Source organism: Urocitellus parryii, chromosome 5 (genome assembly GCF_045843805.1).
Source record: "Urocitellus parryii isolate mUroPar1 chromosome 5, mUroPar1.hap1, whole genome shotgun sequence".
Taxonomy (NCBI): domain Eukaryota; kingdom Metazoa; phylum Chordata; class Mammalia; order Rodentia; family Sciuridae; genus Urocitellus; species Urocitellus parryii.
This window is the reverse complement of record NC_135535.1, coordinates 184380364-184524542: the sequence shown is the minus strand read 5'-3', so window position 1 is coordinate 184524542 and position 144179 is coordinate 184380364. Positions and strand designations below refer to the sequence as shown.

The window sequence follows — 144179 nt, the reverse complement described above, 5'->3', positions numbered from 1 at the left end:
TTTGGGAAGAACTATGCAAAGAAAGGGCTTGGCCCAAAATGTGAAGAATAAATATTGCTTTATCTTTTTTAAGCTAAGACAAAAAAAATATCTGTGAGGACAGGATATAACTCAGAGGTAGAGCCCTTGATTAGCATGGGCCAAGCCCTGGGTTCAATCCCATGTATTAAAACTAAATCAAAACAAAAACCACCCAAAACATTTATGACCATTGGAAGGCAAACTTAGAAGTGATTCCAGTCCTCAAGAAACATAGTTTAGAGACAAGTGAGTTATTTATCCTTGTGGATTATATTGCAAATTAACAGAGCAGATAGGAGAGCTAAACTTGGGTAACTGTGCAGAGGATTGCTGAAGTCTGTGGCTCCTGAACTGGCTCAGCCTTCCCTCATATTCATCCCTCAAGTCCTTTCAAACCTTCTTTCAGCATAAAATCCTGAGACTTAGTTGAGGTTCCTCTTACTCTTTTTTGTTTTTGTTTTTTCTCATGGATATTCACTTGCTCCAGTCATTTGTTGAAAAGATCATCTTTTTTTGCTGGGTGCAGGTGGCGTGTGCCTGTAATCCCAGGGACACAGAAGGCCAAGTCAGGAGGATCATGAGTTTGAAGTCAGCCTCAGCAACTCAGGGACCCTTCTCAATAAAATATAAAAGGGCTGTGGAGTATGGTGTGAAACTACTTTGTGTACAACCAGAGACTTGAAAAATTGTGCTCTATATGTGTAATCTGAATTGAATTGCATTCTTCCATCATATATAACTAATTAGAATAAATAAATAATTTAATAATTTTTAAAAGGCTGTGTGGTAAAGCTCTCCTGGGTTCAATTCTCAGTATTCCTCCCCATCTCTGCCCCCCCCCAAAAAAAAAGAAAGAAAGAAAAGATCATCTTTTTGTACTTATGTCAAAAATTAGTTGGCATTACTTATGTAAGCCTATTTCTGAGTTTTCTATTCTGTTCCATTAATCTATACATCTGTATCTCTACTAACATCATACAATCTTGGCTACTATAGTGAAATAAATCTTGAAATTGTATAGACTGATTCCTTTTACTTTATCGATCTTTTTCAAAATAGTTTTTAGTTATTTTCACTCCTTTGCCTTTCCATATAAATTTACAATAATCTTACCTATAAACTTACAAAATATCATGCCAACATTTTCATAGGAATTTTGTTAATGTTATGATTTAGATCTGAAATGTTTCCCCATAGCCTCATGTGTTGAAAGCACGATCCCCAAGGTATAGGATTCAAAGGTGGGGGATTTACACAATGATTAGGGCTCTGATCTCACCAACAGATTAATCTAATAACTAAGTTAATCCATTGATAGTTGATTGAACTACTGGGTGGTAATTATAGGTGGGGTGGGGGTGTGACTAGAAGAAGTAGATCATTGGAGGCATGGCCTTGGGAATATAGTGTCTCTGGCCCCTTCCTGACTTTCTCTCTGAGCTTCTGAATGCCACAAACTGAGCAGCTTTCTTCTCCTACACTCTTCCACCAAGATGTTCTGCCTCACTTCAGGCATGGAGCAATGGAGTTGGCTAATAATGGACTGAGACCTCTGAAAACATGAGCCACAAATAAAATTTTCCTCTTCTAAGTTGTTCTCGTCATGTATTTTGGCCACAGAGACAGAAAGCTAATACACTGTGTGTCACCTTGAAAAAAATCGACGTCTTTATTATATTGAGTCTTCTGCTTAGTGGGCATGGTATGTCTCTTTTTTATATTTATTCAATAACTTACTATATCTACTTTGATTTCTTTCATCAGAATTTTGTAGTTTTCAGCATATAAGTCCTGCATATGTTTTGTTAAATTTATACCTGAGTATTTTATTTTTTAATATTTGTAAATGATATTTAATTATTAATTTGACTGTCAATGTACTCATTGCTAGTATATAGAAATAAAATAGATGATACAATTGATGCTTCTATATACTTATCTTGCATCCTTCAACCTTTTCAACTTGCTCAATTTACTTATTAGTTATTTATTTTGTTGTTGTTGTTGTTCATTTGCGTTTATTTTTATATTCTTTGGAATTTTTCCTCCTCCCTCCTTCTTTCCTCCCTTCCTCCCTTCCTTCCTTCCTTCCCTCCCTCCCTCCCTCCCTCTCAGTACTGGAGATTGGGCATTTGACCGGGGTGCTCTACCACTGAGCTACATTTCTAACTCCTTTTTTTATTTTTTATTTTGAGACAGATTCTCACTAAGTTGCTGAGGCTGGCCTTAAACTTTTGATCCTCCTGCCTTAATCTCCTGAATAGCTGGGATTATATGCATGCACTGCCATGCCTGGCTAGATTCCTTGTGATCTTCTATGTAAAAATAATGTCTTTCTTTCTGATTTGTTTGCCTTTTATTTCCCTTTCTCATCTAATGACCCTGGCTAGAACTTCCAGTTGAATTTTGTCATATGCTTTTTCTATACCAATTGATATGATCATATGGTTCTATTTTAGTCTACTAATTGGGTAGAAAACATTAAATTAAATTTAAAATATTGAACCAGCTTTTCATTGCTAGGAAAAAAACTCTTGTTTTTATTATATAATATATATTCTTTTTATATATTGCTGAATTGTTTTACAAGTATTCTGTTGAGGATTTCTATATCTATATTCATGATATTGGCCTGTAACCCTTTTTTGGGGGGGAGGGTGGTGCATATTATGTTTGCCTGATGGTATCTGGGTAATATCAGTTCATAAAATTGGGAATTATTCCATCCTCTTCTATTTTCTGGAAGAGATTAGGTAACACTGCTATTCATTCTTCTTTCAACATTTGTTTGGATTCTTCCATAAAACCATCTGATCCTGAAAATCTGAAAATGATTTTCATTTTAAAAGTTTTGAAATTATGAACTCAATTTTCTTAATAGTTAGAGGGTTATTCAAATTACCTATTTCATATTGGGCAAGTCATGGTCATTTATGTTTTTTTAAGGAATTTGTCCATTTCATTTAAATTGTTAAATTTATGTGTGTAGAGTTTTTCATAGCATGTTCTTACTCATTTGATGTCTTCAGGATCTATAGTGATAACTCTTATTTCAATCCTGATATTAGTATTTGTTTTTTTCTCTTTTTCTTTGTTAATTTTTCAAGAGCATTGTCAATTTTATTGATATTTCAAAGAACCAATCTTTTGTTTCACTGATTTTCTCAATTGTTTTTTATTTTCAGTACCATAGATTTTTTTGCTCATCTTTATTCTTTCTTCTGCTTGCTTTAGATTTATTTTACTCTTTCTAAATTCTTGAGTAATAGTTCAGATTTTTTATTTGAGATTTTCTTCTTTTTTAATGCATGAATCTAGTACTATAAATTTCCCTGTCACCACTGCTTTAGCTGTGGCCCAAAAATTTTGACATGTTGTATTATCATTTGTATCTAGCCCAGTATATTTTTAAATTTCGTTTGCAACTTCCCCTTTGACCCATGGATTATTTACAATTGTGTTATCTTGTTTCCAAGTAGTTAAAAAATTTTCTGATATCTTTCTGTTATCAAATCCATGTTTTAAAAATTCCATTTGTAGCTGGATAATATGCTCCATATGATTTCAATTCTTTTACAATTTGTTGAGTTTGCTTAATGGTCCAGGGTATGTTCCATCTTGGTATATGTTCTCTAGGACATTGAAAACAATGCATAGCCAGCTGTTGTTGAATGGAGTGCTCCATAAATGTCGATTAGACTTGTTGGTTGAGGGTATTGTTGAATTCCGGTTTTCTGTCTAGTTCTTCTATCAGTTGTTGAGAGGCGGGTGTTGAAGGCTTCAATTATAATTGTATATTTGTCTGTTTCTGCTTTCAGTTACACCGGGTTTTGCTTCAAATATTTTGCTTGGTACATAGACATTTAGGATTGTTATGTCTTTTTTGGTGAATAGACACTTTTATTATTATTATATCATGTCCCTCTCTGTCTGCTATTTTTCTTTGTTTCTGAAGTCTCTTTATCTGATATTAAGGTAGCCACTTTTGCCCTTTTTTGACTAATGTTTGTATGATATATGTTTTCCCATTCTTTTGCTATAAGCCTGACTATATTTTTGTAATTGAGGTGAATCTGTTGTAGATATCTTTTAGTTGGATCATAATTTTATTTTGTTTTTTGCTTTGCAGTGATGGGGATCAAATCCAGGGCTTTGTGTGTATTAGGCAAGAACTCTATTACAGAGCTCCTCAGTCATAATTTTTATTTTTTTTCTCTTTTTTAATATGTTTATTTTTTAGTTGTAGTTGGACATAATACCTTTATTTTTATTTATTTATATGTGGTGCTGAGGATTGAACCCAGGGCCTCATACGTGCTAGGGGAGGGCTTTACCTCTGAGCCACAACCCCATCCACCATAATTTTTAATAAATTCTTCCAAGCTCTGTTTTTTAACATATATATATATATATATATATATATATATATATATATAGAGAGAGAGAGAGAGAGAGAGAGAGAGAGAGAGACTATTTACATTTAAAGTAATTATTGGTATGAAGGACTAAGTCTCCTGTTTTATTTTTTTGTTTGTGTGTTCTTTCTGCTTTTCATTTGCTTTCTTTTTCCTGATATTCTGTAGGCTATTTGCATATTTTTAAGAATTATCCTCATTTTTATATAGGTTTTTTTTAGTGCATCTTTTTGCAAAGTTTTTTTATTGGTTGTTCAAAACATTACAAAGCTCTTGACATATCATATTTCATACATTAGATTCAAGTGGGTTATGAACTCCCATTTTTACCCCAAATACAGATTGCAGAATCACATCGGTTACACATCCACATTTTTACATAATGCCATATTAGTAACTGTTGTATTCTGCTACCTTTCCTATCCTCTACTATCCCCCCTCCCCTGCAAAGTTTTTTTTTAATACTAGGAATTAAATTTAGGGGCAGAGCACTCTACCATTAAAGCCCCATCCCTTTTTATTTTTTAAATTTTGAGACAGGATCTTGCTAACTTCTCTAGGCTACTTTTGAATTGTTGATTCTCCTGCCTCAGCCTCCTAAGTAGCTGGGATTACAGATGTGTGCCACCATGCCCAGCTGTATAACTTTTTTAGTTCTTCCCTTAGGTCTCTCTATCTATCTATCTATATACTTTTATACACACACACACACACACACACACACTTGTGAATCCACATATATGATATATGTCACATAAATGATATATAACATATATCATATAATTTTACCAGTTAAAGTGAAATATAGAAACCTTGTCTTCCTTAACATCCCTTTATTCTTGTGCGTTTATAATTGTCTTAAATATTGCCTTATATAACATAACATCATATATAAATATAACATCAGATAGTGTTATAAGCTTGTTTTGACAGTGAAATATAATTTGAAATAATTAAGAGAAGAAAAGCCTATTGAATTTACCCATATTTTAACTCATTATGTTCTTTCTTCTTTCCTAATATTCCAAGGTTCCTTTTCTTTTTTTAATATTTTATTTTTTAGTTGGACACAATACCTTTATTTATTTTTATGTGGTGCTGAGGATCGAACCCAGGGTCTTGTATGTGCTAGGCGAGCGCTCTACTGCTGAGCCACATCCCCAGCCCCTCAAGTTTCCTTTTCTTGTCAGTAGTCATTTCTTTTCTTTTTGGTACTGGGTATTGAATCCAGGGCCTCATGCTTGCTAGGCAAGCTCTCTACCACTGAACTACACCCACAAGTCTTATTTTTGAGTTAGTAACTTACTAAGTTGCCCAGGCGAGGCTTGAACTTGTGATCCTTGCCTCAGCCTCTGAAGTAACTGGGATTACAGGCATGCACCACCACGCATAGCCCTTTAGCCATTCTTTTAAGGTAGGTCTGATGGTAATACATTCTCTGAGTTTTCCTTCATCTTTTTAAAGAGTTTTTTAGTTATAGTTGAACACAATAAATTTATTTTATTTGTTTATTTTTATGTGGTGCTGAGGATCAAACCCAGGGCTCACACATGCTAGGCGAGTGCTCTACCGCTGAACCACAACCCCAGCCCAGTTTTCCTTCATCTTAATATCTCCATCATAACTGCCCCCACGCCCTCTCACTTTCTCTCTCTCTCTTTCTGATTGATAAGTCTGTACATACACACTATTGTCAACAAAAGAACATCATTTACATTAGGGGTCGCTCTTGGTGTTGAATATTCTGTGAGTTTGGACAAATGTATAATGTGAGTGCCCTTATAGTGTTGTACAGAATATTTTCACTTCCCTAAAAATCCTTTGTTCTCTCCCTATTCATCCCTCCCTCCTCCTAGCCCTTGGCAACCAGTCATCTTTTTACTATCTTCATAGTTTTACCTTTTACTAGAATGTCAAATGGTGGAAATTTGATACTATGAAGGCTCTTCAGATTGACTTCTTTCATGTATTAATTTGCACTTAAGTGCCCTTCATATCTTTCCATGGCTTAATAGCTCTTTTTTAGTGAAGAATAACATTTTATTGCCAACATTCAATTATACGTAAGTTTGTAAGTTTATTCATTCTCTTGCTATAAAACATCTTGGTTACTTCCAAGTTTTGACAATTAATATTAAAGTCATTATAAACATTTGATGTAAGTTTTTGTGTGACCCTAAGTTTTCAACTCCTCTGGGTAAACAGAAGAGTGTGATTGCTGTAACACATAGTAACAGTATGTTTAGTATTGTAAGAAACTTCAAAACCGTTTTCCATAGTGGATTTAGCCTCTTTATTTCTGAAATATTTTCACCATATTTGCTAGATTGACCACTTTTTTCTTTCAGAAAAATGTTGTGCATGTCCTTCTGACCTCTGTGGTTTCTGATGAGAAATCCATGCCATTTAAATTGCTTTTACTCTATAAGTAAGGTGTCATTTCTCTCTTGTTGCTTCCAAGAATTTTTTTTTATATTCATTGGAAGTTTGACTATACTACTCTTTATTGGTGTGGATTTCTTTGAGTTTTCTCTTTGGGGGGGGGGCGTTATTCAGTTTCTTGAAGAAACTGAATAGATTCTATAGATTTATATGTTTTGCCAAATATTGGAAACTTTGGGCCATTTTTTTCTTTGAGTACCTTTTCTGTCCTGCTCTCTTTCTTTTTTCCTTCTGAAACTCCACAAATATTAGATCTTCATTATTGCCCTACAGTCTATTTTCAGTGTATTTTCTCTCTGTTGTTCAGATTGGATAATTTCTATTTCTATCTTCTGATTCACTGATTCCTTCCTCTATCCTTTCCACTCTAATTTTGAGCTCATTCATTAAAATTTTTACTTCTGTTATTGCATTTCATTAATTCAAATTTTTCATTTGATTTCTCTTTGTTTTCATTTCTTTGTTGAGACTGTCCTTATTTTCTCTGTTGTTTCAAGTGAGTTCATAATTTTTTGGTTGCTTTAAAATCATTGTTGGGTAATTCTAATGTCTTTGTCATGTCAGTGTTGGCATCTGTTGACTGTCTTTTTTCACTCAATTTGAGATCTTCCTGGTTCTTTGTATGAAGAGTGATTCTCAGTTGAAACATGGATATCTTGGGGATTATGTTATGAGACTTTTGATCTTATAAGCTTTCTTTTTTAGCTGAGTTCCTTTTACACTGCTCTGGCAAGTGAAGGGGTAGATCACCATCTTATTTTTTTTTGAAATTTGATGATTTTATTATAGTAATGGATATAAAAATACCTCTAGTATGTCAATATAAATTACTGATAAAATTTCATCAATCTTGGAATCAGAGGGTGTTTCATCCCTTGACAAAAAGCATCTATGACAGTCCTCCAGCAATGCTTTTACTTAAATTTGATACATTAAATGGTTTCTTTCTATAATCAAATAGATGTTCAATGGATTAGACAAAGGGGAATGGAGGAAAGGGAGAGGGTATAGGAAAAGGAAAAACAGTGAAATTAATCTGATGTAACTTTCCTATTTATGAAAAAAAAGTTTGCTCTCACCACTTCTATTCAACCCTTTAATAAAGGTTAGACAAAGTACAACAAGGCAAAGAAAACTCTCCCTACTAAAAAATGAAACTCTCTCTACTAAAAACATTATTATTCTAATGATTGACCAAAAATAAAAATAAAAGCTACAAAAACTGAGAAGTTCTGAAAAGGCACAGTATACACTGCCAATACAAAAGTCAACTGATTTCCGTAAACTAGCATAGAAGAATTAGAAATTATTCTTTAAAAAACAGTAACATTAGCAACAAAATATTAATAAGAGCAACAAGTGTGAAATATATTAGGATAAACCTGCAACTGATATGTAAAACTGTACACTGTGGATGAAATTTCTCATGAAAGAAAGTCAAGGAAATTGGAAATGTTTTCTCCTTTGGTTGGCTTTTTCTTTATTGTAGTTCTTCCCTTTGCAGATTTTCATTGTTGTTTTTCATTTCCTCCTTTTGGAATATTTTGTCAAGACTGTTCTGTAGGCTTTCTTGCTGTAAATTATTTTAGCTTTTGTTTATCATGAAAGGTTTTTATCTCATCATCAAATTTGAAGCTTAATTTTGCTGGATATAAGATTCTTGGTTGGCATCCATTATCTTTTAGAGCTCGGAATGTTTTGTTCTAGGATCTCATGGCTTTGAGAGTCTGGGTTGAAAAATCTGCTGAGATCCAAATTGGTCTTCCCTTATAGGTAATCTAATTTTTCTCTCTTGTGGCCTTTAAAATTCTATCCTTATTTTGTATGCTAGGCATTTTCATTATAGTATGTCTTGGTGTAGATCTGTTATAATTTTGTACATTTGGTGTTCTATAGGCCTCTTGTATTTGATTTTCCAACTCATTCTTCATGCTTGGGAAATTTCTGATATTATTTCATTGAAGAGATTGTGCATTCTTTCGGTTTGAATTTCTGAACCTTCCTCTATCCCAATAATCCTAAATTTGGTCTTTTGATGGTATCCCATAATTCTCAGATATTCTGTTCATGGTTTCTTACTGTCTTCACTATGAGGTCAACTTTATTTTCAAGATTGTATATTTTGTCTTCATTTTCTGAGGTCCTGTCTTCCAAGTGATCTAGTCTGTTGGTGATGCTATCTATTGAATTTTTAAATTGGCTTATTGTTTCATTCATTTCAGGGATTTCTGTTTGTTTGTTTGTTTTTTCAGTATCTCTCTTTCTTGAAGCAATCTCTTGCAACCTGTATTTGCTCTCTTATCACTTTGTTGGTATAATTGATGGTTGCCTGTATTTGTTCTCTTATCTCTTTGTTGGAGTGATTGATTTTTGCCTGTATCTGCTCACTTAGGTCGTCCTTTAATTCCCAAATCATTTTAGTTATGTATATTCTGAACTCCTTCTCTGACATTTCACCTACTGCACTCTCTGTGGATTCTGTTGTTGTAGTATCTTGGTTTTTTGGGGCACTTTCCTCCCTTGCTTTTTCATGATGTCTATGTGTCTTCCTCTCTTGCAATGTAGAGCCAAGGCATTATAGTTTCTGTAATATCTTCTGTCTTATAGTGTCCCTATAGGTTACCAATACCTCACTTTTAAGGGAGAGACCAATATTACAACACTCAATGTACCCAATGTGCAGCCACATATCAATTAGCTTCTACTTTTACTTTTATACTTTTGTCACTATAATCAGAAATGTTGAGTTTGGTTATCTTCTACCATACAGTCAATAGGTTTGCTTAATGGTTTACAGTTTCTAATGGTAGAAGGGGAGTCTGGGGGCTTGGCTGAGATGTTTATGAGGTAGGATGTGAGAATATGGAGGTATTAGATTATATGACTAGTGAGAGGGTAATCATAAGAAGTTGACTTTTAGTAGGAGTAACAGGAGATAAGCAACCTCATGCAAGACTCCCTGTTACCTCAGCAACAGGATAACTGTTAGTACCCCTAGTAGAGAAACCTCTGGTGCAGCCAGGCCCACAGGAACCTTGGTGATGTCTTACCAGGTCCTTATTGTTGTCCCTTGGTAGAAGTGGTGATATCCCAGTTTTGTGGCCATGGCAGCCTCAAGCCTATATATACCCTGATGTTGGGCTGGGGAGCCACTATTTGGTGAATAAGGAACCCCAGTGCAGGGTGGCTCTCCGCACCAGCTCAGGGTGGGCCTCTCCTCCGGATCTCTGGGCTGTGGGATGTTGGGGCACGATCATCATCTTATTATTGAAAGTGAGACAGAAGTTCAGTTTTCCCATTTGTCTTCCCTCTAGTTACTGCTATATGAGTGTGGGAGTTCCAGCTCCTTACTAGGCCTCTAATGACACCACCTAGCTGTAAGGTGTATCAGTGCTTGGTTACTGACACCCACATGATCTCCACTGGAGGGGGTGTAAAATTCCTGAGTCTGATAGGCCTCCTCTGACATCTCAATATAGAGATGAAGGGGTGCCTCATTACTGCTGGTTGGGAGTGAAGTCCAGCCTTCCCAAATAATCTTCATTAACATTCTACTAGCAGAGATGGACATCCGAGCTCTCTACTTGATTTTCTCTGACTACACTATAGGTATCCTTATTACAACTTGGTGAAGGTGGAAGTTTGAGCTCACCTCCCAGCCTTTTAGGCTACTCATTTTTTAATCATCTGGAGAGAGAGAGAGAGAGAGAGAGAGAGAGAGAGAGAGAGAGAGAGAGAGAGAGAGAAAGATTTTTTTTGTTTGTTTTGGTACTGGGGATTGAGCTCAGGGATGCTTAACCACTGAGCCACATCCCCCAGCCCTTTTCAGTATTTTATGTTTTATTTTGAGACCGGGTCTTTCTGAGTTGCTTAGGCCCTTGCTAACTTGCTGAGGCTGGCTTCAAACTTGCAATCCTCCTGCCTCAGCTTCCAAAGCCACTGGGATTATAGGTGTGTGCCATCATGCCCAGCTGAGAGAAGGTATTTTAGAGAGGCTGGTTTTGTTTGTGTTTTGTTTTGGTCTGCACTTGGTATTATCAGGGGCTGGCTTCTTTAGCTTCAAACTGGGGATATTGAAGTTAAGACAAAAAGAAAACTCAGTTAATTCACCATCATATTGTTTCTTAGGTTCTGGGGTAGCTAGCTGGTCTGCATTCTTCTGTCCACATTTGAAGTCTTATGTCTGTTTTATATATAGTGTCCAGGGGTTTTAATTGTAATTTGCAGAAAGACTCTATTTATCAGATGGAAATCTCTTTTTTAAGATTATTATTTTGATGCCAACATTCTGCTGAGCCTTCAGGATATAGCAAACACTATGTAGGCTCTGCAGGGTAAAAAGAAACAAATAGATCATGGTTTCTATTTATTTATGCCAGGGTCTCATCACCTTGTGGGACAGACAAATATATCTCATATAGCCTGGCACATGATTAAGTACATAACTTAGAATCAGACAAAACTGATTCCAATTCTAGCTCGGCCTCTTCCAAGCTCTGTGACCCTGGATAAGTTAGTTAAGCCCTCTGAATCTCAGAACTCTCATTTGTAAAATAGGGGAAAGATCAGTACCAATCTCATAAACTGCTGGTGGATTAAATGAAATAGTGCATGTAAAATCACTTTGCATGGCGTCAGCACATAGCAAGTGCTTAGTAAATATTAGTTGTTGTTGTTCTTACAAAGCAGGCTGTGCCAAGTGTAATAATTCTCCCTTAGCTTTGTCCTTTCTGGACAGGCAGTCTCTTGATTTTGTGCCTACTGCCTCCCTCTTTTCTGCGATCAATTGTAGAAATATTCTCAACCTGCAGTTTATTTGGAGGGGTTGAGATGGATGGATGCACAGGATGAGGAACTACAGAATGTTCACTGTTCACATTCCTTCCTTCCTTCCTTTTTTTATTCATGTATTACTCTAGCAAATCCTTATTGAACACTAAACCTGCAGTTGATATCATGAAGAGTGCTTATAATCTAGCAGAATAGGCATCTATGGAATGATAATTTGGAGTTGATTCCATATATATTCAAAATATTCTGAGTTCAGAAGAGGGAGAAACTGCATTTGGATAGAGAAATCAAGAAAGGATTCATGGAAAAGAGGGCATCTGACTTTGACATCAGTTGTAGACATGGAGAAATGTCATGAGATGAGCAAAAAAAAATAGAGGTAAAATTAACCATTTGTCCTTAGAAAACAGAAAATGGTTCAGTTTGACTAAAATATAATATCTTTGAAGGGGGTTAATAAGAGAGGAAACTGAAAAGAAGGCTATGGATAATATTAAGATCTTTAAACATCATGTATATCAGCCTAGATTAGAGTTGACTGCAAACAATCAAATTACAGGAGCTTAAACATATAAGGTTTATTTTTCTGTAAGTAAAATAATTTCAGAGTTTGACAATCTGGGATTTGAATGACAGCTCTGCTATCACTGTGGACTCAGTGATATATCCTCGGCAAGTGCTTCCTCTTTAAGGTGGACTCATAAACTAATTTGCTTACTGGAGTTCCAGCATAACAGGCATGGGGGGAAAAAGAAAGAAAGAATAATCAGTCCATCTAGTTATCTGCCCTCTATGAAACCTTGAAGGAATCCTCCGGGAAGTGGCACCCAACAACTTCTGTTTATATCTTAATAAAACTTAATCAGTGGCCAATTAATTGCATGGTGTAATGAAAAAAAAATGATTTAAAAAAATTTGGGCATATTGCTTCCCAGATATATGGATAAGATATAAGTTCTAGATCAAAAAAGGGGGAGGGCCTGGAGTTGTTACTCAGTCTTAGGGCCCTTGCCTAGCATGTGTAAGGCACTGGGTTTGATCCTTAGCACCATATAAAAATAAATAAACATAAAAATAAATAAATAAATAAAGGTATTCACTCTCTCTCTCTCTCTCTCTCTCTCTCTCTCTCTCATATATATATATATGAATGGATACTGAGTAGGCAGGCAACTAGAAGTCTCTTCAACATCAGTCTAAAGAGTTTAAATTTAATTCAGTTGTTAGTAGGAAGCCTGTGGTGAAATTTTTTTTTAAGCAGGAGACAAGCACAATTCAAGTTGTTGATAAAAAATGATTAGTCTGGAGGGCTGGGGATATAGCTCAGATGGTAGAGTGCTTGCCTTGTATGCACAAAGCCCTGGGTTCAATCTCCAGCACCACAAAAAAAAACAACAAAAACAAAACAACAACAACAAAAAAAACAAAACACAAAGCCCTGGGTTCAATCTCCAGCACCACAAAAAAAAAAAAAAAAAAAGAAAAGAAAAAAATATTAGTCTTGGAATGAGGAGCACAGATTGTAGCAGAAAGAAATTAGAGACAAAGAGATCAGTTGGCAGATGATTTCACTGGCAAGGAGGGAAGAGATGAACACATGAAGATATGACAATAGAAAGTGAGAAGAAAAAGACATGGGGTGAGACATATTTTAGAAGTATATTATTAGAGTGGTAGCTGATTGAATATGAAAGAGTTAAAGTAAATTTACAATTTTTTAGTGGGAAACTTCAGATAGTTGACCAATGGACATGAAATTGGATGACGGGACCATTTCAAGAAAGAGAAAAATCAGAAGAGTTTTTGGGGGACCAGGTGATAAGCTTGGTTTAGAACAGGAGATTCAGCCAGAACATTTTTGTCAATGGGTCACAAACTATGGTCCCCAGACAAACAGCATAAACATCACCTGGGAATCTTGTTAAAAGTACAAATTCTTAGACAAAAATCTAGTCTTATTGAGTCATAATCTGTGGAATAGGGACTGAGCAATCTGTGTTTTTATTTTTTTTTTTTTATTTTTTTTTTTTTTTATTTTTTTTTTTTTATAAATATTTGCTTTTGTATTCTGGAAAGACCCATCATACCCACTTTTATCCAACTTTTCTTGTTTTTTTTTTTTTTTTTTCTTTTTTTTTTTATTTTATTTATTTTTTTTTTATTGGTCGTTCATAACACTACATGGTTCTTAATACATCATATTACACGGTTTGATTCAAGTGGATTATGAACTCCCGCTTTTACCCCATATACAGATTGCTGTATCACACCAGTTTCCCTTCCATTAATTGACATATTGCCTTTCTAGTGTCTGATGTATTCTGCTGTCTGTCCTATTCTCTACTGTCCCCCCTCCCCTCCCCTCCCCTCCCCTCCCCTCCCCTTTTCTCTCTCTACCCCTTCTACTGTACATCCTTTCTTCCATTTGTATTATCTTGTCTTACCCCTCCTTTCCTCTTATATGACATTTTGTATAACCCTGAGGATCGCCTTCCATTTCCATGCAATTTCCCTTCTCACTCCCTTTCCCTCCCACCTCTTATCCCTGTTTAATGTAAATCTTCTTCTCAAGCTCTTCGTCCCTACCCTGTCCTTGTTTACTCCCCTTATATCAAAGGAGTCATTTGGTATTTGTTTTTTAAAGATTGACTAGCTTCACTTAGCATAATCTGCTCTAATGCCATCCATTTCCCTCCAAACTCTATGATTTTGTCATTTTTTAATGCAGAATAATACTCCATAGTATATAAATGCCACATTTTTTTTATCCATTCATCTATTGAAGGGCATCTAGGCTGGTTCCACAGTCTTGCTATCGTGAATTGAGCTGCTATGAACATCGATGTAGCAGTGTCCCTGTAGCATGCTCTTGTTAGGGCTTTAGGGAATAGACCGAGAAGGGGAATAGCTGGGTCGAATGGCGGTTCCATTCCCAGCTTTCCGAGAAATCTCCATACTGCTTTCCAAATTGGCTGCACCAATTTGCAGTCCCACCAGCAATGAACAAGAGTGCCCTTTTCCCCGCATCCTCTCCAGCACTTACTGTTGTTTGACTTCCTAATGGCTGCCAGTCTTACTGGAGTGAGATGGTATCTTAGGGTAGTTTTGATTTGCATTTCTCTGACTGCTAGTGATGGTGAGCATTTTTTCATGTACTTGTTGATTGATTGTATGTCCTCCTCTGAGAAGTGTCTGTTCAGGTCCTTGGCCCATTTATTGATTGGGTTATTTGTTATCTTATTGTCTAATTTTTTGAGTTCTTTGTATATTCTGGTAATTAGGGCTCTATCTGAAGTGTGTGGAGTAAAGATTTGTTCCCAGGATGTAGGCTCCCTGTTTATCTCTCTTATTGTTTCTTTTGCTGAGAAAAAACTTTTTAGTTTGAGTAAGTCCCATTTGTTGATTCTGTTTGTTAACTCTAGCGCTATGGGTGTCCTATTGAGGAATTTGGAGCCCGATCCCACAGCGTGCAGATCATAACCAACTTTTTCTTCTATCAGATGCCATGTCTCTGGTTTAATATCAAGCTCCTTGATCCATTTTGAGTTAACTTTTGTGCATGGCGAGAGATAGGGATTCAGATTCATTTTGGTGCAAATGGATTTCCAGTTTTCCCAGCACCATTTGTTGAAGATGCTATCCTTCCTCCATTGCATGCTTTTAGCCCCTTTATCAAAAATAAGATAGTTGTAGTTTTGTGGATTGGTTACTGTGTCCTCTATTCTGTACCATTGGTCCACCCGCCTGTTTTGGTACCAGTACCATGCTGTTTTAGTTACTATTGCTCTGTAGTATAGTTTGAAGTCTGGTATCGCTATACCGCCTGATTCACACTTCCTGCTTAGTATTGTTTTTGCTATTCTGGGTCTTTTATTATTCCATATGAATTTCCTGATTCTTTTATCGATTTCTACAAGATATGCTGTTGGGATTTTGATTGGCATTGCATTGAACTTATATAGGACTTTTGGTAATATCGCCATTTTGATGATGTTGGTTCTGCCTATCCATGAGCAGGGTATATTTTTCCATCTTCTAAGGTCTTCTTCTATGTCTTTCTTTAGGGTTCTGTAATTTTCATTGTATAAATCTTTTACCTCTTTTGTTAGGCTGATTCCCAAGTATTTTATTTTTTGGGGGGATATTGTGAATGGAGTAGTTGTCCTCATTTCCGTTTCATAGGATTTGTCGCTGATATACAGGAATGCCTTTGATTTATGCGTGTTGATCTTATATCCTGCCACTTTGCTGAATTCATTTATTAGCTCTAATAGCTTCTTTGTAGACCCTTTTGGGTCTGCTAGGTATAGAATCATATCATCTGCAAATAGTGATAATTTAAGTTCTTCTTTTCCTATTTTTATGCCTTTAATTTCTTTCGTCTGCCTAATTGCTCTGGCCAGTGTCTCGAGGACTATGTTGAACAGAAGTGGTGAGAGAGGGCATCCCTGTCTTGTACCAGATCTTAGAGGGAATGCCTTCAATTTTTCTCCATTCAGAATGATGCTGGCCTGTGGCTTATCATAGATTGCTTTTACAATGTTGAGGTATGATCCAGTTATCCCTAATTTTTCCAGAGTTTTGAACATAAAGGGATGTTGTACTTTGTCGAATGCTTTTTCTGCATCTATCGAGATGATCATATGGTTCTTAATTTTAAGTCTATTGATGTGGTGGATAACATTTATTGATTTCCGTATATTGAACCAACCTTGCATACCAGGGATGAATCCTACTTGATCATGGTGTATAATTTTTTTGATATGTATTTGAATCCGATTCGCCAGAATTTTATTGAGGATTTTTGCATCAAGGTTCATTAGAGATATTGGTCTGTAGTTTTCTTTCTTTGAAGTATCTTTGTCTGGTTTCGGAATCAGGGTGATGTTGGCCTCGTAGAATGAATTTGGAAGTTCTCCCTCTTTTTCTATTTCCTGAAATAGCTTGAAAAGTATTGGTGTTAGTTCCTCTTTAAAGGTTTTGTAAAACTCTGCTGTATACCCATCCGGTCCTGGGCTTTTCTTAGTTGGTAGTCTTTTGATGGTTTCTTCTATTTCCTCTATTGTTATTGGTCTGTTTAGGTTGTCTATATCCTCCTGGCTCAGTCTGGGCAGATCATAAGACTCAAGGAATTTATCTATGCCTTCACTATCTTCTATTTTATTGGAGTATAAGGATTCAAAGTAATTTCTGATTATCTTCTGTATTTCTGAAGTGTCTGTTGTGATGCAATCTGTGTTTTTACAAATACAGATTTTATTTCTATATATTAGACTTAAACAATAAGAAAGACCCAAATAAATTGAGAAATATTGTTTTATGTCTCAGAAGGCTAAATATTGTTAAGATATAAATAATCCCCAGATTGATGTATAGATTTAATGTAATCTCAAAGCCTCAGCAGGTTTTTTATGTGTAGAAATTGATGCATTTCTATAAAATATATATGGAAATGCTAAAGTCTTGGAATAGCCAAAACAACTTTGGAAAGAAACAAAGTTGAAAGGTTTACAACTATCTGATATCAATACTTATAAAGAGATAGTAATACAGTATGATATTGGCATAAACACAGATAAACAAATCAATGGAACAGAAAAGAGTTCAGAAATAGACCTTGCATAGTCAATTGATTCTTGACAAAAGTATCATGACAATTAAATGAGGAAAGGATTATCTTTTTCAACAAATGATGCTGGAACAATTGGATAGTCACGTGCCAATAACAACAAAACCCCAAACCCTAACCCTTACCTTACACCATATTGAAAATTAACTTCAAAACATCACAGGTCTAGGGCTGGGGTTATAGCTTAGTGGTAGAGTGCTTGCCTAGCATGTGTGAGGCACTGGTTCAATTCTCAGCACTGCAAATAAATAAATAAATAAATTTCCATTGACAACTAAAAAATGTATTTAAAAAAGATCACAGTCTAATATGAGAGCAAAAACCATAAAACTTCTGTAAGAAACCATTGGCGAAAATCTTAGTGACTTGGGTTTAGCAAAGACTTCTTAAATAAAGGCAAAAAGAGCACAGACTGTTTTTTAAAAATCAGCAAAATGGATTTAATCAAATTAAAAATGTTTGCTCTTCAAGAGATATTGTTTTTAAAAATGAAAAGGCAATCCATGTACAATGAGAAACTTTTTGTAAAACATATGTCCAACGAAGTTCTAGAATATAAAAAGAATGCAATGGAATAGTTAAGAAGACAGCATCCAATTTTTAAAATATGAAAAAGATTTGACAGACAATCTAAGATAAATTGATGGCAAATAACAATAGAAAAACCTTCTCAACATGGTCAGACATTCAAAAAATGAGAAGTTCATGGACACTAACATGCAAGTGAAATAAGCCAGTTCCAAAAAACCAAAGGCCAAATGTTCTCTCTGACATGTGAATGCTAACACACAATGTGTGTGTGTGTGGTGGGGGGAGGATCAGGAAAAATGTAAATACTTGAATTAGACAAAGGGGAATGAAGGGGGAATGGGAATAGGAAGACAGTAGAATGAATCAGACATAACTTTCCTAAGTTTATATATGAATACATAACCAGTGTAACTCCACATCATATAAAATCACAAGAATGGGAAGTTATACTCCATGTATAATATGTCAAAATACACTCTACTGTCATGTATAACTAAAAAGAACAAATAAAAAATGAGAAGTTCAAAATATGTTCTTATATATATATATATACACACACACAGTATGTATATATATATATATATATATACATACTGCAAAATAATATATATATATATACATACTGCAAAAATAAAATCCATTTGTCTGCATAATTAAAATGCACTAATAAGAAAGGAAAAGAAAACACAAAGTAAATCACAATGATATACCACTACACTCCCACTGCAATGGCTAAAATTAAAAAGACTGACCATACTAGATGTTGGCAAGAACGTGGAGCATTTAGAATTTCATACATTGATGGTAAGTGTATAAAATGGATCAATTTGGAAAACAGTCTGGCAGTTTTCTATAAAGTTAAATATACACTTACTAGTGGTTTAGCCATTCCACTCCCAAGAGAAAGAAAAACACAGATTTTAACAGCTTTATTTGTGATAGCCCCAAACTGGAAACAATCCAAATGTCCATCGACAAGTGAATGGAGAAGCAAATCATTGTAAATTCATACAATGGACTACTACTCAGTAATAAAAAGGAATGAGCCATTGACCCATGCAACATGTGGATGAATCTCAAAATAATTATGTTGAGTGAAATAAGCCAGAAACAATAAATAGTACATATCATATGATTCCATTCACACAAAATTCTAGAAAATGCAAACTAATCCATTGTGCCAGAAACAAATTCATGGTTGCCTAGGGATGGGGCTGGATGTTGAGGGGAGGGAAAAAGGGATCATAAATAAGGAAAAGGAGACATGGAGGGTGGGAATGGAAATGTTCATTATCTTGATTGTTGTGTTGGTTTCATAGATGTGCTCACATCTCAAAACTTATCAAATTGCTTACTTTAAATATTTGTGGTTTGTTGTATGTCAGTTATATCTTTCTTTCTTTTTTTTTGAGGGGGGTAGGTGGGATTGAACTCAGGGGCACTTGACCACTGAGCCACATCCCAAGCTCTATATTGTATTTTATTTAGAGGAAGGGTCTCACTGAGTTGCTTAGTGCCTCGCTATGTTGCTGAGGTTGGCTCTTGCCACAGTTTGGCTGGACACAAAATCACGAGCCACTCACACCTTGTAGATTCAAACAGCAACTCTTTATTCTCAAACTGTCACCAGCACTCTACACACACGTTCTGGGGAAATCCACACTCTCCACCGGGCTCTGAATCCCAAATACTCTCTGAATCCTGCGAGAACTCAAGGAGAACTCAACGGGAACTCAAGGCGCACCTGAGGCAGCAGGATACGCCCTATTCCCAGCAGGGTACACCTTAAACCTGGAACCGCCCTGGTCCTTGAGCAAGGTCACCTTTCATGCAAAGTCACTGCAAATGGCCTGGGTCCACAATGGAGAGTCCTTCCTCTAAGCAACATGGGTTAGGCTGACAAAGAAATTGCCATGCGTCATTCCTACTTGGCAATGGCTCTCAGCAGAAATTTGGACCCCAAAATCTGTTTGACAAATGCTCCAGGTGATTCTGATGCACAATAAAGTCTGAAAGTCATGGATTTCAGTGATTAAACTCCCAGAAAGGTGTTGAAACAAGACTCTGGACTAGTATACAGATTTGAGAGTCATCTGTTTGGAGGTCAGAGGTTAAAGCTGCAGAAAGTTGAAGTTGTAGGAAGAGGGAATTTAGAGAGCAAAGGACAAAAAGAGGTGGAAGCTTAAAGAAAACCTACTCTTAGGAGATGTGAAGAAACAGGAAGAGGTGCCAGAAATAAGGAAGCAGCAGCCTGAAGATGGGAAGAAAAATATAACAGATGCCAAAAAAAGGATTTCAAGATACAGAGTGATCAATAATGATGACACCAACATGGTACCTTCTGTTTGTATAAGTGCTTTCCAGTTTCCAACCAGTTTTCATATCCACCAGTGCACGACCATGCCAGGGCGGGCAGGCAGACGTGGACATTGTTATACCTGGTAGGCACACAGTCTACTCAGCACAGAGCCCAGGCTGTGGGTGGAGCTTGCTCCTTCATTTCTTTCCCATTCCCTCTCTCCCTTCCTCCCTTCCATTTGCTTTGTAGTACTGGGGGTTGAACCCAGGCCTTTCAGGCACTCTACCACTAAGCAACATCCCCAGCCCCTTATTATTATTATTTTTTTTAATTTTAAGACAGGGTCTCTATAAGTTGCCCATGTTGGCTATGAATTTGTGGTCCTCCTGCCTCAGCCTCCCGAGTTGCTGGGATTACAGATGTGTGTCACCATACCTGCCTGGTCAAGTTTGTTGAACTAAGTCTCCTTTTCCCTGTTTTCAAAATGAGGATAAACCCTACCTACTAACAGGGTAGAATCTTTTTTTTTTTTTTGTATTTTTACAAACATTTATTTATTTATTAGTTGTAGTTGTTAATAATTTTATTTTATTTGTTTATTCTTATGTAGTGCTGAGGATTGAACCTAGGGTGAGCACTCTACCACTGAGCCACGACCCTAGCCCCTAACAAAATAGAATCCTTATGGTACATAAAATACCTGCACAGATGAGTTGCAAGGTTGTTAGTTTCCTTATGCTTTCCATCTCTACCTTGTGACTCCTCATCTTACAGATAAATACATTGAGGCCCCAGAGATAAGTGATATACAAATTCACAGGACTGGTAAATACTCCACATTTGGAAGCACATTCTTGACTCAGAATCTATGGACCACTGGGCAGGTCTGTGGATGTGCCTCAGGGTTTCTGTGAAACTCCTGAAATCATTTGCTGACTGGATAAAAATGTGTTTTTCTTTCCTGGAGCAAGTGTCCATTATATACTTTGGCATCTCCAAAGGGTAAGGTATTCTCAGCCATCCCTCTTCCCATCACACATCTTCTAGAACATAGTTTCGTGACTCCTGTTGCTGACTGGCCAGTCTGCACAGCAGGAAATTTTATGGTCTCACCCTGGATCATTAATTCACTCTATCAGCAAATGCTAATCACCTCAGATCTAGTCGGTACCATACTTGGCATGGGGATGAACCCAAATGTGGATGCAGATCCTTTCTTGAAGGAGCTTTCAGTCTGGTAGAGGAGGTAGGGTAGGAACACAGAGATAACATTGGTAGATACAAGGCCAACTGTGGCTGCAAACACAAGAGAAGGAACACAAGCAAAGACCATTTGGAAAGACTGCATTTGGACTGGTCCCAGCATTGCCCCTGTGAATCTCTTGGCCTATATTATGTACTCAGAAATGGGCAACCTTCAGCTTCATCTTCTTTCTCCAAACCATCACAACCTGCCTTCCACTAACTGCTTTGATAAAGGTGCTCTCCTCAAGCTCAACCCCCAGGAACCTCTTGCCCTCTTCAGCAGACTCTGCCACCTTTCTCTTTCTTGCTGTCTGTGGCCCTGAGCTATGCTGGCTGGTACCTCACTGGGTCTCCTTTTTCTTTTGGCATTCATGACAGCAGCATCTTTTTGTATCCTCTTATAGCTCCCTTACATGATCTCCATAATGACAGTGTTTGTCAGAGTTCCGCCTGCAGCCCACAACTCTCCCTTCTCTACATGCTGGCCCTGATGATCGCATCCAGGCCCATGGCTCCCCTTCCCACTTTCACACAAATAATCCCTATACTTCATTTTTCATTCAGACCTCTTTCAGAGCTCAGCAGCTAACAACTGATCAGCATCCCCCACTGGAAGTCCCTCAGGAGTCTCATTTCAGCTAACAATGAACTTATCACCTCACCTGACCCCAAATCTGTCAGTGTATTCCTTGAAGTAGTCAAGGAATCAGAAACCTGGGGTCACTATGAATGCCCTCTATTTCATTCCCTCCTTCACCCAAGCAATCACTAAGTCCTGTGAGTTTGCCACTTAAAAGCTTTTAAACTGACTTCTACTGTTTCTGCCCTATCATTCTTCAATACCTGTAGTAGCCAGTCATTTCCTCCTATCCCAATCCAGCCTGTGACAGCTAATCATAATAGCTAATCTTCACAGAGGACTCCCATGTGCCAGCCTGTCCTATATTATCTCACTTCATTCTTACACTAATCTTACGATGCAGGTGCTATTATCATCATCTTCATTTTACCTATAAGGATACTGAGGTATAGAGCAGTTGAGTGACTTATTGGCAACACAGCTAGAAAGAAAGTAGCAGCTTTAGGATTATTCCAAAATGCATCTTTCAATTATGTCCTACACTGTCCTAAAATCCTTTACAAGGATCCCCATCCCCTTAATTAAAAACTCAACTCATCAGCATGACAGAGCAGAGCAGACCTTCAGATCTGGTCCTGTCCCTTTTCAGGGTCACCATTATGCCCCACTGCTGACTTGTTTGAGTTTCTCTAAACTCAATCCAGGCATTGTCTCATGCCTGTCTTCTTTGCCTTGACCTCCTTGTTTGGGAAGATGCCCATGGTGGACACTATAATGGGCCACTCCGATCCCCTCTAATGAGGGATGTATCCCAGTTGCTCAGAGTCACAGTCCTCAGCTGTCAGCTCCCTGGGAGAATGATTTCAGCTAAGACAGCTTACCTTACCCAAGGTTCCCCACTTCCTGGGGCTACTGTGTCCTGTGACCACCTGTGTGGGGGTGTAAAGCTAAGCCCTCTGTCCCCAATTCTGGAAACAACTGAATAGTCACTCCAGCTCCATTGTACCTTGGCCTAATTGATTCCTTTTGCTCCCTCCCACAGGTTTCTATTCTAAGAGCTCCCTGTACATTAATCTCTATCTTAGAATCTGCTCCCTGGGGAAGCCCCAGAGCTTTTGTCACCCCAGGTAGGCTCTGAGCTCCTGAAGACTTAGCAATCCAGAACTGGGACACTATTGAGAAAGGCTGCCATTCCTCATGAGCCCCAGCCCCAGGAGTGCAATGTGGGTGATAAACCACAAAACCCTCGGTCTCCATTGATCCACCAGGTCATGGTTTCTTAACCAGATAATTCATCTCCAGGTGGCCCTGGACTTCCTGGTCCCAGGTGACTCATTAATTTGGTGACTCTTGTTGTCCTCCAGTACTCACCTGACCCCACTCCCAGACCACACACCCCATCATCAGACTGAGGCCAGAGCACTGATTTGAGAAGGTAGGAGATCGGGATGTAAGGAAGTGAGATTTTGACACCTGTCACATGCTTTGATGACTAGGAAAAAAAAGTTACTATACTCAAACTGCTTTCAGTCAAAATAAGGCAGACACCTAAAGCACTAGCACTCAGTCTTACCTCCTTGAATTACAAACTCTGAATCCCTGTACCCTGATTATCAAATCAGAGAAATAGCACTATGTCTTAGAAAAGGCAAAATTTGGAATCAAAGGAGTCTAAATTAAATCCCTGGATCTTCCACCTGTTGGCCATAAGAACTTGAGCAAGTCTAAAACCACCAGAAGCCCTCACTTTATCTTCCATGGAAGAGAAGTGACTAGAGCCCCTTCTCTCAAGTTTGGTTTAGTTTTAGTGATACACCATAGATAAGATACTCAGTCTTTTTCCCTCTAAACTTGAGAATCCTGAATGCCAGATCCAGGAGAATAGAATAGTAACTCTTACTTTCATAGTATGAACTATTTTCCAGGGATTATTCTAAGCACCCTTCTATACCAACTCAATCTTCTCAACAGTCTTGTGAGATCTTTCAGTTATTAACCTCATCTTGCAGAGGAGGAAATGGGACACAGAGAAATTAACTAGTTTTCCTGAGGTCACACAGCTGGGAAGAGGTAGAGGCAAAATTAAAACTCAGGTAGCCTGGTTCCTGAGTCTGTTCTAGGTGTGGGAAGGGCATACCCTGCACACAATAGGCTCTCAAGGAAACTGGTTGATGTTGAAGAGGAGGAAGAGGAAAGGCAGGGAAGGAGAGGAAGGAAGGTAATGAGGAAGGTCGAGGGAACAGACCAGGGCCAATGACACACCAGGGTTTCAAATGAGAGCATAGAACCCAGAATATGAGAGTCTGGGGTGAGCCTCCCATGAGCCTGGTGACTTGAAGACTCAAGACATGGCTTTGGAACTTCTTGCCGCTCAGGGAAGGTAGCCAGTCTCGAAGGTTTGTCGGGGGTGGGAGTGGGGAGTTGGGATGACACGGGGCAGACCTCTGGATGCCTCACTGGGTCATCTTTGTCAGTGGGGTGTGGCTCAGAGTAATGCTTCATGAAGAGTAATCAGGCAGCATGAGATGAGGGGCAAAGGTGAGGCAGGAGGCTCCCACAGCCTGCAGGGATGTTGTGGGGTTCACCTGCCTGCATTTGTGTGAAATCTTCTCATTCTTTCCCCTAGTCTGGGACAGATTGGTTATCCTGGGAAAAAGGAGAAGGGGAGTGCCAGAGAGTCATCATCCCTGGTGGGACAGTGCTTGGAAAGGGCCTGATTCTGCTGCATGGTGAGTGGGAGCTGGAGGCTGCTGGTGCAGGGAGGGGTGGAGTGATAGAAGGCAGAGCTGGACAAAGGAGGGAAGACCACACACATGGCAGACAGTGCACCTGCAAGCATATTCCTTGACCAGTGGACTAAATAAAGAGATACCCAAAGAGAATCCACGTAAAGGGAAGAAGTAAAAGGAGAAACCTCCAGAAGGGGGATTGTCTTACTTGCCATTTGTTTCCTGTAGCACAAGGCAGTACCTGGCATACAGAGAGCTCAAAAGTTATTTGCTGAATTGAGAGTCTCAAAGGAGATTGGCCAAGTGACCAAGAACTGAGATGGACACAAAATGAAGAGAAGTAGGTTTTTGACTGGGAATTTGGTGGCCTCAGTCCCTGGTGCCATCTATATCTGCTTCCACTTCCATGCCCTGTTAGAACAAAAGCCAGTGTCTGATTTCTGCCCTGGAAGGTGAACAGATCTGAGAGTGATTTACTTCCAAGTCTAGCCCCAGGTTCTTGGAATCTTGACAGGAAGAAAACAAGGAGGGGTAGTTAGGACAGGACTTAGTTGTTGAATTTTGGGGAAAGATGGCCTGGAGTCACCCAAAGTAGAGGTGGACAGAAGTTCTCTGTCTTATGGTTCCCAGGCTCCTCTCCATTTCAAATGCAGGCCCTGCTCAGGCAGTCCCTGTCACACAAATAACACACCTTATCATGGAGACACTGTATGAGCCATGGGTATGGGAACACTTAGAGACAGAAGCAGGTAAGGAGCACGGAGCAGGAGGCAATGGGGGAAAGGAGAGAGGGAGATAGTTTTTCCAAGACAAGAAGTAACACTAAGAAAATTACATAGTCCATGAAATTAAGATCTAACATGTGATAAACATAAACATCGGAATCTCTTAGTTATCTTTCCAACTCTCATCTCCCTAGTTCATCTGTTTATCTCTCTGCCCATCAATGTATCCATCCATTCATGTACCCATTTCTCCTAATATATGGTCTAACTAGCCATATATGTACAATACTAGGTTTGACTACATGACTGTCTTTGTCTACCTGCCCATTTATTTTTTGTCCTGTTTTTGATCTATCTAACCATCTGGCTGGCCATCCATTTCTCCTCCATCCATCCATAATTCACTGGCCTGCCCATTAGTAATCTATTCATCCTTATGCATTCTCATTCTCTCCCCCTTCCCCATCCCCTCCCCCTCCCCCTTCTCCCCCCACGCTCTCCAACACATGCACAGAGTTGGTTTATCTGCACACTGATCATTCTGTTTCTCTGTTCGTCTGTCTGAAATAGGCATGCTGCTGCACACATGGACCTGCTATCAATCTGTCTCCCTGTTGGCCTGTCAAACTATTTGCCAAATTATCTGTCCATTTATCTATCTGTATAATGTTTTGTTCACTTCCTTATTATTTGTCCCTCCCGCCTCCCTTTCTTCCTTCTGTCCCTTCCTCCTTCCATCTTCATCCATTCATTCAAAATATAAATTATTATTGAGCATTTTCTGTTGAGTTCAGTTCTGTGCTGGTCTGTGGATATTAAAAGTTGGGAAGATGGAATTTCTGTCTTCAAGGAACTTGTGAACTGGGAATTATCATGAATAAGAGTGAAAAAGAAGTCAATTTTCACCACCCCATGGATTAGAGCTGAGATAGTGTTATGTACAGGCAGTCATGGGAACACTGAGAAGGGGAGTCCCCATCAGGCTGACCATTTCCTGGAGACAGTGTCAGTGCCTGTGTGTCTACCTGTGTCTTCATCTGTCAGTCCTTCCATTTTTGCCTCCATGTTCCAATCCATTTTCTGTTTGTCTAATTCACCTTAGCCAATCTGTCTGCGTATCTACTATCTACCATACTGTCCTGTCAGTTAAATAATTGGTTTATTATTGTTATTGTCAATCTATTAGTCTATTATTGGTCATTTTTCTATCTGAATATCTATTTGTTTGTCCCTCCATTTGTCCATCTCTCCATTTCTGCATTATTTGTCAGATTGTCAGTTGATCTGTATAGCAATAAAATGCTTTTGGCCACAAGCAACAGATGATCCTACCAATAGGGGCTCAGATGATAATATGTTCTCTAATACAACAAGATATCTGGGGACAGGAAGATTCCCCAATTGATTAATGTGGCCAAGTGGCATCAGCAGCACCTAGATTCTTTTCACATCTCTTCTCTGCTGCCCTTGGCACAGGCTGAACCTCAAGATGTCAAAAAGTCTGCAACTGCTAAATATATTACATCTTAACATAGTAACATATAAAATCCAAAAGATGAGGGGCACACATTTTCCATGTGACCCCCCCCCACTTTTTTGGTACTGGGGCACTTAGGGGCACTTGACCACTGAGTCACATCCCCAGCCCTATTCTGTATTTCATTTAGAGACAGGGTCTCATTGAGTGGCTTAGTGCCTCACTTTTGCTGAGGCTGACTTTGAACTCGTGATCCTCCTGCCTTAGCCTCCAGAGCCACTGGAATTACAGGTGTATACCACTGTACCCACTCTCCAAATGACCCTTTTTAGATTAAGGTAAATTTTCTCAAAAGACTCCTTCATAGACCACTTCCCACATTTCAACAGTTAGGATTTTATTTCATGTCCATTCCTGAATTGATACCAAGCAAGGAAATTGGCATTAACTATGGTTTTTGGAGAATATTATAACTCACCTCTGGGGTAATGGAGGGGTTCAACCTTTCCTATAGCACTTGGGCTCCAAATACCAAACTAAAGTGGGTTCCATTGGCAAGGAGAAGGGTGGAATGTGGGATATGGCTATTGGGTAAGCCACTAACAGAGTCTGCTGTATTCTATATACCAAACTATACATCCATCTTGTCTGTGCAATCAGCTGTCCATCTATCTATCTGTCTATTGATTGGTCTGCCTATCTGTTGGTCTATCTGTCAGTCACTCCTTGGGTTTGTCTACCTGCCTGCCTATTCATGTCAGTCTGTGTCTATCTGTACATCTATTTATCTGCATCTCAATTTGTCTTTTAGTCTATCTAAAAATAAATCTACTCATCAGTTTTGTGTTTAGTCAGTATGTCTATCCATCTTGAGTTTCTGTGCACTATTGCCCTTTTCTCACTTTCCTGTCACAAGTGTAACAAATGGATAGCTCTTGTTTCTCCCCACCACCACCACAGAATAGTTTGAAATAACTCATGAAACTCATTATTACCCTAGACAATGTACACACTACAAGGCCCACAACAAAAAGGATGGCAGTGCAGATTGCCAGAGCTGCCACCCTGCCCCATGGTGCGTCTCCCTGCTTCGCAGATCTTGTCCAGAAGCTAGACTGCTCATGGTCTCTTCAGTGGTAGTCAGGCTCTCCCAAGTAGAGCTCCCATAGCTGAGTCCCCAGAATGATTCTGCTCATTTATTCATTCTTGAACAAGTATTTATTGGGTATACACTATGTACCAAGTCCTTTGTTAGGTGATAGGGAACAAGACAGGCCTCTATGGGCCTTATAGTCTATGCATAGACATGTCTACACATGACCACACTCATACAGCCTTTTATACTATGACGTATGTTCCCATGTGTGTGCACACAGATCCTCAAATACACATTTACAGATATACCGTCTTCCAGCCTTTGCAAACATTTGTTGGAACTAATACACGGCTGTTGCTTAAGCCAGTGCTGATCTCTCTCTCTCTCTCTCTCTCTCTCTCTCTCTCTCTCTCTCTCTCTCTCTCTCGTATGCATGCACACATACACACACACACACACACACACACATACACACACACATGCACGCACGCACACGCACACACACACAGTTTATTGGCCTGGGGCCCTAATAGCAGGGCACAGGGAAGTGACATAGGATTCTTTATTTCTGTTTTTACCTCTAACCTTGACTTTTTGCATGACCTTGAGTAACCACTTCCTGACTACGTGTAGGGTTTCCTGGTACAAAATGGGGCAATATCTGGCCCAGAGAAGATCAGACATCCTCTCATTCTCTTGAACTACTCTATTCATATTCCTTTATGGTATAAAAGTTACTTCCAGTCTGTCTCTTACTGAGAACATGTCTCTTTCCTTCCTCCTACCTCTGGCTGTATGACTTCTTTGTGTTTCCAGAAGATCTCCCCTAACCGGTCCAGTTTTGTTTCACTTGAGTGTAACTGTGTCTCTGGGAATGGGTCTCTGTCACTGAATGGTGTTTTAGTATTGGGAAACAATGTTTGAGGTCAAATCTGAGTATATATTCGAGCTGCTGTGTTTGTATGTCTGTCTGCTGTGGGTCTCTGTGTGTTTTTTATCCAAGTGTGTGTGAGAGCATGCACACACGCGCGCTTGGCTCCCCTAATATGCTGAACGGGCCATTACACTTCTTGCATGTGGGGCTGGGGGTGGGTGGGTGGGGGACAGAGGAGGCAGCAGGATTCTGTAAGAACATTAAATCCCAAATAAAGTAGAAAATATTTTTTAAAATTACTGACTTCCCGTTTTCTCCGAAATGGAGTGAAACGAGGCTGGTCCCGAGGCGGGGGCTCCGCAGGGCCAGCCATTGGAAAGGGGCAGCGCTTTATTTTTTATTTTTGTAATAAGAGGAACTGAATTAGAAAAAACGGGGAAGGAAGAGCAGAGTCAGATTGTTAAAGGATTCAATGAGCTGTGGCCAATGTATTCGAAAGGTGCTTAAGGCAGCAGAGCCGCTCACCAAACACACACTCGCACACACGCACACACACTGTCACACACACAGTCACACGCAGCCACACCAAGGCATTACACCCCGCCATCACACATGACCGAGACAAAGGCACATTCAGTCAGACTCACATTGGGACATATAGCCAGATATCCACACTGGACACAAAGATACACCAATCCTGTCCCTACACATCCCCACATGGCCAGCATACACTCCAGGAAACACACATCCATCTAGGGCTCCACGGCAACTCATATGTGCCCCAAGAGACACAAAAGAACCTAGTGCAAGCAGACACACACAGTAACAAGGACGTACACACTCAATCACAGGCCATCCCTCAGCACCCTCCACCCCACAGACATGTTCATATACCTCAGCATGATGCCCACATATCCATCTTCCCAGTTCACACTCACCAGACTCATTGCAAAGAGAGCTCACACTTATGAACTTCTGATTCTCTTGGCCAGACACCCACTGTGACTCATTCATAAAGATCCTCAGGCCCCCAGACATCCCTACTCCATCACCCACAGTCACCCAACACACTTCACATGCAATTATTAACAACAATACTGCATACCTATAGGGTGACTCGCAGAGGGACATTTCCATTTATTTAAGCCTCATGACCATCCTGTGAAACAGGATACCGTCTTCTCTGCCTTAGAGATGAAGCAACACAGCTGAAGGAGGTTGAATGTCCTGCCCAAAGCCAAGGCCAAGTCAGGACCAAAGTCCCTGTTTTAAAATTTAAATTCCCACACAGAAAGCTGAACCCAAACACACACATGGTCTCACTGACACAGTTCCATGAACTCAGACTCAAATGCATTTATTTACTCAGGTTCAAATGCAAACCCCCAGATAGTAACCTGAATGCGTATGTGTGCATGTGTGCACACCCACATCCCACAGAGCCATCTCTTCCCACCTCCCTTTCTGCTCATCTGATTTCCCAGTGCTTCCCTACCCCGCCTCCTCTAGACAGACTGAGAGAGGGCAATGTGGAGGTGGGGAGGGGACAGGGGCAGAAGCCAGGCTCTTCCTCTCCGTTCCAGGAGGAGCTGCATTCCTCCCACCCAGCCTGGCTGCCCCAGCCCCCTCCTTTGGGGCCTGGGAAAGGTGAGCTCCAGCTTCCCTCGCCCCACTCCTCCCACACATTCTAACCAGGGGACATTAAAAAGTGCTGACAGGGCAGGGGAGAGGCCACCTGCCTGCCTGCCACTTTCATCTCAGCCGCCTCCTGCCACAGCCGCCTGCCCTGGCCTTCCCTCCCACAGGTCCTTTTTTATTAATCTGGCCCCATCTGGCTGCTCTGGCCCCAACCAGTCGCCCCCATTTCCCCTTTCCCCCCAGCATCCATGGAGAAGGCTCCCACTCCCCAATATCCCAGAGAGCAGAGGCTCCACTCTCTGCATTAATCACCCCAGGGGCCCTGGAGAAGGCCTCCAACAGTCCCAGGAAGCTCATTCTCCTCTGGATTTATGACATCCAGGCGACAGGGTCTTCCACACCACCCGCAGACACATGGACACATCACATCAACCAAGGTCAGTGTTTCACCAAGTGGGGGTACAAGTGTATACCGAGGGTCCTGCATTCACACTGCACAATAACAAACTCAACTACCACCTCAGCCATACCTGATGTTGTCATGTGGAGTTACACAGAATACCCACAATGACAGCCACACATCATGACACCTAGAGGAGACTTATACCAACAAACATACAGCTACCCATAGGGGCAGTCACTTAGAGCATCCTGTCAACACATGTACATGCATAATAACACAATGCACCAACTCACACAGGACACATATCACTAGTGATATTGGTTGACTATAATGATAATGGAACAGTACCTGACTCGGTAGCACTTAATAACTTAATATTTATTGAATAAATGATACAGTGGCAATACAATCGCACACTATGATGCACACAGGCACACTTTGGGTCAAAATATATATACCACAAAAAGTGGAAACTACTCCAGCTGAGAACACCCTAAGTAGCATGTAACTGAAGTCAGAAAAGCCGACACAAGGTGGAAATGGAATGAAAGGAACCTAGCTCAGGCAGGGTTGGGGACAGGACATTTAGCTACCCTTTGCAACAATAGATATTGTTTTGAAACACAAATCTAAATCTACAGTAAAGTCCCAGCAGTCCTTAACAGCCAGCACAGCCCTGTTTAGTAGGTGGCCCTGTCTGCCCATCAAGCCATGGCTCCCCAGGCTCCAGCCACACTGGCCTTTTCTTACTCCCTTACCCTGTCCCATGCCTTCCTGTCACAAGGACTTGGCATTTGCTTCTTCTGCCACCAATATCATTCTGCTTTCCTCTGTTCTCCTAGTTTACCTTTAGCTCTCAGCTCCAGGTCACTCTCTAACTAGGTTAAATCCTCCCCTGACAAGCCATCTTAGTATACCACTGATCTTTCCTTGATAACATGTCTCACATGTAGTTTTACTGCCCACTACGCCTGAACAGAAAGCCCCTATGAAGGCAGGTGTGTCTGCTTTTGCTGCCCATTGACTCCTAGGACTGGCACCCTAGGAATCCCAAGGGCTTACTGTATACCTAGAAGATAGTGTGTTACAAATGTTACATGAATAAATGACAAACACAAAGTCCTAGAATGCTGGAATTGAGAGGAATATGGGAGAATCCTGAGTTTTAACTCAGGATTACTTGCAGTGTGACCTTCAGCAAGTTCCTTCTTCTCTCTGGGCTTCAGTTTTCTTGTCTGTCAATAAAAGACGTAGACTTTCAGTGTGTGCTCTGTGAAGCTCTAGGGGTTCTCAGGGTTGTATGTAAGGAATGGGGTGAGGATGAACAAGTACTTATGTTCTTTTCTGTGTATCTGTGTTTATGTACTTGGAATCAAATAAAAGACTCTAAGGTAAAAATATCCTTTGAAACTCCTAGACTAGGTGATCTCTATAGTTTCCTTCTGGGATATTACAATACAATAGAAGCAAGAATAGTTCCCACACCATTCAGTCGGATGCCAGAGCACTTGTTGCTTTTTATCAGCAAAGTTATCTAAGTGGACCCCTGTCTGCAGACTACACGGAGTAAAAAAGCAATAAGAACTGAATGAGCCCAGTTGGAGAAGGACTCCTCGGAGAGGAGCTTTCAACATCCCATACTTTGGTAATGGCCTCAAACAGGCCAGGACCTGAGCAGAGAGGGCACCACTTCCCAGAAGGGACAGTGATCAAAGCCATAACCAAAAGGGCAGTGGGCCTGAACAGGAACAGCAGAAGACCCTAGGCAGGGGGATGGGGAGGTGAGCTATTTGAAAAGCCCACACACACTGAGGATGGTAGACAGGAAAACACTCATGTCGACTTAGGAAGCTGAACTTCATCCTGTTTTGAAAGAGAGGGCTGAGGGCTGAGAAATCAGGGAATTGAGTCTGGAGGCCAGGTAGGAAAGTCAGACAGATGAAAGACACAGGACACAGGCTATTTTTCTTGGTGTTCCTTGAGGTGTGTGTGGGCAGAGGAAATAGCCTCAAGCTGAGAGTTAAGTGTGTGTGGTGGTAGGGGTGTCAGAGAAGAGAGGTGGGAGAAACCCACCACTTTGTACCTTAGCTTAGGGAAGAATCCCCTCTCTGGCTCCCTGCCCTTCCCTCAGCCTCAGCATCTGCCTCTGTCATAGACAATCCATCTTCGACCTGCCTTTGAGGCACAGCTCCATCCTTGCCTTGAACTCCCAAACTTCTCCAGCCAGCAGCCATCTTCCCCCACTGCCCACCTCTCTCCTCGGCCCTGGTTCTTCTTTCCTTCCTCCACTCGCCACTCTCCCAAGTTACTTGCTCTGGAACAGCCAGTTCCTAGGCTCTTTCCCTGCAGAAACTGGTGTTGTCCACCCCTGGAGCTCCTGCCTTCTCCTAGGCCTCCAGCCTCTCTGATGAGCTCCCGGGGCAGCTCTTCTCCATCCTCTACATGCAGACGGGTGAGTGGCAGTCAGAAGGTACCCAGAACTTCCCCTTCCACACTCTCTCCCTTGACAAACTATCTACAAGCAAGACTTCAAATTTAACTAGCAACCCCATAGGAATGACCCTCAAAGGGGCCCTATTTTATGTATTGTGCATGGGGGTATTCAATGAATGTGGATTGATGACTCCCAAATCAGTACTTCAGTTCTGGTTTCCAACTGGCAGCGCAAGCTCCTCACTGGACATCTCCTCCTAGAGTCCTCATCATCACCTTAAATTCACTATGATCACTTTGAGTGCCAAACCAGCCTGCCTTTCTCTGAACCACCCCCACCCCAGGTCATGCACCTGCTAGATCCAGCCCAGCCTACTCTATTCATTCACTTGTCCTCACACTGGGCATCTTCCTCAAAATACCCATCATTGTCTCTATTTGCCCATGCACCAAACCCCAGATCAGCCCATGCAACTTTATGGCCAGAGTTTGTTCTGACTGGCCCCTGGTGGGTTCCCGATTCACCCCTTCCCACCCCATCTTTTTCCTGGCTGTGTGGGTGATCTTCCATCACATCCCTTATCCAGAATTCAGGGCCCACCACTTCTGTGCAGTGGCCCCCACCTGTGTTCACAGCTTTATCTTTCCTCCTCTCCAGGAAGCCTGACCTTCTACAGGGTACAATTCTCTCTAGCCCCTCACAGACCTCCAAATTTCATTTTGATGCCAATACCTGTACAAGCTGCTCCAATCACAGACTGATTGATACTCTTCCATGGAGTTAATGTCTCAACACCCTTTCCAGCTGTTTTTCCTGCACATCTCAACTGAGGTATGGATGATCACTATTAACACTCTTGGATTCCACCCCAAAAAACTCCTCTAGGTCATTCCGATAATAAACGTATCCCTGGTTGAGAACCATGGCTGGGTGCTATTCTTTCACCTTTCCCTTCCCCAACAATGCCAACATTCCTTGAATGTGGTTCCTCCATACTAGACACTGTTTTAAGTCCTCTACATATATTAATCCATTTAATCCTCATAACAACCCTATGAGATAATATTAGTATTATCCTTGCTTTTCAGATGAGGAAATTGGGGGAGAAATTAAGTAACTTGCTCAAGGTCATCTACCTAGTCAGTTGTTGACTAAAAACACAAAGCAGAAAGCAGATTTGAGAGCTGAGGAAAAAATCTTTCAAATACCAACTCTGATTTTGACCAAGTTACATTCTCTCTCTGAACCTCAATTTTCTCATTTGTAAAATGGTGATAACAAAGTAGCACCTAGTTCTTCAGGGGGTTTATGAAAATTAGTTAACAAGGAATACTCTGAGCACAAAACAGGTGCTCCCTTTCTATGCTTCCTCATGTTCTTCCCACCTAGAGCCTGCCTCAGATATTTGAAGATAGTAAGATAGTGTTCACGAGTTCACATTTAAACTCAGGCTCCAGGGTCCAGGCCATACTGCATGGCCAGCCATAGACTCTTCTTTTCTTCCAGTGAGGCTCCTCACTATAACTCAGGCTGCTACTCAGCTCGTTGTGATCAGGTCAGACCATGTTTGCTTCATGGTGCTCTCAGCTGCAGAGGGTTAGCCTAGCCCCAGGTATATCCCAGCCTGGCTCCACTGCACCCCAACCCTCCTGGACAACATAGTAGATGTTTAGATCACTCCTCTGACCCCCAAATTTTCCACAATAGGAATTCTACCTTCCTCAGTGTCCCTTCATTCCAGTCACACTGGTCACCTGACTAGAAGGAGTTGACCAACTTTGATTCCTTTTAAGAAATCAGAACTTGGGCACCATGACTTTGCCTCTTTCTTACTATTTTTGAGGCTTTAGACTCTTCCAGGGCCTGGCTTTCTATCTCTCCTTCCCTTTCTAGAACTTTGTTCTTCTAAGCAAAGGTTCCCTCTCTTCCTCTCGTATGGCTTCTCCTTCTCTCCCTATGGCTGATAAAGATTGGCTGCACATCATTCTCAAAATACCAACCCATCTCCAGCTCTCTATGCACTTTCCAAAGGATAACCTGCAGCTGTTATACTTGCTTTCTCCATTTCCCTCTCTAACCCCTTTCATTCTGCCGACTTTACTCACCAACTCCAGTGACCTTTCTGGGTTACTCGGCATATCTCTTGCACCCTAATTCCTCTTCAGAGTTGAACTGGGTGACCAGACCACCTATCTCCTTCCTCCCTCCACCTCAGTGACCTCCATACTTGTAGTTCCGTTTCTACTTACTGGAAAATGTTCTCTGGCGTGTTCGCACCTACCCCTGAAGCCCCCTCCTTTTCTCCTTGGGTGCTCTTACCTGCCAAATCCTTGTTGTCCCTACTAAGTTGAGGCCAACTCTAAGTTTCTTTTCTTGGGCCTCAGAACCATAGTTTCTGCCACAGCCAGACCCCTAGGCTCTTCTCTCAATCTGCCCCAACAGTGGTCCCTGCCTTCTAACCAACCTTCACTGTCCTCCAAGCCTCAGATAAATTGAGGCTGTTGTAATTTAGCTCCCTTGTAGATCAACATGTCACATTCTTCCATCTCAGTGATGTTTTCTTCATTTTTCATAAAATCATAAGCAGATAAAAACACTAAAAAATAAGTCTTTCCCATTTTAAGGTGCATGTTTAGCTGCCCTTCTCTAGGAAGCTTCTTTTTTAGGGTCTGATTGACCTCTGGCCTCCTAGATGTTTGCCAGCAGAACCTCATGTCTAACTCTACTTGACTATGGTGTCTCCTCTCTCACACCAGACTTGGGATCCTCAGACCTTAGAAACTGAGTGTTCACACAGGTATCTACTTCCCTAGGACAGAGCTGGGGGAGCTTGGTATCACATGATGTGCAAGTTCTCTTCTAGCTCTAGTTCTCTAATCTAGTTCAAGGATTTGGAATTTGAGGATTCCTTCCAGAATGGTCCTCTGGGAAGATCTTCAGAGTTCCTTGGAGGTGTCTTCACATACTGCAGACAACAATGTGTTCATAAGCTGCTTAGAGGGACACCCCCACTTCTGGGGAGTTGAAACTCAGCAGAAACCAAATGATATTTGTTGAGTCAAAGGATATTTTGTGTGTGGAGGTAGAGTCGAGGATGGTGTCCTGGAGACTGACTCCCTCTCCTCAAGTTCATCAGGAAATCTAGGACCGATTTTTGAAAATCTCCTCACATAAGGTAACCTTCCTGTATATACACACATTAGCTCCACTTATAGTTGAACTATGAAAGTTCCCCTAGAAGCTTTTGAGAAGCATCTCTCTCTCCTCTTAATCTAAAATAGAATAGTCAGTATCCTGGGCTGTTTCTCACCACAAATCACAAGGCATGGCTGCCCCCACGGGGCTTCATTGAGCATCGCAGCCTCCATTTCCTGCCCTCTTGTCCCCATCATGATATAGCAAACCTCCATCTTCAGCCCTCCAAAACACTCCAATGTTCTTCCTGTCTCCGACCAGCTGTTTCCCCTTCCTTCTATCCACCTGTTACATTCTAAGCCCATTCCAACAACTCATTATATTCAACACTAATATTCCGACACCTCCCACTATCAGATGACACCTGAACCCCTTTATGACCTTCTGTTATGTTCCAATCCTCAGGGCTCAAGCATCCATTGGGAGATTATTGTATCCTCATCTCCAGATGACCCCTCCCCACCACCCTGGCTAGTCATCTGGAGTGCAAACCTGTGTACTCTTGTCAGGCCAGATCCATGATGGCCACACTGTCTAAGCATGGGCTCTGAGGTAGAAAACTAATGTATGCTGGGTAGCCTTCTACTTTCTAGATTAGTTTCTCAAAATATGATCAGAGAGCTGTGGACAACAGAATCATCAGGGGAAACTGGTTAAAAATATCCTGGGTCCCACCCAGAAATGACTTTCATGGTGGGACTAGAAGTTTGCATTTCCAACTGACTTCTCTGGTGATTTCTGCACTTCAGAATCATTGCCCTAGATGTCTGATCTTTCTAACAACTCTGTGAACTTGACAGTGTTCTTTTACTTCAGTTAAGAAACAAAACAGAAAGATCTTAGGTGAACTGGTGACAGCCACACAGTCAGTGGCAGAGACCAGTATTCTGGCTCTTTTGTGACCCCACAGCAATGGAGCTCTTGGTGGTGGTATCCCTTCTGTCACAAAAGAGGTCCATTGCACCAATAGGTCAGCATCAGGGCAGAGAGAACACGTGCAAAGTAGCTCAGAAGGGGATGTGTGGACTCAACAGGAGCCACATCTGGATTCCACGAGTGTTTGGACTGCGGGAGAGCTTCTCCATATCTCTGGTCTTGCTACACCAGTTCCTGGCCCGCACTACCTGTGCAGAGTGGGCCCGCGGGCTCCCCACAGTGGGGAGTGTGGGAAATGTAGCTGCAGGCCGCCCGCCCACTCGACTCCCGTGATTGGCTCAGGATCGCTGCGTGGAGCATGTGCGCCACACTGTGGCCGCTTCAGGAGAGGCATATCCCAGGGGAGCAGGTGGAAAGATGGGCTTGAGATCCAAATATTCAGTTTTACCTCCCACCGTACTGCCCCGTTTTCTTCTCACCCCTACTCTCTAAGCTCCATACTAGACTTTAATTTCTAATCCAACTCAGGACAGCCAGGGACAGGATCTGCAGGCCAGTGCTATGGTCACCCACAGCAAGTGAGGTAATGTAGACCCCCATATTTCACCTAAATCCCAGAAAAGTGCTTCTTATCACTCTTGCCTGGGGTCAGATTATAGACTTACATCTTTCATTCCAGAAATCTCAACAATCTCTGGCAAATGGCTCACAGTTTTCACACCTACTGCCATGCTGACTATCAAACATTCTCTGACTTTTAATTAAAAAACAAAAAACCTCGAATTGAACCCAGTACTCCAAGGTGGCCTGACCATCTCAGACAGCAGTTAGGGTAAACACCTCCCTTGATCTGGCTGCTCTGTTTTGGTTAATGCAACACATGACTGTATTAGGGTTTTAGCAGTCACATCACACAGTTGACTCATATTGAGCTTGCAGTCAACTAACCCCCCCAGGTCTTTCCTCCATGAACTGCTGTCAAGCTGGGCCCAGCACCCCCACCCGGTACTTATGTCATTGATTTTGTTTTAACCTAAGTGCAGGACTCTACATTTATCCCTGTTAAATTTAATCTTGTTGGTTCCAGCCCAGTGTTCCAGCCTGTTGAAATCATTTTGAATCCTGACTCTTTCATGCAAAGTATTAACTGCCCCCTCCTAGCTCTATCACCTGCAAACTTGATGAGCCTGCTGCCTCGGTCAGTTGTCAATAAAAATGTCAGACAGAACACAGGCCCAGACTGAGCCCTAAGGCATACTGCTGGAGACTTCCCTCTAGTCTAGGCTGACATGGATCCATTAATCAACCCTCACTGGGTCTGGCTCTTCACCAAGCTTCATAGCCATTTGGTTCAGATGTTTCTGCCTCTTCTACAGATGAGAGGCTATGTCAGCTGCTTTGTTGAAAATTTCTCTTGCACTCAGCTGTGGTCCAGGGTCACACCTAGCCTTTCTCTGTCCTCAAACATCCAGCATCTTTTTTTTTTTTTTCTAACAGTAACTTTAGGAGACTATAGGTTTTCAATAGTATCTCCTCCTGCATGACTAGAGGTAATGTTTCTTAGCCTTCCTGGGTATATCTCTGCTGTTTCAAATTCTATCACCCAGTGGCTTCTATTGAGATGTTATTCTCTCTTTAAATTCTTTTTCTTTAGGCTTCTCTGCCTACAGTTGTATAGTGGCCTTCCTTGCCTAAAAAGCTTCAGTAGCCAAGTTAAACTGTAGTTGGCTTCTGCCTCCGTCCTTCTCTTTTAATCCCAAAACTTCCAAACTCACTTCCTACTTTGTTTAAACCTTCAGCAATCTGGCTTCCATTCCTCGACTCAATAACCACATTGACCAGGCAATGTGGTCAATGTGGGGATGTATGCAGGTGGGGATGGATGCAGCAGATTCACAGCCAAGCCAGAAAGATCAGATGTGGGAGCTTTATAAATTGAGTTTAGAACTCCTTAGAGACCAAAGTCAGGCAGTCATCAAACTAAGCAAGTGATCAAGCTCACAAGAACTGATCAGGAAGTTCACAGGGCTTAGGTAAAGTGTCTCGTAAGATAAGAGCAACAAAGATTAAGTCCAGCCTGGGAACTTTCATTTTTCCTATAGGGTCAGGAATCAGTCCTCAAGGCAGGTCGGTTGGGAAAGCAGCCCAGCTGGAGTGGGGATGCTAAGAGCATACAGGAGGGCAGGGTCTGCCCTTTTCTTGGGTACTTATCCTAGGTTACACAGCATCAGCTGTTAGGAATCCCTAAGAACCTTGAAGTGAAGAGGTTACATATGCAAACATCTTTGTGGGCCAGACAGGCATAAGGTCCAATAATGAGTGGAGACTGTGACTAACTGGAAGGAACATGAATAGAGGGACAGTTGCTACTCAGCTCCAACCAATTATTGTCATATGGGAAATATGATTCATTATTGCCAGAGAAGTCAGAAATTTCTTCAGATGAAAGTTTTTGACCTTTAGTACTGTTAATTAATTTTTAAAAATCTTCAGAAAGATCTATTGGCCAAACAAAAACATGTTTGTGGCTGATTTGGCTAGTGTGGGGAATCCTTTGGCTACTGCTGTTGTCTAGTTCTTGAAAAGGCTAAGTGACTTCAGTGGAATCACCCATGAGGGTGACGTTTATGTTCTATAGAAACAATTACTCATCAATTACTTTGGGTTTAAAAACATACTCAATTTTGCAAAGTTACAAACCCCAAATCCTAGTTCTTAAGTTTTTAAATTTAGCTTCCAAGTCATATTTTTATTTCATATTTGGTCAAAGGTAAACTCTTATAATCACTTAGATGCTATTTTAAGTTTTCATTTATTTGATCAAAACAAACCTTTCCAAATACTTGAATATTTCTATCCCCAATAAATTGTTTATAAATAAGAAAATCTTAAGTTACTTATTTGCATGTGTGTGTGTGTTCTGCCACTAAGCCAAATCCCAGCCTTCTGAAACATTTTGAGACAGGGTCTAAGTTGCCCAGGCTGGCCTCACACTTGCAATACTCTTGCCTCAGCCTTCCAAGTAGTTGGAATTAATAGGCATGCACTGACTAGCCCCGCCTTAAGTTATTTTAAATGTTCTAAAACTCTATTAATAAACTTGGCAAAATTTAACTTAAGATTCAAATATAAATACTAAACAATTTTTAGTTGGCATTACAAGGCAAACCTGTTAGTTTTTTTTTTTTTTCATTTATTTCTTTTTGTTATATAGTAGACTGAGAACTGTAATTCTAACAAATTCTCTTCCATGTGAAGGACTCAGAATAGTAATTGCATAAATTCCTTAAAGCAGAGTAATGATGTGGGTCTGACAAGCATACTTATTCTTTGTTCTAAGACCTCCATCATTAAAAATACCACCAAGGAAAGAATCGATGCCATACCATCTATTTTTGAGTTACCTTCTCAGATGGCTTAAGCTGCAAAACAACCAGAAACACTGGTTGGGCCACTGACAAGATTGTGATAGGATCCAAGAATATCTGTTTATAACCCCATAAAGCCCTATGACAGGGCTTCCATTATGTATCAAGGTAGTAGGTCAGCTCATATTCTGGTTTGATGCTTTTCAGCACCTATCTGTGCTTTCTCACAGACACTTAGAACCTCTTGACTGTCACATACCTTGACTAGGTAGTACATTCCCTTGGCTCTGAAAAATAATTAAAATGTCTTTATCATTTTGATGATCTTTTCTTTTCTTCCCCTTTCTACATGGTCCATTATCCTTAGAGGTTTTAAGATGATACCTGGCTGAATGCAGCATTTCTCACAGCTTTTAATCGTGGTTACAGTTCCTAAGGTTCTGTTGACAGAACTCTGGTCTCCTCACCCTTACCTTGGTGTCCTGTCCCAGTCTGGTTTTTCCCTCAGGCACTCATAATTCACCTTCTCTCTTAAGACTACACCTCTCAGAATCATCGTCTGCACTCCACTCCCATGTTGACTAGATGACCACTCTATGCCCACTACCGTGGAGTCCATCTGACTCCCCACCTACACACTTCCCTAGGGCCATTGATCTCACCCTAAAAAAGTGGGGAAGCCTGGTATGTTTCACACTAAGACATGGACAACTGAGTCCTCCCTTTAATGCTGGGTAAAGGAATGCTTCCTAAGGAGAAAAGAACATAAGAAAGGAAAATAACATTTACTGAGCACTTTAATGGGCACTAGGCACTGAGTTAACTGTTTCACTTGAGTTGTCTCATTTCTGTTAAGAAATCCAAGCTCAGAGACATTAAGTAATTTGACAGTCTCACTGTTACGAATAGGCAAAACCAAGATTCAAACCTAGTCCTTGTAGCTTCAAAACTCACTCTCTTGATCACACTATTGCTTTTCCTTCTTAAATCAAAACCTTACTAGTCAAATACTAGCAGAGTGATAGTATTTTACCAAGACCATGAGAGGCTTTAATCTGGAAACTGGTATAAGTTTCCTAACCTCTCTGTAAAAGCTCTACCAAACCTCCACTCCCAATAACAATCCAACAACTGACATTTATATAGTGCTTAGTTTACATAGCATTTTCACATATATAGCCCCACAAAGTCTGGGAGGAACGTAGTATTATTAACTTTAAAGTTGAGGGGACTGAGGCATAGTGAGACCAACACACCTGAAGTCACCCAGCCTGTGCAAAGTACATCTATGTTCCACACTGAGGTTCACTGCACCCAAACCTTATGTTCTTTCCATCCAGCAGTTGTGTCCTGCACAGGCACCCTCCCACTCTGTTCCTCTTGTTCTTCTGGGGACAAAATTGCATTCCAGAGCCTAGATCTCCCTTCATTCCTGTTCAAGATCCTACACTAGCAGAATTGTTCCCAGCCCTGTCCTTCCTGTCCCTTCCATGTCTTTTTATCTTTTGTTTTGCTTCCCCCACCGCAAGTCACTCTTCTGTGATTCTACTTTTAACATTGTATCCTGAGGGTTAGAAAGGCCCTGCTTCTAGCAGTTTCTACTTTTGCACTGACAAAACCTGTTCAGTCTTCATGATAAACTTGTTTCCCAAATGCCTATCCTGATCCAAGGGTTTAAAAACATTCTCACAAACCCTCATAACAATGTTGCAAACTACATGCAACCACCTATCACTCACAGGAAAGGTGGGGAGACTCAGTGATGTTAACTTAACCTGAAGTGACAGAATTAGGGAGTGTCAAGTGGGGATTCAAAGCCAGGAGTCATCTCCAAACTTAGTTCTTAACAGTGAATCACAAATCCTTGTGAGAACAATGGCCATGCCAACTATAACGTGGCTGGGGTTTTGCTCAAATAACATGGTCAGAAGTGAAAATTCAAAAATTTGCAAAGGTACCATTCCCAAACCTTTGGTCCTCTGCTTCTAGACTAGCATGGACATCTATGTCAATCCCTGCATCTCACATGGCGCATGCTGTACACATCCCAGGGTCTCCTTCCTGCCCTCTACCTGCCACTGCTACCTCACACAAACCTTCAGTGCCTCTTTAGGGAACTATTTCCTTACTCTCTCTGATGTCTTTTGTTTTCATTAAATGTGTTTCAGATATTTTTAATATTGTTGAAAAGAAATTTTATTAGATCATTCCCCAGACAGCAGTGGTGACAGTGTCCTTGCAAGTCATCAGTCAACAAAGGGTAGGGACTGGTACCATGTGCAGGCAGGAGTGATGCTCAGGAGCTGATCAGTGTCTCAAGGTGTGAGGAGGCAACAGCTTCTCCAGGTGGAATGGGGGAGTTGCTCAGTTGCCTGCTGCAGCCTGACACTCAGAAGAGCTCAGACCCAACTCCTCCATGCCCAGGATCCAGGATGCTGTGCACAGCAGTCTGAGTCTGAGTCTGGCTGAGCAGGCTGAAAGGCAACTTACACTTCTTTAGGATGGGTTTAGGTACCGAGACTCTTTTGTCTCTAACTCAATGAATGCTTCTCAGGCACATTTCTCCCTATTCTTCCTATGCTTATTTCAAAAGGGAAGGAATCACTGGAAATTTGTTTAAATATCACCAAAACCAAGTCTCACAGTAAGTCACATAATAAATGTAACCACCACCACCACCACCACCACCACAGCTGTTTATTAAGTGCTTGCCAGGCACTGTGCTAAAGCTTTACAGACATTGTTTCGGTTAATCCAACAACCCTGAGGTAGATATTTTCAGTGGCTCCCTACCCCCACCCCCATATATCATTAGAGTTGAGGAAACTGAGGCTCAGAGAGGTTAAGTAAATCAACTGAGGTCAAATTCAGCTAGTAAGTAGCATCTGACTCCAAAACCCATGCTTTTAAACACTATGCTAGATTTTTCCCATTGAAAGGAAAAGGGCACATGCTCCTTCTCAAAATATTAGAGAGATTTTTGGTGGGGAATGGGGAGTGTTTTTAACTCCCTAAATCAGCTCTTGTACTCAATTCTTGGAGGAATGGAGAATAGTCTGGGGATAAGCTAACCACTGGACCCCTTTCTCCTGTTTCCCACCCTCTAGGGCTGTTCTCATCTGACACCTCCCCATTCTTGACGCCAGACTACTCAATATGCTATTTTCCTTCCAGAAGCAACTACTAAAATACCAAGGTCAGCCAAACTTGGTGACACTGGGCCAAAGACCTGAGAGAATTTAGGAAACATTCACAAAATGCCCCTCATCCCTGAACTGCTGGACCCTAAGGCACATAGATGCATTTAGATGGAAACACAAATTTCCTTTTTTTCCCCAGCTTTCCAAGCCCAGCGCTATTCTGGGAATCTCCTGACCAATCTTCCCACCCTTTAGGTCCATCCCCCTAACCCATCCTGGAGGCCTCACTGATCATAAACTGGTGAGCTTATGGCTGACAATTTCTGAGAGAAATGTTCCCCAAAGTGCTCTGCAGGGATCCTTTGACCTATAAGGATTAGGCAGAGCTGGCCAAAGGACAAGAAGAAAGAACTTAAAGTGTGAGACAAGATAAAGGTAAACCAGGATATACAAAAGGAACAGCAAGAGGACAGAGCAGACAGAACAAAGAGGGACTAACTAGGGGTAAATCAACAGAGCTACCTGAGGTCAGAAACAGAAGACGGACCCAAGAGGAACAGGAATGACCCCAGAGAGAGGGATCCTAGAGACGATCTATCCAAACACAAAACCAGTGGAGTTTCTGAGGGAAGGACAATTGGGAAAAACGCTTTGGTGAAGGGGCCACTGGAGAGCCTGGGCAGAAAGAAGCTGAGTAGAAACTAGGGGAAAGCTCTGGAAAAGGAAGCTGGAACATTCCTTTAGAACATGCAATCTGAGAAGACACAAAAGGTAAGTGAGCAGGGACAGAGGACAAACAGCTGGAGGTCTCAAAGAAGGGGGACATGCATTGAAAGGCAAGAACTTCTCAAACTCCCTCAGTTACAACCAGGCACACCCCACTATCCACCCCATTTATTTACAACTGGTAACTGAGGGTCATTGACAGCAGCCCTTGTTAAATTCTGCACCAGATGTTGAAGGGTTGAAGAGCCACAGGTAAGGAACTTATGGAGGAGATACAGCCTAATTGTTGGCAACTTCACTTTCTGAGAGACCCACTGCCTTCACTTGAGGGAGCCTCTGATCTAAGGAGCTTTCTGAGGAACAAATACCACTTGGTGCCAATTACTAATGTCCTTGAAGTTTGAAGGGACAGAGAAGAGAGGTGAGATGAGGTAACAGACATGAAAAGATCTTGTTAGGATTCTCCATACCCTAAAACTGAGCAGTTAACCTCACTATTAGGTCACAGGTTTGAGCCAGGGGTTTCAGTGCTCTCCACACAGCCACAGCTGTGTGTGTTAGGGGGGATCAATGTTGATGGGAGAGGTCTGGGATGAGGTCCCTACCTGGAGAGTCCAGAGCTTCAAGGAACCTAGAAAGCTGTTCTCTCTACCCATCTTCCTCCTCTCTCCACATTGGTGTACAACACATATGGATGAGAACCTTTGCTTCTCTCTTGTGGTTTCCTCTCCAACTAAGCAGAAATTCCTGGAGTTTCATAAAGAGCAGGTTTTATTCACACACCCTGACGTGCTGGAATGTGACAAATACTTATCACAGGTGGGGGGATCAAGAGTATTGACTACTATAGAAACATCTCCCACAAACAAAAAACTCACTGTTATTCTTTACCCTAAGGCTTCTATGGGACACCCATCTATCTCTATCTCTGTTGGCTCAAACCCAAAGATGTCTGTTTCTGTATCCATCTCAGGCTGAGAAACAGGCCCCTAGTCTGTTAAGAAATACAATCTCTGCCCACTTGTGGTAACACTGAAAGGGTATTTGGCTCAGAAATCTCTGGGGGACAGAGGGAGTGTCTCCCCACACTGGGCTGGCCTACTGGTAAGGATCCTTCCCCTCTCTGTCTTCTAACAGATTCAGATTAATGATCGCTCATTCCTAATTGTCAAATTTCTTTTCCTTCATCCTGTGTCTAATCACCAGTGACAGAAACCATTACGCAAATGAGAGCAGACGACTTCCCCCAACTGTTCGCGTTGGTAAAAACCTTGTAATTTAGAGCTCTGATTTGTAGGGGAAGCTGGTCTCCCCCAGGCATCCTGGGCATCTGCTCAACTGATGCCCAGAACAGCCCTTCCTCCACCCCCAAACTCCAACCCCCCAACAAATATTTGACTTTGCAAAACAGAATTCCCTCTCTACCTATTGGTGTAAAAATGAGAGCTTGCTGCATGGCTGACCTCTAGAGAGGCCCCAGTCCTCCTTTTCCTTGGTATGTGGCTTCCTGTGCTACTGGCTGGGATGGGGGCAACAATGTAGCAGTAATGTTTCATCTGCTAACAAAACTTGAATCTAAATAGTCCTACTCTAGGTGAGTAAAGGGAAGAGCCCCCATGTCTTTCCCATGGGTAGGGGAGCAGCAGACTATGAATCAAAACTATGGATCATCTAGAATTAGCGCTTCAATTCTATGATGCAGAAGCACACTGGGAAGGCCTATGGAACCTATTCAAGGACATACCGTAACACAATAGAAAACAGAGCTCATTCCCCCATAGCTGCTCCTAGCATTCCTAACCTGTAATATGGCTTCCCAAGCAGTTTTCCCATGTCTTTAGCTATAGTCTATATAGGGATTTCACTCCAAGCTGGATCTTCACCCCCTTGGACTGCACCTGCAAGCAGCCACTAGAAGGTAAGGCCTAGGGGCAGGGCTGTGGCACAAGGGAATAAAGGTGGAAGAATCAACAATTTGGTGGAAAGGAAGGAGCAAGGGTTTGCAACCAAACAGACTAGGTTTCAATCTTGATTGCCACTAATAACTTAATCTCTTTGAGCCCATTTCTTCATCTGTAAAGTGAGAATACCTACCTTGCAGGATAGTGAGGAACAAAGATCAAAGCACTAGGCACATATTAGGTGTCTAAAAATCAGGGTGGCTATTATAATTTCTCAAGGATCAGGAACAATCCTGCAAAGGTTCTCTCCCTCTTAACCACCTTAGGTCAGACCTGTGTTAGAACAGCACCCTGCGAGGACCAACCAGGTGGCACCTGATGCCCTGCTTCATCTCATCCACCTCTTTGAGGGATGAGCCAGGAATGCAGCAAACCTGCTGAGGAGAATGAAAATAATCTGCTCTTTCCAAGTGTGATTATGGTCAAGTTTATCCTCTGCCTTTCTCTTGCTGCACTCCTCTTTCCCCAGAGAGATGGAGGCATGGAGTTCACTGCAATCACATTTCCCAGCATTGGCTGTATTTGAAAGGGCTATACTTGAGAAGGTACCATGTCTTCACAACCATACTGTATCAGAAAACCCCAGGATGGGGTACTAAAATGAACACCCTCCCAAAATACACACACAGGTGCGCACATGCACACATATATCTTCTCAGTCCATCAGGGCACTGTAAACTGAGTTTCAGGAGTGAGAGCCACAGCTCAGACATTGGAAGTAAAACCTTTGGCCGAAAAAATAAAAATGGTGGGAGGGAATAAAATCAGAGACTTCCAATTTCCTCTTCCCTTCCAAAAAGAAAAGGATGTCAAAGATGGAACTGGAAGTAAGTAGACTCTTGCTACCACTCTGCCCAATTCCAAGGGCCCCACTTCCACTGAATAGATGTGAATGATGGCCCTTTGACTTGTGTAATACTCTGCTGCCCTGCTGTAAATGCAGCCCTGAGAGGGGTTCCCATGAGTAGCTATTAATAGAAAATGAAATTCTACTTCCATGCTCTACCAATTACCCTACTGAGGGTATCAAGGAACATTACAGCGGGGTCTGGCAGAGGCGCTGGCTTAAACAGGCAAGGCTACATTTTTTGCCCTTGCCCTGAGGTGAATGACAGGTAGTGAGTTAGCTGCCTAAGCTTGACCCCATTTCATCTACTCAGCCAGGAAGCTCAGCAGTAGAGAATATGGCCTGGACAGGGAGGGACATAGGACCCAGAGGCTTTAGCCAGTCAGCCTCAGGTAGGTTGTGGTGAGACTGAATCAACATATGATGGCTAAAATCCAAGTTAAAAAGCTGCAGGCTGTCAGGTAGTACTTCTGGGGGCTCACACTGTATTATCACACTGGAAAAGGTAAGCTGTAGAGAACCTTAGTAAACAGGGAGGCTGGCCAGTGTGTACACATGCATACCAGTGTGTAAAGAAGCATATGCATGAGTGTGCACATACACGCGCACACACATACACACAAGCTTGTACCCCTAGAGCCTAGAGAAGCCACAGCTAGAACCCCCGCTGATACCTAGCAGAGGGGCAAGAGCTGGTGCTGAAAGAGAAAAATTGTGTTTATAATTTGGAACGTATACACAATGTTAGGTTCTTATGTTCCAAGGTTCCTTTCTATGTATGGCTTAAGCTTGGTGGTCCCAGCTGGAACCCTATCTAATCCTCTCCCACTGGAAGGCTATTTATATTTAGGCTCTCAAAGGCAAGCCTCCCTTTCAATCTCCCCCTTAGAGTACCAGTAGCCATTCCTACCCAGCCTAGAGCCTGACTGCAAAAACTGGCAGGAGACAGATTGGCCTAAGAGTTGGACTCTGTCCCTATAGCCCAGTTGCAGTGGAGGTCCAAGAGCATCTCCTCTCTCAGGCTGAGGCACTGAGGTTACAGGAGATAGGGCTGAGAGCCAGACCCAGAAGAAGAGAACGAGGAACAGAAACATTATGTGTGTGCATGCACACATACACACACACACATACACCCTGAAGTTGACAGACTAACAAACACAGACGTGATGACAACCAGAAGCTGGGACTCCACACACTGAATGCAGAACTTTAGGGGGTCAGAGAGGGAGAGTGATGGGGCACAAGAGGCAAGGGTGAGAAGTTCCTCCAAATGGGAGTGGAGTGCCAACCACCCTGCCTTGCCCCAAACACCTGCCTCCAGGGCCATGGCAAGAGTCCAGTCCATTAAGTGCAGCGTGCAATACTAGTGCTTGGAGTCTCCTGTCCTCATCAACGAAGCGGTGTGGACGGGATAGCAGTAACCTGGCAGGAGGCCTGGACCCCTGGCAGGCTAATTGTATCGGCCCTTGATCATTGTGTTCAACAAAGGTCCCACCTGTAAAGAGATAGGAGGAGCCAATCAGAATTATCTGTCCTCTAGTCCTAGAAATTGAATTAGGAATTTCTAGTGATATTAAATATTCAGCCAAGGAAAGGGACAAAGTTTTCATTCAATCCTGTGAACCCTCTAAACAACCTTCCTAAAGGTCAACCCAATATTGTAGACATGAGCCATCTTGTATTACCTTCCCTATCAAAACATCCTGTATCTGTAAGCAGCACCAACAGACAAGAGAAGGTCAAAAGAACTAATAATCTCCAAACACCCAAGAGCAATTCTGCGTATTTCTCCAATGTGCCTAAAGGATGCTGAATGTGGCCAGGCCTGTGACACACACCTGTAATCCCAGCAACTCAAGAGGCTGAGGCAGGAGGATTACAAGTTCAAGGCCAGCCTTAACAACTTGGTGAGATCCTGTCTCAAAATAAAAATAAAAAGAACAGGGATATATTTCAGTAATAAAGTGACCCAGGATTCAATGCCCAGGACAAAGAAAACAGCTAAATGCTTCTGTATCTTCAACAAAAGGCCATGTAATTGGGTCTGGTGCCATCTCCCTACTCCACAGGTATCTGTGGATGCCAAGGTTACCCACAGGAAGGAGGTGAGAGCATTACAAATACAAACCTCCCCCATTTACCCAATAGGCCAGTGGTGTACCTGCATGGGAAGCAGGTTTCAACACTACCTAGAGCAGCCTTGGCCAGCTGGAAGAGCACACGGAGATGCTTTACTGCACGCTTTCCGTTCCAGAAGAATCCCCTCAGGGGTCCCCAGCTGGCACACAATCCCCATGGGGAACATTACTACTAGCATGGAACAGATTATAATTGATCCGCCAGTCAAGCCCAGCCCTTACCAGAAAACAGGATTTTTAAAACACACCCATAACCTCTATGGAGAGAGAGGACATCAGACACTGAGCGGAGTTATGTTGAGAATGTCACACCAACTCTGACTTACCTCTTGTGGGTTCCCCAAAGCCTCTCCAAGCATCTTTTCAATGTTTCTCATTATGGCAACTTTCTGATGAGCTTTGAGAGGATATTCAATTCTCTTAGGGGTAGGTGCCCCCTACAAAGAAAGCAGCAGCTCAGGAAATGCCTTTAGCAGTAGGCACCAGTGTCACCCACTCCTATACCATTCTCCCTTCCAAGAAACTAATTCAATCTTATTCCTCTTCATCTCCCCCAAAGACCCGGAGAATCACCTCCAGGAACAGCCAACAACTTCACAGAAGCCCCCAAACCATATATTACACCTACCTCACCCCAGCCTCAGTTTCATCTGGGGGGAAAAAAAGAAACCAACCATATTCACCTTATACCAGAAGTTCACAGTGATGGTAATTCCCCCATTAAGTAATGACTCTATGTGATGCCACCTGCAAGAAAACAAACAAGCTCCTGTTTACTTTTCAGATGAAGGATAGAAAATTAGATACGAGACCAGTTAAAGGAAACAGCAAAGATGCAATTTTTATGCTCATCCTATAAAACACATGTGCTACAGGCACTAGTGTTCAGTTTCTAAACACCAAAAAGGCAAGAACAGTTTCTTCAGCCAAAAGCCCAGGGCTCTCTTTAGATTTGAGGAATGGTCCTCTTTTCCTGGAGATAGGATTGTCATTTCCCCCATGGTCAATATGCTCACGTTTGGATATGCCAATGGTCCTCTAGACCACATAAGAGCAATCCTGCCACAACTTAATAGACATAAATAAATAAAGCTTTCTAGGGAATGAGGAAGTTCCCAAGAGGCACCCATCCCTAGCCACTTCCTCACCAGTACATTGGGATGTAAAGAACATCACCAGGGCCAACCACTGTTTCATAACCAACCACGTTTTGGAAATTGGGGAACCTCTCGTAGTCAGGATTGTCAAAGTCCACCTAAGAGGTTCAAAACAAAAGAAAAAAGAGCAGTCAGTCAACAGTTTCTACAAGTAATCACTATATACTAGTTACTTTGGCACTTAAAAACAGAAGTAAAAGATGCCTTTAAAAAAGTTTTTAGAATTTATATCTAGCAGAAGACACAATGCACATTAAACTCTCTTTCAGAGAACAACATAAGGTAGCCCATCCTTGAGTGTTAAATGATAAAAAATTCTAAGCTTCAGTGCTTCTGAGATCCAAAGACCTGTAAGGAATTAGGACTCATCTGTCAACAACCCTTCAGAAACTTTTCCCCAAAGAACAAATTCTAATCAGCAAAGATTCCATGAAGTAGCAAGGCAACTTTCTCCTCAAAAAGGAGAGGATGTCTGTAGCTGGCCACAAAGGCAAACACAAGCCTTACTTAGGTCCAGGAAACATAGTGACGTAGCTCAATTCTAGTCATCCTTCTCTGTATCAAAAAGAAATAGCATATGTGACAAAAATAACAATTAAATCCAATGGAGGTATATGCATTTTATTCCATGAACTTGTATGCCCATCAGAGTAACCTGAGCCCACCAGCATCACTGATGGGGTCTGCCTCTGAGAACTAGCTCCATGGGCTATTTTTACTTGTAAACATCTGAGGACCAGCAATAGAAGCCTGAATTATGCGAGCTGTACTATGAAATTATCCTCAGGGCTTATCGGTAAGAAATGATCAACCTGTAAACCAAACCTGCTACTGGGAAGGAGAAAGACATTCCCACCATTTAATTTCAAAGGCATTCCTAGAATCTAGAGTTCTATACCCTTCTCAGACCACACAAGCTCACCTGGCTCTGTCTGTCACATGGGTGATGAACAGGATATGGATAGAGGCACTCAAACTGATCCGGAGGGAATAAGATGCATCGCTTATGGCCTTTTATCTGGGCAAAGAAGTTCTGTTGCTCATCATAGTGAGCAGGTGTCACATTTCCTGCAGGACGAAGGACATTTTCTTACCTAGAGTACTGGTTCTAGTGTACAGGCTAAACAGAAAGCTCAGGGCTGGAGAGAAACTCAGCCTACCCTCCCAGTTAAGGGTCCCAATCAAATTTTAGACAGAATCAGGGAAATTACAATGCCAATCTTAACAAATTAGATGTTACATTTTTATAGATAGTAAATCTAGAAAACATCACAGGTAAGGGTCCACCATCAGCTAGCAAAGTAGATATTCTAAATGATGGTTGCTGTCTATACTGTAAGCAAGATCAAAATGTTACAGTCTGGCAGGGTAAGATACTATACTTGTACCTTCTTGACTATGTCAAGAATTCAAGGGAAATAAAACAGAAATGACTAGTCAACAATGCATGCATTATCTACTCTGAGGAGTTAACCTGTCATTTTAAGTTGTATGAATAGGTTTTTGCTTTGGATATCTCTTTTGGGGCCTAGAGTTCTAAGCCTTTGCTCCCACTTCACCATTCATGTGGGATGCAACACTTCTCAATGCAACACTGGGGCTTACTGGGCGGCTGACTCTCACTAGAAGGAATCTTATCAGATCAGTGAAGAGGTTGTTGTATAATTTAAATTAGACACATTACTTAAAATGCATAAATTAGTTCTCCCCTAATGTTCTATGTCCCACCTACTCATGTATAACTGGATTACATCTGTATCCTTTGCACAGTCCTTGAGTAGAACACACACATCTACACAGAGTTTAGAAAACACTCCCAGTCCAGCCTGGGTATGCCAAACAGTTGCCTTCTTAACTAATGAGAGTTCACATGCATCCTCAAAGGAAAGGTGCTCTCTCATCTCTACCTGAGGTATTCACTTCCCTGCACCCTACCGTAGGAAAGGAAAGTAACAGAAAGGTCAGAATCAAGGAAACCAGAAATGGTTCATTCCTGGCAGACCAATTAAGAGCTGGTTTCACAAGCCGTATTGCTGGAAACTTTTTATGCCCACTGTAGCAAAGGATTCAAATCTGAATAAAGGACAATGAAGGGAGAAGAGACTTCAGAGCTCAGTAGTGACTGATGAGTAATGACTCTGCTTCCTTGTTCAACAAAATTTATTTACTATTTGTTAAGCATGGGCATGACACTGAGCTAGTGTGGAAATAAAAATGAGAGACAATGATCCTGCCCTACAAATAGTGTTCTTTCTCTTGAAGGGAGTTTAAATGTTTCCCTTTTTATACAAAATTAAACAAAACAAACATACACCAGAAGAATACACTCATGTATTTGCTTGTATGTGTATATAATTTTCTGGCAAGAAACACAAGTGACTAATAACATGCAGTGCCTCCAAGGAGAGAAACTGGGGCAGCTGAGAGACAAAGGTGGAAGACAGACTTATGGCTATGTTCCTATTTATGTAGGTATAAATATCTACCTAAATGGTTGAATTTATATTGGAAAAATAAATTTTCCCAACTTTTGACTGGAATAAAAATCTTCTGAATATAGACAGGTCCAAAAGAGAGTAGCTGCCTTTCAGAGAGGTCCCTAACGTCTCAATGTATGTACTTACACAGATGAGGAAGGGCAAAGGAAATTTTTTGTTTTTGTTTTTAGAATGCATGAATCTAGCTTAAAATTTATTCACATCTCATTTTTGTAGCTATAAGATAGTATCATATTCCTTTTGGGGGATGAGGAAGCTGAGGCTTAAAAAAGTTCAGTGACTTGTTCAGAGTCATGGAGGCTGGGGCTGGGGCTGAGCGACAGCGCACTTGCCTGGCATGTGTGAGGCACTGGGTTCAATTCTCAGCACCACATATAAATAAATACAATAAAGGTCCATCAAAAACTAAAAAAATTAAAAATAATAATAATAAAAAAAGAGTGGAGACAGGATTATAAAACAGGTTTGTGTGATTTTAAGCCATGATGCTTTCTGAAAGATTTCTTACCTTCCATGCCAATGAGCAGCAGGTTAGAGGTCAGCTGCCCCCAGCCACGTTTTCCCTGTTGCTTATTAATCCAGTTCCAGTTAAAACCCAAGAAGTCCATTACGATCTTCCTGCCCACAGTGTCATTGAGTGTTTGCTGCAGATACAACCTACATTCCCCAAGAAGAATATTCCATCAGTGCCTGAACACACACACACACACACACACACACCTGGCATGACCTCCCCATATCTGGAAATACAAACCCAAATCCACACCACAGCAGCATCTCCCACAGAAAACAGCTATAATCAAGTAATTTTAACCAACATGAGCTGGGTACAGTGGTGCATGCGTACAATCTCAGTTACCTAAGAAGCCAAAGCAGGAGGATCACAAGTTCAAAGCCAATCTGAGCAATTTAAGGAGAACTTGTCTCAAAATAAAAAATAAAAAGGGTTGGGTGATGTAGCTAGTGGTAGAGTACCCCTCGGTTTTGGTTCGATCCCCAGTACCAGAAAACAAACAAAGTCTCATTACATTGCCCAGAACAGTCTTGAATTTGTGGGCTTAAGTAATCCTCTTGCTTCAGCCTCCCAAGTATCTGAGACTAGAGGTATATGCTACCATACCCATCTCAGAAGTGAATTCTAATTTAACTTCTATGAGCTCTGTTCAACATCAACTTTTTAAAAAAATTCTTAATCTTCTGTGTCACAGCATAAATCCTTTAAAAATCCTAGGTTCTCCACAGTGATGTAATCACACACAGAATTTTCACACAATTTCAAATGCCTGGAAGTATTTCCACAAAGGCTAGAATGATGAATCTGCTTTGCTCTAGAGACTCACTCTCAAGGCCTGAAACATCTCCTTTGGCCTGTGATAGCTATGTGGTAAACTATCACTGTTCATCAAAAGCTGGTCCCACCCTGTGGAGAAGTTATTCTTCCATACCTGCTCAAAGCCAGGCATGCTTATTTCACTTGCTTTGGCCAGTGACACATCCAGAGAAGGGACTTATGTTGCTTCCAACCAGAATTTTAAAAAACAGTCTACACTACTCCACATGTGTTTCTGTCACAGCATCTACAAAGTTCCAGGTAGTAGCTACTGGGGCTATTTGGGTCTCAGAGTGAACAATATAATGTAAGAACAAAATGATGTGATACATGATGAACATAGTAGGAGTAAGAAACTGTTGTTGCATTTCCCTGAGATCTGGCTTGAAACTAGTTTATCTTAACTGATCCAACAGTTATCTGTAACAGCATTCAACAGTTGAAGTACAGAGGACACCTCACTGGGTGCATGCCCCAGGTTCCTAACATACCTGAGCAAAGTCACAAATTACTTAAGGGATATAAAAATGTATGCACATTTGATCAAGTTCCATAAGAAACATTAATAAGAGAGCAAATTTGAAGAAGAGAGAGAAGCAGCTCTGTCCTGGTCCTAAGAATGGCAAGCCCCTCAAGGGCTCAAAGACCTCTCACTGCCTAATATCATAATAGTTAAGGCAATATTAATTAGAAATCTTAGTAAGTTGGAAACACTAGCTACATGGAACCATCAAGACTCAAACACAACCTCAGGGTTCTCCCTAAAGATTATCATGTACATATTTACACAAAAAAAATTTACAAGTAACACTTTGAGTCAGGGACACTCCCCAAACATAAACCTAAACAATATTCCTATTATACTTAAACAACCTGAATGGTTATAGTGAAGTTAGTTGGTGTTAAAGTCAACTGATAAGGCAAAACCTTATGGTCATTCACCATGAAGTCTCAATGACTGTAACTGCCCAGAGGCAACCTTACAGAGTGCGAATGAAGGCCATCTGGGACCTATAGAAGATGCTATTCTTTTAAGCTGGAATAAAGGCAGAAGAGAAGAATCATTCTCCTGAATGTTTCTTGTGTTTGCTATCTATCACCAATAACTGTGGAACATCAAGTCTCCCTTCCACTCTGATTTTCTGTAAATGAAGAGTTTCCCAATACCCATTTAAACCAGAATCACAACAAACTATACAACTTTTCATCATGAACTGTCCCCAGTCAGCACAATACTTTAGGAAAAAGGCTGCAAACTGGCTATCTCAGAGCTAAATCCAATGATAGACATTTTTGTTTGGCCCCTGCAGCTTTTGGTTAAAAAAAAAAAAAAAAAGTGAGACTACCGCCTACATTTAAAAGTCAAAAAATTTTAAGCAAATAAAAAAATCCTCATTTTGAACCTCTTTGGAAAAATCAGAATATCTAGTAATCTGCAACTGCCCTCCCAAATGGAAACAAGCAAAGTAATAACTTCTCACTTGAACAGAGTATGTGTGTGTGTATGTATATACATATACATACACACACACACACACACACACACACACACATATGATGACTTCAGCTTTATTAGTTTCCATCCAGACAACTTCACTCATTTCATTCAGCTGCCTGACTCTTCTAGACAACTGTGGCTCTCGCTGTATGAAGAAGATGAGAAACTATTATAAAGATTCACAGCTTAAGTCTAATCATTTTTTCAACCCTCAGGCTAAAAAACCAGCTGGTTATAGTTCCAAGAACAACTAAACCCCCCACAGGACAGAATAGTCAAATATTCACTCGTCAGATATACAGATATGGAAGATACCAATCTCCACTCCCCCAACTCTACCACATCTTCAAACAAGTTCAGAAAGGAAAAACGGATGCCTCAAATCCAGTGAAAAACCAAGATTTGGGAACTTACCTCTCGTCCCCACCTTGCTGCTGTATATCCTGCAGTTTCTCAACAAATTCATGAAATTTCATTTCCTCCCTGTTGGACCTCGGTTTAAAGTTCTGGAAATTAGCCATCTTCTTCTCATCATAGTACAAGAACTTGTGAGTGCTGGCACTGTACACGGAAAAGTCCCCGTTGCCAATATTTTCTTGTAGGTATTCAAGATCCCATTTTAGAGCAGGATACACAAGATTTGTGTCAGTCAGCACTACAGGTTCCTAAGTGAAAACATTGGATGAAAAGAAAGAAAAGAAATCCCAAGGTGCTAGAGAGCTCTCCTCCTATGATTCCAACTACTTCCCAGCTTCATAACAATCTCTCCCATTAAGGAGTACGAACTCCTTAAATCCATTTTTCCTCTCCATCCCCCTTTAAGTCCTAATCCACAGACCGGCCAGTCCCCACCTCTCTCACCATTCGCCCCTGACCTCTCCTCCCAACTTGGTCTCTTTCCCCTCCCACTTTAGACGCAGCCCCGCCCCCCACCTCATTTTCGATGAGCTCCTCCGCCCGGGGGTCTCTCTGACTCAGACGCGGGATGGGCCGGGTCGGGAAGCTATAAGTGCGTAACTGCGATTCATCCCAGGCGGGGCCCAGGGCTTCAGCCTCTTCCTGGGGCTCTCCAGAGCCCGAAGCTGCAGCCTCAGCTGCTGTTGCCGCCATCTCTGCCGCTAGGGACGGCCCCGCCGGAAGCGGAAGCCCCGCCTATTCCGGACAAAACCCACAACGGAAACCATAGAGACGAACTGCAAGAGAGAGCTGTCCAAATACATTCAGGACGCGGCGCAGAGGCCTGGGGGAGCTCCTCCTAAAGGTAACCTATAGATCTGCATCCTAGGCTCCACTCCTGGAAAACCAGAGCTAGGCCTCAGTCCCACGGAATAGGGGTGGTCACCCAGTAAACTAATCCACAAAATATTGTACCTCTGTGTTCCCAGACCTACAGAAGAGACAAAGAAAGAGGAAAGTTTAAGCTTAAACTTTACACGCATAGATGGGGAGAGAAGCACACTTGACCCACCTAAAGATGTCAGAAGGAAGAGCAAATTGCTATGTTGATAGATGTTAGGCAAAGGCTACTTGAAGGTTGAGGCAAAGGATATATGGCAAGTTGAATTCCTTTAAAATCAAGGGAAGAGCTGGGTGTGGTGTTGTGCTCCTGTAGTCCAGCTACTCCAGAGGTTGATACAGAATCTCTTGAGCCCAGGGCAAGCCTGGGCAACATAGTGAGATCCCATCTTTTTAAAAAAATAAATAAAATAAAACCAAGGTATCATTAGATTTTTCTGTCTATGCCACCATCTCTCCTGCTTAATATATTCTTGCCAATGGGAACAGTGTTACTATTAGTGGCCAATCATGGGCCTCTCCCATTTCCAAACAATCTATATTGGTTATAAAAGGTCTTATTAATTACTCTTGCTTACTTAGTTCTTATGGCTGACTGTGGAAGGCCAAATTCTAAGAGGGATCCCAAGATTTACACCCCGTATTGTACATACCATGTATAAATCTCTCCCCTTAAAGGAAAGCAGGACTTGGGAATATGATAGGGTAATACTCTAATAATTAGATAACATTATATGGCAAACATGTAATTAAAGTCCCTAATCGGTTAATTTCTGAGCTAATCAAATGGGAAATTTAGCCTAGGTAGGCCTCAATTTATCACTTAAGCCCTTTAAATCTGGGCCTAGGGCTGAGGATGTACCTTGGTGGTACAGCACTTGCCTAATATGTGCAAGGCCCTGGGTTCAATCCCCAGCATCACCCCCACAAAAAAATCTGTGTCTAGAGGTCAGAGACAGTAGAAGGTCAGAGAGATTTGACACCATGTATATCTTCTCTATTTGCTTTAAAGGAGCAAACAGTTATTTGGCAGAGAATGCTAGGTGGTCTCTGAGAGCTAATACTCTTTTTTGGTTGACAGCCAGCAAGTAAATGGAGAACTTAATCCTACAAATGCAAATAACTAAATTCTGCCAATAAATATTGAGCTTAGAGAAGGATACAAAGCCACAAATGACCCAGCCAACATCTTGATTTCAACCTGGTGGGACCCTGAGCTAAGGACCCAGCTAACTAGTACCTGGAATTTAAAAAAAAAAAAAAAAAGAAAGAAAAGAAAGAAAGAATAAACTGGTATTGTTTCAGCTACTAACTTTATAGTTTCTTTTAAGCACCTAAAATAAATTTTAATTTTTATGAAGCAATAGAAACTAACACACTAGCTTAAAACTATGTAATTATGCTATATACTAACTATAATATACCAAGCTGGAGTTATCTCTGAAGAAAAGTTTGGGACTGGGGATGGAAATCAGGCTTTAATTTTTCTGCAATGGTTGCATTTTCACAAGAATATATTAATTTATAACATTGGGAATTAAAAATAAATTAAACTACTGTATGGAAATCAGTATAGAGGTTCCTCAAAAGACTAGGCATGGACCACCATATGACCCAGGTATACCACTTCTTTGTATTTACTCTAAAGAATTAAAGGCATCTTACTACAGTGACACATGTATACACACTGGGAATTGTGCAGCACAATTCACAACAGCCAAACTATGGAACCAACCTAGATGTCCATTGACATATGAAAGAATTAAGAAAATGTATATATATGTATAAAATGTGATATACATACATACACACACAATGGAGTTTTATTCAAGCATAAAGAAAAAATGAAATGATGGCATTTGCAGGAAAATGGACGGAACTAGAGACCATCTTATTAAGTGAAATAAGTCAAATTCAAAAGGCTAAGGGTACTATGTTTTCTCTCATATATGGAAGCTAGAGAATAAAAAGGAAAATAAAGGTAGGGTGAATCTCCTAAACATCAAAAGGAGACCAGTAAAGGAAAGGGACCAAGAGGTGAAAGCCAGGGAGGCAGGAGGAAAATGCTGGGAAGTGATATTGGCCAAGTTATATTGTTATATTATATGTAACAACAAAACCCATCAATATGTACAATTATAATGCACCAATAAAAATGAGGAAATAAAATATATAAATGAAACCTAGAAGATTCAAATTACTAATATCAGGAATGAAAAAAGCAATATTACCAACTTTACAAAAATAAAAAGGCATATAGAAGGAAATAGTAGGAACAACTGTGTACCAAAAATTAAAGAACCTAGATGAAATAGAAAAATTCCCAGAAAATTACAAACTACCACAACTGACTCAAGAAAAAAAAAATAGAAAAATATGAATAGACCTATAATGAGATTGAATTAGAAATCAAAACATATCCCCAAAGAAAAGCCTAGGCCCAGATTGATCATTGATGAATTGTACCAAACATTTAAAAAAGAATTAATATCAATCCTTCACAAAGTCTTCAAAAAAAAAAAAAAAAAACAAAAAACAGAGGAATTTGGCACATTGATGAATTGTACCAAATATTTAAAAAAGAATTAATATCGGGGGGCTGGAGATGTGGCTCAGCGGTAGCGCGCTCGCCTGGCATGTGTGCGGCCCGGGTTCGATCCTCAGCACCACATACCAACAAAGATGTTGTGTCTGCCGAGAACTAAAAAAAATAAATATTAAAAATTCTCTCTCTCTCTCTCTCTCTCTCCCCTCTCTCACTCTCTCTTTAAAAAAAAAAAAAAGAATTAATATCGGTGCTTCACAAAGTCTTCCAATTCATTCTCTGAGGCCAGCATTACCTGGATATAAAAATGAGACAAAAACTTTCCAAGAGAATAATAGACTTTATAAATATATTCTTTTTAAACATATGCAAAAATCTTCAACAATATACTAACAACTAAATCTAGCACCATATATAAAGTGCTACATACCATGACCAAGAGAATTTATTTCAGGAACACAAGGTTGATTCAACATCTGAAAGTCAATCAAATGTAATATATTAATAGGAGAAAACTACACATGATCATCTCAATATACACAGAAGTAGCTTTTGACAAACTTCAATACCCTTTCATGATACAAATAGGGTTCCAAAGGATACCATTGAGAGAGTAAAAAGAAGCCAAATGACTTCGGAGGCTGGGGCAGGAGGATTGCAAGTTCAAGGCCAACCTCAGCAATTTAGTGAGACCTAAGCAAGGTCTCAAAATTTAAAAAAGGGCTGGGGAAGCTTGGCACGGTGGCACACCGCCTGTAATCCCAGCGGCTTGGGAGGCTGAAGCAGGAGGATCAAAGCCAGCCTCAGCAAAAGTGAGGCATTAAGCAACTCAATGAGACCCTGTATCTAAATAAAATACAAAATAGGAGTGGGGATGTAGCGTAGTGGTTGGGTGCTCCTGAGTTCAATCCCCATTACCTCCCCGCCACAAAAAAAAAGGAAAAAGAGGGGGGCTGGGGATGTGGCTCAGTGATAAAGTGCCCCTGGGTCCAATCCCCAGTACCAAGAGAAAGAAAGAGAACGAAAAAAAGAAAAAAGATAATCCACAGAATGGGAGAAAATATATTTATAAATCACATACATGATGAGGGCTGGGGTGTGACTCAGTGGTAAATCACCCCTCTGGGTTCAATTCCCAGTACCCCCAACCCCTGCAAAAAAAAAAAAGAGAGAGAGAGAGAGAGAAAGAGAGAGAGATGGGGAAACAATCTGGGAGTTTTTCAAAAGATTAAATATAAAGTCACCCTATGACCCAGCAATTTTCCTAGATATACATTCAGAATTGAAAACATATGTCCACACATGCATGTGCTGTACAAAAAAAATTGTACAAAAATGTCCTTAGCAGCACTGTTCATAATAGCTAAAAATTGGGAACAACCCAAATGATGTGTTAACTGATAAGTGTATAAATAAAATGTTGTAGATCCATATAACAGTATATCAGTCATCCATAAAAAGGATTGGAAGTACTGAAATGTACTATAATATGGACAAACTTTGAAAACATTTTGCTAAGTGAAAGAAGACAGAAATAAAAAACCACATATCACATGATTACATTTATATAAAATATCCAGTTAGACAAATCCACAGAGACAGAAAGTAGATTGGTGATTCCAAGTGAGTAGAAAAGGGGTAATGTGCTAATAACAGTTGTGAGGTTTCTTGTTGGGGTGATGAAAATAGTTTGTTTAGAATTAGTAGTGATAGTTGTAGAACTTTGTAAGTATACTAAAAATCACTTTATTGTACACTTAGGGAATTGTATGATATGTAAATAATATCTTAATAAAAATAAGTAGATCAACTCTGTTTCTCAATCCAAATGAAATCAGGTCTTGCTAATGGATGAAAACAGATGTTATCCAATTCTGATGTTGCCTAACTAGTGCTGCTCATTTACAGGAGGGCAAGTTGCTATACTGTAGTCCTTACCAATAAGTATATACTGAAAAGTACATATCTGTTATTATTGCTTTATATATATTTGAGAGTGACTACAATAATGAATTCTGCTCCAAAACAGTGATCACCTTAAAAGCTGCTGGAAATAGAGGCATATTTATAAGATGTAAATTATTCAAATACCACATGTGTAAATAAGATGAAAACATAGTCATATGCAAACACATCTCCCAGTCTTATTGAGTTAAGAGCTTGTAAATTGTGGTCCAGTTTGAAATCTATTTATTCGGGTCCTAACAAATTAGAGGCTTTGTACCATCTCCAGAGAGCTGACTCTGGTGACTGGTTTAGTTTTACATTTGTTGGACTGGAGGGTGACTGGGACATTCAGGTGTAAACACGGATTGAAACTGAGGATCCAATAAAACGCTGATTTGTTAATTGAATAAAGCATCTAAAGGAAGTCGACCGACCAATTAGAACAAAACAAGAGCAAACAAAACTAAGAGCTGAATTTGGGTATGAAAAGAAAAAGTACCAGTGAAGGAGAGGAAAAAGGCAAGCAGACTGAGAAGAGAAAGGTTCATTTTACGAAGTGACCTGCCTTTTTCTTCCTCGTTACCCTTGCTGACCTCTATACAACCTCTCACCTTCCCACAGGACTCCCAGTTCCAAGTTTAAGCTCCGCCCCATTCAGCCCAGAAGATTTGCCTTCACGCCAGGATTCCGGAGTCGCCTTTGGCCGGACTCTGCCGCCGTGACTGGCCTTTGCGCATGCGCGGGGAGAAGTGCGCGGAAGGTGAAGATGGCGGCGGCCGGAGCTGGGGCCCTGGGAGTTCGATGGCTGAGAAGGGCTGTCGGGAACGTGGTGCCGCTAGGGGCACGAACAGGTCCGCGAGAACTGGCGAGGCCTCAGTGTGGGAAGGGGATGCCAGAAGATCGGTGTGAGGGAAGGGAGGTAGTGGATATCGAGTGGCGTCTGTGCCCTAGCAAGGTTGGAGGTGATGGAGGGTCGCGCTGATCCCGTGAAGTCCCAGCCAGGCTTCTGCCTCTGTAGCTTTGAGCCTTCCGGGCTGCTGGCGAATGGGGTTGGTCTGACCTGTGCTCTTCTGTGCTTCAGCCTCCCACATTACCAAGGACATGCTTCCGGGGCCCTATCCTAAGACCCCAGAAGAACGGGCAGCCGCCGCCAAGAAGTACAATATGCGTGTGGAAGACTACGAGCCTTACCCGGATGATGGCATGGGGTGAGGTAGAGAGGGTCAGCTCGTACCTGGGTAGTAGTGGGAGAAGACATGATGGGTGGTTCTACTCTGACCCTTTCTCCCGAACCCTCTTGTGTCATTGGTGTGGGTGCTTTTCTTCGTGGTGAGAGTGGGTGGGTGAGCAGCTGCAGCCTAGAGGACCTCAATTTTCTCCTTGGCTCGGGCTGTTTCCTCAAATGAGGAAGCTGAGATTTTAATGGCTCCCTGGAGGACTCCCGAATAGCAGGAACCTTCCTTGGCTCCTTCCACAGCCCTGGGTTTCATTTAGATTGAGCATCTGCTGGGCTCAGGTGCTGTCATCCAGGCAGGTGACCAGACTGGAGCTGCCTCACCTCTGTTGGCCCCCAAATTTGCTAGACTCCTGTCATGAGAACCTTATTTGTAGATGGAGTACTCTATATTTGTGTGTACGTCTCTCTTTAGGGCTGTGGAAATGGCCAACCTCCTTTCTCCAGTTGATGTTACCTCTACATACCTCTATTTCCACATACCATCCTTGTGGTTAATTACCTTTAGTGATTACCCTCATCTTCACTTTCTTCCTAGTATCATTCTTTCAATCTTGATTTCAGCATCTCCTATCCTTATTTTTCAGTTATTATCTGTGACACATGTCTAGTTTTCATCATTTCCCATGTTTTAATTGTATTTTAGACAGGAACAGCCTTGGTAGCAATCTTTATAAGGTGAACCTGCGTTTTTTTTTTTTTTGGGGGGGGGGGGAACCCAGCTAAGCAAGATGTCCTTTGAGGTGTTTGAGGCATGGAGAGGTATACTAACTTGTGGTTGAGAAACAGGGCCTATGAAAAGAATGCTTTTCCAGTCTTTTTAAATTTTTTCCAGTTGGCTGGGTGACTGGGTTCGGACCATAAAATTTAGTTTCATTTTTTTAATCTGGTAAGGGAATCAGATAATCAATAAAATTGGTAGCTAAGTTCCCTTTTAGCTGTAACATTATAGAATTGTGTGACCTTTCTTTTTGAAAGAATTTAAGGAAAGTTTATATGTTATAATGTTTAGAGTTTGATGTGACCATCTAATTACAGTCTATAGTCTTATTTGGTTGGTTCTGTGCTTGTGACTAGAACTTGAAATCTTGATTTGGGAGGCAGTTCATCTTTCCTTAGGTGAAGAAGTTATATCTGTCACTTGGTTTTTCATCTCAAAGATGGGAGACTGAATTGTCTGAGACTACTCATAGCCCCTTCCATAATTTCTTGCTGTCTCTTAGGTATGGTGACTACCCGAAGCTCCCTGATCGCTCACAGCATGAGAGGGATCCATGGTATGAATGGGACCACACAGACCTAAGGTTGAACTGGGGTGAACCGGTGAGAAAATTTTCTCATAGCCCATTTAACTTTTTTCTCCTCCCTGTATCTTCTTGGAGATTCTCCCTTTAGCTCAAGTGGCACTTCTCTGTCCAGTTAATACTAAGCTTTTCTGCTCAAAGAAATAAGGTCCAGTGATCTGAGACCTGAGGTTCCACATGTGTCAGGCACATGGAGCAGGACTTCTGGAAACAATTAAAGCTCTGTACTGTGAAAGTTGTACATGATTGAGCTGTCTCTGGTGAGCAGAACCTAGACTGGGGCCAGCATCTACTCTTGTGGGCCTTTGTGTCTCAGAATATTGTCCATGGCAGTAGAATGCTTCTATCAAGCTTTGTATGAGGCTAGGTTAACTCTGGACTGCCGGCCTTTTTTGCAGGAAGAGTAGTTTATGATGGTTATTGCCTTTCTGCCTTAGATACACTGGGACCTAGACATGTATATCAGGAACCGTGTGGATACATCCCCCACACCTGTTTCTTGGAATACCATGTGTAAGCACCTTTTCGGCTTCGTGGCCTTCATGATTTTCATGTTCTGGGTGGGGGAAAAATATCCCACCTACCAGCCTGTGGTGAGTATTCCCCTGCCCCTTCCCGTGGTATTTGAAAAGTGCTTCCCTTGGCATACCTGCTTAGCCCCCTTTTCTGAGGGAGTGAAGTCTGGAGTAGGGAACCAGCCATTACCAAGCTTAGCTTCCTGGAGTCTTAAGAGACAGGAAGATAGGTCCTTACCCATTGGTCTGGCACCAGAGCATTGTTGGTTCTGTGCTTCTCAGTCCAGTCCAAGTTAGAAGACTCAGGAGTAGGGAAGAATGATAATGTTGAAGTCAGCTAGTTTTCAGAGTTGCTACTTGAGGATTAAACCAATTATATTTTGGTGAGTGATCTTTTAAGGTAGAGTCAAGGAATCTAGAACTGAAATCTTATGCTTTGTTAGACATGTGAAAGGAACTTCCTTTACAGTATTGGAAGCAAATAAGTGTCCACTGCAAGCATATATAGTTATATTTTGGTCAATGTAAAGGACATAGAAAATCAACTTTCTAGTTTTAAGGAAGTTTAAGAAAATTTAGTTAAATGACTTGAGCAACTTTGAAGAGATGTGGGAGTTTGGCATTGTGTACATATTTATGTGTATAGTGAATGTGTGCAAAATGGAATGACCTGCTCTGAGAATGTATGGTTAACTTTATTTTTTATCCTAATCAGTTTTACATGACAGCAGAATGCTCTTTGATTCATTATACCAAATGGGGCACAAGTTTTCACTTCTCTGGTTGTACACAAAGTAGAGTCATATATGGTAAACTTTAAATGCCAAAGGGGGGCAAGGATGGGGGGACTTAGGTGGTGGGAGAAGTTGGAGAAAACATTTGGGGCAAGAGAAGACAAAGAGGGAGAAGGAGTGTGAGAGAGCCAAAGTAGAATAGGTATAGGCATATAAAATAGTTCCTAGATAATTAGCTGCATTGATTTCCTAGAGAGCTACTAAAAATTCAGATTTCTGGGTCTTACTTCTTAGAGATCCTAATTCAGTAGCTCCACTGTAGGGTTCTAGGATCAATATTTTCAACAATCTCCGGGTAATTCTGATGAAAATCTAGACTTGGAAATCTCTAGGTTGTTGTGAGGTGAGATGATTGGTTAGGTTGGCAGTTTTTATTGTGTGGCTAAAGGATCTGGACTTCATGAAGTAGGGATGTATTAATCCATTAAATATTTGGGCAGCCCCTACTAGGTATGACCATGCTGGGGGTTGGGGTTGCAGTAATGACTTCGTCTGCCTTGAGTAGCAGGGAGCCATTTTTGGTTTTTGAATAGAAAAGTGCATGATGAAGGCTGGATTCTTAGGAAGATTAATCTGGGAATAGTCTCTAGCATGGATTGGAAGGAGAGGGACTGAAGGCAGGAGGCTGTTTTGTTTGCAGTTGGCTGCCCAGTGCTACCTCTGCAGAAATAATCAATGTCCTGAAGGTAGCTGCTGTATCTGTGCGCACTGACACGAGCCTTTCTGCCAAGCCCCAGGGGCTCCTTGCTGGAGAGTGCACATAGGGCTGGGGTGAGCACTAACTTCACTTCAGGAGAGCAAGAAACAGTGTGGCTCTTCCATTTTTCAGTTCTGTAAGCACATCACCCTTTTCTCCTCCCCTTGAGCTGTGTTCTCTGACAGCTGTTTGTTGGTAAAGCCTGCAGCCCCTAAAGCACGTCCCAGCCATGTCTCCTCTGTGCTTTCCCCCACTGCTGATTCTGCACGCCTCATTTGCTAGGCCACTTTAGTGGTGGAACCATTAGAGGCTGAGTGACTTAAAGGAGATTGAGTCTGTCTCGACCCCGAGAGAGTGGGATGGATGGATGCATTGTCTCATTTAGAAAGCTTTGACTCTCTTTCTCTCTCCCTCCCTTCCCCATCCTGCTCCCTTTCTTCTCCTCTCTCACAGTGTAGGCATCACTTCTCTTAAAATTTAGGCTTTCTCTCTGCCTTGGGCTGAGTAGGGAAGAGGAGTGCTGCTCTCCTACCATTCCCAGTCCAGCTGGGTCTGAACAGAGGCTAATGTGTATCCATTTACCATGCATATTTGTTAACTCAGAGTAAGGATAGCTAGGTATGTATGTATATTGTTGCTTACCTGTGTTTTTTCCTTAGGGGCCGAAGCAGTATCCTTATAATAATCTGTACCTGGAACGAGGAGGTGATCCCACCAAAGAACCTGAGCCAGTGGTTCACTATGAGATCTGAGCAGGCACCATGGGCTTTTGTGCTCTCTAACCAGAACTCCCTCATTTCTAGAGATTTAACCTTAATGAAATCCCTAATAAAACTCAGTGCTGTGGTATCTGTGCCTCATTTCCCCTGGAATAGTCATTGCAGTGAAGAATTTCATCCTTTTCTTTTTCTTTTTTTTTTCCCCTGCTTACTCTCTGTTTTTCCTGCTCTGGAGTTGGAAGGCTGGGAGTATAGAATGGGGCAGCTAAACATAAGAAGATGTTTATTTGTTAATTCCATTGGAACTGTCCAGGTGGGCAAGAATTTTAATTGCTCCTTTCCCATTTATAGGGTCAAAGAAGAAGAAGTGTGTGTTCCTGACTTTGCAAGTTGTAACAAGATTTATTTTTCATGAAAAATCTTAATAATAGTGGTTAGTTTTTTTTTTTTAAAAAGTTGTTTTCTAACATGTTTCAAGTACATTATAGAGTAGATACATATTTGTGATCATCTGTGATCTTAATTTGTTAAAAGAATATGCATTCTTTGTTTCAAAGCAACTTCTAAAACAGTTGCTTAAGAAGTTGACCTTACTTAAATTTATGAATTAGAGGACAATTGAGTGAATTACTATCAAACCTTTTTATAGCTTTCATTACCCTAATGATTAATACAGATTCCTGTAATAGTCTTAGAGGAAAAGTGTGTTTTTAAGAGTCTTAACACATCTGTTTTTAAGTGAACCACCCCATCTTCTGTGAGTCTCTTTGGGTCCATTTTTAAAAATTATACTGCTGAAAACTGACCTATAAAAAAGCATGTGTTTAGCAGGGCACACTCGGGAGACTGAAGCAGGAAGATCGCAATTTCAAAGACAGCTTCAGCAATTTAGTGAGTCCCTAAACACTTGGTGAGATCCTGTTTCAAAAAATAAAAAGGGGGGCTGGGGATGTGGCTCAAGTGGTAGCGCGCTCGCCTCAAATGCGTGCGGCCCGGGTTCGATCCTCAGCACCACATACAAACAAAGATGTTGTGTCCGCCGATAACTAAAAAATAAATATTAAAAAAAAAATAAAATAAAATAAAATAAAAAGGGCTGGGGATGTAACTCAGTGGTTAAGCACCCCTGGGTTCAATCCCCAGTACCAAAAAAGAAACAAAACAAAAACATAAGTTCAAAGTAAGCCATAGAAGTAAGCCTATTCAAGTTAATACAGGGTCTTTTAGTGGTTGTCCATGCAGTGAAAGAGACCTTTGTAAGATTAAAGTGGATGGTTCTACTGAAATGCCACTCTTTGAAGGTCCCCACTGACTTTTATTTTCATTCTCTGTTCTCTATAGCATTTAGTAATAATTTATTTAGCAAATATCTGTGTGTCAAATATGTATCAGAACACTGATAGGCCTTGGGGACATAAAATGGAACAATTGCCTTCCAGTAGTTACCTAGATGAGAAGTGTGGGAGACCACACTTGTGACTGAGTTAACTCCCCTGCTGGGCGATGTGGCTTCAGGCACCCATGCTGCTAGACTGCCCCGCTCTTTTCTAGGGTTCCAGTGACTGTCTTTTTTGTGCCTGGGCATGTCTTCCTACAGCCCCGTGGGTGGAGCTATGCTCACCTGTTCCTTTGTTATATTACCCCTTATCCTGTTTAGGATAGAATGTTCCATGGAAGTGCCTTGTGTATGTCCCCTTACTGTGCCCTTGGGTGTGGCCTACCTAGATGTCAACCTGCTGACAGTGGACATCATGAAGATAGACTTAGTCCCTTGAAACCTGACCCTTTGCCTCTTTTGAATAGCTTCTCAATAAAAGGGGATAGTGCGTTGTCTCTCCCTCCCTCCCTCTCTCTCTCTCTCTCCCTGCGGACCCTTAAGGTCAGAGGAGCTGTCACAGTGACCCCAAAGAAAAAGGTATTTGTCTCTTGTGTGGTTATTTGTGCAGCCCAGTTAGCCCAGTTTACCTGGAGTGATCCCTGAGCCTTTTAGTCGTGAGAACAGAAACCTGGCAGAGAAGACTGACAGTTATAATATGAAGCGAAAAGAATTAGAGATGTAAGTTGAGAAAGGTACACTTTTTTGTTTAATCAATTCTTTTGAAAATGACCTTATGTCTGGTTCAAATTTCTTTTGAAGAACTCCCATCAGTGACACTTCCCCCTTTTCCCCAAATTCTGGGTATTGCCTGAGGTTCGATTTTAAGCCTGGTTTACTTTTTCCCTAGGTCTCATCCGCTGTTGTGCTTAAAAAATTCAAGAAATATTTGAGTGCTTAGGTAGAAAGAATGGTCTAAGTACAGATAATGCCACAAATTGTCTCTTGTCTGACCCCCAAACTCCCAAGTCCACAAGAAAAGGAACTCCAGAGTTGTGTTGCAGAGTTGGATCTCATCATCAGATAACCATTACCCCAACTTGGTAGATAATTAGGCAGGAATACAACATGCTTCATGCATTAAATAGTATTTTTGAAATCAAATTAGTTCCAAGAACTTCAGCTACCTACAGAATTTTTTTAAAAAAATTGAAAATGCCACAGTTCCCACAACAAAATAAAATAAAAATCTCTTTACACACCCTCTTGGAATTCTCTGTTAATGGCACCACTATTTCTAGTCTCCCCTGCTCTAGAGCCACGGTAGCTTGAACTCCTTACCTTAATCAGTCACAAGAGTCTTGAAGCTCTTCACAATCACTGCTCTATTCAGGTTTTCAACACCTGGTTCCTGGATTGTTCTATTGGTCTCTTGAGTTCCTTCCTTCACCTCTTTTCTAAGGGGTTCCATATTTCTAGCCGCTGCATCCAAATTCATAATTTTCACTAACTCCTTGTTATCAGCAGAACTGTATTTGTAAATCACAGTCTGTATCTGGACCTTCTTCTGACCCAGTCTCTGTTTCATTCACATATGGGAAATGCCCGGCACCTATGAGCTGGCTTGGCCCCTTCATCCTTGTTGAAATATCACCTGTTCTGCAGGTTGGAGAGGTAATAGCCCCGGTCTGCTGTAGTCTTGCCCTCCGCATACCTGTAGCCTTTAATTCAACCAGCAGTTTGTGGGTGCCAGTTATTACTGGACTAGACTGCATCATTGGCTGTCATTTACTTCGAGGCTGGATAGCTTTTTACCTTTTCAATTAAGTGGATGCACTGATAGCCCCTGGAGCTAGGGACTAGGGACGGGTTTTCTCCCGCTTTGATGACTAGATAATGAATCAAGTTAGTATTTTCACACTTCAGAGACTGTCCTGGGAGACTGGTTCCACTTGAATGGAACTTACTGGTCTGGGATTTGAACCAGTGCACCACACCTATGATCACAGGCAGGTGAGGGAGGCTACATTAAAGCTACCGTCCTATTTGATACATTCTCTGGGTCTGTTCACCTCACGCTCAGCGAAGCGTCTGGGTAGCGGTTCCATACCGGACCAGGCTACTTTTGACCCTCTGCAGCCGCCGTCCACAGAGCCAGCTGGGCCCCAAAGGCCTTAGCGAGCACAGGCTCCAGCGACGGCTGACCCCTGACCTGGGCTCTCCGCGCAGGTGGGTTTTCCCCGCGGAAACCCAGAGACCTTGCCAGGGGCGCTATTCGTTCTCTGGAGAGCTTCTCGGGGAGCTTGCTAGCTGCTGAGACTTCAGCATGCACCAGCCCCGCCGGCTGGTCGAGTTCGCCCTCGGGACTCCGGCCAGGGCTCCTCTCAGAGACCCTTTTAAAGCGATCATCAGATTGCACCCCGGCCCACTCTTCCAGCTGCGCTGGGGATGCCCAGCGGAGTGTCTGAAGCGCTTCCACGGCGCCTTTCCATCCAACTTGGGCCCAGACCTGGGGTGGTCAGGAACCCGCACCTGTTCTCTGCGTCCTGGCGGGAAGGCCTGTCACGACTGACCCTGGTGCGCCGGTTGTGGCCGACGGCAGGAGAGTAGCTGTGCTGACTCTCCTCCTTAGGGACTGGACTGCCAAGGGTAGCTGGCGCTCTCCTTCGCTGCAGATTGCCTGGTCATAGCGCCCCGCCCCATCTCACCCCACTAGGGCCATAGCCAGTCTAACCCCCGTGGAGGCCTCTTTTTGCGAACAGGTGTCTCTGAACCAAGCAGATTAAAAGCCTGTTTTCCCAGCTTCTAGACTGCCAGCGATTTAAATCCTTTATGGAGTTTAGATTACTAAAGGGCTAAAAGTACTGGCTCTTGAGGCTGACTGGCGATCTTGGCCTAGCCAAGTTGTCTCTGTAAAATGGAAATAACGATAGTATTTATTTAATAGAGCCACTGGGAGAAATAAATGAGATATTCATGTCAAATGCACAGTTGCCAATTGCAGCTCCTTCTTTTGGTATTAGGGGATCATTCCCCCCAAATGTGACAATGGCTGTGACCAGCAGGTGGCACCGTGACTGAACAATGTAATCAGAGGATGCTGGATAGAGCCTCAGGTGTTTAGAGGTCTCTTGGAAATCTCAGTTTGATTGGCAGCCTTAAACTTTCCTCAAGGTGGAAAGTACATTAAAGATTAAGTAATATTACCTTCTGTTTTTGTAGGTCAGCAGATCACAGTCCTAAGTTTCCTTCCTCAAGTTCAGTGTCTTTATTTTTATTTTTTTAGTTGTTGATAGACCTTTATTTTATTTATTTATATGTGGTGCTGAGACTCGAACCCAGTGCCTCACACATGCCAGGCAAGTGTGCTACCACTGAGCTGCAATCCCGTGCCCAGTGTCTTTATTAAAAAAAAAAAAAAACATTCTGCTCCCTTGCTGTCGTGTTGGGATGGGATTTTGAATATGCATTAGAATTAGATTGAAAGCCATACAGTTAATATGGATATCTGCATTCACTGAACAAATATTTATCAAGCACTATGTGCCAGTCATTGATGCAGGTACTAGTTTTAACATGGTGAAACAAAGTAGAAACAGTGCTAGCTTTTATAAAGCTTATATATTAGTAAAAAGAACAGCAATGCAAAAATAAATAATTACAAATTTCTATAAAAAAAATTGAGGCTGATTTTGATTAGGTGGGTCACCTCTCTGAAGAGGTTAGACTGAGTCCAGAAAGATATGATAAAAGAGTTAGTCATACAGAGGGTGAAGGGAAGAGCATTATAGTATAGGGAACAGCATTTGCAAAGTCTTTCATGTAGGAAAAACTCAGGAAATAATAAAAGGCTACTTTGGCTTTAATATAATATGTAAGAAGAAAAGTAAGAGATGAAGTGGTAGACTGGAGCTTGAATTTTAGATTCTGAGTGTGATAGAGCATTGAAAGATTTTATGCATGGACCTCCAGAATCCTAATTTTTGTTTTAGAAGTTCATTCCTGCTGTGATGTAGAGGATGAATTGGATGATGGATGTAGCAAGGAGATAACCAGCTGGAGATTATTGCAGTAATCTGGCTGAGAGATGATGGTGGGGGAAGATATAGAATAGAGAATCCCATTTTATAAGACTAACTTAAGTATCTTTGCTATGTCTAAGGAGAAATATTTGATTAGTAATTGTATATAAGAACTTGGCACTAAAAGGAGAGATTTGTGTTGATGATATTAATTTGGGAGTCAAACACATATGATGATATTTGAAGCCAAAGAAATGAACAGAATCACTGAGAAATTATGTGGTTTGATAATTTCTGGTTGCCCAAGGCCCAATGGTTTGATTAGCAGAATATCACCATTGGGCCTTGGGCAACCAGTGTGGTTAAATGTCTGTTGGGCTTTAAGGAATTAGATTTCAATAAAAGAGCTGTCCTTAGTATTAGGGGATCATTCCCCCCAAATGTGACAATGGCTGTGACTCAAGAGCCCTCTTGTATTTGTCAATCTGTGTTGCCCTGAAACAAAATCTTGGTGGAGAGAAACAAAATCAAATGTCTATTGATGCTCCCTGGATCTGGACCTTAAACTTGCTGGTTTCTATTTTCAGTGGGCCAAGAGGCATGTCGGTTTTCTGCCACCTACAGGACAGACAATGAAGCTGAAGGAACTTGAGCGGCCAGCTGTCCAAGTGTGGAGCCCAGCCAGTCAGTATCCTGTGTATCTGGCCATAGGTATGGTGATATTGTGGAGCCCTGAAAGTACATACATTGAGGAAAAATTTAGCACCTATAATTCATTATTGAGTATCAGAGAAAGTTTAGGATCATAGAAAGGTGGGGATGACTCACTGCATAAGCAAGGGGATAGAGATTTTTTGGGTACCTGGGATTAGTCTTGGACTATTGTTCAAGGATAGGCCCCTTATGCTTTCTTTGGAGCCCTCTCCTGTCTTTCCTTTCCATTCCCTAACCCATTTATACTTTAAATCCATGTGTGTATTATTGCTCATATGCTGCCTCTTTTTGACTTTTCTTGTACCTAGGAACATCTGCCCAACAGCTAGATGCCTCCTTTAGCACAAATGGCACATTGGAAATCTTTGAGGTTGATTTCAGGGATCCTTCTATGGACTTGAAACAAAAAGGAGTCCTTTCTGCCTCGAGCAGGTACTCTGTTTGGACTATTGATGGATATACGGGGCAAACCCTCATGATGATACTCATGAAAAACTCCTGGGAGTAGTGTGTACATCTCAGGGATCATGAGGAGTCAAGTGAGGGGAGAAGGAGTTTTGCCAAGCAGGAGAGAAGTTAATTCTGGGCTTACTTTGCAATAAGATTTTAAAAAACAACCAGCTTCATGTTTCTGGTCAGCAGCAGCAGCAACAACAACAACAGACAACACATATTACAGAGACATCTCACCAGAGCCTGGACCACATGGACCTCATCTCTCTTTGAACTTAGAGATGTTGGCTCTTTCCTCTCTTGGCTCTTGTGAAGCTCACAATGTTATACAATATCATCCTTTTCTGCCAACAGGGAAGAGAATGAATGATCCTTCTCATTGCTGTTTGGCATTGATTAGGTACTCCTGGATTTCATGGCTCTGGAAGACAAGGCACTCATGGATTTCATGGGTGATATTGTGAAACCGCAATTAGGAGAAGGTCATTCATTCTCTTCCTAGTTAGCAGGTTAGGCTAGAGGAGGCCTTGTAGGCCTTGATAAGTTAGGTATTATTGTTCATTGAGCACATATGCGTGTGCCAGACACTGCTAGGAGCTTTATATTTTATTCATTACTCAAAATAAGCTCAAGTGTTAATTACCATTATTTCCATTTTACATGGGCAGGAACTGAAACTCTGAGAAGCTAGGATTTAAGTCTAGGCATTGAGTCCAATGCCTACCTTCTTTACATTATTCCGCTGCCTTTTTAAAAATGTTCCCTTTTCTCTCTCCGCTGCATGCTCAAACCTCTTTTTTTTTTTTAAGAGAGAGAGAGAGAGAACTTTTTTTTTTTAATATTTGTTTTTTAGTTTTTGGCGGATACAACATCATCTTTGTTTATATGTGGTGCTGAGGACAAGAGCTTTGTAATGTTGTGAACAACCAATAAAAATTAAAAAAAGAAAAAAAAAATATGTGGTGCTGAGGATTGAACCCGGGCCGCACGCATGCCAGGCGAGCGCGCTAGCTTGAGCCACATCCCAAGCCCTCTGCTGCCTTTTTAAAAAGTATTTATTTTTTAGTTGTCGTTGGGCACAATACCTTTATTTTATTTATTTTTATGTGGTTCTGAGGATTGAACCCAGGGCCTCGCACATGCTAGTTGAGCATTTTACTGCTGAGCCACAACTACAGCCCTATTCCACTGCCTTTTTAAAGGTTTTGTAAAGGTGGGACTTAACAGTCTGAATCAATGATCTGTAAGTTTTTATCCCATCAGAAAAATGTGAATATTCATTGTACTCAAGTTATATATTCAATATAAATAATGTATGTTTTACTGTACTATTAATAAAGTGTATTTTCTATCATTTTATAGGTTGAATGTATAAATCTTCTTCACAGCCTAGTGAGTAATCTTGCTCACCCTACTTTGGTGATTATTTTTCTAAGCAGAGTATGGTAGCACATGCCTGTAATCTCAGTGACTTGGGAGACTGAGGCAGGAAGATTGCAGTTCAAGCCCAACCTCAGCAACTTACCAAGGCCCTAAGCAACTTAGTGAGACCCTCTCTCAAAATAAAAAAATAAAAAGGGCTGGGAATTGGCTCAGTAGTTAAAATGCCTCTGGGCTCAATTTCCAGTACCAAAATAAATAAATTAAAAGGACTCGGGATATAGCTTAGTGATAGAGTGACCCTGGTTTCAATCCCAAGTACCAAAAAAAAAAAAAAAAAAATTTTTTTTCTAGAAGGCAATCTTATATCTGATGGTTGGTGAACCCCTGTGCATTTCTTAGTCTCTCTCAGAGATTAAATATTTAGGCAGAAACACTCTCTTCTTTCTTTTCACAGTTTAACCTAATAACAGAAAGTCTGAGAATCTGCTAAGACCTGAATTCAGGTCTTACATTCAATCTCTTTTCCCTTTCTTTTTTTATGGTAGTCTCCTTTTACTTTTTTTTTTTTTTTAAAGCTTCTTCCTGTGACTCTTCATTATTAACTAGACATACATTTTTCAAAATCTTCCCCTTTCCTCTGCTTTCCCTTTTCACCAAATATGTGCCTCAGCCAAATTTGGGTTATGAAGATTTCCTTATTCTCAATCCATGAAGTAGCTAAGAAATATTATCTATCAAAAATATCTGACTGAAAGAAATGTTATGAACCACTGTGTGGGTATTGAAAAAGGGCAGCCTGAAGCATGCATAGATGAAGAAAATGAATGGATAAGTGCTTCTGGATGCAAGCAGAATCGATGCAGATTAGCATGTGCACTGAAGCAAGTGATGTTTGGCTTGTTAGATGAAGTTCACTCAAGAAGAAATGTTTCTGGGCAAATTATAGTTTTATGTCATTGATTGCAGATATAGTGGCTTTGGCTAAATGAAGTCAGAGTCCAGTGTGTGATCTGCTATACTATGCTCTGTCTACACTGAGGTTCTAGGTCTCTGAGTAGCCTCTGTAGGACATATCCTCTAAATAACATGGAGAGAGTAGGTGATCTGTTTTCTATTGTTCTACCTTTATCTTAATTCTAGGTAGCCAGAATGCTGTGATATCTTTTTGGATGCTTATATAAGAGATAGTACTCAGAAGGAAAAAAATCATTTTGTGTACTTCTCAGTTTTTCTGTTCTCAAGACTTGCATTTTTGCTAGAGGCATCAAGTTCATAGAGTGGAGAGAACATGGGCTTTGTTATTGGATAGACCTAGGTTCAAATCCTGGCTCTGCTACTTACTGTCCTTTTGGACACAGTATTCAACTTTTCTGGCTCTGCTATAAACATTTCTTCACTAGCAATTAGAGAAATGCAATTAAAACTATGGCGAGGTTCAGAATACAAAGTAGATACTAGGTGGCCTTGTCATAGTAGGTATTCAGGAAAGTAGTTTGTCTCTCCAATAGCCCTTGCTCCATTCCATTGCCTTCATTCTCCAGCTTGGAGCACTGCCTCCACCATTCTGATGTTTAAGGAAACTTGGATTTCCCCAATGATTTTAGCCTGGATGTGAACAAACTCTTTTTTACTTTAGTTTGCTTGCATCAGGTTGGGATTTTTCAAAAGAAACTTACTAAGCAAATGAAAGAAAAATCCAAAGTGAAGTTGTGCATAAATCACGAAACAAGAACTTTTACACTGCAGATATTTCTTCCTTTTTTTTTTTAAAAAAAAAATCTTATTTGTTCTTTTTAGTTATACATGACAGTAGAATGTATTTTTACATATTATACATACATGGAGTATAATTTTTCATTTTTTTGGTTGTACGTGATGTGGAATTACACTGATTGTGTATTCATTTATGAACATAGGAAAGTAATATTTGATTCATTCTACTGTCTTTCCTATTCCCACCTCCTTCCCTTCTCTTCATTCCCATTTGTCTAATCTAAAGTATGTATATTCTTCCCTTCCTCCTCCCTTATTGTGTGTTAGCCATTCACATATCAGAGACAACATTCAGCCTTTGGGTTTTTTGAGGGATTAGTTTATTTCACTTAGCATGATAATCTCCAGTTCTATTCATTTACCAACAAATGCCATAATTTCATTCCTTTTTATGACTGAGTAATATTCCGTTGCATATATATACCATGTTTTCTTTACCCATTCATCAGTTGAAGGGCACTCAGGTGGATTCAATAGCTTAGTTATAATAAATTGAGCTGCTATAAACATTGATGTAGTATGCTGATTTTAAGTTCTTTGTGTATAGACAGAGGAGTGGGACAACTGGGTCAAATGGTGGTTCCATTCCAAGTTTTCTAAGGAATCTCCATACTGCTTTCCAGAGTGGTTACACCAATTTGAGGTCTCACCAGCAATGTATGAATGTACCTTTTCCCCCACATCCTCGCCAACATTTATTATTACTTGTATTTTGATAATTGCCATTCTGACTGGAGTGAGATGAAATCTCAGCATAGTTTTAATTTGCATTTCTCTAATTTCTAGAGATGTTGAACATATATTTGTTCAACCTAATTTCTACAGATGTTTTCATATATTTGTTGACCAATTCTTTTTTTTTCTTCTGTGAAGTGCCAGGTCAGTTCCTTCACTGAAGATATTTCTAATCATAAGGTGCTAAATCTTAGTCGAAGATGAGCTTTAATCGGTATAGCATCCTGATCTCATAGGCCTCAGTTTTTTCTTTTCATTCTTATCTCTTTCATCTTGCCAAAAGCTTCACCATTAGCTGGATGCTAGGGTTGTTTCTAATTTTATGAAATTCGATGTCTTCCCCTTTTGTTCTAAGCTGTATCTAGTACAGTGGTTCTCAGCCATGGATGCTTATTGGAATCACTTGTGTGTGCTCCTGTTAAAAATGTAGTTCTGCGATCTTCGCCCCCTTTCCTTACAGCAGTAAGGAGTTCCCAAAATTAGAGGGGGGAATGAAGCCAGATTTAAAGTTAGGTAGTCGGGGCTGGGGATGTGGCTCAAGTGGTAGTGCGCTCGCCTGGCATGCGTGCGGCCCGGGTTCGATCCTCAGCACCACATACCAACAAAGATGTTGTGTCCACCGAGAACTAAAAAATAAATATTAAAAATTCTCTCTCTCTCCTCTCTCTCTCTTTAAAAAAAATAAAAAAATAAAAAAATAATAAAGTTAGGTAGTCAGTGTAGTTAGGTAAATCGGGTCTAATATCGAGTAAGATCCAAAATGGAAACCATGTTGAGAATGAATTCCAGGAAAAGCAGAACTACTCTTGGAATGTTAATGAAGTCCGGGAAAAGCCCAAGGCCCAGAGCCCATCCCAAAGAAATGTTAATGAAGATTACTTCTTTGCCCCGCCTGTGCCCCACACTTCAGGCCTTCCCACCTACATTCCATCACTGAAAGAACTGTAAAAAGGGGAAACAACTGCACTTCCACGGATTCCATCTCTTGGGTCCCCTTCTTCCTCTGGGAGAAGTCTTTTCTGCTGTCCTTTAATAAAGCCTCTACTTTCTACTCTGAAAAAAAAAAAAATGTAGTTCTGATGTCTTGTCTCTGGACATTCTATTAATGAGGTCAGGTAGGAATCAATGAACCTATATTTTCTTTAGGAACCACCCATCATTCTGTAATACCATAGGGTCTCCATTATTGTCATAATTTATTCACATTATCTTGGGAATCCCTTTTGCAGAGAAACTCTCATGTTTAAAGGTTCCCATCTTTTTATAGAAACTCTTTTTCCTATACCTTCTTCTTAAACCTCTCAGTTCCTTTTTCAGGATAAATTTCATCTTTTTTTTAACTTTATTTTTTAAAATATTCAAACTTATAGGAAAATTATAGAAGAGTATGATGAACAATCATGCTTTTCACTCAGAGACATCAGTTATTAACATTTTGTCATATTTGGCCCCCCTCTCCCTTCGATGCTGCCCCTCCTCCCCATGGTTATCTCTGGTTCTTGTTCATTTTCAGAATAGATTGTTGATACTACTTGAGCCCACTGAGTGATCAAGTCCCCCACCTTGCTTAATTTCACCCAGGTGTTCTCTATCATGATCTCTCCAGATGCCAGCTTCACCCTCACTTGTGAAGGGTTGAACAACAAAAATGTACTTTCTGCCTGCATACAGAAAGAAAACCATTTTGTTATACTCTGTGTACTGCAACTCAGTCCCTCTGATGGCTTTTTCTCTGCTCCTGATGAGCTCCAGTCCTTGGATGATATGGAAGCCTCTTAAGCCAGTATGGACACATTCTTCTGTAAAGATCAGTACAGCCTTAGAAATCTGCCTTTCTGCTACCACCAATCTGCCTTTCTGGTGGTAGCAGATCTATCATTGTGTTAGCTCCAATGTTCTGCCTCAGATGCCAGCTGATCTGAACTGGCGCTCAGTTCTGCACTCCTGATAGGTTGACTCTGCTTGAATGCCTAGCAAATAAATTCCTGCCCTATTGTCCCATTCAGTTTCTTTGCTGTTCCCAGGATGTGAGAATATTTCATGTAGCTATGGATCTCATGATATTTGGTGTGAAATCTTAGTTTTCTAAAGGGCTGTGGAAATGTCCTTGGTTAGCAAATAGACTTTAGGGACTTCACATCCTTCCCTATAGGTTTTACAAGGGACCAAATTTGTCTGCAGAGGATCCAGGGTCTATTTCTTTTGTGCAAGACACTGGCACTGTCTTGTATCCTCAAAAGCATCCTCAGAAAGCAAGAAAAAGTGTTTCCCATCTGGAGCATTTAATGTTTCATGCTCCCATGTCTCTATTGCTGGCCCATTGCAGCCATGTGGCAGCTCCAGTGGGCTAGCCATGTGGGAAAGGCATGGAGCAGAGAGGTTCTTGTGTCTTTTTCTCACTTACAATTTGAGAGAAGAAGGAATAGCAGTTGTAGATCTAAGCAGTTATAGGAGAGTTGGGTCTTCCTCTCAGTGGGAGGCAGTACTTTGTGATATTAAGAGCTCAGGCTCTGGAATAAGATGGGCTGACTTTGAACCTTGATTCTGCCACTTCCTAATTTAAAAACGAGGGTGAAATTACTAGCATTATCTATAGAGGACTTACAACTTCTTTGAGCCTCAGTTTCCTTAGTTGAAAATGGAGATACTATTAATACCTTATAGATGACTTAGTAATACTAAGTCATCTAATATATGTAAAGCATTTAAAACAGTGCCTGGTACATAATAAGTATTCAATAAATATCAGTTGTTGTGATTATTATCTGGCTATTTGAGTTATGAGGATTAAATAAAGTCATCTATTTAAAGTAGTAATCACAGGGCCTGTATAACCCCAACATTAACTTTAAAAAAAAAATACTTCCATACAAAACAGAGGCAATGACTTCCTAATTTCTAGTATAATATAGGTGGAATATTTTTTTCAGAGAAAGGGTAGGACAAATTAGAGGAGAGTTTCATTCTCTGTCTGAGAAATAAAGGAGGTGGGCAGGTCTCAGCCTGGGGTGCTGATGTCTTGATAAAAGGCAAAGGCTGCTTACTGAGATGGACCTAAGTTGGTGCTGATGCTGGTTCTTCTTCTTTATAGGTTTCACAAGCTGATCTGGGGAAGCTTTGACAATGGGCTTCTGGAAAGCTCCGGGGTTATTGCAGGTGGTGGAGACAATGGCATGCTTACTCTGTACAATGTGACCCACATCCTGTCTTCTGGAAAGGAGCCTGTGATTGCCCAGAGACAGAAGCACACAGGAGCTGTCAGAGCCCTTGACTTTAATCCTTTCCAGGTACTATAAATCAGTGATCAAACATGGCCAAGCCGTGGAGCAACACGTTTGAATGGAAACATTCACTTGTAGCCTCTGGGCTGTAACTGAACCCTTTCCAGGCTGCAGTGGAGGCTTTGGATATCCTAACTGTGGTCCTTTTCCCTTTCCTGCTCTCATCTGTTTCTCAGATAGTTTATCTCCACATGCATTTTATTCACACAGGGCAACCTGCTGGCCTCAGGGGCAAGTAATTCTGAAATATTCATTTGGGATTTGAATAACCTGAGCGTTCCAATGACCCCAGGATGTAAGTCACAGGTGAGGGGGGGGCTCTCTTTGCCTTGGGGCTATTAGGGTATACAGCTGATCTTTGCAGGTAAAGTCTTGAATTCTGTAGTCAACCAGAGAACAGTAGATTTCAGACTTTACCACTGGAGGGCAATAAACTCCACAGACTAAAGTTGGGATGAAGGGTGGTACAGGGGCTGTGTGTGGAATTGTTGGTTTGTGGTTATTAGCTGTTTTAAAGGTTTTTGGAATGAAGATGAAGGACAGGTGTAGCAAAAGGCACTGAGAAAAGGAATGGAAGTGCTACTTGTTATAGTGTAGGTTTGGCAGGCTTGGGTAGGGCTGTGGGCTCAGCAGAAAGGGAGCAAAAGTAGGACCCTGGACATACCATTGTCCTTTTTTTTTTGTGGTGAGGGTCAGCATTGTCTCTGTATGTATCAGGATGCAGTCAGGATCTGGTATGTCTTCTGTCTCTGAGTGTGCCTCTCTGTCAGTCTGTAACTTTGGGCCCATCTTTTTGCTTCCTGGCTTTTCTGTCTTACGCTTATAGTATCGTGAGGTAAGTTAAGTATGAACTTGATGGCATCTTATATCTTGCAAGTAGCATTGGATTTTCTTTTTGCCTCACTGTCTATGGGGGTCTTGGGTATCTACGTGTCCTTCCCTTTTCACCTTCCTATTTCTCTCCCTTCTATTGTAGTAGATAAGAAGACTGTTTTTAAATCTTGCCTCTACCCTCTCAGGAGAAATTTGGGATAGGAGTAAAAACCAAGCATGTCTGTCATCCCCCAACCTCTACCTCATCCACTTCTATATCAGTACCCCAATGAATCTTCCTGGGAAAATTCAATTTCCAGTTCTCTGAGACTATCTTAGTTTGGGGAGCCCCGTGTCTATTCTTGGGCTTGTGGGTGGTTGGAAGAAGTGGAATAGCAGATAATACTTGGTCCAGGGAATAACCATCCTCCCACCTCCCCACACCCTGCCTCAGCAGCCCTTAGAAGACATCAAGGGACTGTCTTGGAACCGGCAAGTCCAGCACATTCTGTCTTCTGCTCATCCCAGTGGCAAGGCAGTTGTATGGGATCTCAGGAAGAATGAACCTATCATCAAAGTCAGTGATCATAGCAGCAGGGTGAGTAGCGGAGGCCAGGACATAGGCCTGGCTCTGGCTTCTCTTTTGCACCAAGCATTTGGAGCTGTTCTGCTCTAGGTCAGGGTTCTGCTTCAACTTTTAGACATGTGGTGGTTTCCTATTAGGAATGAATGCTTGGGGAAGGTAAATAGAACTAATTTGGAAGCTTCTGCCCTTCCTTATTTATTCATGATTATCACTTATCTCTGATGACTGTGGTGTTCCCAGTCACATAAAAGAAACATAAGACCTACCCTGAGAATGGTCCCATCCCTATTGGGCAGAAAAGAGTTTATAACAATAAGAGTCAGATTATGTCACCCATTGAGATCTGCTTTGTTCACAGATGCATTGCTCGGGCCTGGCCTGGCACCCAGACATAGCTACCCAGTTAGTGCTGTGCTCAGAAGATGACCATCTCCCAGTGATTCAGTTGTGGGACTTACGTTTTGCCTCCTCACCCCTGAAGGTGCTAGAGAGCCACAGCAGGTAGCATCCCAAAACCCATCCACATCTTCTGTGGGATTGGAGGGGACATAACTGACCTGGGTAGGAAGCAATGAATTGCCTCATGTTAGCTACCAAACATCCTTCCTGGCTTCAAAGCCATTGAGTGAACACATAACTAGCACTAGCTCGAGTCATAACCAAGAGAAGTTTTTTAGATCCTGAGGTTATGGAGAAGAACCTGTGATTCCATCTAATTTATAGGGAGGGGGACAGGGATGGCATTATGAGAAATATTTGAGTTGATATTTAGTCCCTGTGTTTTCTATCACTATAACAAATACCTGAGATTATCAACTTATAAAGAGAAAAGTTAATTTTTACTCATAGTTTTGGAGATTTCAGTTCATGATCAATTAGCCCATTATTTTCAGACCTACGGTGAGGCCGTGAATCCATGCCAGGAGTGTCTGGTAAAGCAAAACCAGTCACCTAATGACTAGGGAGCAAAAAAGAATAAAGAAGAGGCCAGAGTCCCATAATTCCATTTAGGGCACACCCTCATGACCCAAGGACTTCTCAGTAGCCCCACCTCTTAAAGGTTTCACTGTTTCAGTAGCACCTCTCTGGACTCAAAGTCTTTAGCCCATGGACCGTTGGGGCATACTTAAGATCCAAAGTATAGCAGCCCCCTTGGGAGAGTTCCTATGCTCTGATCTAAAGATAACATTCATTTTTCTACATGCTGAGGTAACCTCCTCCAAGATTTCTCCTTAATAAAAACTATTTGGCTCCTGTCTATCTTGTGAAAGGTCTGGCCCTGAAGCAGTCCCACAATCTATTCTTTCTAGATAAAGGGGACCCCTTGCCTTTATACCTCTTCGGAGACTTCTGAGGATTAGGTCTTCACTACCCTCTTTGGCTGAAAGCACTATAGGGATGAGTGTATATGTGATTCATACTGATTTTTGATCCTACTCTGGAGAAAAGCAGGCCATTTAGCAGTGATCTAGGGGAAGAAGGATTGTGCACCATGTAGGGTTCAGGCTCTGGAGTTTGACTTCATTCTGGCTGTATAGCTATCTGAAGGCTACTTAATTTTTCAAAGTCTTGTTTTCCATATTTGTAAAATGAAATTAGACCACCCATGTTATAGAGCTGAAATTTATCTAAGATATATAAGGCACCTTGCCCATTGTAGATATTCCACAAATGCTAATTCATCTTTCTTTTCCTTTTTAGGGGAATTTTGTCAGTGTCATGGAGCCAAGCTGATGCTGAGCTGCTGCTCAGTAGTTCCAAGGACAACCAGATCTTGTGCTGGAACCTTGGGAACAGTGAGGTAGGTTGGTTCTCCTATGGGTGTGCTGGGATGGAGACAAGATGGTTAGAGGAATCCCAACTATGAGCTTATGTGCTTTGGGTTTCCTGGACTATACGGTCCCTAATGGTTGTGTTCCCTCCTGTTAGGTGGTGTATAAGCTACCCACACAGAGCAGCTGGTGCTTAGATGTTCAATGGTGCCCTCGGAACCCTCCAGTGTTCTCTGCTGCCTCCTTTGATGGCTGGATCAGTTTGTACTCTGTCATGGGTAGGAGCTGGGAAGTCCAACACATGGTACAGGCTGACAAGGTTTGAAGGGCTTGGTGGAGAGTGATGAAGGGAAGGGGCTATCTTTATATCTTTTGTGGGAGAAAGAAGGACATGTGGCCTGGAAAGAAGTGGGGGCTATTAGAGATGGGCAGACCAGAGTCCTGGATTTGGGAGGGCAGCACCTTGCTTCAGTGCCCATCTTCCTGGGATGGTATGTTTCTGCTACAATATAAAGGAGACTTTCACCTTGATTCTTGTTTTTGGATGTTCCCTTGAATATTTTAGGTATATTAAACCCCAGTGCTGGGACCATTATCTCAGGCGTATGGACTGTTTTATACTTCCCTCTCTCCTATAGATCCATTTTTTCATACTCCATTATAGACTTTGAACATAGTAGGCTTTCTAATAGCCTACTGTGTGGGAGTCTCACCCTCACTTCCAGTTCCATCCCCATCCTCATCCCTTGGAACATGAGAATCTCGCTTTTTTAGGTTAAATTGGGTGTCTCAAAGTTCCTCCCAAAATGGAGTTTGTAGATGGAGTTCCTGGCTAAACTGCCACTTCAAGCAGATGATGCAGATGTCTTTCCCCCTAGATTTCCTCTTCCTTCAGCAAAGGCCAGCCTCTTCCACCATTGCAGGTACCAGAGTATGTGGCCCAAGCATCATTGATACCTCCCTTGAAAAAGCCCCCAAAATGGATTAGAAGGCCATCAGGTGTTTCATTTGCTGTAAGTGTCATGGGTATATGGTGTAGTTGTATATGTGGAGCCTTGCATGTGCCCAGCAAGGAGTGAAGTTCTGTAGGAGGTTTATTCCCACTGCCCCTGTCTCAGTTATTCTAGTTTCTCTCTCTACTCATCAACCATTCCGAACCCTGCTTTCTGTGTCTAAAAACAATTGATTGTTTTAGACCTCTTGGTTATAGAGAATGGCCTAAAATTCCACCTGAGATTTCCCTAACACTTACATATTTGAACTGATGAAAAGTACAAAGAAGGAAAGAACATAGGTTCCAGTTACATGTGACTCCTTTCTGTTCCATTAATAACTCCTCAGCTCCCTTGCCTCTGCTGGTACCTTACCCTACTGAGCCCATTGAATCCTCCTGTGGCCTTTCCAGGCCACCCACTTACATACCATCTCCTCCATGATGCCTGACTTTTTTTTTTTTTTTTTTTTTTTTGGTATCAGGGATTGAATTCGAGGTCACTTAGCCACTGAGCCACTTTCCCAGCCCCCAACTTTATTTTTTATATCTTATTTTGAAATAGGGTCTTTTTAAGTTGTTCATTGCCTCACTTAGTTGCTGAGGATGGTTTTGAACCTGTGACAAGATGTCTGACTTTAACCCTAGTGAAACTTGACCTCCCTTCTGTATTCCCGACTTATGTTCTAACTGTACTAAAGTTATTCGTATACTTTTCTGGAGGCCTTCTAAGTAATTGAGTCCATAAGGGTAGGGACCATGTCTTGTTCATTTTTATATTCCAAAAGCAGTGCTCCTCAAATTTTCATGTATATAAAAATCACGCAAGGATCTTATTAAAATTCAAATTGTGGCTTGTTTGGTCTTGGGTAGAGCCCAAGATTCTGATTTTCTCACAGATTCTTAGGTGATGTCCTTGCTGTTGGTCTAAGGATCAACTCTTTGAGTAGCAAGGCCCTGAAGCATCCAGCACAATGCTTTAAATAAAATATCAGATTTGAGTTGAAAACATATATATAAAAATAAAGGTTCAGGTTCAGGGGTTGTTGCTCAATGTAGAGTGCTTACCTAGTCTGTGTGAGGCACTGGGTTTGATCCTCAGCACCACATAAAAATAATTAAAGGTATTGTGTCCATCTACAACTAATACTTTTTTAAAAATAGAGGTTCATGTTTTTAGAGCCAACAACTTAATTAGGAAGGTAAGATGCAGACACTCAAGCAGCAGTGAGCTTAAAGAAAAAAAAAAAAAGGAGGTAAGGTAGTGAGATGAAGAATTCTGGGGTCAGGAAGCCTGAATTCTTACCATAGCTCCATCATTTATTAGCTGGGTATCCTTGAATAAGTCACTTAACCTTTTAGGACTATAGTGTTTTGTTTTGTTTTGCTACTGGGATTGAACCCAGTGGTTCTGTACCACTGAGCTATATCCTTAGCCCTTTTAATTTTATTTTGAGAGAAGGTCTCACTAAGTTTCCCAAGCTGATCTCAAACTTGAGATTCTCCTGCCTCAGCCTCCCAAGTAGCTGAGATTATAAGTGTGTACCACTGCACCCAGAAGACGTCAGTGTTTGTTATCTATAAAACAGGCATAGTACCTGCCAAGCTTAAGTTAGTGACTTGTCATGAACTTCAGATGAAAACCATGTAAGCACCTTATGAAATTTTCAAGTACTATGAAAATCGAAATGGTCTGATGTAATGGTTTTGTTGAGTTCTAAGCTGTGGTGCAGAATTTGTGCTATAGGAATCCAGAGAGAAAATAATTCTCACTGAGGGTGTGAGTCTTTGGAAAGGAAATAATGAACAGGGAGTAAAGCTGTAGTTGTCAACCTTGGCTACACATTGAAATAACCTGAAGCTTTAAAAAATACTGATGCTTGCCCCTTCCTTCACACACCAAGTTTCTGATATTATTGTCTGGGTTAGAGTCTGGCGACACTGGGTAGCTCTCCAAGGTAATTTTAATATGCAATCAAGGTTGAGAACTCCTGAAACAAGGGAGTTGCCTACACTCCTATTTTGTGCCAGGTGTTTTATGTCAAGTATCAAATTTGGCAAGATGGATGCTGCAGGTAGAGGTGGTACTGTGTGTCAAGGCACAGAAGTAGGGATGAACTGGGCATTTTGGTGATGTGGAGTGATCATATAAATGAACAGAGAGAAAGCAATGCTGGGAAAGGCAAGTTCGACCCTGGCTTTTTGAGATTTTGATCACACTAGAAAGAGCAATGTAAGTGTTTTCTTGAGGCCTGTGAAGCCATTACCATCTCCTAAGTAGCAAAGGTGATACATGAAGGGAAGGGATGGGAATCAGATTAGGAAAGAGAGTGGAAAGAATTGGACATAACTTTTCTTTGTTCATGTATGAATACATGACCAGTGAAGCTCCACATCATGTACAACCACAAGAATAGGATCCTCATTAGAATAATTTTATACTTCATGTACATATAATATGTCAAAATACACTCTACTGTCATATATATCTAAGAAGAACAAATACTTAAAAAAGAAAGAGGAATGAAGAAAAAATATAAAATCAATATGTTAAAGAGAAAAACAAACAAAACAGGTGGTACAGCAATAGGGGAGGATCTGAGATTTGGGTTGGAAGAGGAAAAAAACAAAACTAAGGGCTAGCAAACTCCTCCGGTAATCTAAGTGTGTCAGTACTGGGAGTAGGACCTGGTGGGGGAGCTTGGCTGCAGTGGGTATGAAGACTGTGAAATGCCAAGGTATTTAGGCCAGGTGCCTGGGAGAGTGGTGGTGCCAGGATGGGGGAGGATGAGCACCAAATAGTGACGTTTTAAACAGGTGGAATCAAAAATGCAAGAAGTGGTTTTGGTATGAGATACGTTTAATACTCAATTCCTGATCCTATTCCACTCCCAGGGGCTCTCTTTTATTATTTTCCTGCCCTAGGGTAAATCAATAGCCTTCCCTATGATCCTGACATGGTGTTAGTTTTTGGCATGAAGGTATAACCTTTGACTTTCTTACTTTTTCTCACCAGTTTGGGGGGCAGCTGGTCACTTTTGGCCTTTCCAGTACCCCTGCCCAGGAGTTGCCACAGCCTTGTCCCCGCCTTGTCTTCATCAGTCAAGTCATTACAGAATCTGAATTCCTGATGAGGTCACTTGAGCTTCAGGAGGCCTTGGGATCAGGAAATCTCATGAAATATTGTCAGAACAAGAGCCAGCAGGCTTTGCTGCCATGTGAAAAGATGCTCTGGCAGTTCCTAAAGGTAGGAAACTTGAAGGCTGGCCGCTCATCAGTGCTTCCCTAAAGCCTGGAACTCCAGCTTCTATCAACTCCAGGAGATGCACTACCACACTGTGGTCCAGAGTGCAGAGGCCTAATCCCCTGGGTTTTTCCTGTGTCCTCTAGACACAGAATCTTCACCCTGTATGAGAGGCTTAGAAGCCACTTGTGAAGATGGGGAGTGTAAGAGATGTCTTCCTTGATTGCAGCTATTGCTGATGCGCAGGATACTTTATCAGAGCCAAAGGAAGTTTTCACAGTATCATGCCAAATGCAGAGGAGTTGATGGGAAGGATGGAGAAAAAGAAGGAAGGGAAGAAGTTTAGCTGGAAGGATGCATCATCATAAGTAGGCTTTGAGTTTGTTTCAGATAACCCAAGGGAAGTCCTTTTGGTGGGCCTCAGGGTGCAGGTGCCACTCTGGAGGCATGGATTCAGTTCTAGTTCTCATTTAAAGTCAAGTTGCACCAGGAAGAGTACTACATCTGTCAAAAGAAATGAGCAATTGAGAAGTCTGAAGGAAGAAAGGGAAGTAGCTGGCTGACTTAGAATCTTTGGGATTCTAAGAGGATGAAAAAAAAAATAGAACAGGGCTGTCCAGGGGGTCTGTGAGAAATTTGGGGTCTATGCATCAGACATACTAGAGCTTTATGAAAGTATACATCAGGACCTGGGAGAGAGGAAAGAATTTGAGAAAGATGTAGGAAGAAAGAGTAAGAAATGATGTAGGATACAAGCTCAAGGAATGGCAGAATGGGAAAGAGAACAGAAGTAATCAGGAAGTCAGTCTTTGTACTGCTGAGCAAGAAGAAGAAAAAGAGAAAGGTGGCTTTTCTGAGGGCTCTATGATAGAACTATATTTGAGGGCACACTGGCTCAGCTGTTTAGCTTGGTGCAGGAGGAGGGTCATTCACATTCATTTGGTGGAGACTTTTCTGTTATTCTCTGTTCCTTAGGTGACTTTAGAGCAAGACTCAAGAATAAAATTCCTAAAGCTTTTAGGATACAATAAAGATGAGCTTCTAGAGAAGGTAAGCTACTCTTCACATCTGAAACATGGACTTAATGCAGAGAACAAGAGAATTCTGCCAGAGAAAGCCATCTCAGAATACTACTTTATGGGATTAAATAATACATAAATGAGAATTTTACTTCTTGCATTTAGGCTTTTTCCCTGGAAGGTAGTTGAAGGATCTTAGTTCAGTTGATGGAGCATGGAGGTGGGAAGAGAACTTCAGCCTTGTTTGAACTAGAAAGTGTAGTATTAAATTAGATCTCTCTCTGCAGGTGACCACATGGTTGAAGAGGGACTTGGGGCCAGCAGAGAGCCCTCAGCCCAGGAAAGATAACTTTAACAGAAACAGACAACAAGTCTTCTGCAGCCAGGTATGATAAAATCCCAGCCAACCTTACCTGGTCTAGTATAGGGCACCAGTCTCTAGAGTATCTTCTATACTGGCACTTTGCTGTGCTCTCAATAAAGTGCTTAATTTCTGTAAAAATCTTCAAACTCCCAACTCTTTTGGAACCAGAATAAGACACAGAGTCCATAAGCTTTGGGGTTGGAAATGGAGCTGTGTCTGAATCAGCTCTTCTCAAATCTTACTGGTTATTTTTTTAGTTTTTAGTATTATCTTACCCAAATAGTAGCCGTACATAGTGATACAGGCCTGTAATTCCAGCTACTCAGGAAACTGAGGCAGGACGATTACAAGTTCAAGTCCAACCTAGGCAACTTAGTGAGACCCTGTCTCAAAATAGAACATTAAAAGGACTGAGGATATAGCTCAGTGGTAAAGAACCTCTGGATTTATTTCCTATGTAGTCACCTCTATCCTTCCTTACACAGGCCTCCAAACATACTACAGAGGATGCCTCTGCATCCTCAGCCTTCTTTGATGAGCTGGTTCCTCAGAATATGACCCCATGGGAGATCCCCATCACAGAAGGTACCCTTGCCTTAAAGAAGAGAAAATCTCTGCTTGGGAGCAGGTGGGCTCGGAGTTCTTGGACTTGAGATAGTCCTTTTTTTTTGTCTCCTGCTTCTTTCCCACCATCTTAAATATTGGCAAGTATCTTACTAATTAGAGCTTTCTCTGGTTATATTTTTATGGATGATTTCCTGTAGAAAATCTTATACTAAGATATTTTTTACTATTCTCATATCTTTTTTTTGAAAAGGCCTTGGAACTTTCCATGCTGAGCAAGCACACATGATAACCCATGATCTTGCCACATAAGTCCCCTGCCTTGTCTTGAATCTTGTCTTTAGAGACCTGTCACCCCTGGATACCTCACTACATATTATTGCTAAGGAATGAAACTTGAGGGTTTTCTTGGGAGCAAGGAAAGCTGAATGGGATAGAGATAAGAGAGGGTGTGCTGTAGACCCTGCAGTGGACAGGAAGTGAGGGCAGGCTAATGTGGAGGGGATGCCTCTATCTGCAGACACTGATGGACTCCTGAGCCAGGCCCTGCTGCTTGGGGAACTGAGTTCTGCTGTGGAGCTGTGTCTGAAGGAAGAGCGTTTTGCCGATGCTATCATCTTGGCTCAGGCTGGGGGCACAGATCTGTTGAAACGGACACAGGAGCGCTATTTGGCCAAGAGGCAAACCAAAATTTCCTCGGTAATTGTTTATCATGCAGAGAAGAGGGAAAGAGATTACTAGACCTTGTCAGGTGGAGGCTTACACCTTGGGACTGGTGTTTAGAGTACTCTAATTACCCTTACCCTACTCAATTGTCTAACAAGAGGCCTGCTCATGAGTGTCTCTCTTAGTACATCTTTGTGTGTGAGACTGCTGCCCATGTGGATGGATGGCTGAGAGCCTCCTTCCTTCTCATCCTATTATAGCTTCTATCCTGTGTTGTGCAGAAGAACTGGAAGGATCTGGTGTGTGCCTGTAGCCTGAAGAACTGGAGAGAGGCACTGGCCTTATTGTTAACATACTCAGGGCCAGAGAAATTCCCTGAGCTCTGTGGTAGGTGTGGTCCTAGCTTTGGGATAAGCACTATGGCTTCAGCATGGAGTTAATGGACATAAGTAAGGAGGAGGCAAAGAAGCAGCCTGAACTCTGGGAGGCCAGGCTGTACTGTTAGAGCCAGGGTCTAGCTCAGCCAAAAAGCATGGATAGCAATTCATGTCCCTATTTCCAGTAGGGATCATTTATTTTTCTGTTTTACTTTTGTATGTCACATCTTAATGTGAGAGCTTTGCCTTTCACCAGAGGGCAAGGTTAGCCTTAGTATAATCTTAAAACCAGGTAGCTACTTGTTTCCATAGCTCATGATCCTCTACTTATTTCCAAACAGAGAAGAGAGGAGCAGCATAGGGAAGCTGTGTCATTAATGAAATCTGTATCTCTCTGCAGACATGCTGGGGACTCGCATGGAGCAGGAGGGTGGCAGGGCATTAACCTCTGAAGCTACACTCTGTTATGTGTGCTCAGGAAATGTGGAGCGGCTAGTAGAGTGCTGGGCAAAAGGCCACCAGGCCTCATCCCCCATGGCTCTGCAGGTACCTTTTCTCTTTAGGATTCTGGCCACTCCATATCAGGCCCTCTGGAGAGGCTAGTGGTGGGGATGTGCAGAGATAACAGAGGTGGGTCTTCTGGGTACAGACTAGAGCCAAGGTCTTGGGGAGGAGCAAAAGTCCCTCAGGGTCTGGGATCTTCTCCTAAGGTCACTTCTTTCCCTCAGAGAAGAATAAGCAGCAGCTGCGTGGGCATTAACCGTCATAAACTTTTCCCATTTCAGGTTTGGTCACACAAGTGTTTTCAATATTTGAATAGTTGTAAGCCTGGATTTTCCATTAGCTTCTGTGAAAATTTCTGTGAATCTAAATTGTATCAGATGCTCATTGAATCACCAGAGAAGATAGGGGGTCACAGATTCACAGAAAGACAAAAGTCACACATGAAACAATTACAATAACAGAGTCTGGGGCTGGGGATGTGGCTCAAGCGGTAGCGCGCTCCTCTGGCATGCGTGCGGCCTGGGTTCAATCCTCAGCACCACATACAAAAACAAAGATGTTGTGTCCTCTGAAAACTAAAAAATAAATATGAAAAATTCTCTCTCTCTCTTTAAAAAAAAATAACAGAGTCTGTGGTTGATGATGTACTTGCAGAAAGGGTAAAGAAAGCAAAAAGAGGAGGCAGAGATTAGTAAGAATCCAAGACCCAGATAAGTCCAGTTGAACCCAATCCCAAACAGCTTGGGAAATTAGGCCAAGTGGTCCTTTACTGTCGTGTCTCCAATATGTTAGCTTCTGCCTTTAACTGGGTATGGATCAGATATTAGTAACTTCTAGTGCCAAAACAGAGGCTTATACTAAGCACTGTGGGACTTTAGGGAAGGGGCTGATTTTGTCTGGGGAAGTCATAGTGAGACATTCCTGGGTGAACTGCCTGGATTTAGAGAACAATGTGCTTTGAACAGGTCTGACCACCCTCATCCTTGTCCCTATAGGACCTGATAGAGAAGGTAATGGTCCTTAACAGGAGCTTGGAACCTCAGCAGGCTCCTAATGGGATAAGCCCAGGCCCTACTACAACCTACAGGATCACCCAGTATGCCAACCTCCTGGCAGCTCAGGGCAGCCTTGCCACTGCCATGAGCTTTTTACCCAATGACTGTGCTCAGGTGAGTGGGGCCATGTGAGAGAGCAAACCATTTCATTCTGTCATCTAACACTGGCTGAGCATTTCCACATTTCAGGCACTAGGCTAATACTGAATCTCCTAGGATAAATAAGAACTCATCCCTTAAGCAATTCACAATATGTTGGGGGAGATCAGATATTAGCAACTTCTAGTGCTATAACAGAGGCTTATGCTAAGCACTGTGGGACTTAGGAAAGGCGCTGGTTTTATCTGGAGAAGTCAAGGAAGTCTTCCCAGTGGTTAAAACAGTTGAGCTGGACCTTTAAAAGTGAAGTAGCTTACCAAAAGGTGTAGGGTTTTCTAGGAAGAAAGACTAGCCAAGAGGGAGTATGCAAGTGTTTGTCAGGGACTAGGGAACTTTGAGTTATTTATGGTGTCTAGAGTATAGAGGATCATTGGAAGCTTGAGTGATAAAAGGGCCAGTCTTCTAAGAGAAGATGTTTGCTTGTTTTCATTTTGTTAACATGGTTCTTCCTTATTACAACTCTTGTAGCCACCAGTTCAGCAGCTAAGAGATCGGCTTTTTCACGCCCAAGGTTCTGCTGTCCTGGGTCAACAGTCCCCCCCTTTTCCCTTTCCCCGGGTTGTTGTGGGAGCTACCACCCCCTTCAAAGAGACATCATCTTACAGATTGGGATCCCAGCCTTCTCACCAGGTAAGACTTTATTTGTTAATTCATTTGTTCATTCATTCAAAAATACTTAGATTCCAGACATAGTTCTAGGCACTTGGAATATGTTAGTGAAAATTCCTGATTTCCTAGAATTCTGTTATCTTTCTAATAATTATTTATTGAACAACTACTAGCCTTTTAGAATACAAAGGTACACAAACTATGATCCCTACCCTCAAGTAACTCAGTCTAGTGAAAAAATAGATATGTAAAAAATAACTACAGTAAAATTCATAAATGTCATGATTGGGCTATGGGTTCACACAGAAGAAAGCAGTTTATTCTGTGTGTGTGCTGGCAGAGTTACAGTTCAGGGAATGCTTTAGAATAAGTATGATGCATGATCTGAGTCATGAAGGTTAAAAGTTATTTAGAAGAGAAAATGGATAGGTGAAGGCTGACTTAGGCACAGGGAATATAAACAGAGGCTTTTTGAGGAATGACTGATTATTTTAATGGAATTTCAAAATAGGTGTATGTGGTCATAGAGTGTGAGGTTAATGAAGGTGGAACAATGAGTAGGAGATCATTAAGTATCCGACATTCTGTGCTGAAGAATTTAGACTTGTCCCTTAGAGCAGGGAGAAGTTACTGAACACTTTCGTCTAGGGAAATAGCACGATTAGCTATGTGTTTAGGAAGGACAAGGCTCAAGGCCGTTAGGAAACCAAAGCAAGAGATGGTGAGGGGCTATGGCTGTGGATGTGGCCCGGTGGTAGAGCGCATGCCTAGCATGTGTGAGGCTCTGGGTTTGATCCTTAGCACCACATAAAAATAAAAAATAAAATAAATAAGTAAAGGTATTATGTCCATCTACAACTAAAAATATTTAAAATAAAAGATGACAAGGATATAAAAAACCGATAACTGGATAGGGAGGTTATATTTAAGATATTTAGTATATAGAATTCACAGAAATTGGTGATAGTTTAGAAGGCTTGCGTGTGGTAGGAAGATTGAGAGAAAGGAAGGAGTTGGAAATCCTTCCCAGGTTCCATCCAAAGTGTCCAGGCAGATTGGGTACAGTTAACATGTGAGACCAGGAGCTTATTAGAGGTATTGGGGAATAAAACCCAAAGAGATTTGAGGATAGAAGTATCTTCCATTTCCATCTTAATTTCACGTCTTTTTCTCTCCTCTTTTCCTCCCTTCCTTTCTCTCTTCCTCTCTTTTTTCTACTATAATTACAGATTCACAGGAGGTTACAAGGAATATTTGGGAACATTTCCCGAAATACTCTGTACTAACATTGCACATAACCACAGTGTAATATCAAAATGAAAAAGTGAACATTGATACAACCCATACATTCATATTTTATCAATTTTTCATGTATTAATTTGTGTGTGTTTGTGTGTGTGTAACTGCAGTTTTGTCACATGCATAGCCTTATGTAACCAACACCTCAATCAAGATATTCAGTTGTACCATTATAAAATTAAAAGATTTCAATACTCTCTAATTACCTTTTCATAGCCACACCTAACCTCATTTTTCTGTTGGCATCGCTAATATGTTCTTCAGCTTTTTAATTATGTTATTTCACTATTGTCACATAAATAGAAACATGAATATATACCCTTTGAGACTGTCTTTTCTCAGCATTATGTAACTCAGGTTCATCCATGTTGTATCATTTATTTTTTAAAAAAATCTTTATTTTGTTTATTTATATTCATGTGGTGTTGAGGATTGAGTCCAGTGCCTCACACATGCTAGACAAGTGCTGTACCATTGAGCTGCCACAGGTTTTTAAAATTTATTTTAAATTTTTTTAGTTATTTACCCTTTGAAGGACATTTGGGTAGTTCTCAGTTTGGGGCTATTATGAATAAAGCTGTTGAATGAAAATAAGTCTTAATTTCACTGGGAAAAATGCCTCAGAATATAAGAACACAATTGCTGAATTCTATTATAACTTCATTTTTTGTTTTGAAAGTAATAGCCAGTCAATTTACCAAAATGGTCATACCATTTTACATTCTCACCAGCAATGGAAGAATGATCCAGTTTCTCTGTATCTCCACTAGCCTTTGGTATCATCATTGTTTTTCAACAGCCATTTTGATATATGGGTGATGATAGTTCATTTTGGTTTTAATTTGAATTTCTCTAATGGCTAATGTTTTTGATATTTTCAGATATTTGCCATCTATATATCCTCAGTGAAATGTCTATATGTCACATTTCTATTTGGATTGTTTTGTTTTTTAATGTTGAGGTTTAAGAGTTCTACATATTTTCTAGATATGAGTCATTGATTAGTTGGATATGTCATTTGCAAATATTTTATCTCAATCTATAATTTGCCTTTTCACCTTTTTAAGAACCTTTCACAGAGCAAGTTTTTAATTTTATGAAGTCCAGCCTATAAAGTTTTCCACCTATGGATCATGCTTTTGGTGTCAAGTTTAAGAATTCTTTACTTAGTCTTAGGTCCCCCGAGTTTTCTCATATATTCTTTCTATAAGTTTTGTCATTTTGTTTTATATTTACATTCATGTTTAATTTTTTAGTTGATTTTTTTTGTAGAACATATGAAATTTAGATCAAGATTCTTTTTTTTTGGCTAATGGATATTCAGTTGCACTAGAGTATTTACCGAAAAGGCTGACCCTTCTCCATTGAATTGATTTTGCTCCTTTGTCAAAAACTAAGTAGGCATATTTGTGTGGATTTATTTCTCAGTTTTGTTCCCTTGATCTTTGTGTCTGTCCCTCTGTCAATACCATTCTATCTTGATTACTACCATTATATAATAAGTCTTGGTGTGGGGAAAAGTAATTCCTCCCACTTTATTTTTCTTTTTCAAAATTGTTTTGGGTATTTTAGAACCTTTCCCTTTTCCCATAAATGTTGGAATAAGTTTGTCTCTATCTACAAAGAATTGTGTTAAGATGGTCATCTTAATTCCTGGTCATAGGAATTGCATTAAAACTATAGATTAATTTAGGGAGAAACAGCGTCTTACTATGAGTTTTCCAGTTCATGAACATGCTTTTTCATCAGTATTTTACAACTTTCATCATTCTTTTTTTTTTTTTTTTTTTTTTGAGAGTGAGAGGGGGACAGAGAGAGAGAGAGAGAATATTAACATTTATTTATTTTTTCTTAGTTCTCGGCAGACACAACATCTTCGCTTGTATGTGGTGCTGAGGATCGAACCCGGGCCGCACGCATGCCAGGCGAGCGCGCTACCGCTTGAGCCACATCCCCAGCCCCTCATCATTCTTATTCTTTGTCTAATTCACGCTTAACTATTTAATATTCTCTTGAGCTTGAAAAAACATTTTGATTTCCACTCATTCATTGTCAGTGTATAGAAATGCAGTTTATTTTTGTGTGTTGGTGGTGTATCTTGTTACTTTTCTGAATTTACTTAGTTGTTCTAGAAGTTGGTTGGTTGTGTGTGTGTGTGTGTGTGTGTGTGTGTGTGTGTATGTGTGTGTGTATCCCTTGTGATTTTGTATATACACAGTCATGTTTACATATAGGGACAGTTTTCTTTCTTTCCAGTCAGAATGTCTTTAATTTATTTGTTACCTTATTGAAGTGATTGTGACTTCCAGTACTATGCTAAATAAGAGTAGTGAAAGTGAATATCCTTGCCTTGTTTCCAGTCTTAGAGGGGCAAACATTCAACATTTCACCATTAAATATGATATTAGATTTAAGTTTTTTGTAAATTCTCTTTCTGAAGCCAGGGAATTTTGTCTCAATTCCTTGTGTTTTAGCCTATTTTGTGCTACTAAAACACAATACCAGAGGTTGGGCAATATATAAAGAACAGAAATTCATTTCTCATAGTTTTGGAGGCTGGGAAGTCCAGGATCAAGGCACCAGCAGGTTTGGTCTCAGGTTCCAAGATGGCACCTTGTTGCATCCTCCAGAGTGGAGGAAAGTGGTCCTAACATGACAGAGGCAGGATAGCAATTGAGAGTGCACCTACTTCTGAACGCAATTTTATAGTGGCATAAACACTTCCAAAATGTCCCACTTCCCAACAATGTTGCATGAATTTCCAACACATGGATTTTAGGGGATACATTTAGATCACAGTACCTTATGTACTAGATCATGAATGAATTTTGTCAGATGTTTTTTCTGCATCATTTTATATGACATATAAAATATTTTTATTCAGTTTGATGATATGGTAGATTACATTGATTGATTTTTAAATATGTTAGACCAGGCTTGCCTGAACTGGAATAAATCTGTCTTGGTTGTGGAATGTTATTTTTATACACATTGTTGGATTTGACTTGCTAAAATTTTGTTAAGGGGACTGGGGATGTGGCTCAAGTGGTAGCGCGCTCGCCTGGCATGTGTGCAGCCCCGGTTCGATCCTCAGTACCACATATAAACAAAGATGTTGTGTCCGCTGAAAACTAAAAAATAAATATTAAAATTCTCTCTCTCTCTCTTTAAAAAAAAAGAATGTGGTCCTCATTAATTATATAATGTATTTCAATTTCTTAAAAAAAGATAAAATTTTGTTAAGGATTTTTGTATCTAAGTTCGTAATATTGGTCTGTAGTTTTATTTTGTGCTGTCTTTGTCTGGTTTTGGTATAGAATAATGCTGGTTTTATAAAATGAATTAGTGGGGCTAGGGATATAGCTCAGTTGGTAGAGTGCTTATCTTGCATGCACAAGACCATGGGTTCAATCCCTAGCACCACAAAAAAAAAAAAAAAAAAATAGGACTGTTCTTTCTATTTTCTTGGAAGAGTTTATGTAAACTATATGTTAATTTGAACCCTTGGTCAAATTCTCCAGTGAAAACATTTGGGCCTTGAATACTTTGTGGGGGATTGAATTTTTAAATTATAAATTCAATTTCTTTCTTTCTTTCTTTTCTTTTCTTTTTTTTTTTTTTTTTTTTTTGGTGTGGTGCAAGGGATTGAACCCAGGGCTTTGTGCATACTAGGCTAGCACTCTATCAACTGAGCTATATCTCCAGCCCTTATAAATCCAACTTCTTTAATAATTATGTGACTATTTATTTTTATCTTTTGTTTTGGCTATTTTCATTGCATGTCGTTCTTGAGGAATTGGTCCATTTCTTTTAAGTTATTGAATTTATGAATTTAAAGTTACTTGCGTATTCCTTTATTATTTTTTTAGTAGCTTCAGGGTCTGCTATAATGCTCCCTATTTCATCTCTGATATTGATGACTAATGTCTTCTCTCTTTATCTTATCAGTCTTTATAGAGATATATAAATTTTATTAATATTTTTCAAATAATTAATTTTCATTTCATTAGTTTTCTGTATTGTTTTACTGATATCGATTACTCATATCTCTTTTCTTTTCAAGAGCTGACGCTTTTTTCTCTTCACAGGTTCCAAGTCCATCTTCAAGGCCTACGGACACATTTCAGCCATCACTAGTAATGCCCTTGACACCCTCCCATCCTATCCCCTGTCAGAGCTTCAGGACGAAGATTATAAGTGACTACAGGACACCTGAACCCCAGGCAATCCAGCCTTTGCCTTTGGGCCCTGGGGTCAGGCCTGGTGAGTAAGTGGAGATTTGTTTGGGCACAGAATGGAGGTCTCAGGAAAGACAGACATATTCCCTCCCAAATTCATGTTGGTCCGGTTTAGAGAGGATCTGGTTTTGTTTTGTTTGTTTATTTTAGTTTAAAAATTTAAAAAAAAAATTTTTTTTTGAGAGAAGAGCTTCAGAGTTGCAATCAAAATTCCTATCCCTTACTGAGTTTTTAACATTCTCTCTTATGTTAAAGACTTTGTATATTTTGGTAATATACCAAACTTGTTATACTGGTGATTTCAATCCTATAGGATTATTTTGAGGGTCAAATAAGGAGAACAGTTAAAGTACTTTATAAATTATAAGATCTCTTTACACTTGGAATAAGAAGTCAAGAAGAGTAGCTTGAGGTAAAACTGCCTTTTATTTATTATTATTGTCAGTTGTGGTGTTTTGGTTTTTGTTCTATTTTGAAATTTTTGAGACAGGATTTCGCTATGTTGCCTAGGCTACCCTCTAACTCCTGGGCTCAAGTGATCCTCATGCCTTCTGAGTAACTGGAACCACAAACATGTGTCACCATACCTGGCTTGTTTTATTTTGTTGCTGACCTATTCCTGTCTGATATACTGAATCTCTCCCAAATTGAAGTTTGGAGACAAATTACCTATTTCTGTTCTACTTCAGCTTTATCTCAGCTGCAACTATTAGGAGGACAAAGGGCTCCACCCTCAAACCCTGTGAGATTCCCTGGATCATGGCCTGTTTCTGGTCTTCCTTCACCCATGGCAGCCCCAGACATCATGGTGCCTGGCTCTACTTCTCTGTCTGAGACTCCTAGACTACTCCCTCTGCCTTCTGTGAGACCACCAGGTCCCAGCCCTCTGAGCTCCCAGCTCCTGGCCCCTCCTGCCTACTCTCCTGTAACTTACCCTCCCGGAGGGCCAGGTGCTCCATGCTCTAGCTCTCTCTCAAGTGCTAGCATCTTGACCCCTCATCAAGGTCAGTTTTCCTTCCATGGCTTCCCCCTTGTCGGCTGTTGCCTCCTTTTCCTCCCCTCCTACCACTGTCTCAGAGTCTTTTCCCTCAAGCCAATGAACTGGGGCCCTTTGGTTTGGAGGTTGTTAGCTGGGAGTGTGGCTGGTCTGCAAAGGGAGGTGTGACAGATTCCAATTAAAATAATTTTTCTAGTCTTCAGACTAAAACTTTCTAATGTTCCTGACCATGCCCCTAAAAACTCCTATCTTTTTATTCTACAGGACCTCAAGGAAATCTCCAGAGGAAAAAGGTCAATGTATTGTTCCTTATCCACCCCCTCATATATTCAGCAGTGACCCACTTTCTAGTTCTTTATAGAATTAAACCCCTTTCTTCCCATTCTTGGGCTGCCTCTGCCCTTTTCCCAGTCTTCCCCCTCAGCACCACCTTCTTTCCCTCCTATATACATTCACCAGTCTCCCTTTTTCCACTTTCCCACTCACTATCTTGTTTCCTTAACTCACTATATATCTACCATTCCCCAAAACTAAGACCTATAGGGTTTCTCAGCTTAGATTCATGTGCCTTTCTTTCTCTCTTTAGCTCCCAGAGATATTTATGCCTCTAGCACCAATTACTGCTCCAGTTAGGAGCCTTATCCCTGAGCCACAACGGGTCCTTCCATCACAGACCCCCATTTCCAGTGTGAATCATGCTCCCCCTGGAGCTCCAGGAGAACTCAGCCTACAGGTGACAGGGACAACTGTTCCCCTGCTCTGGGAAGCCTTCCAGCCCTCCTTAGGAGTAAAAGTGGGGAGCATGTAGCTGGGCATCATTTTTCAAGGTAGAGGCAAACCTATTCTCTGTTCTTACTATAGAGAATGGAGGGCTCTCTCCTCAGCTCTGTTGTACTCTAATGGGAGCAGTATGCCTGACCCTGAGTCACTGAGGATGAGACCTTAGGAAAACCATGAGAAAGGTAATTTTCTTGCCTGTCCCTTCTCCTCACTCCTTCATTAGCAACGTCAGCAACCACCTCCTAAGATGATAGAAAGAAAGGCACTGCCCCCAGAGCATCAGTCCTTGAAGACCAGCTTTGAGGCACTTCTCCAGCGCTGCTCCCTTTCTGCAACTGACTTAGTAAGTTTGAACCTTCCTGTGATGCCCTCTTCATACTCTCAGCTGGTTTCAGGATGTCTCTGGAGACCAGTTCCTTCACTATCCCTGTATATGCTGACCATATTTCAGACTTTTTAGAAGTCCATGCAGAGTAGGGGAGGGACTTGGAGTCTGGTCCAAAGTCTAGCTCCATGGTAGCAGGACCCAACAGCATGGAGACTTATAGGCAATGGGGTGTACAGAAGAAGGGGGAAGCCATCAGGAAGAACAAGTGCCGTTCATTTCCTAGCTATATCAGCTTAAGCAAGTCATTACTATCTTTGGGTTTTCATTTCCTCCTCTGTGAAATGAAGGAAGTAGTACTAAGTCATTCTAGGTTTAATGTAGTGGATTCTTTATAGCCCTGTGTTAGGCTTATGGGCTGGGTCAAAAACCATTTGCCTCCCTACAGAAGACAAAAAGGAAGCTGGATGAGGCTGCCCAACGTCTAGAAGGTCTATATGAGAAACTCTGTGAGGGGACGGTGAGTATATACCTGTGTTCCCTCTGCCTCATGCCCTCCCACTACTTTCCATGAGCAAAGGAAGCCCAGAGTCTTCTTTCCATAGAAAAGACTGCTCCCCACCTCAAATACCCACATATTTCCTGAATGGGAAGAGATGGGGCTCTGGAACTTGAGGCTGTCTTATCTCTTTCAGGCTGCCAGGGTGGGGCTGGTCGAATTTATTAACCTAAGGGCAATCCCTCCACAGCTCTCACCTCATGTCCTGGCTGGGCTACATGAAGTCGCCCGATGTGTGGATGCAGGAAGCTTTGAGCAGGGCCTTGCAGTGCACGCCCAAGTGGTGGGCTATAGCAGCTTCAGCGAAGTGTCCAGCTTCATGCCTATCCTGAAGGCTGTCCTCACCATTGCACACAAGCTGCAGGGCTAAGCCAGTCAGCCTCTCTTGCCAAGAGGCCACTTCTGTATTACTTAACTACCCCCTGCAGAGAAGGAAAATTGTGCAACAGATTCTGTTTGTTTTTCCCCACTTTCTTCCCTTGCTGCCAGGTATATGATGCTGTGGACTTGGCTCCAAACCAGCTGAGTTCCTGCTTTTTTTTTTTTTTTTTTTTTTTTTTTTTACCCCTTTATGCCTGACCACCTCCTGTCTATCCAAAACACTCAGTGCTGGAGGCAGGACAGAGAGCCAGGTCTTACTTTCCCTAATACAGTTTTCTGACAGGACCTAGGCCATGAGGTCTTCTCCCACAGGGATATTCTGTTCGAGTGGCTTCTGATAGGGTGAACAGGGTCATTACTTCCAATTCTACCTCTACTGTAACCTATCTTGGGAATCTTTTGTTTTTCCCTTCTGAGGTTTGTGAGCCTGACCTTACCTTCTCCTTGCCTCTGACTTTATATTTCCAGATCCATATTCTCTTGTAGCCCCAGCAGCTGGGGACAAGTTGGGTGCTGTTTACCATTCAAACAAGTCATAGACATGAGGGTTTGCAGTTGAACAGAACCAAGAGAGGAAGTTCTAGTCCTTTAAAAATGGAACCTGTCATGTGCCAGCATTTTTTAAGGGTAAACAAAGTTAAGGAGCAGGCAGAAGGGGTGAACTGCCTTTTTCTGGGAGCTATCTTAGGCTATGAGATAGGAGCAGAGGGACAACAGCCTACAAAGGAATGGTCTTCGACTCCACATTTGAGCCTGGCCCAAGGACTTAAGCTATTCATTCTGTGATTATAAGCCCTATTCTGGAATAGGAACCATATTAACAAAAGATGTCTTCTAGCCCTGCTCCTCAAGGGTTGGGGTTCTTCTTCCCCTCAGCCACCATATATCTCAGGGCTTCCTTCTCTGGCTGCATTTTCATGGTAGGAATTCTGCATTTGATATATGATATATTTAATAATGCAATAAAGCTGCTTTGATTTGGTTTGCTCAGTGATCTCCCAATTATTGTCTCCTCTGGGACCTATTTTGCCATTACCTCTCTTTTGAGTCCTTTCTCTTCTTGCTCCCTATATCCTAATAATCAAGTGAAAGTCTTGGAGAGAAATATGAAGTGGAGAGTTGAAGAAAGGATCTTGATTTCAAGTCCAGTCCCATGGACTTGCTGGCCAAACTGCCGTGATGTGTGTGTATGTGTGTGTCTCCATCCGTGCCTGACATTCAGCTCCAGGGTTTTCCCCACACCACTTGAGGGCTGAGCTCAGCTGCACAAAAGGACTGGGTGTGAAGCCAGGGGGTACTAGCTCTAATCCTGTTGTCGATCCCATCATGTCTGCAGGCTAGATGTGTGTGTTTGGGAGGGAGGGATTGTTAGGCAGTATTTGTTTGTAAAGCCACTTGCTCTTCAGATAATACTTGCACTAACTTCTATTGATGAAGCAGTGTGAGCCCCAGCAAAGTCCTTTCCCAAAGTGTCTTTGAAGCCAAGAGCCCATTGAAGGGAAGAAAGGCTGGGAGAGGGGATTAGTTTGTTCAGCAGCTGTGAATTTCAGTGGGAGGTTGATGAACTCTGAAGTCTTTGTTTAAATTAAAGGGGGGGAGAAAAAAGCCGCTGTTGGAGCGAGAGCCCCACTTGGGGCCCTGAACTAACACAAGGAGAAGTCTGAGCTGCAGGGAGCTGTGTACTGACTGCGAAGACTTTTCCCAAACACTTTCGGAAAAGGTGTTGTGAGAAGAGAAGGGGGCGGAGTAGCGGATTAACATGTGAAATGAAGTTTTCATTGACTCTGGTGGGGGTAGAAGGCTATTTTAATGGCATTTTGTTCCCCTATTTTCTCTTCTGGAGCTCTTTAGAGATATTGTTTTGCTAAGACAGGCTTTCTTTCCCCTTCTTTCCAGTCTAAGGATTGCCTCTATGGGAGCCAACATAAATATTTCTCCTCCAGGAATGCAGGTTAATTAAAAGGAAATGAATGAGTGGAAGCATCCAATCCAGACCCACAATAGGCAAGTGCCCTGGACTGCCCTCCCCTCCCACCACCACCAGCACCACCAGCACACTGAGTATGACCCTGTCTTTGCCCTGACCTGCTGCTAAGGCCAGTTGAGGCTGGGATTCTTTTCAGGAAAAGAAAGCTCTGCCTGTGTGTAGGCTTACAGGCCAGGGACAGGAAAGAGACAGTGTTTTGCCCACCCTACCCAGTCAGTGTTCTTGTCACTTCTTAGGACCTCCCTCTGCTTCTGTCTTCAAGCTGAGACAGATGGGCTCCTAAAGAGCCCACAAGAGGAAGGAAGGGGCCTGGGTTCCAGTACTCACCCTACAGTGACTTACAAGCCAGTCATCTTTCTCAGCATCAGTCTAAGTCTGTAAAACAAAAGGTTTAGCTGACCTCAGAGGTGTCTTCCTAAGCAATAGTTCTGGAATTGCCTATGTTTGTTAAGGGGAACACAGCCCTGGCAATTAGTGTTAGATAGGAACCCATGAGTGCACCAGTGTTGACTGAGTGAATGAATGAATGAATAATGAAAAAGGGTTAAAAAAAAGCAATGCAGATCTAAGATAGCTCAACAATGTTTTCTTTATAAAACTCAGATCATTCTGGTATCAATCATATCTATTTGGGGATACAAAACAATAACCTATGAAAGAACTTCCTGGCAGCATAACATGTTTGGAGTGCTGACCTGTTGTCACCAATTTGAAGCACAATAGTTCTCTTATGTTGGGAGACCTCTGGGAGAGTACAGCTTTATTTTACAACATTTACTTTTATATTTTCTAGTCGCCTTGCCAGATTTTCTTCCTATCACAAGTAACTCTGCCAAATGAGACAACTAGGTTAGTATATGCTGCTGCTTGATTAGAAAAGAAGAATGGCTTGGGAGACCCAGGAGGCCCAAGAGCTGAGAAAACAAGCAAAAGGCCTTTTGCTGATAAAGCTGGAAATTAAGCATTAAGAAACCCTGAAGGGAAGTGTATCCCCCTGGTAAGGAGGAAAGGGAACCTCTCTTCCAGTAAGTATTAGTCAGACCAGAAGATGTAGGGGTGAGACTAGGGCCTGGGTCTGATTTGGCCACTGTCTCAGTTTAGAGTATAAGAGCCCTTCTGTTTTTCCAGAGCTTGGATTTTGTGACCTCTGCACTTTTTCCTGCTTTGGAAGAAAAGGGATAAGTCTAGCATATGACCAGTTCTACTCTGGAAGAGCTGCCTGGTGTCCAGACCCAGGACTGGCCCAGGGCAAGGAAGCAGGCTGGGAAGCTCTTGGGGCTGCAGAAGGACTGTAAGGAATTGGCTCTTCATTCCCAAGAGCTCTGTTTCATAAACAAGTTCATGCGGAATGCTTCTCTCTGAAAAATGGAACCAAAAAGACTCAAGTACCACAAGCAGCAAGCTTTTGGCTATGGAGTGACTGTATTAGTGGAAGGTTTATGTGGATGATTTACTAATCCTCAAAAGATTAGCCTCAATCAAGTCAGGCTAGCTACTTAGGCTATCAAGGAAGCAAGTTTCTAGGGAAAACAGTATCCTGCCATGGTGGGAAGAAAATAAGAGTCTCAAAGTTATATCTTCTACCCCACCCTACCCCAGTATCCCCAAGAAGAAGCTCAGTACCCAGGAAATGGGGCACATATCATAATGATTGCAATAAATTAAAGTTCAAGGTGCTGAACTTCCTATTAGCAACAGTTTCATTGCAGGAAGTTTACTTATTGAAGGAAAGTATCCAATGCCCTGAACTCTGCCTGTTGGAGAACCAGGTGAGTGAAAGGAAGGGGCTCTGCTTCTTCCTATGGCCTGCCTTTAGAGGTGCAGACAGGGTCCGAGTGGGAAATTGCCTTTATTTACCTCAGTTTTGGCTCAGAGGAACAAAGCTTTGGAAAGGAAAAAAGGTGAAGTTGTTTTCTGGGAAGAAATAGGTTAGGAGCAGGGAGAAGATAACTTTGAAGGGAAGGAAATAACAGTAATCTGTGTTTACATAGTTTCTTGACCTCTTGGGTATAATTCTGGAGTACCCTGGGTGATCATCTAGGAAGATAGTTACCTCACTGGTAAAGTCCATTGGTGACATGGTGTCACAAGAAGTACCACCCTGGTGTTCAGCAAGTCAAGTTCCCTTTTACACCATATTCTACTTCTTCCTCTAGGGACCAATCCCTAAGGTACATTTATTCCCAGGTCAGGTTTGTTTGTTTGTTTGTTTGTTTTCTTTTCTTTTCAGAGGAAGGGGAAAAGGGGAAGGAAAGAGAAAGTGTTAGAGATTCCTGGGAGTATCTGGGTCAATAGCAGGAAGTTGCAAGATCGGGATGGGCTCTGCAGGAAGGGAATGCCCCTGCCATCGGGCTTGGTAGCAGACAATGGGCAAGAGAAAAAGACATGGCTTTACCTGAGCCCTCCATGTCTGAGAAGGGTCCTTCTAGTTCCCAAGTCTTAGTCAGGCTTAGGCCAGTTGGGAGGTGGGGTCGGGGAGGAGCGCCTATTTTTCACCCTAGTCCAAGGAAGACCAATAGCGCAGTCTTAGAACAGGTCTCACACCAAAGTGTGGGCTGTGAGGAGACGCAGAACCAATTCTAGGAGAGCACAGAGAAATTGGGGAAACGTTAGGGAAGTGGCAAGCTCCAGAAAGATTGCATCCTCTCCCTCTCAGGATCTCTGGACTTGGGAGTGCGGGGTCCCCAATTCCTAGGTTCCTCTATTACTGGGGTCGCTAAACGAAGCCAAGGACAAATTGGGAAAGGAGGCAGGAGAGGAGACACTTAGGGTTTTCTCCCGGGTTTGTGCGCAGCGCCTCCCCGCGGCCGCTCTGCGCGGCTACAGAAGTACTTGGTGACCCGCCGGCGGCACTGCTCACAGCGGACAGCACAGCACCAGTGGAACTTGCAGTTACAGCTGGACACGGTTTCCGCGCGGCGCTCCTCCACCGCCAGCCCACAATCCCCGCACAGACGGCGGCAGCTGCGGCGCTCCCAGCGGCCCAGAGCCCGCCCGCGCCGCAGGCATTCCCGGCCTTCAGTGCCCAGCAGCCCTAGCGTCTTGTTCTCCAGGCAGTAGTCTGGGGAGTCCTCCAGGTGCACCAGCTCCCTGGTGGAGATGGAGCGGAAGGTGTCGGCGATGGCGCCGCGGCCGGCAGCGCTGTTGCCAGCACCCTGCAGTAGGTCCACCTTGAGAGCCGCGTGGTATTTCTCCTTCAGGTGCGCGCCCACCTCGCGGAACTCAGGCAGCTGCAGCCAGCAGGTCTGTGTGGTGCAGCTGCCAGACACGCCGTGGCACTTACACGTGCGTTTCATGGTGCCCTTCACCGCCTAGAGAGAGAGTGGAGTAAAAGCCCTGCCCCGGAGGGATTGCGAGGCGCCCAGCTAGTCTGCTCATCCAGCCCGTTTAGTATTTGAATGAAGAATTGTCCATACCGAGGGCTGGTAGTGGTTAGTACTAGCTGCTTAGTCCCAGGGTCTGTGAGACTCACCTTACGGCCGGCCTCGTTATTATGAAGATTCATGGCTGCCCGGGCATCCTGTCCTGTTTCCAGGGCATCCACAAACTGCTTGGAGATTGCCTCTCCGAAGCCCACGTTGTCGCTGCAGCCTCCCCACAGCCAACCTTGACCCCCTGGAAAAGTGCAGGGGGGAAAGGTCATTGAGCAGGCCAACGCAGAGTTTCCAGGGCTGCTGTTTCTAATTGGACTTGGGGGGAGGGGGTGGCAGGGGTCACTGTCTGGGATAGGAAAAGATTAAGGTTGGGCTAGTGCCCTGTGTCGGGATTAGTTTCAGTCTAGAAGGTTTGTTTTTGCCACCTTTGCAGTCCCACTTCCAGCCAATTCCCTGCTCAGGGCTCCATGACGTTTGTGGTTGTCTAGTGGACTGATTCTCTGCCTGGGAGCTCCCCTGCCTCTACTCAGTAGGCACAGTGAGCACCATGTCTGTCAGTGATTGAGGTCCTCAAGAGGTAAAATTGTGTGCAAAGGTGAGGAGAGCTCAAGGCTGAGGGAGGAAAAGAGGGGCAATTGAAATAATATGGAAAAACGAAGTTGGAAATTGATTGGGTGGACACAGAGGAGGATTAGCAGCTGCAGTGGAGGCAGAGTGGAGAGTAGAGCAGGATAGACAAAATAAAAGGAAGTCCTCCTGCATTCAAGAAGGAGGTGATTTGAGTCTATAGAGCAAGTTGTTCCATCATCATCACCACCATCATCATCTGTTTAAATTAAGGAAATCAATCAGTGAGAGAAGAGGGTCCCAAGCAACATTTAACTGTGTTTGTCACTGTAGGGTTTGTGCTCAAACTGGGTCACCCATCGTCAGCATGATTTTCCTTGTATTAGAAAAATGTTGAGCTGGGGATGTGGCTCAAGCGGTAGCGCGCTCCCCTGGCATGCGAGCGGCCCAGGTTCGATCCTCAGCACCACATACAAACAAAGATGTTGTGTCCACTGAAAACTAAAAAATAAATATTAAAAAATCCTCTCTCTCACTCTCTCTTTTTTTAAAAAAAAAAAAAAAAGAAAAAAAGAAAAATGTAACTTTATCCCACCAATCTTTTCATTCTTTAAGTGAACTTCCCTGGCCTGTACTACGTATCTCATCGCTACTCACCCAGTTGCCCATTGCGGGAGTCATCACATCCACAGTTGTCAAAATCTCCAAGGCTGCAGTTTCTGGTCAGAGTGTACATGACTCCAGCAGAACTGATGGCATGTACAAATGCTGTCTCCCGATTAGCTGGCAGGAATAAAAAACATCTAGAGAGTTAGAGGCAGAGGTTGCAGTTAAAAGAAACACTGGTTATGTTACTTTCCTTTAATACTACCGTCATACTTGCCTTTCCCAGCTTGGTCCTATACCCACTTCATGATGTACCTTACTCATTTCCAGGGTCTGCTCCATTCCTGGCCTCAGCCCTACTTTTCTCCCCTTCCATCTTTTTATGAGAAGGTGACTAGATTGTTGTCAATATACATGATTATAAAGGATTTAGGTGGGGAAGACCCTGAGGAAGAAATGGGGAAGGAAATGAATTTGAAGGCCAGGTTGTAAAGAACCCTTCCCTACCTCCTTCTTGAACATTGGAGTCTAAGAGCAGAATATCTGATTGGCAGCTCTTTCTTTTTTCAAACAATATTTTAATATTTATTAAAAAATTAGTATTCATGCCAGGCACAGTGGTGTACTCCTATAATCCCAGTGGCTCCGGAGGCTGAGGCAGGAGAATTGCAAATTCAAAGTCAGCCTCAGCAAAAATCGAAGCACTAAGCAACTCAGTGAGACCCTGCCTCTAAATAAAATACAAAATAGGGCTGGGAATGTGGTTCAGTGGTCAAGTGCCCCTAAGTGCAATCCCTGGTACCAAAAAAAAAAAAAAGAAAAAGAAAAAGAAAAAAATTGGTGTTCATTAATGACTTGCTCTAAAAGGATCGAAAGGAAGTAAGTGTCAATAACAACACTGAAAATATGCAGGACAATCTGCTTTAACAGGTCATGAGGCCACATATTTCCTAGAAAAACTACAAATGCCATAATTTCATGCTTCTTTAAGGCTGAGTAATATTCCATTGTGTATATGTACCACATTTTCTTTATCCATTCATTTGTTGAAGGGCATCTAAGTTGGTTCCACAGTTTGGCTATTGTGAATTGAGATGGCAGCTCTTTCATTTACCGGCATGACCACTATTTATCTTCTTTCTGAGAATCTAGTCTTCAAGTTTCCACTTGCTCAATATCTCTCTGCTGAGTCTACTGAAGGAAGGGGCTAAGGGATATGAGGAATTATGACCCTGACCTGCCTTCTGATGCTGATGCTGCTTATGTTGTGAAGAAACCTTTAGCAATCAAGGATGTATAGGATTGGAGGTGAGGCAGTGTCCATTAATTGAACAGTGAGCATGTTGAGGAAGAAAGGAGAAAGCTCCATAGATAGGAAAGAGAGATGGAGAAAGAAAAGAGAATATCTCACAAGAGAGAAATGTCCTAAGAGACCAGGTGAAGAATATGGTATAGAGGAGAAAGGGGGCCATCCCTGAGGCTTCACCCTGGAACTAGAGGCCTGGGGAGCCATGCCCAAGGCTTTCCTTACCACTTCGAAGTCCACCATGGCTGGAAAGTTGCAAGGCTCTCTCAGGGCAGTTCCAGCGGTCCCAGGCAAACTGGTATTTGCATTCTTCAATACCACTCTGAGCACCTGCTGCCACACTGCTGGAGTAGATCAGGTAAGCCTACAGGAATATGAGGGGGAGGTCAAAGTTCAGTCTGAATTCAGGAGGCATTTGCCCCAAACTTGCCAAGCACCTCTCTTCATGCCCATTCCCCCATCCCTCCAAAATAGTGGCAAAGCAAGTACTTTAAATATATCATCTCATTTAACATTACCAGTAGTCTTGTGAAATAGGTGTCATTTTATAACTTAGGAAACTGAGGTTCAGAGAGGGGAGGTCATTTTCCCAAGGTCCCACAAGTAGCAAATGGCAGAAAGTAATGAAACACAGTTTTATCAGATTCTAATTCCATTAGTCTTTATTCATTATACTAAATTGCCTCTCCAAAATGAGTCCCAATCACATAATTCCTGAAATTTCAGCTGTTCTCATCCCATTATTATCTTAGAAAATAACATTTTGGACCTGGCAATGTTCTTCCATGTAGAGATCACGTAGTACAATTTCGGTTTTTTTGTTTGACTCTATGGGACACTTTAGAAGGTACTTCTCTAATTTTGTGTTACTGAGGATTGAATCCAGGGCTTCATGCTTGCTAGGCAAGCACTCTACCACTGAGCTACACCTCAGCCCTTATATTTATTCATTTTTAAAATTTTTAGACAGAGTCTCACTAAGTTGTCCAGGCTGACCTCAAACTTGAGCTCTTCCTGCTTCAGCTTCTGAGTAGCTGGGATTACAGATGTACATCACCACACCCAGCAGTACTCCTGTTTCTGTCTGTGCTCTGATATTAGTTTGTGGGTGGTTTGGGTATGTCCCAACCCTCTCTGAGTCTCAGTTTTTCTATCTTTAATATATACTACTGCATAATAAAAGGCATGCATATAATGCAAAGAAAGCCACATGTATCATCTTCTGTCAACCAATTAAGATTATCGATGTCCTTATTAATCAAAGGAATTTTTTCTTACTTTTGGACCAGTCATCAGGAAATTGTTTACTGACCTAGAAGAAAGAAAAAACATAGGATATAATGGAGAGACACCAACTTATTTCTGCTTCCAAGACTTATAAGGATTACTCCAGTAAATGTAATTGGTAGAAATAAAGAGAAACTAGTTTACCAAGGAAACATGCATAATAAAACTACTAAAGGTAACTTACTTAGTAAAAAATAATGTGAATAAAAGTAGTATGGTTTATTTGGATTTTAAGGTCACTCATAACTACCAATATTATAAAAACTGGAAGTAATGTTTGATTATTTTGCTATGAATGGGGAGAGAACTAATATAAATTCACAACTGCATACCAGACACTGCATTCTCAGGGATTTACAGCTGATCTTGTTCAATCCTTACTGTTGCAGGGCATTATTGTCTGTATTTTACCAATAGGGAATCTGAGACTAAAAAAAATGTTCAAGTTCACTCAGATAATAAGTGAATGAGGCAGGACTTGAATCTAGGTTCATTTGACTCCATGGGACACTTTAGAAGGATACTTCTCTTACTGGGAAAAGGTAAACTGTAAAAGATCTCTTTAGAGTTTGAGTCATAATTAAATTCTAAAACTAAAAATAATTGACGCTAGAATATGATTTGGTCTTCCTTTTTTCTGCAGTACAGAGTAGTGTTCACATGCTAGCTGAACACTCTACCACTGTTCCACACCCCCAGACCTGGGGGTTCCTTTTAAAACTAAAATGGATTTTCTATAGGACTCAGCAGCTGCTGTCTTAGGTGTGTATTCCAGAGAAATGAAGAATTATTTTTACTCATGCATTTGTCCTCTGATGTTCATAGATTTTTTTCATAATAGTCCCAAATTAGAAACTATCTAAATGTCTGTTAAAGTGTGAACAATGTGTAAAGAACCTTGGCACAGCCATACCATGGAATGCTTTTCAGCAATAAGAAGGAATGAACTATTAACAAACACAACAACTTGGATGGATCTCAAGGAAATTAGACTGAACCATTAAAGTCAATCTCAAAAGGATACATACTGCATGATTTTATTTATGTAACAATAGTGAAATAATGTAATTATAGAGCTGAGTACAGACTAGTGGTTTCTAGGGATTTAGAAGAGGGGAATGGATGTGGCTATTAAGAATAAAATGAGAGAATCTTGGAATGATAGTAGGGTTAAGTGTCTTGTCTGAAGTAGAGGTTATACATGATTATAAATGTGACAAAATTGCATTAAGCTGCATGTGTGCTCACACACACACACACACACACACACACACACACACGCACCCCTACAAGGGAAGAAGCTCTAAAGGTATTGTACCATATTTGTAAGATGTTAACACTGGGGGAAGTTGTGAAAAGGGTGTGTGGATAGAACTTCCCTGTACATTTCTTTGCAACTTTTGCAAATCCCTAAATATACAAAAATAAAAAATATATATATACTTAGATATACACAAACATACATGATTTGCAGTAATAGAGATTTGGAGAATGACTTCAGAATTGGCATTTGAAAATTAATCAAAATATATTACCTATTATCTTTCTTTTTCCATTGTAATATAAGGAAGTAATCTGGGAATCATTATGTATTGTTTCATGAAAGTTGGTGTACCCTTGGGCTGGGATGTGGCTCAAGCGGTAGCGCGCTCGCCTGGCATGCGTGCGGCCCGGGTTCGATCCTCAGCACCACATACCAACAAAGATGTTGTGTCCGCCGAGAACTAAAAAATAAATATTAAAAATTCTCTCTCTCTATCTCTCTCTCCTCTCTCACTCTCTCTAAAAAAAAAATAAACAAATAAAAAAAAACATATTTAAAAAAAAAAAAAGAAAGTTGGTGTACCCTTAATTCTGAGATACACCTAAATGCAATAGTATACACCTAAATGTATCTGATAAGATACACCTAAATGCAAGATAAGATACACCTAAATGTATCTGATAAGATACATCTAAAATGCAAAACAATATTAACAAATTGGGAGGTTGCCAGTAGAGAAAATAAAAATATTTTGAAAGGCAAAAGCCATAGAAAATAATAGAAGACTACAGAATCTCAAAAAAAACCAAGGCCCAGTTTTTAAGATGCTTTATTTGTTCTTTTTAGTTATACATGACAGTAGAATGTATTTTGACATATCATACATACATAGAGCATAACTTCCCATTTTTATGGTTGTACATGATGTGGAGTTACACTGGTCATATATTCCTATATAAATACAGGAAAGTTAATTCCTATTCATTCTACTATCTTTCCCATTCCCATCTCCCCTCCCTTCTCCCCATTCCCTGCTGTCCAGTCTGCTGAACCTCCACTACCCACTGCCCCTACCTATTGTGAGTCAGCATCTGTGTATCAGAGAGAACATTTGGCCTTTGGTTTTTTTGAGATTGGCTTATTTCACTTAACATGATAGTCTCCAGTTCCATCCATTTACCAACAAATGCCATAATTTCATTCTTCTTTATGGCTGAGTAATACTCCATTGTGTGTATGTACTGCATTTTCTTTACCCATTCATCTGTTGAAGGGCACCTAGGTTTGTTCCATAGCTTAACTATTGTAAATTGAGCTGCTATAAACATTAATGTGGCTTGTCACTATATATGCTGATTTTAAGTCAGCATACTATAGACCAAGGAGTGGGAGAACTAGGTCAAATGGTGGTTCCATTCCAAGTTCTCTAAGGAATCTCCATCATCATGCTACCCAGATTGGGTGCCATTCAAAGGGTTTATGGCATCCTTTATTCTTGACATCTCTGCTTCATTATTTAATAAAGATCTCAAACATAACATGGTCAAAACGGAACTCCTGCTTGTTGCTGCCACCGCCACATTCTTCTTCTGTAGTCCATCTAAGTAAAGGACTGTTCCTCCTAGTGGCTCAGACAAAAATCTTGGAGTGTCATCTTTGACTCCTTTCTTTCTCTCATATCCTGTATTCAATGCCCTCAAATCTGGCCAGTTCTATTTCAAAATATATCCAGAATATAACCAGTTCTCAGCATCTTCACTGCTATTATCCTAGTTCAAATTGTCATCATCTCATATCTGGATTATTATTATAAAAGTCAACTAATTGATTTCCTTTCTTTTATCCTTGTTCTTCCACATTTTATTCTGAAAATGATTGCTCCCCTTAAAGATTAATGCCTTTAAAATACAAATAAAATTTTTGCCACTTTCTATTACAAATCCTCTAATAGATATCTTTTTTAATATATTTATTTTTTAGTTGTACATAATACCTTTATTTTGTTTATTTATTTTTATGTGGTGCTGAGGATTGAACCCAGGCTCTCGCACATGCTAGGTAGGCGCTCTATCGCCGAGCACCAGCGCTCTATCGCCGAGCCCCAGCCCCAGCCCCAGCCCCCTCTAATGGATTTCTATCGTGTGCAGAGCAGAAGTCAAATTCTTATCATGGTTCATAAGATCCTAACCCAGGCCTCAGACTGAGCTCCTCCTACCCAACTATGGCCACCTGGTCTCCTTTGTTTCTCAGACTCTTCAGGCACCTTCCAGCCTCCAGGTGGCTGCACCTGCATTGTCTCTTCCTGGAAAACTTTTTACTCAGCTATCTACATAGCTTGTCCCTTCACCCATAGCAGCCTTTTACTCAAATGTGTCATCCTCCTTAGGACTTTCCTTCACCTATTTAGAATCACAACTCCTTCCCTCCTCTTTCTCTGCTTTATTTATTTTTTTAAATATGGGCACTTTTTTAAAAAAATCATTGGAATTCCTTACATTATACATATGCATTTGTTTACACGTTGCTTCTTCCCGTTAAACCTTAAGTTCTAATAAGGCAGATCTTGGGGAGAGGAGTTCCGTATTGTTCACCAAATATTACCAGTGCCTTGAACGTTACCTGGGGATAATAAGCTTTCAATAAATATTTTTTGAATGAAAGAATAAAGGAACTCACATTTTTGGGTGGGAGTAGGAATAAACATTGTCTGAGGACACTAGGTAAATAGTTTGTGTCTACGGTTTTCACTACCATGATTATACAATGTCTCACAAATCTTCACCTTCAGCCCTGACTACTATATTGAAATCTAGAGTTGCATTTCCAAATGAATGCTAGATTTCTCTACTAGAGATGTTTCAAATTGTTAAAACTGTATATCTAAAAGCTAACTCATCTTCTCTGTCAAACTAGTCACTGCTCTTGGCTTGACTGATTTTTGGTAATGGGACCAACATTTAAAAAAAATCAATCAGTTATCAAGACCTGTAGGTATTGTATTTCTATTTTCTTTTTTACATATCCATTCCCTCTTTTCTACTCCCACTAGCACAGTCTTGTAGCCATGGTAGGAGTTCCACTGACTTTTCTCCTTCTAGTCTTTAACTCATTCCCATCAAGTATATAGTGTGAAGTTAGATCAATCTTCTGAAAACCCAATTCTGATGTTATCCTTCTGCTCAAGAATCTTCCATAGCTCTCCAACTTTTGCAACTCAAGATTCTCCATAATCTGACCCTACGTATCTTTCCAGCTTCTTTCATCATGAAATATCCCTATGTGCTCAATTCTATAGTCAGGATGAACCAGTCACTATTCCTGGCATTCATGCATTCATGCCTCTGTGTCTTAGCTCTTGTTGTTCTATTAAATTTTACCTTTTAGGATTTTCAACCATTGATGCTGGGACAACTGTATATCCACATGCAAAGAATGAAGTTGGATTCTTACCTCACTAACCACATAAAAGTTAACTCAGAATAAAGCACAGACCTAAATGTAAGAGCTGAAACTATGAAAATCCTAGAATAAAGCATAGGTTTAAATTTTTGTGACCTAGGCAATAATTTTATAGATAAGATACCCAAAGTACAGTAACAAAAGAAGGCATTTGATATTGGACTTCAACAAAATTAAAAATTTTTGCCTCTCAAAAGACACCATCAAGAAAGTGAAAAGATAACATACAAAATAGATGGAAATATTTTCAAATATTTGATAAGGAAATTAATATCTGGCATATAGAGAGAACTCCTTAAACCCAACAACAATAACAGGACTAACAACTCAATTTTAAAAATATGGGCAAAGGACTTGAATAGACATTTCTTCAAAGAGAATATACAAATGGCCAATAAGTACATGAAAGGATGCTCAGTATAGACATCAGTGAGACAAAATAAAAACAACAATCAGAATTTATACCCACTTATTAGGCACCTTTATGAACATGCAACAAAATTCCACTATTATGTATAATTATAATGCACCAATTAAAAGTTTCTAAAATAAATTCATACCCATTAAGATAGCTAAAATAAAAAGACAGACAACAGTGAGCATTAAAAGAGAATGTAGAGAAATCAGATCCTCAGACAGGGGCTGGGGTTGTGGCTCAAAGGTAGAGCACTCACCTAGCAATGTGCAAGGCACTGGGTTCAATCCTCAGCACCACATAAAAATAAAGGTATTGTGTCCAACTACAATTTTAAAAAGAAAAAAGAAAAAAAGAATCCTCAGACATTGCTGGTGGGATCGAGGATGGGGATGCACTTTTGAATTAGTCCACCTAATTCTCTCAAAAGGTTAAATATGGAGTTCCCATGTGACCTGGCAATTTCCCTCATAGGTATGTATGTATGTATATATATATATATATATATATATATATATATATATACACTCAAGAAGATTGAAAACATAATCCAAAAAAACTTGTACATTAGTGTTTTCATAGAAGAATTATATATAATAGCCAAAAGGCAAAACAACTCAAAAGTCTCAATTGATTCAGGAATAAATAAAATATGATATAACCATATGGACTAGTACTTGACCATGAAAATAAATGAAGTACTGATACATGCTACAACATGAATGAACCTTGAAAACATTACTCTAAGTGAAAGAAGCCAGATATATAAAACCAACCATAAATTGTATGATTCTATTTACATAAAATGTCCAGAATAGAAATTCCATAGAAATAGAAAGTGGATTAGCAGTTGTCGGGGGCTGCAGGGAGGGGAGAAGGGGAGTGACTGATGATGGATAAAGAATCTCCTTTGAGGTGATGAAAATGGTTCAAAATTGATTATGGTGGGGGTTCCACAAGTCTGTGAATTTACTAAAAACTATTGATGTATATACTTTAAAGAGATTATTTTCATGGTATGTGAATTATCTCTCAATCTAGCCATTTTAAAAATCCTACTTATTCTTGAATAAGTAACTACTTCAAAAAAACACAATTGGAACTTCTTTTTTTTTTCCTACTCTACTACCTTGAACATAGGAAGTTCTCTATACAAATGAATTGAATTAAAGGGTTTTTTTTTGGGGGGGGGGAAGAAAAGAATGGGAGAACCATCACATACAACAGAGAATTAGAGAGGAAAAAATAATTGCAAAAAGATTTGGGGGGATGTGAGAAGGAAGTCTGGGGCAAGCAAGGTTGCTGCTAATTTGTCAGTAGAATGAGCAGATGACTGCACTCTGTTAGCAGATGATCGTACCGCAAGGGTGACAGATAATGAACACTGAGCATATGCACACAAAAGTTAGCACCATAATAAAACCTTTAGCAAAGTCAATCTGACCTGCTTAACGCTATGTATAATAGTCATTGTGCGTCACAGTAATTAGGCATGCATGATGAGCAGTTTCACTTTTACACTGCCAATATTTTATCATTGTTTCTTCTCCTTATGTTTGTTACACATACATAATATTAAATATTATATAGTAAATATTTATGTACCATATATATATATATATATATATATTTGACTCATACCACATAAATGTAATTCATGTTATATAATAACAGCCAACATTATCAAGTGTGGTCAGGGACTCTTGTAGTGCTTTACTTGTACCATGTCTTAAAGTTTTCATAATGACCTGATGTGGTAAGTACTATGCTTTTTACTGTTTGTTCTGTGCACACCAAATATATCTTAAGTGTTTCACATGTTTAAAGTTCATGTGATTATCATAACAACTACATGAAGTAGAAATGGTCCATCTTCCGTTTCAGGGCTACAGAAACTGTCGCACGGAGAAGTTAGCCAGCATCACACAGCTAGCTAAGTGGTGAACCCAGGACTGAGACCTAGGCAGTCAGATTCTGGAACATGTGCTTCTTAACAGCTATGCTTTCAACAACCCATATCTCCCTTGATGACCCAGGATTTATGATCCTTGAAAAAGATATGATGAATGATGAGTACTTCTGGGAGGTTTCAGCGAGGTTCTGCACTGTTTCAAAGGAGGTTCAGGTAATGATCACATCGTTTCCCTCATGCTTTAATTTGTTCACTGCTCCCTTCTACTTCCATGTCCACAGGACCTGCCAGGCCTGGGCTCTGCTCTATCTGGGAACCACCATATAACCTGAAATGTTTTCTGGGGACTGGTGCTGCTCATACCGTCTTCTATGCATTCAAAGTAGAGACAAATAATTGGGGAGACTATGTCCAGGTGTTGTGGAGGAGATATATGGGAACTCTCTGTACTTTCTTAACTCTCTGTACTGCTTGACTTTTTTTTCTTCTTCCTTTTTTGGTACCAGAGATTGGACTCAGGGGCACTTAACCACTCAGGGTCTTGCTAAATTGCTTAGGGGCCTTACTAATTTGATGAAGCTGGCTTTGAACTTTTGATTCTCCTGCCTCAGTCTCCCCAGTCCAGGGGATTATAGGTGCAAGCCACTGAACTACTGTGCCCACCTTTGCTCAACCTTTTTATAAACCTAAAATTGCTTTAAAAATAAGTCTATAAATTTTTTAAATAAAGGACACAGAAAAACCCCTAGACTTTTATTTTTCACATGGGTATCAAAACTCATTTGTGGCTGGGCACAGTGACGCAGGCCTCTAATCCCAGCAGCTCTGGAGGCTGAAGCAGGAGGATCACAAGTTCAAAGCTAGCTTCAGCAATGGCAAGGTGCTAAGCAACTCAGTGAGACCCTGTCTCTAAATAAAATATAAAATAGAGCTTGGGATGTGGCTCAGTGGTTGAGTGCCCCTGAGTTCAATCCCTGGTACCCTCCCCCACACCAGGAAAAAAAAACCCTCATTTGTGCACAAGGGTCTTATGGTGATATGTAGGCATAGCACCATTGTGGACATTATCTTCCTTTGCATGTGATTCAGTAGCTCTCCCAGATCTCACTGGCCATGCACTGGAGGGCTGGTCTCTGACTGCACTGAGCAGCCAAATCTGGATCCCTGTCCTTCTCTGCAATTGTCCTTAGCAGAAAAGAGTGTTTTCCTAGCAATCACAGGTGACTTGTTTATTCCCTTCTTCCTCACTCACAATAAAATATATTTTAACAGGTGGAGTGTGCCTGCAAGGATTCTGAGTTTGTTCAGGAGCCATCTGTCCTCTAGCTCCTCCACTCACGGAAGTCTTTAATGCAGCAACTATTCATCCCTACAACATCTCTGCACTCTCATTATCAATTTAAATTTTTTTTTTAGTTGTAGATGGACATAATGCCTTTATTTATTTATTTTTATGTGGTGCTGAGGATCAAACCCAGTGTCTCACACATGCTAGGTGAGTGCTTTACCACTGAGCCACAACCCCAGCCTTCCTGTCATCAATTTGAAGTGAGTCTTAAGCACACTTTTGGGGCTTTTTTTGTGGTCTATAAGCTAATTTACAATTAATAAATTAATTTCTAAAGTGCATCTCAATCCTTGCTTATGTTCACCATTACTAAATGTCTTTCCAATTGTTAAAGGACGAGCTACATTTCCAGTCTGAGGTTGTAGTTGGTTCTCACAGCAGAGTCCTGTGGACATACTTTTCATCGCTTCTCCACTCCAGGGAAATTTTTGCCTGACAACACCCAAGGGGCCATAACCTAGCCAAAGTCCAGCCCTGATTTATGAGGCTTTTATCTGGGGTACCTCAGCTCTCAAACACCCATGCATCTTCTCTCCTAGGCTGTATTGCTTCTAAGAATCCCTACAATCAGTCTGATCACCAGAAAAAGGACTTCTCAAGCTCCAGCTGGGACAGGGAGGGAGGGATTTTGTATCAATCAAGTACAAATGCTACTGCTTCTCTTTCAGCTCTTGCAATGTCTGTAATTGCCTTTTGTTTGTGTGTGTATTTTGATTACTTTATTTTTTCCCTCATATTCATTACCCAGAGATATACACTTGCTAATAGTCCAGGCCCCTCTTCATCTGATACCAATGAAGAAGTTCACATTATTTTACCACGTTAGTAAATTCACAGAGAACTGCAAGTTTCCATTCTCTGTTCCATATATCTAATTGTGGACTGGGGTTTAAGTCACTATCCAATTACTTTCAATCATTTCTCCCTATTTTGGGTTGATTCTCCAAACAAGCAAAGCCCACATCACTTTGTGGAAGACCAAGCCTGGTTCTCCATAGCCTATGATTCAGATGGGCACTGGACCAGGAGCGCCAAGCACCATGCTCTGTTCACACTTGTCCCTTTACACAACAAGGACATTGTTACTGAGCCAAGTTTGAATGCTGGGCTCCCTCTCCTCTTGCTATGCATGCTCCTTCCTAGGAGGCTACTTGGTCTCATGCTCCTTGGGGACCAGTCTCCTGTCTTGGCCAGGTGTGGGCATATATGTTTGAATTCAATCATTGGCACAGCTTAGATTTGACTTAGAATCCCCTTTTCAAAACAGTACTACTTTTACAAAGCAAAAGTTCTGAGTATGAATCTCCAGAATTTGATGTTTCCTTTTCTACATCTAGGACTTTCATCCTACTGCTCCACTTCAGTTCAGCCTCTCTGACTTTCCCCACGTCTTTGAGTGACATTCCTGCCTTCTCCCTAATCATTAAACACATCCCACAACTTCTATAAAAAGATTCAACATCCACAAAAAGTTGAGTCTTTTTGTGCTGGACCTCCCATGGGCCTCCCTCAGGAGCCACCATGGGGTTGCTATAATTGGGAAGCAGTCCAGGGGAGAGGAAAGTGTTGGGGAGTGGATATGGGTTGCAGGTCTTACCTGGAGACCAGCACAGAGAGACTTGAGGGAAAAAGGGACAGAAAGGTCCAGAACTAGGAAGCTGCCTGGGGCTCCAGTTAGAAGGCTCCCCCAGGAAACTTTCACTTAGAATGAATTTCTGGCAGCAGCTTTTCACTTCATAGAATCCACACTGCGCCTGGGGCTGGGGAGATCTCAAGTCAGCTCCTCTGAACAAGGATCCTTGTGACTCTCTCATTCACTACACCCACGAACACGCATGCTGAGCCACACAAATATGTGCACATGCACACAATGACACAGGCTGCAGTTCTCACTAATAACTGTGAAATCAGATTCCAAGGTCCAAACATTTCTTCACTACCCCTCTCTCTAATGCAAAAGGGTATTTAAACCAGGAACAACCCACTGTACCATGAGGGGGAGTTAAGTTTAAAAGGCAAACGTTTTTTTTCAAGGATGAGCAGAGTAACAGGTTCTTAGCCACTGTAAAGTATAGATTGAAATTGACCCTGTTATAGATGTGAGCAGGGAGTAGGAAGTAAGGCACAGACCCCTGATGTCTTGCAGGGAAGCAAAGTATTAAGCATTTCAAAGACGGATTTCCTCCTATGTGTCAGGACAGACAAAGCCAGTATCAGCAGAGACCTCCTTCAGGAGGCCAGGAGGGAAGCCAGATTTCAGAGTGGAGGGTCCTGAAGTGAAAGCAGCTAGTGTGGCCCTTGGAGGGCTGTGTCCTTGGAAAGGAAGAGAGGAAGGAGAAAGGGTTTCAATGGAGACTGGGGCCAAGGGAAGGGTTTCCAAGATGAGCACAAAGGGAAAACTCAGGAAGGGGCAGCTTTGGGTCATGTTCCCATATCTATTTCACTGATTTAAATTTCCCTCTTTCTTTCTATAAATAATTCTAAAAATATACTTATAAAGGTGAATTTTATGTGATAATGAAGCCCACCAATATATGAACAGAAATATGTTATAAACCAGTTGGCTTAAGAAAGTTAAATAGGTATTTCCATTTTACTTATAGTTCTTAAATTAAATGTGCATTAAAATCCCACATTATCTCAAGTACAGCTCTTGCCAAATAATTATTGGCAAAGGCCAAGGAATAGTTCCTGGCACAAATCTGAACCATGAATATTTGCAAAGAAATCTCAGGCAGATTCCTTCCCAAGCAAATCGCAAATTTTTTTCCCCCTGAAAGGGACTTGCCATCTATATTCTAGGATATTTTATAGAGCCACAGACTGTCTTTCCTTCTCCTCATTTCCTTCCTTTATGTATTGTAGCAAGCTCTGCTGAGAAAGGCTGAGCTACAGAAAAGCACTTCAGCACTTAGCATTTAAATGAGGACTCTAACAGGGAGTAGGCGGGCTCACCCCCTCTCCTTGGTCTCTAAGTGAAAGCTGCTAAGGAAATGACCCAGCCACTGTTCCCAGAAGTCTGGCATCACAGGAACTTCTCCCATAGATCATCACTATGGAAGCGGAGAATTTTGTTTGTTTGTTGATCTAGTTACCTTGGTCCCTGTAGTCTAGATTTTTGAAAATATTCATGTTTTTCATTGCATTGATAAATGCAATACCAGTTTGTTTTCATATCAAGGAGAGGTGGGTAGTAGTAACCCTAAGAATTATCCTTTAAAACAACCAGGTTTAAGGTAGCCAAATCAACAATTTTGGCACTTGATTTCCATTTTTACTACCAAAGAGAACTAAATTCAAGTGGATAACAAAAAATTTATCGGCCCCTACTCCAACCTTTTTTATTTTTTAAAACATTTTTAATTTTTTGCTAATTAGCCACTGCTCAAACAGAAATAAACTCAAACCTGTATTTGAATGACTTATCTCTTTTTGTTAATTTGGATTGCATTTTGGATTTTTCCTCCAAGGGTGATCCTATCTGTGAAGTTTTCCCCAAGATTCATTCTAATCACTGGCTTTAGATCTCTCAGACATATGATAGGAAATTCCTTTCCCTTTCCCTCTTCTTCTTATTTTGAACCATGTTAGTGTTTGGAAGGCATAGACTAAGAGAAATACATACAATTGGAAATGCTGCAGAAAATATGGGTGGAACATTATTGATCAGGGATTGATAATGGGTGAAGTTCAGTTAAGGGGGTTCATTATATATCTGTTTACTTCTGTAAAGAAATTAAAATTTCCTTAATATAATATTTCAAATAAAACAATGAAGCAATAACCTAGTGAATCTGGGCTCCTCAGACATCTTGGATGAAAGTGAAGAAATGTCAGATAGGATCATGTGGATAATCCATTGGTTCACTATGTATCATCCTAGTGTTTGATATGGTATGGAGCCTTAAGAGTCTGATAGGGTGAACCTGAGGAGTGTAAGTACAGGAAAAAGACTGGGTCGTGGCACCAAAAGGTAATCACAGTTCTGAATGAAGGAGAAATTACTCTTTATGCAGCATGAGTTACATTTGGCCTGGAAATGATAAGAATTTTATCTACATGGAGTTGGATAGGAAGACTGAACTCTCAGCCCTCTTATGGGGTCTTAGTGAAACACTGGAAAATCACCTTATAATGTGCTAGAACCAAAGGATGCTGAAGTTGAGATCACAACCTCTTCAAAAGTGAATTTGAACTGGTTAGATAATGGTGAATTTAAAAGACTCAGGTATGGGCATTTAAATTCACTTTAAATGATTTTTTCTTGACCCAGAGAAAACTCTAACCTAAGAAGCATACAGAGAATGATATGATCAATAACCAGGGCTTATAATAAAAATGGAAAAAAACCAACCATAAAGTTTGGTTGGTAGCTGGACTGCAGAGTCCATTCACAGTGAATGGTCATTTCTTTCAAGAGGCCCTCAGAGTCTAGGCATATTTCACATGACAGGCAACGGGGAATATTATTGATGTGAACCAAGCTCAGGTTTCCCCCAACTGTTAACCTGGCTGGATCCTTCCTTTAGTAAGAAAAATCTGCTTTCCAAAAAATAAAGATTTATCCTAAGAAAAATTGTCTTGACTTCATTCTCTAAGCCATATGAATTCTCCTTCTCCCTTTCTGATGGAAATAGAAGAGAGTCCTTGAAGCTCAGGAAAAAAGAATTTTATTAATAATCCCAAGAGAGAATGGCATTACCCAATATAGAGCAGCATTAAATTAATTGTCCATCTGGAGAAAAGGAAAAGGCAATCTCTTTCTATGGAAGAGAGAGGGTTTGGATTAAAACTCCTTTCCTTCCAGACTTTTAGAATGCCCTCTTTATCTCTATGTAATATCCCCAAACAGATATTTTTCTTTATGTCATATTAACACACACACACACACACACACACACACAATGAAGATGGACCTTAGAGCATCCTCCTTATCATCATACAATCTGGTTTCATAAGAAAAGCTGTTTAATGAAATGTTTCTTCCCAGGCCCTCATCCGCTTTGTTGTTAATAGTAATAGGCATTATTGTCTTTCATGACAGAAGAAATAAAGCCTATAAAAGAGAAATACAGGCTCCAGTTGGTGAGGAAACTGATGATAAACTGGGACTCGAACCTCTTTAATGGAGTCCCAAGCCCCCAGGCTTCCTGCATTGCAGTTCCTCATCTCATCCACCTCAGAGCTGCCCTACCATTCCCAAGCTTTTTTTTGTCAACCATGCACTTTGTTTATAGACCAAGGAAGCTACTAGGTGAGTACATCTTTTACATCAGCATATTACTTTTCAGATATTCCAAAGAAGTTTATCAAACCTTTCTTTTAATTTCTTTAACATAAAGATCTCTAATCTCTTTGAGGGGAATTCATTTCTAATGAGGCACTCACTTGATTGAACTAGTTCTTTTTGTGTCTTTAAGTGGGAAAAACTTCAAAAGACAAAAACTTAATATAACAAAAACTATCATTATTTCAATAACTTTTAGATGAATTTGTATTTTATTGTTATAAAATACATTTGAAAACTGTAGCAGATATATATGGAGAACAGTAATTTTAGCTATATACAATGCTTGGTGAGAATATGAATATAAAGATCCTTCTACAATAACAGATTCCTGGGCTGGCGATGTAGTTCAGTGGTAGATTCCTTGCCTAGCATGCATAGAAAGAATGATTTCTTCACTAATCAGAGCTGTGGAATGTTATGAAATGTTATTATCAGATGAAATTTCAATATCCATAGAAAGGTTACTCTAAAAACTTGAATGTTGAGAACTAAGGGATGATGTTTTTCAAACTCTTGCCCTATTGCAGAAGAGAAAACTAACCTATTTAGATCTCGACCATTGACCTTTGGAATGAAATTGATGAATAAGAACCACAGATTACCTCTGCATCCCAATGCATCTCTGATTTGATGGGGGGAGAGAGAGAGAGAGAGATGTGTGTGTGGGGGGGTGTGTGTGGGTGTGGACAAAGCTGGGAAAGACACATTATCACTATAGGAGATCATTTGGAATAAAATGGGGTCAACAGCTAAGGAAAAACATTTTTTAGTCCTGTTCATTCCAGATGAGTAAGTGCATTGGGATGAAAAATCACACTGGTCTATCTCTGGCCACCATTATAACCATTGCCATCTGCATGGCAGTTTCATGCATTCCCATTCTTTTTTGGATCTATAAGTATTAAGATTTTTTTTCTCAAGTTACTAAGTGATAATTCTCCTCAGAAGTGTTCACCTCTAGGAAACTGTGGCAAATTATTTTTTTAAATATTTCCTATTGATTTACCCAGTTAAACTGTATATTGAGGTGAATGTCATCATTGTTCACTCCTTTTCAAACCCAGGAATTTCTGTTGATGAACCCTTTTAGACAGTAATTTCAGGTTACAACTGAACAGCCAAGCAGAAATTGTGGTTCCCTATTTGTTAAATGCTTTTGAGGTCCTTACATAAAAGGTTAATAATGAAGTATTAAGAGAAACATCTCAAAAGCTGTGGTGGTCAAATTTTTCTGCCTGGCACAAAGGGGATGATGACCTTATGCAAAACCCTGATCATTTCATTATAAGAATAATCAAGATTTAATGGTAAAATTAAAAATCACTTTTCAATGCTACCAAAACCCAGAATCATGGCAAGTATAAATGTTTAATTCAAATTGAGGCTTATAGGAAAAAGCAATTAAAATCTAATTGCATTACACAGGAGATTTGTACATTTTCTTCTACAAGTCAGGCAAGGCAAGAAGGGGTTCTTAAATCCTGTTTTTAAATTAGAACTTTCTTTCACATCTCTTTTTTCTTTTTTCTTTTTGAATCCAGACACTTGAATTTGGACAGACAAGCAACTCAGCCACCTTTCAGTGTGGCTGTGTCAGTATTGGAATGAAATGAACATGACCCCCTCCAGCAGGGAAGGGAACACACAGTAAAGGTATTTTTTTATAGAACAATTCTTCACACTGCCCTGGTGACTAGGGAAAGGAATCTCGTGTTTCTCTTTTGCTGATACTGAATCAGCTGAAGAATACCATGAACATCAGTAGAAATGCTCTGAAATAGTCTCCTCTCCCTTTTGTTTTTTTGTTCTCATGAGGAGAAGAGAAGAGAGTTAGGGTTTTTTTTTCTTCTTTTTTTGAATGTTGAAATATTCAATTAAAGTGCCAATTAAAAATTGACCAATTCTTTGGTGGTTCAGTTTATAATCAGACATGTTACAAATTGTTATATTTACTTGCAAATAGTTGCACTAAGTTGGCATACTTTGAAATCAACACTGCAATAAAGATGGCTCAGCTTGTTTATGATAAGAATACACTCTCAATTAGCACAGGAAGATTACTTCAGCAAAGAAATTTCTATTCTAGTTGCCTGGAAAGTTTGTGGAGCAACTGGATTTGTATCTTGGTTAAGTAGAAGGTCAAAAAGAAAACTCATGAAGAGAAAGGGACAGAGAGACCGAGCTTATATCTGAATTGGGGGAAAACACCAAACATTCTAGCACAAGCATTTCCTAAGTTGTGCTTCTGTGTGTTATTGTGTATTTGCTTATTGACAATTTCATGTGTGGATACATTATATGGTTTCCAAGGGCTAAATGAGAATGAGGATAATACTATACTATTTGTGCAGTGTATTATAGTTTACAAAGCACTTTTACATATATTATCTTATTTTCTGAGCAATTTAGTTATTTTTGTAAATTAAACAAATTAAACATTTTTGTAGAGAAATCTAGATTTCTGAAATATTTGATTTAAAACATGTTTGTTAACCCAATATCAACTGAGTAGTTCAAATAAATATTCATATCTAGGAAGTGACTATATTAGCAGTCACTTAGAATATTCTGAAGAAATTGAAGGTAAGCTAGAAAGTACAAATATAGATCCTGTTGAATTTTGCCTCCAGTCTTCACCTCACGATCAGATTGAGCACATAGCAGAACCTGCTTTGAAGCATTTCTTCTTGTGCATAGTGCTGACATCAGGATTTGGTACACAGGGTTACTATCTATTTCTCCCAACATTGCTTGGAATATTTGTGGCATAGTAATTTATAAAAATAGGACTTCCATTTTTAAATTCATTTCTTTATTGGTAGGGGTCCGAAAGATTTACTGAAATAAGCCATACATTTAGAAGAAGCCCTACTCTGTAGAATGTTTTTTTTTTTTTTCCCAGAAGAGATCTCAAGGCCTTCAACATTTATGGAAATGAAAATGAGCTTTCTCCATTATATTACATACACTGACCTATTCACAGTTCTAGGTAGGAGTCCAGGTTACTTACCAGGTGTGGCTGAGTTGGAAGACACAGGTGAAAAGGAAGATGCACACAGAAGGCTTCATGAGAAACATAATCCTCTGAATAAAGAGAAAGAAAATTCGGAAAAATTGGGAGACAGGGTAGTAAGTTGAGGAAGTATTCTCCTCAGTGGTACTGGGATGGAATCCTCAAAGCCCAACTTCCTTGGTGTGTAAGCGATCCCAAACAGAGTTAAGGGGAGGTGAAATGGAGCTGCCAAACGTCCAAAGAAGAGATTATCTACTTAATTAAAGTTTTTTTCCCCCTAAGTCCTTCAGCCAATCAGAACTCAAGTGCCAGAGAAAGATTGAGTCGATCAAAAGAACACTCCAGGATCCTCCCAGACAAATGCAGAAGGGGACGAGGATAAAGAGGACAAAGAAGTGGGGGTTGGGGGGGGAAAGAGACATAGCAAATCCCCTCTCTTTCCTCCCTCTTGCTTTTCTCCGCCCACCATACAACTGTCCCCCTGCCCACGCACACATACACACAGACGCATCCACAAAGAGAGAGCCAGGTCCTCAAAAGGGATTTAGAAGGGACTGTGCTTTCCTGGTTGTTTTTCTAACACTTCGAGACTGAATTTGCATTCAGGATAGCTTTCCTCAGGGGAAAAAAAAATTATATATATATATATATATATATATATATATATATATATATACACACACACACACACACACACACACACACACACACAGACACCATGTCCCAATGTACCTCAGGCCCTTTGATTTGAGAATGTAGAATATGTTATCTCTGTAAATTGGAAAGGTTAGGAGACTTTAGGAAGTCTGATGGTTTCTTCCTCTCAACTTTCCCATCAAAAAAAAATTACTTATCAAGTGCCTGTTATGTTCTCAACCCCACATTAGGCATTGTGGAAATTTTAAAAGACCAAAACATGATTTCTGCCCCAAAGAAATTTGCAGTCCAGCAAGGTGATTATAAGAAGATGTAAATTAATAAAGTATTATATTGCTACAAATCACTTATAAATCATATTGGCTTATTTAGGGAAAGTTTTCTGAAAAAGGTAGAATTAGGGTTTCAAAGAAGAGGTGAGATTTCAAGGAGCAAACAAAAGTGATCTCAAAAATCTTTGCCCTCTTGAATGGTGGATGGAGCTGGGAGATCACCCAAACCCCTTGCTCATACTTCTCTGAGTGGCCACCTCTTTTTCCCTAAGGAGCAAGTATTGCCTCAGTCATGGTGCAAATGCTCCTCCAAGGGCACCAAACTTACTTTTATACGTTCATATCTTCTATTATAGCATTCATCTCATCTTTCTTAATGCTCCCCCACCCCTGAGAACATGGTCTGTCTTTGTTCTCTTCCTTTATTCTTCCTCCTCTTGGAACATCCTCTTCAGAATCCTCTCTGGCCAAATCTCCTTGGCAAGCTAAACTAAAAAACAAAGAATTAATAAACAAATTCATTATCTAGATAATCCAGGCCAGATGATTTAGGGGTCTTGCCCTCAATATTTTGATTGGATAAACTCATTGGGCTTGAGATTATTTGGGATTCTAAACCTCATTGTGAGATGAGCTCAGTCAGTTTTGACCCTCACGCTAACAATTTTGGGTACTTCTTTTCTCTTCATCCACAAAGGTAATAGATCTATTTTAGACCAAAAGTCAAGTCCTCGGAAGGTATCAAACAGCAGTTCCTGCATTTCCAGTCTTGTCTTCTCCCCTGACCTCCTCAGGCGGGAAGTCCTTGCCATTTACTTGATCAGAGAATTCCTCCAGGGTAGAAAAACTTTTAGGAGGTATAGCAGACTGGGGTGGTTTTTGTGTGAAAAGAGAGCTAATTTAAAACAAGTTCCTTGAGGCTCTGTCACATCCCCTTAGAATTTCTTCCACAAAGGAAAAAAATAATATTTATTGTTTTGCACAAAATTAAGCACAAATTGTCAAGTGTGCAAGTAATTTTATTTCACTGAATATTTAGGTTGTTTTCAGTTTAATAAAGAGATTGGCAACCTTTAAATTTATTTCAGTTTTGACTTAAGTATTGCTATTTCAATCACTTTGATGCTAGAGAAATATAGAGAATTGTGAGATAGAGTGTCTGTAGCCATGGCTAAGGTACAATGAATTATAGATGAAATCATGAGTTCCACTATACTTTGTTTTAAATTTTATAACACTTTTAATCTCTTCTCACTATTTCCAAGCACTAGTTTTGGAATTTCTTCTTGGTGCCCTCACATTTTCATTATTCCTCTAAAATTGAGCTAAATGACATTGTTTAATAACTTTTACTATTATAGATGTTTGAAAATAAGATATTCTCAGGTATCCGGGGATTTCATATCAGCAACTGATATATGGAAACATTTTGCAACCAGATTACTTAATTTCTTCAATCCTAGTTTACCTTCTGAAGGCGTTTGCTTGATAATATTAGTTTGGACTTAAAAGTGTGGAAATTAAGGCAGAGGAAAAAAAAAGCAATACACTGAATATGACTGTGATAGTGCTGTTTTAAATTATTATTAACATCCTGACATTGTTATATCATTTAACCTCTATTTATAACTTTAGTTATAAACTAAACATAAAACACTTGTTTTATTGTACTTTTTCCTGATAAAACATGGAAATATCAATTTGTCTATATATTTAGTTGGTGAATGTTTAATGACTTGTGATGTATCAGACCTTGTAGAAAATGCTGAATTAGAGTGACAGAGAAGGCTTTCAGCACATTTATAATCTCCCTGAAGAATAGACAGGTAAACACTCAAAAGTGCCAAAGGAGAGAGAGATGTGGAGAACTGTGGGAATGCAGAGATACTGTACCAAAAGAAACAGGGAGAGAGGAAGAAAGGTGCAAAGATTTAGTTGAATCTTAAAATAAATTGAATATGAGCTCATTAATAATGACAGAGAGGAAGGGAGATCCTTAGAGAGGGAATAGAAAAATTTATTACAAATCTGTAAAGCAACAGTCCACTTTTAGAGAACTATAATTTGTCTACTGTGGCTGTAGTTTGTGTAGCATAGAGACAAAAAAAGGCCATGGAAATTAAGCAGGATACAGACATGAAAGGCCTTGTGCTAAGGAGTTTTGATATTACCATCTTTAAGACAACTGGAAACTAGGGTTTAAAGATGTGCAACATAAAATTTGTTATCTGGGGCTTATATTTTGGCAGTGATAAAAGATGGGGCCAAGACCAGAGGCAATTTATTCCAGTTGCAGATATCAGGGTGAGAAAAGACAAATACTGAATTATAATAGTGAATAGAAGAGGATGAAGTTAGATAATTGTTCACTATAGTGGAGGCTGTTATGATTGAATATTAGCTTGCCACTTCATAACTTTCTAAGTAGTTAAGACTCATTTGTTAATATTTAATCTATTGCTCTTCAAAGTACTTAATTTCTTACTAAAGTCAATCTGGAGACAATATTTAAGAAAAGAGCATCATTTTTTTTTTTGAGCCCAGGCTCTCACTATGTTGCCTAGGCTGACCTCAAACTTGAGTCCCTACTGTCTCAGCCTTCTGAGGAGCTGGAATTACAGGTATATGCCACATCACCTTCTGAAAAGCACCATTTTGAGGTTAACCAGGCATTAGAAAAAAATATTTTGTAAACAAAGGAAGATATATAGAAATAGGAGTATTTTTAACATATATATTTTAAAATAAATATCTTTAATATATAAAGAGCTATTACAACCACTAAGATGAAGAAAAAAGTCCAATTTTAAGACTGCTAATTGTGCTGAGGCAGTGGCATTTGAGTCTGTAGTCTCAGCTATTTGAGAGGCATAGGCCAGAGGATTGCTTGAGCCCAGGTATTCCAGTCTATCCTGGATAACATAGAGAGATCCTGTCTCAAAATAAAATTTAGAAAAAGACTAGGGGCGTGTAGCTTAATAGTAGAATACTTGCATAGCATACATGAGGTCCTGGGTTAAATTCCTAGTAGTACAAAAAACAAACAAACAAACAAACAAAAAAACCAAACCCTAATTCCTATGAATGGGCTCTTCAAAAAATGCAGAAGTAACAGACTAGGGAAGAAGAGCACGAGAAGAAGACCAATATTAAACAAGGATGAGAGGTGGGAGGGAAGGGGAGAGAGAAGGGAAATTGCATGGAGATGGAAGGAGACCCTCAGGGTTATACAAGGTTGCATACAAGAGGAAGTGAGGGGAAAGGGAAAAATAATACAATTACAGTAGTGGGGGTAGAGAGAGAAGAGGGGAGGGGAGGGGAGGGGAGGGGGGATAGTGGAGGATAGGAAAGGCAGCAGAATACAACAGACATGAGTATATCAATATGTAAATCAATGGAAGTGTAATTGATGGGATTCTGCAAGCTGTATATGGGGTAAAATGGGAGTTCATAACCTGCTTGAATCAAAGTGTGAAATATGATATATCAAGAACTATGTAATGTTTTGAACAACCAACAATAAAAAAAATTTTTAAAAATGCAGAAGTAAAAGTATCTATGAAATAGAAGAAAATGTTCAGTTTTATTAATTATAAGAAAAAAGACAGATAATAATGAGACATCGAGACATTGTCACTTATCACCTGGCAAAGGTTTGAAAAAATAAGACACAATACTGACACAGGCATTGTGCTTTGTTAAATGGTCATTTTATGTACAGCTTATGGAAATGTGAATTAATCTAGTACTTTTGAGATAAACTGATGATGTGAGCTTAAAACTTCAAGCATTAGCATACTTTGTCCCACTAATTCTGATAAACACTAAGAATGTTTATCAAGATGTAATATACAAGGTTATTTGCTGAATTATTCTAAATAATAGCTTAAATCTACTCAGCTTATAAAGACTCTCTTCAGTGTTACCTTACTGCTATTGGGATGGGGGTGGCTCCAGCAGCAATTTTGTACCATCTGACAGCCTTCCCTGACCAGACACAGTCACAAAATGTTATAACAAAATGGGTACTTGCTGCAGCTGAACAAATCAGGTGTCTTTCCTTCCCTGGAAATTTGGATGAGAGAGAATGGCAGAAATAGTTGTAGGTGGACACAATACCTTTTATTTTATTTTATTTTATTTTATTTTATTTTATTTATATGTGGTGCTGAGGATCAAACCCAGTATCTCACATGTGCTTAGTACCTCACATGTGCTAGGCAAGCTCTCTACTGCTGAGCTACGACCCCAGCCCCACTCTATGTATTTTTTTTTTCCCAAAGGAGAAGGCGGCTGAGAGTACATCTTAATCAGCCCTTCTATTGTGTCTGGTGTTTCCCACTTAAAACTTCTTCTGCGTCCTATAGGACTGGCTAGTGCTCTTTGATGTATCACTCCTACACAGATTTTAGGTGGTAGTTTTCTCTTCCTGGCTTCATTATTTATGTTTTCCTTATTCATACTCTAAAGTCAATTGAAATTTTCATTTGTGGATGGGCCCCCCTTATTATTTTCACCACTGTTAAGCTTTATTTATTTGTATGTTGTTTGTCACTCTTTTAATAATGCAGGCTCCTTGCAGCAGGAGTGAAAACTGCATGTGCTTAGTAGGCCATCTAAAACTTGTGAACATACATACACACACACACACACACACACACACACATACACACACACATATATACATACATACATACATTTTATACTGACATAGAACCCAGGGGCTTGCACATGCTAGGCAAGTGCTGTACTACTGAGCTACATCCTTGACCCCCTCTTTTCTTCCATTTTGAGACAGGGTCTCACTAAGTTGCTCTCAGCCTCCAAAGTAGCTGGGATTAAAGGCATGTGTCACTGCATCTGGCCCAAATTGTCATTTATTTTTAGTACTTATATTTCTTTATTTTTTTCCCTCTTTTGTTGCATTGGCTAAACTTAAATATAATGTTAATAATTGTGGTAAGTTTCCCAGTTTTATTTTATTTTGGTGGAAATATTTCTAATATTTCAGCATCAACTGATATGAATGAATATCTTTTGTAAGGCTGTTAAAGTTTTTAAGTATTTCTCCTGAACTTTATTTTTTTCTGTGCTTTTAATCATATTAAATATTTTGGGGTTTCTATGAAGATGATAATAGGTCTTTGTCCTTTAATATATTAATTTAGTGAATTATACTAATATAGATTCTAATTTAAAACCATTCATGGATTTCTGGGATGAATCTTTTGTGATCACTATTATTAGTAGTATTTCACTACATTTATGGATTATTTTCTAACATGTAGTTTCAGATATTTCATTGATGAGCACAGATAAAACTGTCCTGCCCTTTTTTTAAAATAAAAAGGTGCTGATCTTGTTTTACATTGGTAGCAGTATTTGCTAGGTCTTTTGGAATGAGCTAGAGGACTTTCATTGTTTTCTAAACCCTAGGAAACATTATATAACTTTAAAACTGTCATCTCCTTCAAGATTTATAAGTACTCACATTTTAAAAAAATGGATTTAGTTTTCATTGTTTTGAGGGTAGGGTTTTGACTACTTCTTCATTATTTCTGTAGATATCAGTTTTCCCAGGTTTTCTACATATTCTTAAGTAAATTAAGAGCATTATAAAATATAAAATAGTTATATCATTCAGAACTAAGACATAACAAATATCTGTATCCATTACCCAACTCTATCAAAAAATAAATAAAACATTCCAGATATACTTGAAGTCCTTAGCATTCTCCATTCTAATTCTCTTCTGTCATTCTCTTCCCAGACATATCACTATCCTGAATTTGGAGTTTATAATTTCCATGCATGTTTTTGTGATATATATGTATTACCATTATACAGCATTATCTTGAATGTTTTCAAAATTTATGCAAAATGCAATCATATGCCATGTATAGTTTTGCATCTTCCTTTTTTCTTGTTTATATTTTTATTCATGTAGACATATGAAACTTAGTTTCTTTACTTTAACTACTGTTTAGCACTCCTTTTATGAATGCCATGTATTTATTCTATTTAGGTTTTCTTTTATTCAGATAGTCTTGTCTCCTGGAACTCATGTATCAGAGTTTCTATAAAACACATAATTAGAAATGAAATTGTTTTTCCAAAAATAGGCTCTTTAACTTTGCCAGATTTAACCAAAAATTTTCTCCAAAGTGTTCGTGTCATCATAGTCCTATATGCAGTATGAAAGTTCTTGTTTCTGAATATACTTACTCACACTTAATTTTTTCAACTAATGAGTGTGAAATCACCCATATAAGAGAGAGGCAGAGGGAGGTTTAACTGCAGAATCAGAGGGGGAAAGGAGATGTGACAATGGAAGCTAAGAGAAATTTGAAGATGCTGGTTTTGAAGATGGAGTATAGATCCATGAACCAGGAACATAGCACCAGATGCCAGAAAAGACAGGAAACAGTCTTCCCTGGAGCATCCAGAGGGAACTGTCCTTGCTGACACTTTAATTTTGTCCCATTGAAACCAATCTCAGACTTCTAACCTCCAGAATTGTAAGAGAGTGAATGTGTGTTGTTTAAGGGGATCATGCTTGTGATAATTTGTTATAGCAGCCATAGGAAACCAACATAGCATCTTTGTAATTGATGGACTTTACAATCTCCATCCGTCTGGTAATAAGTCATGATGAAACTGTGATTACCTGCACATAAAGTTGTTACTCCTGATTTTATTACTGAACAACTTCAACCCCTTGACATTTCAAATGACAAACTATTTAAAGACTCTAAAGGACTATAAAGTCTTGGTTATTGTCATAAAATATTCTGTTTACACTTTTCTGTAAGAACAAGAAAATGTTAACATCTAAAACCTTAATGAATTGATCTAATAATGCTTTTAAAGTTAAATATTTTAACTCCAATGATCTGACTCCCAATTTTTATGGTTTTATTTTCAGGTAATTTTGTTCTATCTTATCTTATTTAAACTACACAGCACTATCATTAGTTCCAGCTAGTCATTGCTTCTTCAGATTCACCTACATATTTACTACTTTCTTTGCTGATAATTGTATCTTTTGTCTCAAAACATAAATTACTTTCATTCTACCTTAAGTATCCTTTAGAATTTGTGTAGCAAACTTCAGTTGGTGAAAACATTCTCAGTTTTTGTTTGAAATGTCTTCATTTTATTCTTGCTTTTGAAAGATAGTTTTAATTTACAATTCTAAGCTTATAGTTATTTTATTTTTTTAATATTTATTTTTTAGGTGTAGATGGACACAACACAGTGCCTTTATTTTTATGTTGTGCTGAGGATCCAACCTGGGTACTCCCGTGCTAGGCGAACGCTCTACCGCTGAGCCACAATCCAGCCCCTAGGCTTATAGTTATTTTATTTGATCATGTTAAAATATCATTATACTGTTTTCTGACTTTCATCATTCTGGTTAAAATGCCAGCTGTAAATCTAATACTCTTTCCTTTGAAAGTCACTAGTGATTTTCTCAGACTGCTTTTAAGATGTTCTGTTTGCCTTGAGTGTTCTATAATTCCACTATAGTGTTTTTAAAGATGGGTTTATTGCTGGGTGTAGTGGTGCATGCTTGTAATCCCAGCAGTTTGGGAGGCTAAGGCAGGAGGATTGCAATTCAAAAGCCAGCCTCAGCAATTTAACAAGGTCCTAAAGCTACTCACCAATAATCTGTCTCTAAATAAATAAAGGGCTGGGGTTGTGGCTCACTGGTTAAGCACTCCTGGGTTCAATCCTTGGTTCAAAAAAAAGATGATGGGTTTATTTTTTACTAAAACTTATGGTGCTTTGTTAGCTATCCTGAATCTGTGGCTTTGTGTTTTTCATTAGTTTTAGAAAATTCTCAGTCATTTTAAAAAATAAAATACTGCATTTACTCCATTATTTCCTTCCATTTTGGGATTGTAATTGAATCTATGTTAACATTTTTTCACTCTATCCTTCCTTTTTTCTTTCTCATCTTTTGCATATCTTGTCTGTGTTGCATTTTGGGTAATTTCTTCACATCCATCTTCTAGTTTCTTTTTGTTTGCTTTCCACATTTGTCTTGGTTTCTAATCTGCTGTTAAACATATCCATTGAGTTTTAAATTTCAATTATTATATATTTTGCTTCAATATATTTTATACTTTTATTTAAAATCTTTGCTGTAATTTTATAGGTTTTTGAGCTTTACTTGAATTTATGATTTCTTCTATTTTTAAAAGTATATTAAAATATTTATTTTCAATTTTATGCCAGATTATTCAAGTATCTAAACTCTTTGTAAATCTATTTCTCTCTCTCTCTCTCTCTCTCTCTCTCTCTCTCTCTCTCTCTCTCTCTCTTTTTCTAGCTCTCACTCATGCTGACTTCTTATGTGTTTGTGAGTTTTTAATGTGAATTTATATTTCCCAGAAGTCTATTTTGGGGAATTCTTTGGGTTTGGATTAAAAGTAAGTCTTCCATAAAATGATTTGTTTGTTTTTTGTCAGGTACCTTGGAGTAATTTCAACTTAGAGACATTTTAAAATAAATAAAAATTTGAATTCAAGTTCATCGGATTACCTGAATGGTATAAATTCAGACTACAAATCCATAGCACTCTCAGAAAAATGTTTCCATTTTTATGGTTTGGGCAGGATTTTTTTAAGTGTGAAAAATGGTATTAATTTTTATTTATTGTTTGCTTTATATTGGGAGTTTAATCCTTTGATAGTCCTAGATTTCTGAAGGAAAGAGAGTTCTCTCAGTTTTTTTTTTTTTTAATCCCAGGAAGGATCTTTCTTTTGTATCCTTTCTCACCAAATATCCATTAAATCCTGTGGAATAAAATATGGCTATGTCCAAGTTTAGCAGATGGCTTTGGGGCAAAATTTGGCTTTATACTCAACATATCTTTTTCAGATTACTGCTTTTATTTATTATTTATTTGAACTCAAACTGTTCCTTATGACCTTGTTAGCTTATTGAATTCATTCAAAAAGATGTTGGCAAATCCTTTTCTTGAATGGTTACTCTTAAATTATAAACTGTGTATTCAACATATCTTTTTACTGACATTTAAGGTTAATCAGCATCTATATCCTTTTCTTGAACAAGTTAAGAACCTTGGAGAGCTTTTATTTCCTTCCCCCACCTCAACTATCTCCAAGTGACTATTCTTTTTTTTTTTTTTTTTTGTACTGGGGATTTAACCCAGAGGCGCTTAACCACTGTTTATATCTCCAGCCTTTTTATTTATTTATTTTGAGACTGGATTCACTAAGTTGCTTAGGGCCTCTCTAAGTTGATGAGGTTGGCCTCAAACTTGCAATCCTCCTGCCTCAGCCTACTGAGTCACTGGGTTTACAGGTATGCACTACCATGCGGGTCTTGACTGCTTTTTATCTTTGCCAATTCCCTTAACTCCTTTTGTGATCTTGTTTTCTCATGCTGATAAGGGTTTATTTTCCCTTCCAACCTCCCATCACTTATTTTGCAAGTGTTAGTTTTAATTCTTGAAGAATAAGTTGAGACTCAGCATGCAACTTTAGGTAAGTGCTGTCATCTCTCAATAATGGAGTTGTGTCTTGTCTTCTGTCTTGCTCTTACCTACCAGGTTAGGACTTTCACTTTCTGTCTTCATCTTATTTCCCAGGAGGATTGTTGTTTACCTTTAGACTCTGAGGAAATTATTCAATACATGCCAGGAGAGCATGTCTTATTTTTGCTCATGACTTGTGCTCACCACACACCATGTTCTGTATCTGTAACTGATATTTACATACACACTTGTGTATTTACACATGGAGATTTATGAGCACCAGTTGTGCTGACACTTCTGGTTGCCTCTTTCCCAACCCTAAGTTTCCATGGTCCCAGTGGACTATGTAAGCATGGTGGCTGCTTCCATCATCTCATCTAGTGCCTCAGTATGCTACGAAGGCCCTTACTATCTCCCTTTAACTATGGAAATCTCTTTTCTTCATTTAGTTCTGCTAAGACAAGGTCCTTCAACAGTAAAACAAAATAAAACAAACAATACTCCCTACCCCCTCCAAAAAACCCTACTTTAATTTCTAGCAAGTTGGAGGAATTAAAGTATAAAACTTGGAAATGCAGAATGAATACAGAATGAATTTAGAGCACACAAAATCCAAAGCAGTCACTAAAATGCATTAAGCAATACCTATAAATGGTAACATAAAGGAAATCTTTGAATTTTCACAAGTCTTCAAGGGATGCAGTGTCATTTATGTGTGAAGTAACTGAAGTTTAGAAAGACAAGGTAAATGGCAATATTTACAAAGAGGGTAAGTGGCAGAGCCAGGATTTGAATCTAGGTGTGCCCAACTTCAGATCTTGTTATTCTAAAGAATGTCTGATGCAACTGGCTAGTGCAGTTTGTCACTTTGTCAAGGAACAGAAGAGAACAACAGTGTTACAGTTCCTGAGAGGCAGAACTGGTGTCTAGAAGGCCTAATAACAAAATAGGATCCTCAGATCTATTTACTTTTTTCCTTCTCAACTTTGAGGAGATTTATCTCCAAAGCTCATGTTTATTCTGAACAATTTCTCACTAATGTGTGCTTTAACTATTATTTGTTCAACTTTCCTGTGGGATATTGGAATTTCAGACCTTGTCCCTGTAACCTGCTTTGAGTGGAGCAGCTTAAACAGGTAGGTAAGAAGTGTCAAGAACTTTTTAGAATCTACATCCTTTAACCATTTCGAACCTTCCAGTTTTAGTCAGCCTTCTTGCTGCTGTGACTGAAAGATCTAATACAATAATTGTAGAGGAGAAAATGTTTATTTGAGGGCTCATGGTTTCAGAGATCTCAGTCCACTGACAGCCAACTCCATTCCTCTGGGCTCAAGGTGAGGCTGAACATCATGGTAGAAGAGTATGACGGAGAGAAGTAGCACACATGATGATCAGGAAGAAGAGAGAGACTCCACTGGCTAGATACAAAATATGTATTCCTCAAGGTCATGCCCCCAATGCCCACCTCCTCCAACCCACACCTGACCTCTCAGTTAATCTCTATCGGGGGATTAATTCACTGACTGGGTTAAGACCCTCACAACCCAATCATTTCTCCTCTAGACCTTCTTGCATTGTCTCCCACATGAGCTTTTGGGGGGCACTTCATATCCAAACCATAATCCTTCCCATTTGAATTTGCAGATTCTTGACAAAGTCCAAATGTTTTTCACAAAAGGTAAAACATGTGGAACCCATAGAAAAAGAGATTAGGAAAGAGATGGGGTGATGGAAAAGCTGCTCGTTTTAAGGAAGATACTCGTAGATGGGGTCTGTCTTATTTGGCCATTATTTCAAGCAAGGCTATTTGTGTGAATATGGAGCTTCACAAATGAAACTTGATACATAGAACTTGGATAGGAACAGAAGAGAACAACAATGTTACAGTTCCTGAGATAACTGGTGTCTAGAAGGCCTAACAACAACAACCACAAAAATTTTGTGTGTGTTGGTACTAAGGATAGAAGTCAGTGGTGCTTATCCACTTACTACAACCCCAGCCCTTTTTTTTTTATAAATGGAATCTTGTTAAGTTGCTCAGGGCCTCACTAAAGTTGCTGAGACTGGCTTTGAATTTATGAGCCTCCTGCCTCAGCCTCCCGAACTGCTGGGATTACAGGTGTGCGCCATTGCACCTGGCCCTAAATACAAATTTATCACCTCCTATAAAAAGGAAATTGAATGATTCCATTAATGACCAGCCAACAAGAGGAGACATCAATTGCTTCAGGAAGGATTTATGTGGGATATCAGGTGGACCTTTCTGAAAAATGAAAGTTATTTGATGTTGGTCTTCATTGTCAGAAAAATGGTGGAATCTTTTCTAAAGATATTTATGAAGAAACACAAAACCCAATCATTTCTCCTCCAGACTGCTCGAATCTAGTTCATTCATTCATTCAACATATATTTCATGAGTGCCTACAGAGAGCTAGCCACTATTGTGTACTAGGGCTAGAGCTGTGGAGAAAGAAAATTGTTTTCTTGGAGCTTTGGTGGTGGTAGGAGAGAGATAATGAACAAGTGGCAGGTATTTTCAGATAAACATGCTATGATACAAGATGATTAACAGGGACCCACTAAAGAATTATTGTGGATGTGGCCCAAGAAGTAATTTGGAAGAGATGATACATGAGGAGAGACCTGAAAGAAAGGAAGGAGCCACCTGGTGTTGATTTAGGGAAGAGCATCCCAAGTGAGAGGCACAGCAAATGCATACTTCTAAGGGTAAGAAGGTTCCTAGGAAGGTAGGAAGAGTTAGGCAGGTTCACAGAGCTGAAGGATCTGCATGGCTGAAGCATAGTAAGCAGAGAACAGAGAGATGAGGAAATGAGGGCAATCAGGAAGAGCCTTCAAGATGTTTGGATTTTATTCTAACAGTTTGAAAGCCATAGAAGGGCTTTAAGCAAGGGTTGTCATGATGTGGTTATCTTTAGAAACATGTCTTCCTGTTGCAGTATGAAGAATGGGTTAGAAGGTGATGGAATAGAAGCAGGGAGGACCATGTAGGAAACTCCAAATGAAGCTGTCTAGGTGAGGAATTATGGTGGTTTGGCCAAGTATGGAAACAGTGGACATACAGAGGAGTGGACAGATGGGATTTTTTTCTCAGTGCTTTGTATCCATCATTTTCAAAAGGAATCCTATTTCTATTATTTTTAAAATAAAAATAATGTAGGCATAAGAGCATAGACATTTCATTTTCAATGCCATGATTTTACAACAGTGTGCATACTTCTATTGATTTGGGTGGAGAAGAGGCATTCTTTGAAATGGGAATACTAACTGAAGCAGTGTAATACTAGTATTATGGCACAGTCTTGCTGGAAATGCATTCTCTGCTTTATAAATGGCTTTTTTATTCTTCTCATTTCCCTGAAGGCCACCATGCTTACTGGACTTCAGGTAAGATAGAGAAGTTGGGCAGATCATGGATAACCTTGTATGTTAGGCTGAGTCATTGTGTTTTATTTTGTAGGGGGAGTTGTTGAATAAAGGAATAACATGATCAAAAACATTTACTAAAAAAAGTTAATTAGAATGTGTGAGGCCCTGGAATCCATTCCCAGAACCCCTCCCCCAACACACACACTCAAAAGTTAATTAGGTGAAGAATGGATCAAAGGGGAGAGATTCGGAGACAGGAAAATCACTTATGAAACTCTTACAATTGTCCAGGTAAGAAATAATGAGAATTTAAACTAGAATGGCAATAAAGGGATTAGAAAGGAACTGATGAGATGAAAAACATTTTGGAGGCTGATTCAATCCACAGAATTTATGGTGGAACTGATGGAAATTAGCAAGTGGGATAGAAATAATCTAGGGCTGATTCTGAAATTTTGAATCTGGATAACTAGGATGCCATTAAGAGAAAGTGGGATATTGAAAAACATGATTTGGGGCTAAAATAAATAGTTCTGTTTCTCACATTTGGATATACTGAACACTATAGAACAACACTTAAAAATGGTTAAGGCTGTACATTTTTTTATTGGTGCATTGTAATTTTACATAGTAGTGAAATCCTTCATGCCATATCTGTACATGCAGAAAACAAATTGATTAATCACATTCCCCAGGACATTCCCTTTCCCTTCTCTCCTCCCTCCCCCTATCTGCTTGTTCTACTCCATTGATTTCTCTTCTATTGTTATTATTAACATTTTAATTGGTGCATTATAATTATACATAACCTGGGGTTCATTGTGGTATAATTGTACATGGACATGGGATAATTTGGTAGCTTTCATTCCTTGATATTTCCTCATGTCCCGCTCCCTCCCTCTCAATCCCTTTATTCTATTGTCTTGGCTTTTCCTCAATTCTCATGAAAGGTTGTAAATTTTATGTTATGTGTTTTTTACCACAGTAAAAAAGAAGAAATAGGATCAATAAAAGATTAATTAAAGTAAGCGATTGTGTGTCAGCAATAGCAATCAGCTAAAGGACAGAAGAATTCCTTAGTTGTGAAATGTTGGCCGAGTAAAGGAGACTAATGGCCATCATTCAGCTTAGTCCTGTGGAAATGAAACATGATTTCTGGTGACCACATGAGCCTGTCCAAAAGTTAGCTCTTGCAGAAGCCCTCTGGGGTTTTATTTTTCCTCTAGACCCCCCAAAGACATATGAAATATATAGAGGTATGTATATATACATATACATATACATATATATATATATATATATATATATATATATATATATAATAAGTGGACACCATATGACACACACAGTTGTCCCACCCCTCTACTACTTGTACCTCTGCTGCTGTGCTTGAGGAAGAATTGTGACATTACACTTCATCTATAGGCATCCATGGCATCTTGCCTGACCATTGTCTTTATTATTGAGCAGCCCAGGGTCCCCTGAGCACCAGCCTAAATGGTTCCTCATGACAGTGTTTCATTGGTATGTTTCCTGCCAGTCATGGTTATTCCTTCCTCATCCATCACTCCCAGGTCTCTCATATGAGAGAAAATTGCAAACCATGAATAGAGAGCTGGAAATTAGGAAACTTCTGTTTCCATCAATTTTGTCATGCAAAACACCTGTTTATTGTGATTATATTGTGCACAGGCTACAAAGTAAATGTTCATTGTTTCATATGCTGCAGCTTTTTAAAGGTGATGATGTTGATTCCTTTCTAATATGTAATAATCTAAAACTATTAGACTACATGAATGCCCATTAAGCAAGGTATTGACCATATATATGCAATTTGGATTGTTACACTTTACTTTTTTATTTAATATAATTTTATTTATTTTTATTATTATTATTTTTCAAAACATTACAATGCTATTGACATATCATATTTCATACATTTGATTCAAGTGGGTTATGAATTCCCATTTTTCCATGTGTACAGATTGCAGAATCACTTTGGTTACGCATCCACGTTTATACATACTGCCATGCTAGTGTCTGTTGTATTTTGTTGCCTTTCCTATCCCCTACTATCCCCACTCCCCTCCCTTCTTCTTTCTCTACCCCATCTACTATAATTCATTTCTCTCTCTAGTTTTTTTCCCCCTTTTCCCTCACCTCCTCTTATATGTAATTTTGTATACCAATGCAGGTCTCCTTCCATTTCCATGCAATTCCCCTTCTCTCTCCCTTTCCCTCCCATCTCTTGTCCCTGTTTAATGGTAATCTTCTTCTCATGCTCTTCCTCCCTGCTCTGTTTTGAGTTGCCCCCTTATATCAAAGAAGACATTCGGCATTTGTTTTCAAGGGATTGGCTAGCTTCACTTAGCATAATCTGCTCTAATGCCATCCATTTCCTTGCAAATGCCATGATTTTGTTATTTTTTAGTGCTGAG

General features: G+C 40.5%; 4 protein-coding genes and 1 long non-coding RNA gene across 11 annotated transcripts; 2 read left to right on the top strand and 3 right to left on the bottom strand.

The window, feature by feature from the left end:
* Window positions 1-43445: 43445 nt before the first annotated feature.
* On the bottom strand, window positions 43446-57188 carry Hif1an (hypoxia inducible factor 1 subunit alpha inhibitor). Its single transcript, XM_026407936.2, has 8 exons — window positions 56997-57188; window positions 56478-56728; window positions 53744-53892; window positions 51660-51805; window positions 50729-50835; window positions 50264-50327; window positions 49907-50017; window positions 43446-48937 (listed from the first exon to the last, which is right to left on the bottom strand). The coding sequence occupies exons 1-8, from the start codon at window positions 57171-57173 to the stop codon at window positions 48893-48895; spliced, it is 1050 nt and encodes a 349-aa protein (XP_026263721.2). The 5' UTR covers window positions 57174-57188; the 3' UTR covers window positions 43446-48892.
* A 49-nt stretch (window positions 57189-57237) lies between these two features.
* On the top strand, window positions 57238-67250 carry Ndufb8 (NADH:ubiquinone oxidoreductase subunit B8). Its single transcript, XM_026407937.2, has 6 exons — window positions 57238-57324; window positions 62473-62702; window positions 62933-63059; window positions 64309-64408; window positions 64827-64982; window positions 67055-67250. The coding sequence occupies exons 2-6, from the start codon at window positions 62618-62620 to the stop codon at window positions 67145-67147; spliced, it is 561 nt and encodes a 186-aa protein (XP_026263722.1). The 5' UTR covers window positions 57238-57324; window positions 62473-62617; the 3' UTR covers window positions 67148-67250.
* LOC113196184 (uncharacterized) lies at window positions 57342-62552 on the bottom strand. Its single transcript, XR_003302530.2, has 4 exons — window positions 62463-62552; window positions 60335-60380; window positions 57532-57748; window positions 57342-57450 (listed from the first exon to the last, which is right to left on the bottom strand). It is a non-coding gene; the product is annotated as an uncharacterized LOC113196184 (long non-coding RNA).
* Window positions 67251-70576: 3326 nt separating the features above from the next.
* On the top strand, window positions 70577-103072 carry Sec31b (SEC31 homolog B, COPII component). Of its 7 annotated transcripts, none has more exons than XM_026407902.2 (26): window positions 70577-70658; window positions 73039-73162; window positions 73474-73597; window positions 80601-80796; window positions 81001-81096; window positions 82061-82201; window positions 82548-82690; window positions 83891-83990; window positions 84119-84280; window positions 84840-84974; window positions 87969-88199; window positions 89172-89246; window positions 89503-89601; window positions 90065-90164; window positions 90664-90842; window positions 91070-91196; window positions 91587-91732; window positions 92686-92859; window positions 93373-93534; window positions 98901-99075; window positions 99740-100054; window positions 100312-100340; window positions 100634-100780; window positions 101051-101170; window positions 101601-101672; window positions 101902-103072. In XM_026407902.2, exons 2-26 carry the CDS (start codon window positions 73084-73086, stop codon window positions 102079-102081), a joined length of 3507 nt encoding a protein of 1168 aa, XP_026263687.2. In that variant the 5' UTR covers window positions 70577-70658; window positions 73039-73083; the 3' UTR covers window positions 102082-103072. The 7 variants fall into 7 exon arrangements, with proteins under 7 accessions (XP_026263687.2, XP_026263688.2, XP_077655019.1 ...); XM_026407903.2 differs by having other exon boundaries at window positions 82058-82201; window positions 84885-84974; XM_077798893.1 differs by having other exon boundaries at window positions 82058-82201; window positions 91665-91732.
* A 3772-nt stretch (window positions 103073-106844) lies between these two features.
* Window positions 106845-111264, bottom strand: Wnt8b (Wnt family member 8B). Its single transcript, XM_026407932.2, has 5 exons — window positions 111211-111264; window positions 110158-110296; window positions 108678-108803; window positions 107552-107694; window positions 106845-107390 (listed from the first exon to the last, which is right to left on the bottom strand). Exons 1-5 carry the CDS (start codon window positions 111262-111264, stop codon window positions 106845-106847), a joined length of 1008 nt encoding a protein of 335 aa, XP_026263717.2.
* Between the last annotated feature and the right edge of the window lie 32915 nt (window positions 111265-144179).

Coding starts and splice junctions, on each gene's coding strand:
- Wnt8b (XM_026407932.2), bottom strand. CDS start 111,264: ATGTTTTTTCTTTCTTCTAGGTCAGTAAACAATTTCCTGATGACTGGT. Junction 110,297..111,210: donor TCCTGATGACTGGTCCAAAA/GTAAGAAAAAAT, acceptor ATATTCCTGTAG/GCTTACCTGATCTACTCCAG. Junction 107,391..107,551: donor ATAACGAGGCCGGCCGTAAG/GTGAGTCTCACA, acceptor CTCTCTCTCTAG/GCGGTGAAGGGCACCATGAA.
- Sec31b (XM_026407901.2), top strand. CDS start 73,084: ATGAAGCTGAAGGAACTTGAGCGGCCAGCTGTCCAAGTGTGGAGCCCA. Junction 83,991..84,118: donor GGAACCTTGGGAACAGTGAG/GTAGGTTGGTTC, acceptor CCCTCCTGTTAG/GTGGTGTATAAGCTACCCAC. Junction 100,341..100,633: donor GAAATCTCCAGAGGAAAAAG/GTCAATGTATTG, acceptor TTCTCTCTTTAG/CTCCCAGAGATATTTATGCC.
- Hif1an (XM_026407936.2), bottom strand. CDS start 57,173: ATGGCGGCAACAGCAGCTGAGGCTGCAGCTTCGGGCTCTGGAGAGCCC. Junction 51,806..53,743: donor GCTGCTCATTGGCATGGAAG/GTAAGAAATCTT, acceptor TTCGTCCTGCAG/GAAATGTGACACCTGCTCAC. Junction 50,836..51,659: donor CATGTGACAGACAGAGCCAG/GTGAGCTTGTGT, acceptor TGAACCTCTTAG/GTGGACTTTGACAATCCTGA.
- Ndufb8 (XM_026407937.2), top strand. CDS start 62,618: ATGGCGGCGGCCGGAGCTGGGGCCCTGGGAGTTCGATGGCTGAGAAGG. Junction 64,409..64,826: donor GGTTGAACTGGGGTGAACCG/GTGAGAAAATTT, acceptor TTTCTGCCTTAG/ATACACTGGGACCTAGACAT. Junction 64,983..67,054: donor ATCCCACCTACCAGCCTGTG/GTGAGTATTCCC, acceptor TTTTTTCCTTAG/GGGCCGAAGCAGTATCCTTA.